Source organism: Acomys minous (genome assembly GCF_964271855.1).
Source record: "Acomys minous genome assembly, chromosome: 6".
NCBI lineage: Eukaryota > Metazoa > Chordata > Mammalia > Rodentia > Muridae > Acomys > Acomys minous.
Window position 1 is genome coordinate 77,579,266 of NC_140487.1, and position 121,896 is coordinate 77,701,161.

Here is a 121,896-nt window from a genome sequence, read left to right on the forward strand (position 1 = left end):
GCTTCTAGCCTGTGACCCCCTGGGAACAAACCATAATTACTGGATATTCTTTCTTTTCAGTTTTCTCTCTTTTATATCTTATCATTAGTTTTAAACTAACCCGATACCTATGACACACAGTCTTCTTTTTTCAACCTTTGAATATGTTCATTTAAAAATTGAAACCAACTCAAAACTATACTGCCCAGGTTGGCCTTGGACTCATGAGCTCAGCTGGTCGTCATGCTTCATGTCCCCTAACAGAGGGGACCATGCATGCAGCACCACCATGCTCAACTGCAAAAGTATTTTCAAATATACACAAAGGCAGGAAGAATATTTTAAAATGTATATATTCTAAACACCAATTTTTAAAAAAATATTTTTACCATTTTCTTCATCCATTTGTGCTGTCATATTTAACTCCTGTTAATTCTGTCTTCCTAAAAATAATGTCTCCAATATAACTTTAAGAGCACAAATTCTGGTAAGCTTAGCAACAATTCCCTGATAACAGGCTTGTACAACCTCTTTCTTTCTTTCTTTCTTTCTTTCTTTCTTTCTTAGTTTAGTTAGTTGTTATTCAGTTAGCTAATTATGGGCAGTTTCATGTATCCCAGGCTGGCTTTGACCTTCTGATCCTCTTGCCTTCATCTCCCTAAATGGTAGGATTACAAGCATGTGCCACCATGCCCAGTTTTTTTCCCATTGTTTATTTTGTTTTTTTTTTTTTTTGTTTGCTTAATATTTATTTGGGGAAGGAGGTTTACACAAGTCACAATCCAAGGACCATTTGTGGAAGCTGATTCTCTATTTCCATCTTGTGGGTCCCAAGGATTGAACTCAGGTTGTCAGTCTTAGAGGCAAGCATATTTACCACTGAGACATTGCACTGACCACTATTTTCAGGTGTTTTTTTTTTAAAATTCTTTTTCTTTTATGTGCGTGAGTTAAAAAAATATTTTCTTTTATGTGCCTGAGTATTTTATCTGTGTACAACATGTGTGCCTGATGACCAAAGAGGCCAAAAGAAGACATCAGATTCTCCAGAACTGGAGTTACAGACAGCTGTGGGCCATGTGCCATATGGGTTCTGGGAATCTAACTCAGGTCGTCTGGAAGAGCAGCTAGCGCTCTTAGCTGCTGAGCCATCTCTCCAGCCCTTTGAGTTAGGGGTTCTATTGCTGTGATAAAAACACATGACCAAAAGCAACTTGGAGAGGAGGGAGTGCATTTAGGGGAACAGCTGTAGTTCTTTATGTAGGAAAGTCAGGGTAGGAACTCAAGACAGGAACCTGGAGGCAAGAACTGAAACATGCCATGGAGTGCTGCTCCTTGCCGACTTGTTCTTAATGGCTTGTACAGCCTGCTCTGTGTGTGTGTGTGTGTGTGTGTGTGTGTGTGTGTGTGTGTGTGTGTGTAATCTAGGACCAGGAATGGTGATGGCATCACCCCCATAGGGCTAGCCTACCCCCACCAATCATTAATCAAGAAAGTGCCCATGGCCTGTCTACAGGCCAATCTAGTGGAGGCATTTCCTTCCTTCCTTCCTTCCTTCCTTCCTTCCTTCCTTCCTTCCATTTTTTTTTTTCGGTTTTTTGAGTCAGTGTTTCTCTGTGTAGCCCTGGCTGTCCTGGAACTCACTCTGTAGACCAGGTTGGCCTTGAACTCAGAGAGATCTGCCTGCCTCTGCCTCCCACGTCCTGGGATTAAAGGAGCGGTGTACCACCGCGCCAGGCTGTGGAGGCATTTTTTTCAATTCCGATTCCTTCTTCCCTCTAGCCTGTGCCAAGTTGACATCGAAGGTGGATCTGGATGGGAGGGAGAAGGGAGGGACTGAGAGGAGTAGAAGGGGAGGAAAGTTTAACCAGGATATGTTGGGGTGCGCTGTGTGAAGTTGTCTCTATATAGTCCCTCATTGTTGACTGTTGTACAGGCAGAGAGCTGAGTACTGGTTGGACTTCAGTATTCTTGTTCTCTGACCCATCACTGGCCTCATATTTTGTAAACATTTACCTTCTGCACTGATTGCTGGTTGGTTTTAGTAAATATACCACATCCACTGGCTGGGCAGAAGAGGAAAGTGGATCTTTCAGCCAGAGAAAGGGTCTCTGAGAGAAGAAGGAGACACAAAAGATTCAACCAGGGAACATGAAGTGAAAGGATATGAACGGGAGAGAGAAATAAAGACCTGGCCACATGGTGGGACATAGGCCAGGATTAGTCGGGTTAATTTATGAGCTGGCTAAGAGTCTTCCCAGCTAAAGGCTGAAGCTTTTTATAAATATTAATAGGCCTTCATGTCTTTATTTAACTACTGGCAGATCCAATCACTATTAGGATACATTATATAAGAAAAAAAAATCTGTCTTCAGTAAAAGGAAAAAAATTGGGGAAAAACTAGCCAGCACAGTGACCAATAAGCAAAAGGTACTTTGAGATGCTCTGACAAATGGGATTCCAAATGACACTTTACTGTAGTTTACCAGGTCTAGTGTTAGTCAGTAGTCTGACGCTACACAGTAAGTAACTCTTAGTCATACTTAGATTTAGAGTTTTTAAAAAATCTGGTTTTAGGATCAGGCAAGGTGGCACATGCCCTAATCCTAGCACTCAGGAGGCAGTGGCAGGCAAATCTCTTTAATTTTGAAGCTAATCTGGTCTAGATAGTGAATTCCAGGCCATCTAGGGTTTCATAATGATACCCTGTTTCAAAAGATAAATTAGATATATAGATAAAACCCTTGCTCTTTCATATAAGAATAATTTAATCCAAAAGAGAGACAAAATTGGGTAGTACTATTTTTAGCCTGACAATAATTAATAACTTAGGGAAGGCTTAAGCTCAGGGAATATTAAGTCAGAACTATATTGGATTTAGCACATTTCAAATTTATTAGGCAATTGCAATAGTTACTGAGTACAATAATTGCATATTCAAAATGGAAATGTGATTGGCAGTGCTCAAAAAGAAAGAGAAAAGGCATGGTATAGTATTTAGAGGAGGATGAGCAAATTTATCTAAAGAAAGCAGAATGTTTGCTGATCCCACACAGAAACTATGTGCTCTTCTTATTGAAACCTGACAGTTATCCTTCCAGAAGCTGAACCATTCTTAGTGACTTTCTCAAGAACACCAGTGAGTGAGAGGAGGGCTGCAGAGCTGGAAAAAAAATCCTAACCAGCTTAAAACCCAAATAACAACAACCACTTACCTGTACTGGACCTTAATATCCAATAAATGAAATGACTAAAGCTGGTTAGTTTCTCAGGTGTGTGTGTGTGTGTGTGTGTGTGTGTGTGTGTGCGCGCGCGTGTGTGTGTGCAGTTGGTCCTCACTTTATCTATTTACTCATTTATTTGTATTGCATGGCAGGGGAGTTGGGGATTTGTGGACAATGGACAACTTCTAAGAGTTGGTCTGTCTTTCTGAAGTGTGGCTTTTGTCTTTCTGACATGTGGGTTCCAGGGATTGAGCACAGGTTGTCAGGTTTTCTGGTGAGGTTCCTTTACCTGCTAAGCCATTTTGTGTACTCCCATCTTATTATTATTATTTAATATTTTATTGATTCTTTGTGAATTTCACATCATGCACCCCAATCCCACTCATCTCGCCTTCCCTCCATATCTGCCTTTGCAACCAACCCCCCAACACATAAAAGAAAACAAAAATAAAAATAGAAAAAAAAATCTCATCTCACTGTGGAAGCTGCAGTGTGTCACACAGTACACCCTTTTCCCCAAATAGTTGTACTTGCAAACGTCCATTGCAATGAGTCATTGGTCTGGTTTGAGGCATCTGGTTTCTGCTACGCTATGAATACTGAATCCTCACAGGGACTCCTCTTGGATATCCTGTGTCATGAAGATCTTGCAGCTTTAGCTCTGCAGGACCTTCACGTGCTCCGGCAGTTCATAGATGGTGTAGATGATGAGGCTGCATAACTTAGAGCCCTGGATCTGGGCCTGGGTGATAGCTAAGTTGGTCAGCCCATCGACTCTTCTACTTTGTCCAGGTAAGAGGCAGGGCCAGGTCACCTGAATGCCACAGCCTACAAGGGGTGGGGTAGCTTTCCTGCTCTCATGGGCACCTCTCCCTCATCCATGCCACCAGAGCTAGCTCTCCCACAGCGCCCAGACCAGAGGACACTTCTCCCAAGCACACGCTCCTGGGGCCAGCTCTACTGTTCTGGGGCCTGCTCTCCTGAGTCTTGCAACCATTCAGTGGTAGGGCCATCTCTCCTGGTCTCCTGCCCTCAGGGCCAACACGCCTACACCTTCCAGGGGTGGGCCTACTATCCCAAGCCCTCAGATATCAACATGGCTGCACATGGCAGATCAGGATGTCCGCGTGTCCTTTGTTGGTAAGATGGGCCATGGCCATTGACATAGCCTCGGACACGGCCGTCAGCAGCTGCACAGGCCAGGACCTCACCATGGCCTTAGGTGGCATCACCAGCTACACACATCAGGCTGTTTCTTACACACTTGAGCCTCCAATTCCACTTCTCCTCACTGTGCACACACCCTTCTGCCTCTCTTTCTCTCTCATCTCTCCATCACTTACTTGATCATCATAGTGGCACCTGCCAGTGGGTGGGCCCAGGCAGTGAGCCTCATTGCAGGCTTCTAGGTGGCTTTCTCTTATTATTATTTTTTAAAAACTTATTTTTATTTGTGCAGAAGCCAGAAACGGTGTCAGATCCCTTGGAGTTGGAGTTACAGGTAGTTGCGAATTGCCCAACATGGGTGCTGGAAACCAAACTCAGGTCCTCTGGAAGAGCAGCAAGCACTCTTAACCACTGACCCAGTTCTTCATAATAGGAAAAGGGACATGAGTAGGAAACCAAAGACATCACAGAGTGTTGTTTTGTAACATAGGATGGGTCTGGATGTATTAATTCATATATTTACATGAATGCTAAGGTCCACAAAACTGTTAGAAATGCATCAATAAATATGTGTTTTTTGGCAAAATGAAAAGATAAGCCACAACTGCCCTTGAGGAACTCACATTCTTGCTGGGGAATCAGATACAAATGGAAGTCCAGGACACATTTAGAGCATTTGTCACGTCCCCAGTAACCTTCAACTGCTTGGTGCCATCCATAGAAGTAGTGGCCATTTTGAACAATTCAGTTACCCACCGTACCTAAATAAACCCTATATTAGTTCAGTTAGTTTTCCATTTCATATTATGAGACTAATACACTGCCCACCACACCAAGAGGGCCATTTAATTCTCCTCCTCCAAATCCATGGTTAATATAATGAATAACCTTGGTAGCTTGAGAAGATGGCCATGATTTTTGCCATGGGGAATAGGAAGTTCCCTAATGTTTTTTTGGTAGGAGAACGAACAGGAAAGAGAGATGGTTGAGGAGAAGAGCTTGTTCACTCCCTAGGTCAATACCTCAGGCTTGGTTGGCTACTTGCACTTAAGTCCCAGAGATCTCCTTATTAGGATTTTAGCAAAATTCTCATTGAGCCCAGTTCTCTTTTTTCAGCCAGACTGTCCTAATTAATACCATTAAATGATGAACCAAGATCGATTGGAGCAGGAGGAAAAGAGAACTTGACATTGATAGAAAGGAATGAGATATAAAGAAAGTGAGGGGAAAAGCTAGAGAAGAGAAACAGAGATGGCTTGTAAGTGGAGCCAGAAAGAATGCGGAAGATGCTACGAAGAGGGAAGCGCCATGCAAGCATACACAGTGGATGGAAAGCATCCAGTGGTCCAGCGCATAGGACGCTAAAAGGAATGACAGAAAAGGCTGGGGCAAGAGCTCGGCACTGGACTAAACCTTAAGGTAAGACAATAACCATGTGTGTTTCTAGCATCATGACTATACATACTTGTGTATGTTATATAGCAACATTTGCGCTAAAAAAAGAAAAAAAGATCAGAGCAACTCAAAATAATCGAGGCACCTTGACATGATGGCAACATGACATAATTTAAATACAAAGGCAGACTGGCCAGTCATGGTCGTGTGTAGCAGAAATCTGAGCACTTAGGAAGCTGAGGTAGGAAGATCACAAGAGAGACTATCCAGGGAGAGAGGGGGGGGGGGCGGGGGAGAGAGAGAGAGAGAACATGAGTGAGAGTGAACAAGAGAAGGTGGTAAGGGAAGAGACAAAGATAACACACACAACACAAATCAAAGATGAGCTTAAGTAGGGAAAGAAAGATGTTTTAAAAAATAATTCTGTGGTAGTAGAGGAAGCTAGGTAAATAATTCAAGTCTTTAGCAGAGATCTTACTGCTCTGGCAGAGGACCCATGTTCGGTTCCTAGAACCCACATGGCAGCTCATGACCATCCATAATGCCAATCTAAGGGATCCAGTGCCCTGCTGACAGCCGTGATACACTCTTCTGATCTCTTTAGGTACAAGGCATGCACATGGTACCCATATACCTGAGCAGGGAAAACACTGGGACATATAAAATATAAATAGGTGAATCTTAAAAAGTAGCCTTCTATGGTGAACTTAAGAGGATAATAATAGAGTGATGGCCCTTGAGTCCACCACCCAGCAAAGCTAGCGTCATCCTGTCCATTTGAACTCATCACCACACTCATCTACAGTCCCAAAGTGAATCCAAGGCATACTGCTTAAATGAGGACATTTTTTGAATTATGAGTATACCGCCATCACCATCACTGACATGATCTTTGACACTTGCAAGTTTTCAAATGGCCCATCATATATGATAAAAGCAATTGCCTATGAAAGCCGCCTTCATCATGTCCACTGCTGTTGGCTGTTACCTGGGGGCAGAGAAAAAAATAAACCTGATTTCTGCACACTGCTAAAGTGTTTTAGCATCTCTGATCCTAGCTGTAATGGAGGGTGAAGAGGCGGTGAGAACACATTTGAAACTCGTGCTAATGATTACACTGATGAAAAGAGAACAAAGGCAGACATCAAAGTAATCAAACAGTGGCTTGGCTCAGTGATATTAGACTTTATCACTATATCTGTGCAGCTATCAAAACAACACTTATCCTGAAACTTTGGCAGGAAAACCGTTATGAGTGTGAGGTTGCTCAATTCCCAATTCCTTTCTCCTCATTGAGATGTCATTCATTTTATAGTTTTAATCAAGAAATACACTCTGTGAGAGAGAGGGGAGGGTCTCACTCAGCCTGTATCTCTGCAGCTCAAAGCAGGTGGTCTCTGAATGCTGAATGAAGGAGATGAGACGTTGAGTTGTAGCCAAACAGATTGTAACTGTGATATTATTAGTCACTGGTGGCCTATCATGATAAGATATTTTGTGGTATTTGGTAAATAATTTACTTATACAAAGCCTGGACTTGGTGTCACATGCATTTATAATGCCAAGAAGGCAGAGGCAGATTGACCTCTGTGAGTTCGAGGCCAGCCTGCTTTACATATGGAGTTCCAGGAGAGCCAGGGCTACATGGTGAGACTCATCTCAAATAAATAAAATAAAGTAAAAAATAAATAGGCATGGAGAGATGACTCAGAGGTTAAGAGCATGGGCTATTCTGCCAAAAGTACTGAGTTCAATCCCCAGCAACTACATGGTGGCTCATAACCAACTATGATGAGATCTGGTTGTTCTCTTCTGGCCTGCAGGCACACTCGCAGGTAGAATACTGTATACAGTGCATACATAATAAATAAACACACCTTTAAAAGTAGTAAGAAAGAAAGAAAGAAAAGAAAGAAAAATAACTTAATTACATAAAATACACCTAGATGACCAAATGGCATTGATACGTATTGTCAATTCTTTGTATTCACAGGTTCTATGAATTCAACCAGCTGCTCAGGGGCTAGCTTATGGCTTAAACATGTTTCACTGAAGAGGAAGAGGCAGGAGGATCATCACCAGTTTGATGGCAGCTTGGGTTACATAATGAGGCATGGTCTCAAAAATCTAAAAATGGGCCAAGCATGGTGGCTCATACCTTTAGTCCCAGCACTCGAGAGGCAGAGGCAGGCGCATCAATATGAGTTGAAGGCCAGCCTGGTGAGTCCAGGACAGAGAAACCCCCTCCCCAAAATAAAAAAAATGAATGAATGAATGGTATCTGGAAGAAAACCATGTCTGTATTAAATACGTCCAGACTTTTCCTTTTCATCATTCACTGAACAATACAACATAATGGGCATATAGCATTCACATTGTGTTAGGTATTACAAGTAATCTAAGGTGATTTATAACACCCAGGGGATTGTGGTTAGGTTAAATGTAAATGTGATGCCAATTTACTTAATGATTTTGGCATCCGTGGACTTTGGTTTTCATGGTGGGGGTGGTCCTTGAATAAATTCTCTGTGGATATTGAGGGATTGTACTTCTATTTGCTTTGTCTTATTTATTGAGACAGGGTCTCTCTATGTAATCCTGGCTGCCTTGCAATGCACTGTGTCTACAGAGATCCTTCTGCCTTTGTCACTGAAGTTCTGGGATTAAAGGTATTGTGCCACTATGCCAGGCTTACAACTGTACTTCTAAGTGACGAGCTGATGAGTCTGTCTCATTACCACAGTCCTATATACCCGTGTTTACAACATATCTGACTGAGATAAGGGCAAAAGCAAGTCATAACTCACCTGACAAAATACAAACTCTCCTTGTACCTCAGAAAACACACTAATCCCCCATCACAAGATAACAGTCCCTTTATCTGTCTTTGGGAATGTTCATCCCTTTCTACAATTCACAGTCTACATTTCATATTACAGAATTTAAGGATTATGTAGAGATATAAGATTAAATATTAACACATTCTATGTTAGTAAGAGAATGGAAAACAAATTGGTTAACACACACACACACACACACACACACACACACACACACACACACACGAATTTTTGAGCCAGGGTTTCTCTTTGTAGTAGGCCTGACTGTCCTGGAACTCGCTTTGTAGACCAGGCTGGCCTCGAACTTGCAGAGATCCGCCTACTTCTGCCTCCTGAGTGCTGGGACTAAAGGAGTGTGCCACCATCATCTGGCTTCAAAAACATGCTCTTATCAAAATAAAAAGACCATATGTAAGTAAGCGGAGGCATGCAGCTGTAATTCTGGGTGGAGGCGGGAGGATCACGTGTCAGAGTCATTCCTGGCTACACAAGAAAACCTCCCTCCATCAACAGAAAACCACACTTGTAATTACTGCAGCTTTTCATCCAGCTGTTCACATTGTCCTACCGTGGGCGTCCAACTCAGCAGACTGTGATCTGAAGGAGAGCCCAAAGCCTCCCTTCAGAAGGAGCTGGCCCTTTAACTACAGCTCTGCTAGTGTAGTTTATAGCTGACTTGCTGGCTGACTCATTTTACATGATCAAGTTTAGGCTAAATCTTTTTCTTTCTTTTTTTCTTGATCTAGAGCGTTTACTGAATACCAACTTCATTATTTCCTCCTTGTTCGTTTTTGTTCAGCCCGCAGAAGTGCTCTACCACTGAGCCACACCTCAATATTCAAACCTCTTCCATTCTCTGAGGTACATGTCTTCATAGACCAAACAAGCGAGTCAAGGGGGGACTCTCCAGGAGTTCAAATCTCAAGTCTTTGAAGCGGGCTTGATCTCCAGAGAAAGTCACTGCATTTAGTGTACCGGCCTGGTAGGTAGAAGCAGTTTTTTGTTTTGTTTTGGTTTTGGTTTTTTGAGACAGGGTTACTCTGTGTAGCCTTGGCGGTACCGGACTCTCTTTGTAGACCGGGCTGGCCTTGAACTCACAGCAATCTGCCTGCCTTTGCCTCTCCAGTGGATTATAGGTGTGCACCACCACTCTTGGCCTTAGAAGCAGTTTTAAAGGCTCCCACTTGGCCATTTTTTTTATTTTTTATTTTACTACAACGGCCCTCACGTGATATGTTTAGAAGCCATCACAAGGAATCTGTCAGTTGCTGAGTGTGCCTGTTCCAACTTTATGCTGTAGACCCAAGCAACACCTGAGATAAACTGGTGCCAGAACTCTGTGGCTCACTTGACAACCACAAACCCCTGCTCTGACTAGCTCATTTTGGGTGTTTAGGACTCAGTATTAGTCCAGAGCGTGCTCCTATTTCCCTACACTTATTTTCCCCTTTCTGATTCATAGTCATCATCAAAGGACTGCGGTTTCTGTAGAGGAGGCTAGGGAATTCTATTTGGTGGATGACTGACTGTTGTAGTAGGACCCTTCTTCACAGGTAATTGGGCTTCATGTGAAAGTCTCTAGGTCTGGGCCTTGTTCCAGTCTGTAAAGTGGCTAAAGACTAAGATCCTGTATCGGGGAGCCAGACCTAAAGTGTCTCCAATTTATTTAAAAAAAAATTTTTTTAAGGGTTGGGAGTATGACTTTATGTTAGTATGCCTAAGGTCCTAAGTTCAATTCCCAGCAGCACAAAAACGAATGAATAAACAAACCTTTCCGTAGGCGGCTTGTCTACTATAGCTCTTGCAACACAACTAGCCGTTGCCAAAGATCTCTGCAGGCCACACTATTCTGATTACTGCTTTGGCTCCACCGTCAATTACAGGAACCACAACAGCACTTTGCCGACTGGCTGCTGCTACCTCTTGCTCCGGGCCACCCAGAATCCCATTACTTCCCCTGCATTCAGAGAGCTCGTTTCAATGGCTACAGTTTCTGCCCTCATTTCTGGCCTACAGAGAGTTGTCATCATGTATTTCTTGTTGCCTTGGGGACTCTCTCCCTGTGACATAGGAAGGGGTAGATGAGAGTATTTTTACATAAGCTGACTGCTTTATTTTTTTTATTTTTGGTTTTTAGAGACAGGATTTCTCTGTCCTAGACTCACTTTGTAGACCAGGCAGGCCTTGAACTCACATCAATCCTCCAGCCTCTGCCTCCCCCGAGTGTTAGGATTAAAGGCGTGTGCCACCACGTCCGGCTGCTGTCTGCTTTAAATCCAATATCCCCAAGCCTTTGGAAGTTCCCCTTCCAAAGTTGTGATTCTCTTCTGGAGCTGACTTTGGCCTCCAGCTGCACTGGGTGTTATCTGAAGCCATTTTTGGACATTAGAACTAGAAAAATGTTATAGGTATCTGATAGGTAGGGGCCACGCCTAGTAATTTGACTATTACTCCCCAATAAAGCAGGACTCAGATGAGGCAAGACACCCAGGGCTCACACATAGCTCATCCTTGTCTTGGCCTTACTGCTAAGCAGTGTACAAGGCCCTATACGGGCTCCATGACAAAGTGCTGCATCAATACTCCCAACGACGAGCAGCTCAGCTCTAAGCAGAGGCAAAATCTGCTTAAGTCACCTTTGTTTGTTTGTTTCGACACAGGGTTTCTCTGTGTAGCCTTAGCTGTCCTGGACTCACTTTGTAGACCAGGCTGACCTTGAACTCACAGTGATCCATGTGACTCTGCCTCCTGAGTGCTGAGATTAAAGGCGTGCACCACCACTGCCCGGCTTTTACTAGATTTCTGTTAACTAATCAACCAGAGCCCTGTCACATCGAGAATCTCTGCAGGGTGAGTATTTGTCAATAAATGTGGCTGCTTCAACTTTATACTTCTTTCACTGTGGTCCCACACTCTTAAAATCCATTCCCATCCGTATCCCCAGGTTAAGACACTTAAAAACTGTGAACTTGCTGAAGATATGGCTCAGTGGTTAAGGGCAAGTGTTGCTCTTGCAGAGGACCCAAGTTCAACTTCCCTAAAACTACATGGTAGTTCACAACCATTCATAACTCCAGTTTCGGGGGATCCGATGCCCTCTTCTGAATTCCGAGGGCACTATGCACACAGGAGGCACATACATACATGCAGGCAAAACACACATACACATACAATAAATAAATCTAAAAGCAAGTAAACAAAGCCCTGAAACTGTCAACTTTTCTGCCTTGTGGGGAGATATACATTAGTGGAGGAATGCACTTTTTCACTGTATATCCTATGTCTTCGTGGTTAGGCTCTGTATTTCAGGCTGTGGGACCTGCTTTGAATTAGGACATAGAGACCTAGGATCTAGGAGCATAAGAAGAAGAGGGGTCGGTTCTTGGTGGGAACCCAAGTACCTACCTCATGTGAATCCTTTACGATTCCCTCAGGCAAAGGAAGTCTGTCACAAATCCTTAATGGAGTGACATGGGGAGAATAAATAAAAATCTTGAAATGTAATTGAATCTTACATTACAGGTATGATCCATTCTTTACAGATAATGATTTCATTATACAGAAATAGGTGAGATTTGTCTGTTTTGAAAGAAAGGCAGGGATATAAGTTGGTTTTCATAGATTATGTTAGCCCTACTATGAAATTTGTGTGTTTGTGAGGATGGCAATTGCTGGAGTACTTCTGTGCCCTGATTATGGGAAAAATGCAGCTCCCTTTTTCCAGGTGAGGTTTCGTAATGGAACATTGCTCTCCGTGGTACTTTGTTGTTTGTGTAAATTGTTCTCTGTGGCACCTTTTGTGGGTGCTCCCCATGAATGAAAACTCATGATAATAATATCCATGCAAGGAATTTGGATCTTTGCATCTATAATAGAGCCATGCTTATGGGAGTGTTCAAACACAGGATAGGGAGCCTTCTATGAACACCCATTATACCGTGCTAAGTGCTGGGGCACAAATACTAATGAGGTGCAGCTGTAAACAGGTATATGCTAGTTCTGAGTTTGGCTAAGTTGTTCAGACTGGAAACAGAAGTTGGGTCTGGCTTTGCCAGTGATAAAAGAGTACAGACTTGCCAGGCATGGTGGCACACGCCTTTAATCCCCAGCACTCGGGAGGCAGAGGCAGGCGGATCGCTGTGAGTTCGAGGCCAGCCTGGTCTACAAAGTGAGTCCAGGACAGGCAAGGTTACACAGAGAAACCCTGTCTCAAAAACAAAACAAAACAAAAAAAAAGAGTACAGACGTAAGGAAGTGGGTTAGTTCATGACTGCTATTCTAGTTCCTGGAGGCTAACAACAGGAGGATTGTCTTGAATTCCAGCCCAGCCAGGGATACATAATGAGTCTAAGACAATCTGGGGTATAAAGTAAAACTCTGTTTAAGGAGGGAAAAAAATCTGGGCACGGGGGTACACTCAGGAGGCAAAGGCAGACAGGTCTCTGTGTGTCACAGGGCAGCCTGATAGACATAGTGAATTCCAGAATAGCCAGGACTGTTCTGCTATGTCTTGCTACATAGCCCAAGCTGGCTTTACTTGAAATCATCATGTCTCAGTCTCCAAGTTGGTAAGAATATAGCCACAGGGACCATCAGGTTGGCTCAGCAGGTAAAGGTAGCTGCTGGCAAGGCTAGAGAACTTACTGTGCTTCCTGGGACCCACACGGTAGAGGAGAGAACCAGCTCCCTGCATTAGCCTCTTACCTTCATATGTGTGTCATGGCACACGTGCCCACCTGCTCATACACAGAAATAGAAAATGTAGTTAAATATTTTGTTTAAAGGTTACAGGTATTTACCATGCCTAGCTTCCAGCATCTTTAAAACAAAACAAAACAAAACAAAAAACCCCGCTTTACTTAAAAAGAAAAGAAAATCCAGAATTGGAGCACATTTGTGATCCCAGCACTTAGGAGGTGGAAGCAGGCAGAGACCCTATCTCAAAAAATACAATACAATAAAGTAAAAGAAAATAAGCCTGGCTATGTGTTCTTGTAATCCAAGCCCTGGGGCGTCAGTAACAGGTGGACTAATTTAGGCTGTTCCAGGCCTTACTACACACACGTATATGCACATACCATTCACACATACACACGCTGAATTTTTTTTAAAAAAAGAAAACAAAATCTAGAAGCCCACTGTCATCCAAGATTTTCTTCGGTCACATGTATACACATACATGTCTGATTGATGTTTATTGTTTCTAGCAGACTGGACAACATCAGAGGCACTGTCTGAAATTTTTAAAGTGCTGGAGAAATTATTTAATAATTTCCATTTGCATTATCCTCCTGCTAATTTTATTAGGTAACCATTTTTAGATTAATTCTCAGTGAGCATTAAAATTGTAAGTATTTACTTTGTTGTTTATCAGAGTATGTTTTGCTTAATGAGTTGAAAGTGGGGGTAAATATGAAAACCAAAGGAAGAGGAATGATAAAGTCTTGCTGGGCAGCTGAGGAGATGTCTCAGTGGTTAAGAGCATTTGCTGCTCTTGCAGAAGAGCCTGGTTCTGTTTCTAGCACCCACATGAAGGCTCACAAAAATCTGTAACTCCTACTCCAAGGGGACTGGATGCTCTTTTCTGACCTCAGCAGGCTCTTGAATACAGTGGGTGCACAGACACAGAAAATCGAGTGTGATGGGAGTAAATGATGTGAAATTCCCAGAGTCAATACAAATAGTATGTTGAATAAAAAAAAAAAGGTAAAATAAAACAATGGCTTTGTTATGGCGTCTTCATACATGTGTATCAATATGCTTTGTTTTCCTTCCACACATCCCACCTCCCTCTGGCTGGACTCTTTTGTTCCCCTAGATTGGTGCCCTCAACCCCTGTGTCTGCTTTCATGTCACATCTAGTTGGCTACGCTTTTAAAACCCCTTTCCCTTAAGATCTCTCCCTTCCTTCTCATTTCCCTTTTTAAAAGTTTCATGACCTACCTACATACTCATGTATAAGCGCGCGCACACACACACACACACACACACACACACACACACACAATTTGTAGATTATGCATAGGAGACAAACATATAATTGCCTTTTAAAATCTGGCTTAAATCACTTACCATAATGATTTTTACTTCTACCCATTATCTTACTAATGTCATGCTTTAATTCCTCTTCGTAATTTTGTAAAATCCCATTGTGTATATGCACCACATTTTATGTACCTATTCATCAGTTGATGGACATCTTAGCTGGTCCTATTTCCTGGCTATTGTGAATAGAACAGCAATCTCATCAATTCAGTATTAGATTTTTGCCTGTAGACATAGTTTGTGTGGCTAGAGTGATGCCAACAATGATCAGCCAGTGAAGAATAGCTCCAAGTTGTTAGAGGCAAGTCCTTAATGGCAGTAGGACTGGCAAGTAATAAAACTTATAAATCAGGAATATGCTGTATGGAAATTTAAAAGTCTAACATGTGGTAGGAACCGTGGGTCCTGGGAGATTTTGGAAGGTCTATACATTAGCAAGTAAGAGAACTTACAGTTCCTTTATGCTCACTCAAGAAGACAAAAACATGGTCGTCTATTAGAATTCACTGGAAAATTCCATGTTTGGTCAATCTCCATTGACAATGCCTTTTTCTAGATCCTAATAAAGAGAAGAGAAGATGGTGGATTGGAGAGAGATAGTAAAGTGGAGCATGTGGGCCTTTCAGAGGGAGAAAGAGGCAGAGAAACAGCGTGACCCGGAGAACCAAAGCATACTCATGAGCAGCTAGAGTCAAGTTTAGGTCAACTTCCCCTCATCCTTGTCTATGATAATCTTGCCAACTTGATCAGATTGAGAAATGTCTAAGACATGAGAAAAGCACACATCTGAGCAGGACTGTGTGGGTATTGCCTGACTGATTATGAGGGCTCTGACTCAGTGAATGCTTTAATCCATTGATGAATTCGAAATGTGAATAGCCTATGCCGAAGGTCAGAACTGTAGAACGTGGGGCCATGTAGAACAGCCAGACTAAGATGCTTGCTTTTTATTTTTACTTTTAAATGTGTATGAGTGTTTTCTGGCATGTATGGGTGTTCACCAAATGCATTCATGCCTGGTGCTTGAGGAGCCCAGAGGAAGACAACAATCTCCTGGAACTGTAGTCACAAATGGTTGTGAACTGTTATGTGGGTGCTGGAAATAAAACTAGGGTCCTCTGCAAGAGAAGCAAGTACTCCTAAGCACTGGACCATCTCTCCAGCACCTGGGATGCCTTATTTTATAGCTCATCTTATTTTCTTTACCTCTGTTAAGGGAAGGTGACTTCCTTTCAGCAGCTTTCACAGGGAGTTCCTTTAAAGATGGGTAAAGAGTACGAGATCCATGCCATTTTCTAAGAAATGTGTTTATTATCACAGAGCATGGGGGGTGGGTTTTATTTTTGTTCTTTTGCTCCCCTTGCCTCTCTCCAGGGTCTCATGTTGCTTAGGCTGACCTTGAACTTGCTGTATGCTGAAGGGTAACCTTGAACTTCTGATTTCTCCTGCTTCTACCTCCTAAGTGCTGGCATTACAGGTATGTATATGCCGCCATACTCAGTTTATGAGGAGCTTAAGAGTGATCCCCAGGCATTGGGCATGCCAGGCAGTGCTACCAACTGCACTACAGCCCCAGGCGAAGGGCGGATTTATTCTAAGTTTGACCACCTCTTACACTCTGTCCCACCCTCCCTTCTCACACATGCTTGCTTGCCATTTTGCTATGCTACAACTGTAGCAAAGTGGCCCTCAGCCAATATGGCCCTTGATCTTGCCTTTCTTAGCCTCCAGACCATAAGCCAAATAAAAGTTGACTGTTCATAATTAACCCAGTGTGCATGACTCTGTAGAGGCACAGAAAACAGAATAAAGTAATTTATTAGTTACTTTTCTCATTTCTCAGGCAAGAAGACACAAGAGAAATCAACTTCAAAGGAAGGAAGGTTCATTTGGCTCATGGTATTACAAGTCTCAGTGCATCGTGCCAGAGAAAGCAGGGCAGGGCAGGGCAGGGCAGCCCATCCCAGAGAGAGCAGGGAGCACGTGGAGCAGTGGCAGGAGGGGACTCCCATGGAAGACAGATTTCAAGGACACACTTCAGGGAAAACCCTTCACCCCAGGCAAACCTTCACATTTCATGGCTCCCCAACTGTTCAAATGTAAATCCATCGGCGGGTCCAACTATTCATTCGACGTCAGGCTCTGGAAATAGTAGACCTCCTAGACACTTCTCAATATAATCAAGCTGACTGACTATCAAGGACTGACCACCAGAGACACAGAGGGAGGTTAGCTTTTGGAGAGTAGTGCCTAGGCCGAGGAGAAACTGGCCAAGATGGCTGTGACCCCAGGGTTAGCACCTACATTTGATGATGCTGTCACTGGGGCTAAGCGGGCCCAGAAAAATTCTTAACAGAATAATAAACCCTATTTATATGGTGCTGTCAGTGTTGTCATTTGAGGGGCTTTATAAATTACCACTGTACTCTAAATTTGCATTATTATTAGACTGAGGTATTAGATTGTATGCTATCCCTCATGCAACCTCCTCACTGTGTGTGTGTGTGTGTGTGTAGGATTGAATTTAGGTTTTCAGCTATTTACTCCACCATTAAACTACACTTCAGCTCCCTATCAGGTGTCTTTTAAAAATGTATCTATGGGGGCTGGAGAGATGGAGGGCTCAGTGCTTAAGAACACTGGCTGCTCTTCCAGATGACCTGGGTTCAACTCTCAGCACACACATGTCAGTGAATGATGACTGTCTGTAACTCCAGTTCCAGAGCTTCTGACACTCTTACACAGACATATATGTTGTGAAACTCAATGATCATTAAAAATAAATAAATCTGAAAAAAAATGCACCCATGTCTGGAGGAATACCCAGGCTGAAATCTGCACCTCGTATCTTAACAGTGACACACTATCAAGACATTTGTTCTATCCACTCTCCACTCAAGCCCCCAGAAATCAAAGGGTGGTGGATTCAGACGTGATAGCACGCATTTGAGATTGACTTGGATACTCAATTGTTTGAGTACTCTAAAATCGTTTCAAATGCTTATGTAGGTAGAATCCAATATTATCTGAGGTCAGCATCCATTGTCCCTTCTGGAACCTTCTGCCATCTTTCCTCTGAGTAACACCCCATCACCTGACATTTTAGGCTAGGTAGCTAAGAGGCACATGTATCCTTGGGCCCTGAAATTGGAGCTTTGAACTTCTGGCCAATAAGGATATTGGGTGATCACGTGTCCCCAAATTGATCCAATCAGAATGAAGTCTAGAACTTGGTAAAGGAAGGGGGCATTATTGAAAGAGATTCCTTCTCTCTTCTTTCTGGGACCTTTATCATTAGTGTTGACTTGCAGGGGGCCCAAGAGAGGAAGCTCCAACACCAGTGGGATCCTGAGAAAGGAAGCCCACAACGAAAAGAGGTCAATCTGAGACACCATCTTAACCCAAGTTGTGATGATGTTTGAGTCCGAAGACCCAATGGTTCCTATAACCAGCCCCTAGGCTTCTCTGTTATGTGGGTCAATAAAATCCTGGGCTTTAAATTTTTTTAAATTCATTATATTTTGTTTGTTTGCTGCCTAAGTCAGATAAAAATAGTCACCTTGCAACTTAAAGAGCATTGACCCACATCCACTCCTTTGGCTGTGTTCTGGGAACATGAACAGGATTCTCCTTTTCTTTGTCCATCCCACGTGCAAACTTGCCATGCAGCAGTTGGATCTAGGACGCCCGCTTTTGTAGCTATTGGCTTTCCCTTTAGCTCCAGCAATGGCCTCTTTTCAGCTGCACTAGCAGGGAGCCCACAGTGGGGCACCTTTAAAGGTAGACCCAGAAGGCTAATTATATAGACAGCGATATAACCACAGCTGGCCTGGACAGTCCCAAGACAGATGCCAGCCTCTCTGCAAAGGTCAGCACCCACAGAGCCTGACCCCAGGAGGTTCCCTCCACCAGTTCCTGACAGAGGTGGAAAATAACCTCAAGAAATGTGGCTCTCCAAGCTGGGGACAACCAAGGGATGAGTCAGCCTTCTAGAGAAAATTGTCATCTCTGCTAGGCCCCAGCCCCCACACCCAAGAGGCCTGCAGGCCTGTGTGCTTCTTTCAAGGGCATAATAATACCTTATATGTGAATGCACTGAAGAGCTGTGCACTCATTATCTCATTAGGGTGGTGGGTTTGCTAGTTTTTTTCCTTCAGATTCATTTGAAAAAAAAAATCAGATCCAGCAAAGGAAATTTTCATTTGGCTTTCAACAAGCTTTGAGAAGAGAAAAATCAGAGTTGAATCCAAGAATAAAGCTTTTCTAGAGACAGATAAATCTTTTCTCTCTTATGCTCAAAATATAAAGAGGACGGGGGCTGGAGCCAGGAGGAAGGCTTCTAGAGGGAAGAGCATACTGAGAGTTGAAGCCAGGGTGTTAGCTCCAAGTCCTCTAAGTGGCTGATGACTAGGGCAGGCCCCTCCATCTCTCGGCTCCAGTTTCTTCCTTTGAGAAGTGACACTGAGTATTCCTGGGTATGTCGGCTTTAAGATTTTCAGAATTTCTAAGGCTTTACAACTTTGAGAATCACAGTCTGAAGGGGACTTGTAATCTCCCTCTCTCTCTCTCTCTCTCTCTCTCTGTCGTGTGTGTGTGTGTGTGTGTGTGTGTGTGTGTGTGTGTGTGTGTGTGTGTGTGCATGCGTGTTTGTGTCCATGCCAGGGGTCCTAGCAGGATACAGATCTGAGCACCACCCTTTTGGGGGCTCCATGGCCCTCTGAATGTGGTGGATGGGTGGGTGGTGCTCAGTGGGTGAAGGGCAAGGGCTGCCTTCTTACAAGGTGCCTTCCACTTGACCAGGAAATTGCTGCTCGCGGGAAGAGGCACAAATAGATATTGTATAGTTCCTCGGAATGGAAGTGTGACCATCCTGACTGGAGGGCATCTGCCACCCCCCACCCAACCCCTCCACCCCCAGTTCTGACAACTCACCAGGCTACCTTGCAGGAGAGACTGGAGCACAGTCAGTGATGGGCAGAAAGGCATACTCAACAGGACTGCTCAGTTATTCTTAGCTTTTGCCCTCTGCTTAAACTTAAGCCTCATGTCAGTACCCCAAATTTGGGCTTTAAGTATGTCAACAAAAAGTCATGTGTAGGAAGCTTTGTCTGTAGTGGGGGCATTGCTGGGGGCCTAAGGCATGGGGCCTCATGGGAGATAGCTAGGTTATTGGGGCATTTCCCATGGACGAGTTAATGCTATAGAAATGGATTCCGAAGTCAGTGAAGGATGGCAGCAGTGGCAGGAATAGCGCGGATGAACTTGTCAGCAGTCAGTGAAGACAGGTAGGCAAGAGTGGAAGATTTCTTGCAGACTTCTTATATCAGGCTCATCTCTGGGGAAGGGCCTTGCCCTCCCCTCAGTTTATCTTTCCAGAGGCCTAAATCTCCCTCTAATAGAGTCATCAAAGTTATGTGCATCTGTGTGTGTGTGTGTGTGTATATGTGTGCATGCATGAATGTGTGTGGGTTTGTGAGTGCATGTGTGTGCGGCTGTTTGCTTGTGTGTGAGTGTATGCATGTATGCATGTGTGTTTGCACATGTGTGTGCACGGGTATGCATGTGTGTGAGAGTATGTGCTTGTATGCATGTGTGCATGTGTGTTTGAGTATTTATGCATGTGTGCACATGTGCATGTGTGTATGTGTGTGCATGCGTGTGTGTGTGTGTGTGTGTGTGTGTATGTGTGTGTGTGTGTGTGTGTGTGTGTGTGTGTGTGCGCGCGCGCGCTTGCGTGTGTAGGCATTCTCACGGCCACATCAAATGTGCTGAGTTCAGAGGATAGCTTTTGTTAGTTAGTTCTCTCTTCCATTATGGGTTCTGGGATCAAACTCAGGCCATCAGGTTTGCACGGCAAGTGTCTCTACCCACTGAGTCACATTGCTCTTCCCATATTGGCTGCTGGGGATCCAAACTCGTGTCTTCATGCTTGAGAAGAAAGTGCTTTCCAGCCTGAGCTCTCGCCCCAGACCCAATTCACAACAATTTAACATTTGGTAAGAGCAGCCAATTGTGGACTGAAACACTCTGAAAGCCCATGCTCACACTGGAGATCCTGCACGTTGATGGATTAGGACTTCCTGTTTGATGATAGCTGTAATGTTGTCCACATAGAATCAAGATTATTTTGAGTCAAGTGTGGTGGCACACATCTTTAATTCCAGCACCAAAGGAGGCAGAGGCAGGTGGATCTCTGTGAGCTCAAGGCCAGCCTGGTATACAGAGGGAGTCCAGGACACCTAAGGCTACACAGAGAGAAACCCTGTCTCAAAAAAAAAAAAGATTATTTTGAGCTATCTTTGGTCTCCTTAACAGCCATTTATCACCTATGTCTGGATATAAGTATCAAGTACAGAATGTTAGAGTGTATTAATCTAGCAGACCGCCAGGCTCTACCAACCTAGAAGCTGAGACTGTCATTAGATGGTATCTGAAACCTGACCAGAAGTTTCCTTGCTCTGCTGTAACCTGACGGATGCTGTTATGAATGGGTTTAGTAAATGATTTGTAACTACCTGTTTGTTCTGTGACTACAAAAACTTACTCACCTGCTTCCTTGGAGGAGTGCATCTTCAGGGCCATCTAAATCTGTTCCTGGACTGCAACGACCCACACTTGGCTCTGAAGAGACTACCTCAGTTTCTTTTGGGATGGCTAATGTATTTTGGCAACTCGACTGGATCTGTAATCCACTAAGTGACATGCCAGGCCAGCACGATGGCTGGGCAGGTAAAGAAGCTTGCTGTGCAAGCCAGACAGCTGAGTTCGATCCCTGGAATCCATGAGGTAGGAGATAATTTACTCCCCCACATTGTCCTCTGATCTCAACCTATTGATATGGCACTCACCACACGCTCATTGACCCATCACATGAGCATAAAATAAAATAAAATAAAATAAAATAAAATAAAATAAAATAAAATAAAATGCCTTTGACAAATCTACAAGAGGAAGGAGTGGGGGAGAGAGAGAGAGAAAAAGAGAGACAGAGACAGAGCCCTGAGGGCATATCTGTAAGGGCATTTCCTCAAGAATTAACCGAGGGAGTGAACAGCACTTTCCTGCAGTATCTAAGATATAAGGATGTAAGGTTCTGTGTCTGCCTGCCCTCTTTCCACTGACTGCTGGTGAGTGCATCAACTCTGTTGCAGCAACTGTTGCTGCCACCCTCTGCTGAACATCAGAACCCAGCTTCTTTGGCCTTCTTCTGTGTACTAGACAGCAGTGGCTCTCTACAAATTCTCCTGGCTTTCAGCACCAGATCAGAACTGGTCAGATCATAACTGGTCTAATTCTGTGAACTGACTAATGTAATTTAGTGCCATACTCTGGGGATCCCAGGTACGGACTTGGTCAGTGTCCATTGTCCTAACCAGTATTTAATAAAGCTTGTTTCAAATTTGGCTCAAAAGTTGTGGTAGTGGTCTTATTCTCACCAGGTGGAATTAACACCTTCCTCCAACTCAACTTGACAGTCCAGAGGTTAAGACAACTGGAGCCCATTGAAACACTAGGAGTTATACAGTAGGTAGACAGATTGAGAGAAGGCCCATGATTAGGTAAATAAAGGTATTGAATTTCCAAGATAGCTGGCTTCTCCCTTACCCTCCTGACTTGAGAAAAATAAAGGCATTGTAGGTTTTTGTCTCTCATCAGCAGGAGGTCTGCTGGCTCAACAAGTTCAAGCTTGGGTCAGGGTATATTATGCTACAAGTACAGCCTCATCAACCATCCTATCTTTCTTTAAACTGGGCAGCTCTAAATTAGAAGAGGAAAACTGTGAAGAGACTTAAAAAAGCAAAACAAACAAACAAACCAACCCCCAAAACAAAACAGGCCTCAAGAACAGACTGGGTTTTCCTCTTCTGTGAAGGGTCTTTTCCTCTGTGTGTCTGTTGCATGCGTGCCGTTTCCTCTCCACTCCCTCATAAACACCTTTCTTCAAACAGTGATTCTGTTTGAGACTTCTCAGCTGCCACTTATTGTACTCAAGAATTTTCCTGCCTTTTAGTTTTTTTGTTTGTTTCGTCTGTTTTTTTTTTCCCCGAGACAGCCTTGGCTGTCCTGGACTCGCTTTGTAGACCAGGCTGGCCTTCAACTCACAGAAATCTACCTGCCTCTGCCTCCCAAGTGCTGGGATTAAAAGTGTGTGCCACCTTGCCAGCACCTTTTAGTTTTTTTTTCATAGTTAAAAACATAATCTTTATTTTGTGACTATGATAGCTCCTTGCATTTTTGTCTTTATCTCTTTATTCTTTTTAAATATATTTTATTAATTTAGTCATATTACATCTCAATTGTTATCCCATCCCTTGCATCCTCCCATTCTTCCCTCCCTCCCATTTTCCCCTTACTCCCTTCCCCTATGACTGTGACTGAGGGGGACCTCTTCTTCCTGTATATGCTCATAGGGTATCAAGTCTCTTCTTGGTAGCCTGCTATCCTTCCTCTGAGTGCCACCAGGCCTCCCCATCCAGGGGATGTGGTCAAATATGGGGCACCAGAGTTCGTGTGAAAGTTAGACACCACTCTCCATTCAACTGTGAAGAATGTCCTGTGCACTTGGTAGATCTGGGTAGGGGTTTGAAGTTTACTGCATAAGAGTCAAATGGTATATACTCACTTATGTCTGGACACTAACCCAAGGGGCATGTCCCATGAATGTCTTCACTTATCAGGAAAGTGGGACAGAGGGGAGGACATCCTATTGGGACTCTAGGTGAGAGAAGCATGGGAGAATGGGGAAATAGAAGGATCCAGAGGGTCCTAGAAACCTACAAGAAGAACATTATGATGGGCAGATCTGGGCCCAGGGGTCCTGCTCAAACTGTGGCACCAGCCAAGGACCTTTTAGTTTTTTAACCAGCAGAGAAAATGAACCTGATCAAGACCCATAAACCGCATCACCGGCACTCAAACCCCGACTAGTTGGCAAAATGGAATTTTTACATTTGGAGAGACTAGACGAGTCCAGATGAGAGACTGGGAGGTAAACAGCCCCTGATACGCAGCCAGACAGGGAGAGGGGCTAAGGTGCGGTGTGGGTCCAGGGACTGTGGACCAGAAGGAGACCATGTGGAGCAGGAGTGGGGCTGAGTCATGTCCAATCCTGGAAATGTTTCAGAAGAGTGGGAGTGGGTTTTAAATATGAGAAATAAGATATGAAATATGGAACATGCACCACACAGCAGATATGGTATGGAGAGGTTTATTATATGAGCAGGGGGAAGAAGGAAGGGGGAGGGCCTCAGAGAGAGAGGGAGACAGAGAGAGGGAGGAAGAAAAAAGAGAGATAAGAACAAGAGAGGAAGAGAAAAACAAGAGAGAGACAGGGCGGGTTTGTCCTTTTATAATCCTGGTAGGGCCGCTCCTAGTGGCAGGTAGGTAATGACCTGCTGGGCAGTGTACTAACAGTGGGGATCACTCCCTCCCCTTCCCTGGGCCTGAATGTCCCAGTGAAAGTAGTCCTGCACCCCCTCCTTTCATCACACCAGAGGTCACATAGTCCCTCTCTTTACAAGGTCATGTCCAGCAAGCACCTAGTATTCCTCTTCATGCAAATAAGGCATTCCCAGCACCTTGCCCCTGGCCAACGATGTGCACTCACCCACTCCCCAAAGGTTTAAATAGCCTTTGTTACCCCCAGTTAAATGAGCTTCCAGTGAGTCTGTTCTTGTGCTTACCACTGCCTGAGGTCTCTATTAGCCCTGGTGTTCCTGCCTCCTGCCTCCTCCCCTCAGGATGCTGCAGCCTATCGTGCTGGGTAATGAAGGTGGCAAATCTCCAAGATGGCCAGCCTTGTCCCCAACATCCAGGCTTGAGACAAAAGCCTGACACCTTTTGTTTCCCACCAGCAGGCCATCTACTGATGAACTGACAAGTCCAAAGCTTGATGAGCTGTGTCACAACATTTCTGTTCTGGCCCAATCATCCATCCTAGCTCTTTTCAAACTGACCAACCCTGTCTTAGGGCAGAAAGATGCTTCAGGGGCTTTAAAAGCCTCCAGACCTCGAGAAAGGTCTGGATTTTTTGCCTTTCAGGGCCCCTTGCCTGCTTTGCAGAGGGTCTTTTCTCTGTAGGTCTGCTGCGAGCAGGTTTCCTCACCCCCAATAAACTCCCTTCTCTAACTGCTGGTTCTGTCTGCGGTGCGGTGTGTGACATCCCTTCGTTACCTGTTACATTTTCAGTAGCTTTTTCCTGACTTTTAATTCTTTACCTGGCCAAGAAAACAAAGCCAATCAAGATCCCTAGACTGTATTATTTGGGGATTATCTTATTTTATCGGCTCTTCCCAGGACGATAGGCAGCCTGTGAGGACAAAGCTTTGGAACTCTGCTCGAGAATGCGGACTTTGCTGGGAGGGAGTCTGGAGAATTGCTGAAGGACGACTGGAAAACAACCGAGGCCTTGATGCAGAAAAATAAAGAGAAGGCCCTACAAAGTTGCAACTGATGGCCGAAGAGCTGGGGACTCTGTGGAGAGCAGGGAAGGCATGAAGAGGCTTCTGGGAAGTCCATTCCACCTGAGCAGTCAGGACTGTGCATACATGCTCGTAAGTAGCTTTGGGATGAAAACAGACCCCCGAGCTGTATGTAGGACAGAAGTCTCATCGCTGAGGTCCTGACCAGAACCTCTGATAAGCAGCAAACCACAAGCTACTCTGAATACAGATAGTAACAAATCGCAGTCTGCCCCGGGGACTAAAGACTGGAAATACCATACTGTCACGTTCCCCATCACAGTGATCCAGAGGAACTCTCTAAGCTACGGGGCACTAGACAGACATCGCCCAAAGAAAGTAAATTCTGTGAGCCCCAAACTTTAACCCCAGAATGAACCCTCTCTAGACTAGCCTAGACTACATGAGGTACTGTCTCAAAAACCAGAAATAAAACAAAAGACGACTCTGGGGATCGTGGGCCTGGTGAGTCTATTACTGTAATCCTGACTGAGGGGTTGGCTCTGGAGAGCCCCAGTTACTCACCCCACAGGACTGAATAGGAAAGAGGATGATGAAACAGGGAAAGGAATGTATCCAGTCAGTCCGGACTGAGGAGAACAGGGAGACCACTGTCCTCCTGTCTGCCTGTGGGGAGCCGACAGTAGTCCTAGGATCTCTGCAGAGCAAAGGTGCAGAGGCTAGAAATATGCTTAGTCAAGCAGGCTTGGCTTACCGGCCTGGCTGGTCATTATCTCTGGTCCAGTGTGCAGGTCCTTCCAGCACTGGGAGAGACCCCCCTGCCCCTCCCACCCCGGCCCGCCCCACCCCCCGCCCCGCCCCTCAAACTTCCTGTTCCTAGAATTTGAGAGAAGCTTGGCAAGAGGGATGACTCAGCGGGAGGGTAGGTTAAAGGGAAAGTTGCGGTAGCTGGACAGTGACAAGATTCTCCTTTTTAAGGCACCGTTCCTGTGTTCTGGAATAGGATGCTATTAAAGCTGGCAGGGGACAACATATCTGAGGCAAGATAGAAAGCATGAAAAATTTAAGGGGACATGAGAGGGCAAGAAGCGCCCCCTGCCCCAACATCAGAATTTAGTTTGCTTTTCTTGCTGACTGGGAGTCAAGAAACATCAAAATAACCGATTAGGCTAGAAATGCCTGAAGGCGTAATACTAGTTTTCCTTCTCAAACAAGGAGGTTAAAACAGCAGACAAACCGGGTAAACTGGGTATGCTGGCACACGCCTGTAACCCTAGCACGGACTAGGTGGTAGCAAGAGGATCAGAAGCCAGTTCAAGTCCACCCTGGGCTACACTGGACCCAGTTCAAGTCCACCCTGGGCTACACTGGACCCTGTTTCAAGCAAGACAAAAATGAAGAAAGGGGAGGGCAGGAAGAGAAAGAAACAAAGAGAGGCAGAGAAGGGGCGGGGGAGACGAAGAGGTAGAGGGGAGAAAGAGAGAGAGAGGGAGGGAACTGAACAATTGTGTTCACTTAGGAACAGAAAGTTTGTAACCTGGATTGTACTCCTTTCAAATCTTTAGAACAGGGCAATTCAATGATAATCACCTTAGAATTTCCTGTACAAAAACAATAATAATAATAATAATAATAATAATAATAATAATAATAATGATAATAATGATAATAATGATAATAAGCTGAAGAGATGGCTAAGTGGTTAAGAGCACTAGCTACTTTTTTTGAGGACCCAAGGTTCAATTCTTAGCACAGACATGGCAGCTCACAACCATCTGTAACTCCAGATCCAGGGGTACTAATGCCCTTTTCTGGCCTATGTGGTGTACCAGGCTCACATGTAATGCACAGACATATGTGCAGGCAAAACACCCATTCACATGAAAATATAATAGTGAGACTAATTTTTAAAAGAAGATTATTTTAAGAGGCTGGAGAGATGGCTCAGAGGTTAAGAGCACCAACTGTTCTTTCAAAGGTCCCGAGTTCAGTTCCCAGCAATCACATGGTGGCTCACAACCATCTATACTGTGATCTTGTGCCCTCTTATGGTATGTGGGCACATGCAGGTAGGACACTGTATAAATAGTAAATAAATAAATCTAAAAAAGAAAGAAAGAAAATTATCTTAAAAGATTAAACCAATAATAAACCAGGGCTGGCAGGATGGTCCAGTAGGCAAAAGCACTTGCTATCAAACTTAGCAACCTTAGTTTAATTCCCAGACCCCACATGGTAGAAAGAGAGACCCTACTCACACATGTGTCCTCTGACCACACATGTACTATGGAATGTGTGCCCACATACATAGGCAGGCACACAAAAAATAAGTAAATAACCAACAAACTAGCTTATATATTCTTACTTAATTTGTAAATTCTACTTAAATTTTAAACTGCTTTCTTTCTTTGCTTGGAAAGCTGAGGCTTAGGCTGCCTGGAACTTACTTTTTAGCCCAGATGGCCTTGAATTGGCTTGCCTCAGTAGTGCTAGGATTTCATACCCAGCTAAAATGTTACTTAATCTTTAAGCTTTGTTGTGAATTACATCATTTTAGCAATGTGCCTTAGGAAGCCACAGAATTGTGAAGACAACTAGGGGTGTTGCCTTAACACCCACACTTCAATCTAAAATGTGAACTCTCTTTTAATTGTAATGAGCTCACTAACTTTGTTTCATCCTAAAACTTCTTTCTGAAGACTAAGGATCTGGCTTTACCTGAGCGGAGGTTCCTGAAGGGAAAGAGAAGCAGGGGGCAGTTCTGGGCTGAGTGTCCCTGCTGTACTATCACAGAAACAAATTGGTTATTCCAACCCTTAAATCTCAAAAATACCTCATTTACACTGATTTTGCTGTCTTCAGTCTTGAAGAGGCCGAGAGATTAGATAAGTTCAGGCTAATATAAATACCTCTTAAATGGACAGATAGCATTCATGTGTGCAGCGTTGAACAGGAGTTAGCTAGACTCGTAGCTATAGGGCAGAGACACCACACCCCTGTCTCACCTGTTGCCCATTTGACACCTGCAGCCCCAAGTGAAGAGCCAATGCTTTTAGCCAATGCAGCCTCTAAGTGCCTAGCTTGAATACATTTTGCACACAGGATAAACATAAACTTTGTGGATCCAAAGGATGGACTAAAGCGAGTCAAGTTGTACTTACTTAAAACTAATGTTCTAGCAGAACTCCAGAATGTGGCCCCACTGGAACTAGGGTCTTTGAAAATGTATTAGGTAAGGTGAGATCCTATGATGAGGATGTGTTCTAAAGCCAACGTCTGGTATCCTCATACAAAGAAAAGGACACACTCACGTATGTGGGAAGGTTGCCGAAGACAACGAGGGTAGACACGGCAGAGATGGGTCTGCTCACTAGGGGATGCTAAGGAACACTAGCACTACCAGAAGAAAGGTGTAAGAGAGACAGGACTTTTGTGGGCACTTTAAAAGGCACCTATATCTGATTTTTTTTTGTGACTGTGACAAAAACTCGAGAAAAGCAGTTTCCAGGGAGGGAAGATTTATCTCACGGTTTCAGAGGTTTCAAGTCCATGTTCACCCAGTTCTATTGTTTCATGCTTATTGTAAAGCACAGCATAGCTGACTACTTATTTCATGGTGGCTAGGAAGCAGAGTGGGAGTGAGGCAAGGTACATCCTTCCACAGGACGTGGACCTGCTTCTACCATCTGGGCCCCGACTCCCAATAACACCACTGTGCTACATTAAGGGATTAATTCACTGGTTAACTCAGAGCTTCAGGATCCAATCACTTGCCCCCTGCCGCCCCCAGTGTCTCCCCCCCCCCCACCTGCCTCCAAATCTTCTGCTGTCCTTAGCACGCAAGCCTTCAGGAGACATTCCAGGTTCAAGCCGGAAGAACATGACTTCCTCCCTTTCAATGTACCCCAGGGTCAATGATTTAACAAGCAGTGTGTGTGTGAGTTGGATCAATGTTGAGGTCACTGTGTTGGAGAATTGTCTAAGATATGAGTGCGGAATGTAGCTTGGGTGCAACCCACATCTGTAGTTTAGTTGTTCCTCTGGCAGACCAGCATGGTCCACATCAGCACTTAGGAGATAGAAGAAAGCAGAACAAATGCTCAAGGGCATCCTCCCTGGCCTATTTAGAGAGTTGGAGGCCAGCCTGGGCTGTAGGAGACTCTGACTCAAAGCATAAAACAAAATCATTCTTCTAATAATGCTAATGTAGAATGTACACAATACTTGCCTAAGCATGCTTGAGGTCCTTCCTGGGTTTGATTTCACCATCATAGAAAAAAATTTTTAAAAACCCAATTCTGATGTCGAGCTGGGCTTGAGAGCTACCTGCTGGGCACACCCATAGGGCTGCGACTTCCCTGGGCCCATCTCCTCAGCTGAGTCTGCTATGAAATCAGTAAGCTTGTCCTGGAAATTTGCACACAGGTCAACTTTGGAGCCAGATAATGAAGTTCCATGGAAGTGAGGCTCACTCTTACTTCCCTATGCTCAAGAGAAGAATGCTCACAAGGACCCCTTTTTAAATAACTTCCCATGGCCCCATGCAGCAGAATGATTCTTTCTGGCTACATGAGGGCCACAAACCAGTTCAGAGTTTCCTTGTGGGGCAGGAAAGCATGAATTATTGAGGGGGACAAAAAAATGTGTGCGTTGAGAGTAAACACGAAATTGCAGAGTCTTTGGTGCAGTGCTGGGCCAGAGGAGGGGGAGGGGGTGGCATATTGTGAGCTTGGTATGCACAGCGGGGTGGGGGTGGGGGGCGAGGGGAACGGAGCTCACTTGTAGGCTCAGACTGTTGCCTCGACTGTTCCCACTGGAATCCATCCACCTCTAGTGCTGTTAGTCAGTGGAGTGAATGCAGAGTGCCAGCAAAGCCTTTCCTTTTCGCCTGACTGGGAACCTCAGAGTTAGTTACTGAGTAACTGGGAGACGAAGTTGAAGTGCCTCAAAGGTCTTTATGGGAGCAACAGTTTAAAAGCTGCGACTAGACTGTGAGTCCAAGGTCAAAAATTGGGAGAAACTCGATCTTGGACTAAAATACACAGCCATGGGACAGAGAGAAACCAGTCTAACAAATATAATGCAAGAAGCAAATGAGTGAGGAAAAATAGGGGCGGAGATGCGTACAAGCTTTGAACCTGCCTCCAAAGTGTCAGTGTAAGGGGACTGAACTGCTAGTGACCCAGTTGGACAGGATACAGACAACTTTGTCCCTCCAGCCTGGTGTCTATCAGCACAGAACTTTCTTCTTCTCCTTCTCCTTCTCCTTCTTCTTCTTGTTCTTTTTCTTCTTCCTCTTCTTCCTCCTCCTCCTTTTCTTCTTCTTCTTCTCTTCTTCTTCTTCTTCTTCTTCTTCTTCTTCTTCTTCTTCTTCTTCTTCTTCTTCTCCTTCTCTTCTTCTTCTTGTTGTTCTTCTTCTTCCTCTTCTTCCTTCTCCTCCTTTTCTTCTTCTTCTTCTTCTTCTTCTTCTTCTTCTTCTTCTTCTTCTTCTTCTTCTTCTTCTTCTTCTTCTTCTTCTTCCTCTTCTTCTGTTTTTTGAGACAGGGTTCCTCTGTGTAGCCTTGGCTGTCTTGAACTCACTTTGTAGACCAGACTGGCCTCGAATTCACAGTGATCCACCTGCCACTGCCTCCCAAGTGCTAGGATTAAAAGTATGTGCTACCATGCCTGTTTTTTTCTTCTTCTTGAGGCTAGGTTCCTCTATGTAGCTTTGGCTGTCCTGGAACTCACTCTGTAGATCAAGGCCTTGAACTCACATAGATCTGCCTGCCTCTGTCTTCCAAGTGCAGGGATTAAAGGCGTGCACCACTATGCCAGCCTATAAACACAGACTCTTAAACATAGAATACAAGAGTAAAAAAAGAGAGGATATAATCCCATAGTTCCTCTTAGTTTCTACTTCATATCGATCCAGAGATGAGCTACTAATCATGTCACCTCAGGAACAATCATAGGGAAGGGGAATAAGGGAAAAAGAGGAGGGAGGGAGGAATGGGAGGATACAAGGGATGGGATAACCATTGAGATGTAACAAGAATAAATTAATAAAGGAAGAAAAATAATTTAAAATAAAAAATAAAAACAAAAAACAAACAAAAAAACCAAAAAAACAAAAGCCGATAGCTGCAGCCTTCCCTCCTCTCACTTTTATGAGCACATGTGGTTCCTCTGCACAGCACTGAAACACACCCTTCTCTTGTACTTATCTTACTTTATTCGCGTTAGTTGTGAATGGCTCCATGTGGGGTACTGTATTTAGTAAATGAATGAAGGACCCAGGCGAGCCCAGCATGCAGTTTCATCTGATGCTCTTTTTTGCATGCTCACTTCCCTGACACCTGTCACTCCAGCCACTTCTTCCTGCATAAAGTTCCCAGCCAGGAGCTGCTTCTGTGTTCAGATCTTTCTGCCTTCTCTTCTGCTACCCTTTTCTCTCTGTTACTTTTTCTCCTCTTTGCTTTCAGATGTGCTACTTCACTCTAGCCTCTCTATCAACTGGGGTGGAAGCTCCTGGAGTGCAGGGCTGGGGCATTTTTTTTGCCCCCTGCCTAGCCTGATGCTATACATTGCATCCAGAGGAAGTTCAGTCAGGATTTTTTCAGGTAATGAAATAGTTACCAACGTTTTGGCCAAAGTGGCCTTCTGATCTCCACCTGGAGAGTTCCCACTTGCTCCTCTGGCCTCTACCCTCAGTTCTTCCTCACATGGCATACACTCAGAAGACACATGTATACACATAAGTTTATTAATATATAATAATAATATGTCACAATTATATATAAGAAATAGATATAATAGATTTATTTAAAGGCAAGTTTGGGAGGAAAGGCCTTATTTGGATTACATATCCCAAGTTACAGTTCATTGAGGGGACTCAAGGCAGGAACCTGGATGCAGGAACCTGAAGGGAGGAAATGAAGTGGATTTCATGGAGGAGTACTGTTTACTGGCTTGTTCAGTTTGCTTTTTTTGTACAGTCCAAGATCACCTGCCCATGAACGGCACTTTCTACACATATGTGTAGGCATACATGTGTGTGCAGGTGCACATGCTCATGTGTGTACACATGGAGACAAGGTTGCCAACTGCTCTCTATTGTATTTTCTGAGGTCTCTCACCAAACCTGGAACTCCTTGGTTTTGCCAGGTTGACAAAAAAGGAGAACTAGGCTTTTTCACACCAACCATTAACCAAGACAAATGATCCCCCTTTTCTTACAGGCTAATCTTACAGTGGCAATTCTCTCTCTCTCTCTCTCTCTCTCTCTCTCTCTCTCTCTCTCTCTCTCTCTTTCCCCTTTTTGGTATAAAACGGCATCTTCTTTATTTTGCATACTTTTAATTTCAGAACAAAATAAAACAAACAACTCCCCCCACAATATATGATACCCAACCCTGCTATTCTGTGGGAAGGGATTTTCCTGCCTTAAGGCACAAGGACAGGATAGAAGATATTCTTCTTAACAAGAGCAGAGAGCCTTGGCCCACCTGGCTAGGGGAACTATACAGAGGGCATGAGCTTCCTGGGGGGGTCTTTAGTCTACTTCTTCCATGTGAGGGGGATCCTCATCACTCTCAAGTGGGAGGATCTCACCAGGAAGAGCAGCACTGGACTCCTCTGTTGTCACCTCATCTTTGTCAATGCTCAAGCCTAGCTTAATGATGTCGTAGATGCAGTTGGAGTGGGTTTGGGGATCCTCAAGTGAGAAACCAGAGGACAGCAGAGCAGTTTCAAACAGCAGCACTCCCAGGTCCTTGACAGCTTTGTCATTTTTGTCTGCCTCAGCCTTCTGCCCCAGGGTCTCCACAATGGGGTGGTCAGGATTGATCTCTAGGTGTTTTTTGACAGTCATAGAGCCCATTGTAGAGTTGTGTCTCAGTGCCTGGGCCTTCATGATTTTCTCCATGTTGACTGTCTAGCCATAGGTGCTTGTCACAATGCAGCAGGGTGAAGATACAAGGCTGTTGGAGATTGTCACCTTTTCAATCTTCTTATCCAAGTTCTCCTTCATGAGCTTGCAGAGGTTATCAAACTTTGCCTTGTTCTCCTCCATTTTCTTCTTCTCTTCCTCAACTTCTGGTAGCTCCAGGCCTTCCTTAGTCACCGAGACCAGGCTCTTTCCATCAAACTCCTTGAGCTGCTGTGCACAGTACTCGTCAATAGGCTCAGTCATGTATACCACCTCAAAGCCGTGTTTCTGCACATGCTCCACAAAGGCAGAGTTGGCCACCTGCTCTTTGATCTTACCAGTGATATAGATGGAGTTCTGTGTCTTCTTCATGTGAGACACATACTCTGACAGGGAATTCATCTCATCTCTAGACTAAGAGGTGTGATAGCCGAGGAGCTCAGAGAGGTGGCAACGGTTAGTGGAATCTTCATGGATTCCAAGCTTTAAATTCTTGGAGAATGCCTCATAAACTTTCTTGTAGTTCTCTTTGTCTTCAGCCAACTCAGAGAAGAACCCAAGGCACTTCTTGACAATGTTTTTGTGGATGACTTTCAGGATCTTGCTCTCCTGGAGCATTTCTTGGGAGGTGTTCAGGGGCAGGTCCTCAGAGTCAACCACACCACAAATAAAGTTGAGGTATTCAGGTATCAGCTCATCGCAGCTGTCCATGACGAACAAATGATGGACATATAGTTTGATGCTGTTCTTCTTCTTGTTGTTCTTAAAAAGGTCAAAGGGAGCTCTCTGAGGAATGAAGAGCAGTGCCCTGAATTCCAACTGACCTTCTACAGAGAAGTGCTTGACTGCCAAGTGTTCTTCCCAGTCATTGGTGAGGCTCATATAGAATTCACCATATTCCTCCTGAGTGATGTCATCAGGGTTTCTGGTCCAAGTAGGCTTTGTCTTATTCAACTCTTTATGATCAATGTATTTCTCCTTAATCATCATCTTCTTCTTCTTCTTCTTCTTCTTCTTCTTCTTCTTCTTCTTCTTCTTCTTCTTCTTCTTCTTCTTCTTCTTCTTCTTGTCTTTACCACTGTCATCCTCTTCATCTGATCCCACATCTTCAATCTTAGGCTTCTCCTCATCATCCTTATCTTCCTCCTCTTTCTTACTTTTCTCTTCCTCTGCCTCATCATCACTGATCTCCTTCTCCCGTCTTTTCTCCAAATAGAGGGTGATGGGGTAGCCTATAAACTGGGAGTGTTTCTTCACCACTTCCTTGACTCTCCTCTCTTCTAAGTACTCTGTCTGTTCTTCTTTGGTCACCTTGTTACCCCGACCAATGGGCTCACCATGGTCTGCACAGACTGTGAAGGAGCCACCAGCAGAAGATGCCCAGGCATACTGCTCATCAACATTGTGCTTTGTGATCACAATCACTTCCTCTGCCACTAGATAAGCAGAGTAGAGTCCAACACCAAACTGCCCAATCATGGAGCTGTCTGCAACAGCCTGGAGAGCCTCCATGAAGGCTTTTGTGCCAGACTTCACAATGGTTCCCAAGTTATTTATGAAGTCAGTCTTGGTTATGCCAATGCCTGTGTCCACCACAGTCAGTGTTTGCTCCTCAGGGTTAGGGATGATGTCAATTTTCAGCTCTTTGCCACTGTCCAACTTGGAAGGATCTGTCAGGCTCTCATACTGAATCTTGTCAAAGGCATCAGAAGCATTAGAGATCAATTCATGGAGAAAAATTTCTTTGTTTGAGTAGAAAGTATTGATGATGAGGAACATGAGCTGAGCAATCTCTGCCTGAAAGGCAAAGGCCTCCACCTCTTCTTCTCCATGGTGTACTTCCTTAGGCATCTTGACAGAAAAGCCAAGTAGTAATACAGAACAGGGTGGGCCCGGACCACGTCCAACTCACACAGCAAGCTTAACTGAGCCGGGGTGACTCAAGAGAGCGTACAGTGGCAATTCTCAATTAAGATTGTTCTCTTCTAGAATATATCTAGGTTTATGCCAAACTGGCAAAGTCCAGTCACAGAAAACAGAGTTTGAAAATTGTTGGATTAATCTTCATTAATAAGACATGGTGGGCCATGTTTTTAATCTCAGCACTCAGAGGACGGAGCAGGTGGATCTTCGTGAGTTTGATGTCATCCCGGTCTAGTTTATGGAAACTTCCAGGCTAGCCATGGTGGTATAGTGAGAGCCTGTCAAAAACAGAGAAGGAGGGAAGAGAGGAAGAGAGGGGTCAGGGGATAGGGAGAAAAATAGGGAGGGAGGGAGGGGAAAGGAGGTAGAGGGGGAGAAAGGAAAGAATGGTCTGGGGAGATAGCTCAGTGGGCAAGTGTGCAGACCAGAATTCAGACCCCTACAATCACACCCCTTGGCAAGTGTGGTTGTCCCCTGTAATCCTGGCTTTCAGGAGTGAGAGATGGAGATCCCCAGAGCAGGATGATTTGCTAAACTGGCCCAAATCTGGGAGTTCCAGGTTGGGTGAGAGACCTCAGAAAACAAAATGGAAAGCAGTTTGTGACTTTGTCTCCATGTGCACATACATGAGCATGTGGCATGCACACACATGTATGCCTACATATATGTGAACACACATTCACACATATGTATGCACACATGCAAAAGGAGTGTCCAGTGACTTCTGTTTCACTGCAGGCTTCTACTTAATAGTATGAAGCTACTGTGGAGGAAACTATGCTATTTCCCTTATCCCATGAAAGTCAAGTGGTGTGTGTGTGTGTGTGTGTGTGTGTGTGTGTGTGTGTGTGTGTGTGTAAGCCAATTGTATAGATAAACCTGTAGTCCTAATTACTTTGGAGGCTAAGGCAGGAGGATTGAAAGTTTAAGGCCATCTTAGGCCACAAAGTACACAGAAGGTCTGAGCAATTTAGTGAGAACCTGTCTGAAATCCCAGCATTTGGGAGGCAGAGGCAGGTGGATTGATGTGAGTTCTAGGCGAGCCTGGTCTGCAAAGCAAGTCCAGGACAGCCAAAGCTACACAGAGAAACCCTGTCTCAAAAAACAAAACCAAACAGAACAACAACAATAGCAAAAAGAAAGAAGGAAAGAAAGAAAGAAAGAAAGAAAGAAAGAAAGAAAGAAAGAAAGAAAGAAAGAAACGGTTGGATATGTAGCTCAGGTGAAGGGATTGCCTAGCAAGTGCCTTAGGCTTTGGCTTTAGTGCAAAGAAGTGGTGTGCTGAGCAAGAGGGCGGTGCCAGGGAGAGACATTTATACTCTACTGTCTTAGCTCTTGCCCTCCCTGGGGACAATGTCAAATGAAGTCTACACAGAACTACAACGTGGTTAAGGGTTGCTTGCTCTGCGTTTTTGGTGTGCCTTCCTTGTGCTGTCTCCTTCCATGTCCCAGTTTATGGAGCAGACATTTCTGCTCTGTTTTAAATTTCTAGGGTGGCAGGAATAGAATTCGGTCAATCAGTAACTAGGAAAGAAAACATAAATGCCTCCGGAGGCCAAAGGAAACAATGAGTGGCTGGTTAGGGACAAAGTGACCAGACCCTATTACAGGGGAGCTGCTCCCTGGCTAACATTGTGTTGTTCACAGGGTCCATGGCCCAGGTCACTTGATCTAATGTTTTGAATAATCAACCTTCTTTTAATCAAAAATTTAAAAAACATTTATTTACCTTTATTTTTATGTGCATTGGTGTTTTGCCTGCATGTAAGTCTACATGAGAATGGCAGATCTTGGAGTTAGAGAGTTGTGAGCTGCCATGTGGGTGCTGGGATTTGAACCTGGTTCTTCTAGAGGAGCAATCAGTGCCCTTAACCACTAAGCCATCTCTCCAGACCTGTCTTCTTTTACTTTTTAAAGGGAGAGAGAGAGATAGAGATAGAGATAGAGATAGAGATAGAGATAGAGATAGAGATAGATAGAGAGAGAGAGAGAGACAGAGAGAGAGAGAGAGAGAGAGAGAGAGAGAGAGAGAGAGAGAGAGAGAGAGAGAGAGAGCGCAGATGCCTGTGGATGCCAGGTGCCAGGAACTGAACTTGGGTCCTTTGCATTATTAGTGGCTGAGCTATCTCTCTAGCTCCCAGCAATGAGCCATTTTATGAGCCTTTTCCTCATCAGGAAACTAAGACTAGGAATAGGGCAGAGGAGATAATTCTGTGTCCCCCCAGTGAATTATAGATTGCTATGTCATGGTTTCCAGCGAAACATCTGATCATATAGTATTCTGAACTGTTAGTGGAGCTTGAGTTGGGGACACTAGACTGCTCTCAATTATCCAGGGGACACCAGTGAAATCATGAGGAACCAGAAGGACTAAGGCTGCCATTAGTGGCTTTAGTGACAGGAAGGGATGCAGTTATGAGCTACAAACTGCAAACAGCCTGAAGATGGTGGGAAATCAGCAAAGAAATAGATTCTTTCCTAGCATCTTGAGAAGGAACATAGATTGGCCACACAAGAGTTTTAGTCAAGTAACCCTGTTTTGACTACTCACTCCTGATGGAAGTTAATTAATACTCTAAGATATTAAAAAGGTTGTAAGATGATAAATTTGGCTTTTGTTTTTAATCTTTAAACAAATAAGTTCTTTGTTGTTGTTATTGTTTTTCTGAAATAGGGTTTCCCTGTGTGTAGTCCTGGCTGTTTTGGAACTCTTTCTGTAGACCAAACTGGTCTTGAACTCATAGAGATCCGCCTGCCTCTACCTACCCCCTCCCCCCCCCCCCCCCCGAGTGCTGGGATTAAAAGTGTGCCTACCTGCTGCTGTAAGAGTCATGTTGGGAGAATCTTTTCCTGGAAGCCCCAATGAGAGACAGAGTCCAAGATCGATGCAAACACAAGAGGCTTTTATTGATTTGTCATGATGGGGTCTACCTGCCTTTGAGAATGAGAGACCCTGAGCAGCAAAAGCTGTGTATTTTTATACCCTTTACAGAAGCAGACTTCAGCAAAAGTGATTATTACAAACTTGATTGGCTAACAGGGTGACCTTTAAGCTGATTGGCTGCGTGACCAGGGCTAAGCAAAGAGACCAGGGCCAGACTGCAGGAGGGAACTTTTTGATTGTTCTGGTCACTGTGACCTGTAGCTCTGATTGGTTGGTCCCGGATGCAAGCTCCTAGGAACAGTTGCTAGCTGTGTGTTTGTGCCTCTCCCTAGAAACTCTGGGCTGGGGGGCGGGGCAAGTAAGGTGCTGAGGCCCTGAACACAAAATGGTGTTGATTGATCTCTACATTGCCACCACTCAGCTTCTACTCCCTCCTCTCTTCCTTTCAGTACAAATAAGTTCTTTAAAAAAATATTTATTTAGGGCTGGAGAGATGGCTCAATGTTTAAGAGTGTTTACTAATCTTGCAGGGGACCCCCGGGTTGGTTTTTAGCACCCACATAAAGTGACTAGAAATTACCTGTAATTCCAGTTCCAGGAATCCAATGCCTCTGGCCCCTCTGGCATCTGCACACATGGTTTATAAACCCATGCAAGCACACATACGTAAATAAGTAAATGCTTATTTGTGGTGTGTGTGTGTGTGTGTGTGTGTGTGTGTGTGTGTGTGTGTATGTAGGGGGTTCATGTCATGGCACCTATGTGGACATCAGAGGACTACTCTCCATTCTTCCTGCGTTCAAGGATTGCACTCAGGTTGTCAGGCCTATATGCAGCTACCGCTACCTGATGAGCCATCTCACTGATCCACAAACAGGTTCTTACACAAATTGAAAACATAAGGATGGAGCTCCCAACTGTTTGGCTTGCAGACAAGCCTAGTCTGGCTGAAATGTGAAATCTTCCTTCTTCAGCACCGAAGGGCCAGGGTTACAGGTGTTAGCCACCAGACCTGGCTAAAATTGTGTTAAATTTGTGGTAATTGGCTACAGCAGCTGGAGGAAACATATAGACTGTGAGTTGACTATATTTATATCAACTTGACACAAGCTAGAGTTATCTGAAAGGAGAAAACTTCATTTAAGAAGATGCCTCCAGAAGACTCAGTTGTAGGGCATTTTCTTAGTAATTGATGGGAAAGGGCCCAACCCATTGTGGGTGGTGCCATCCCTAGGCTGGCAGTCCCGGGTTCTATAAGAAAGCAGGCAGAGCAAGCCAGAAGGAGCAAGCCAGTAAGCGGCACCCCTCCATGGCCTCTGCATCAGTTCCTGCTTCTGGATTCCTGCCCTGCTTGTGTTCCTGTCCTGCCTTCCTTCAGTGATGAAGAGTGGTATGGAAGGGTAAGTTGAATAAACTCTTCCTCCCTGACTTGCTTTGGTCATGGTGTTTCGTCACAGCAATAATCAGCCAAACTAAGACAGACTGTTACATAATCTATAGAGATGAGTGTGAAACTGCAGAGCCAGACATAGTTGGCTCACTCCTGTAATCCTACCAGCCAGAAGGCTAGCTTAGGCCACCCAGTGATTTCCAGGACAGCCTGGGCTACACAATGAAACTCATATTTCCAAACAAACAACCAAAAATAGTTAAATTGTTCCAGTACAGCCAAGGCTACATAGAAAAACCCTATCTCGGAAAACACACATGCTTGTGTGCGCCCATGCGCGCTCGCACGCACGCACGCACACACACACACAGAGTTAAATTGTGAAAAACCAAAATCAATATAAATGCTTTCTTCTTTCTAGCAATTTAGATAACTTTTGAAAATGATTGGCACTGTGTCCAAGCCAGGACACACCCATAATCCTAAAAATTTGGAGATGCGAGTGTGAGGAGGTCAAGGCCAGTCTTGGCTACACAGGAAGTTGGAAACTAGTTTGGGTTGCATAAGACACCTTCTTTTAAAAAACACTTTATATCTGCTCAAGACCTTGAGTTAAATGTCAAGTATTTCAAGGAGAGGGGGAGAGGGTGGGATAGAGGGGGGAGGAGAGAAAAGGGGGGAGAGGGGGTGAGAGAGAGAGAGGGAGGGAGGGAGGGAGGGAGGGAGGGAGAGAGAGAGAGAGAGAGAGAGAGAGAGAGAGAGAGAGAGAGAGAGAGAGAGAGAGATCTTTGTGAATCAGTCTCATTTGAATTAGTTGTAATAATATGTTTTGGTTCCTTTATCCATTGGTTTGAACAATTCATGCTAAGTTTATATTTGTGTACATTCCATATTTCTAATTCTTAAAAACTAGCTTTTGTGGTGATGTGTTTATCATCTGTACCCTGTCAGCTCCAGTAACAATGTTTTATTTTCAGTACAGGGGACTGAAACCCAGGCCTTTACACTCACCAGGCAAGGGCTCTACCACTGAACCACATCCCCAACCTGTGGTCTTAATCTTACTCCCATTCACTTGGTTTCTGCTTTCCAAGTAGGCAGTTAGCACAAGCCACAGAACTGCACATGCTGTTAAGATCTGCACTTGGGGTCCAGTGTAAAGTTGCTTACAAGGATTTTAGTCATGATGGTAACTACACTGGGACCTTGTACAGCAACAGATAGTGTATTGTGGTTTGTGTTTTCAGTAGATAAGGCCTTAAGGACTAATTTTTCCTTCTAATGCTGGGAATTGAACCCATGACCTTATGAATGTCCAGTAAGTGCTGTACCACTTAGTTGTTTTCCCAGACCTTGATGGAGTAGGTTTTTTACTGAGGTAATAGATACACATTTGTCATTTCTTTTCTGATAGTTTACTTTAGTGCCTTTTAAATTTTTTCTATTTTATTTGGGATTCCTTATGTCTCTACTTCCCTTCCAATGCCACCCCCCTACCCACCCAGGTAGGAGAGAAAAAGGTTAGTGAGGAGACAGGGTGGAGTGCTCTTTACTGCTTCTGGATTGTTAGAGCCATTGGGTTCTTTGGGGGGAAATGTCAATCTCAGTTGTTAGGATATCTATCGGCCCAGCAGCCTTATTCCTTCTTGGATTGTCCCTCAAAGCCTCCTTGAGGCCTTCTCCCTCCCTCCATCCTTCCCTCCCCATGTCCTTTCTTGGAGTGTTTTCCTGTTTTCTGGGCTCCCTTTCTGAGCCACATAAGGCTATTATCAGTTGTGGACAAACTAAAAGCAGCCCCATATCCCACTTTTCTGATTAAAACAAAAACATACATAACTGGGTTTTTAAAGAAACAAAAACTTCCACTATAGTTCACGTGACTGTCTTCTATGCTCTCTGTTATTGAGTGTATCTACCAACAGGCCATGGGGGCTTAAAAAGCCATGTGCAGGAGTAACTAACTGGTTAAGTCTGCAAATCTCAGCCAACATAAGGCAGGGCAGGAGGGCACAGAACCTGGGAGCTGAGTGATGGAGTGTGACGATGGAGGCTGTTGCCCTGCAGCTTGCCACCGGTATGGTGAGACAAAACAACTGCTGCTGTCATCACTAAATGCAGAGCCATTCTTGTAACTGAGAACACCAAGGCTCATGTACATTAGATAATTTGCTTAGGGTCTCACAGAAAGTGAAAAAGGTAAGAAACAAATCAGAATCTTCGCCAATCCGAAGCCCTAGGTTTGAGCTTAATTCCCCATTTTTTGTTTTTATATTTTGACTACTTCATGTGTGTATATAATTTTGATCATACTCACTCCCCTCCCAACTCTGCCATCTCCTTTGAATTTCACATTTTTATCATGGACTTTACTCTAAGTGTTCCTACTAGGACCAGCACTGTCCCACCCAGAAAGTTTTGAGTTTGTCATAATGACCAGAAGACATCCCTGCCACTTAGAGTTGCTAAGTAGTCTTGCAATGACTGTGACAATCCTGCACAATGAACAATATCCTTCATTCCATCTAGTTTTGGGGTGTGTCCTCAGAAATCCACACAGGGGGATGCTCATGAGCCTAAAACTGAGCACCTTTGTATATAAGGGATTTTCACACCACTTAACAGCATAGTTCATTTGACTGGAGCTCAACTGCCATGTAGACTAAAGCATTTCATTTGGGTGTGGTGGAAATGCCTATAATCCCAACATTCAGGAGACAGAACTTGGAGATTTATGAGTTCAAGGCCAGCTTGGGGTGCATAGTGAGACCCATGTCCCTCCCTAGAAAGTGATGTCAGAGGCAGGAACCTTTGGAATTGGAGAGGTGTTTGCACAGCCTCTGTGACTGTTTGATTTTATAATTATCTGCTTTTAGGAGTGGCCTTTTATTCCACATTCTAATAAAGTTGTGTCCAGCATTCATTATTTTATAATTATTTATATGTGTCAACTAAAGTTTCCAGGAAAAGTTACACCTATATTAAAGATTGAACAAGGGCTCTTTTGCAGCCTGCACTGGAATGACAGCTGCCAGAATGTAGTCCCATCCCTCAATAACTGATCAAAGCAGGAACCATAAAAGGCATTTATTTAAAGGTACCTTGTCATAGTAGGAGGAAGATCATGTCTTCCTCTCCTTCCACAGACCTAAGAAAGAAGTGTAATGTTTCTTCCAGGCCCATCTGACAGGTTGGTGGGGTTCAGGTTGTATAGGGACATTTACAGTGGTCAGTGGATTGACTCAGGTTTTCAGGAGGAACTATGTCACCTATATTTGGGCAGTGAGAAGAGGCTAATGGGACTCCTTGTGGCACTCACTCTGGCAAGGGGGTCATCACTAGGCGATTGCTGGACAAAGACTACAAAAAAGTCCTGGGATAGAAAGCCTAACCTCACAAACAGATCGAACAAACAGTTGAGAAGAATAGAGTGATATTATATACTACTTTCATTCAAAACTGATTAAAATAAAAAGAGCAAAGATTGTACAAGGCTGCCTGGCTGATTGCATGACTGTGGAGGTTTGGAAAGTCAAGAGTCCACAGGCAAATTATCCTGAGGTATCCTTAGTCCCCTCGACATCCATTCGTTACCCACCTCTGTGGCTGACCTTCATGCCTTGTCATTAGCAGGTGAGATCTTTTGGAATAACTTAGCTTAGTACCACCAGCTTCCACCAACCCACCAATTAAGAATGACACTAGATGGCATCAGAGACTAACAGCACAGACTGTCTCATGTGGCTGTAATCACTTAACTGATGTTTCCACCAATGTATTTGGAAAATGATGTGATTTATGATTTCCTTCTTTGATAACTATAAAAAACTTCATGGATCTATTTTCATGTTGGAACATTTTCTTTGGGGTGACCTGAGTTCGTGTTCCTGGGCCATGGTCACTCATGTGTGGCTCCAGAATAAACTGGAGAGACATATTTTGTATTGAAGGTTGTAATGACAATAATTAATTATAGATTATTATTTAAACTTATTTTAACTTTTTATTTTTATGTATATATGTATTTTGTCTGCATGTATGTCTGTGTAACCTGTACATTTCTGGTTCCCGTAGAGACCAGAAGAGGGCACTGGATACCTAGAAACTGGAGTGAAGGATAGTTGTGAGCCACTATATGAGTGCTGGGAGTTGAACCTGGGCCAACTGCATTAATTGGCAAAAGCTTTGCGCTCTAAGACATCATTCCTTAGGGGGGAAAACCCGTTTCTGATGAAAGTGAGCACATGCAACACTCATGTTAGTAAGTTGCTTTTTTAGTTTGAAAACTTGTAGAAACATTCATTTATGAAAGTATACTACTTGTTAGAGTCAGGGTTAGGGTTAGGGTTGGGGTTAGAGTTAGTGTCAGGGTCCAGGTTAGAGTTAGGGCTAGTGTCAGGGTCACGGTTAAGGTTAGGGTTGGGGTTAGAGCTAGGGTCAGTGTTAGCATTAGGGTTAGGGTTAGGGTTAGGGTTAGGGTTAGGGTTAGGGTTAGGTTTGGTTTCTAATGAAAGTGAACCTACGGAACACTCACATTAGTAAGTTGTTTTTTATTTTGAAAATTGTAAAAACACTAACTATTGAAAGCACAATTCTTGTTAGGGTTATGGTCAGGTTCAGGGTTAGTGTTAGGGTTATAGTCAGGGTTAGGTTCCATGTTAGGGTTAGCGTTAGGTTTCATCTCTAACTAAAGAGAACACATGCAACACTTATATAAGTACCTTGCTTTTTAGTTTGAAAACTTGTAGAAACACTCATTTTTGAAAGCACAGTACTTGTACAAATGTGTTTGTTTCAGGAAGAAACACACTGTGACACATCTTTCTTAAAGCAAATAACTGTTTCTAAGGAAAATCGAATACACTAAACAAACACATATGTAAGCTTCTCTCACTAAAAACAAGCTTGTTTTGCTTAGAAAACTGTGAGAAACTTTGATTTCACTAAGCATAGTCACTTACTCGAAACTTGTACAACTGTGTTGGTTGGCAAAAGCTGTGCACTCTAAGACATCATTACTTAGGAAAAAAAATCCATTTCTAATGAAACTGAACACATACAACACTCATGTCAGTAAGTTGCTTTTAAGTTTGTGAACTTGAAGAAACACTCATTTCTTGAAAGCACAGTTCTTGTTAGGGTTAGAGTTAGGTTAGGGTTAGGGTCAGGGTCAGCGTTAGATTTATCGTTATGGTCTGGGTTGGGGTCTGTGTTAGGGGTAGGATTAGGATTAGGTTTCATTTCTAATGAAATTGAACACATGCAATATTCAAGTAAGTTGCTTCTAAGTTTGAAAATGGTAGAAGCAATAATTTTTGAAAGCATAGTCCTTGTACAAGTGCATTTGTTTCAGGAAGAAACACACTGTAACGCATCTTTCTTAAAGCAAATAACTGTTTCTAAGACATCATTCCTTAGGGGGGAAAAAGCATTCCTAAGGAAAGTGAACACATGCAACACTTACATCAGTAAGTTGCTTCTTTAGTTTCAAAACTTGTAGAAACACTCATTTCTGAAAGCACAGTACTTGTACAAAAGTTTTTCTTTCAGAAAGAAACACAATGTAACACATCTGTCTTACAGCAAAGAAATCACTTCTTTCTTTTCTTTTCTTTTTTTTTTTTGGTTTTTCAAGTCAGGGTTTCTCTGTGTAGCTTTGGCTGTACTGGACTCATTTTGTAGACCAGGCTGGCCTCAGAACTCACAGTGATTCATCAGCCTCTGCCTCCTAAGTTCTGGGATTAAAGGCGTGTGCCACCACATCCGGCCCAAGAAACCATTTCTAAGGAAAACTGAATACACTAAACAAACATATGTGTAAGCTTCTCTCACTAAATCTAAGATTAGTTCTCTGAGGAAAGTGTGAGAAACAATGATTTCACTAATAGCTGTCACTTACTCACAACCTGTACAACTGCATTGGTTGGCAAAAGCTGTGCACTCTAAGACATCATTCCTTAGGGGGGAAACTCATTTCTAACAAGAGTGAACAGACGTAGCACACACATTAGTAAATTGCTGCTTTAGTTTAAAAACTCGTAGAAACACTCATTTCTGAAAGCATAATTCTTCTTAGGGTTATGGTTGTAGTTATGGTCAGGGTCAGGGCTAGGGTTAGGGACAGGGTCAGTTTCGGTATTAGATTTAGGGTTAGGGTTAGGGTTTGGGTTAGAGTCAGGGTCAGGTTTTGTTTAGGGTTAGGGTCAGGGTAAGGGTCCGAGTAACGGTTAGGGTTAGTGTTAGGTTCAGCATCATGATTAGGGTTACTTTAGTGTTAGGGTTAGGGATAGAGTCAGGGTAAGGGTTAGGGTTATTGTTAGGTGTCATTTCTAACAAAAGTGAACATAGGCAACATTCATGTTAGTAAGTTGCTTTTTAGTTTGAAAACTTGTAGAAATACTCATTTCTTGAAAGCACAGTTCTTGTTAGGGTTAGGGTTAGGGTTAGTGTTTTGGTAAGGGTTAAGGTTAGAGTCCAGGTTAGGGTTAGGGTTAGGGTTAGGGTTAGGGTTAGGGTTAGGGTTAGGGTTAGGGTTAGGGTTAGCATCTGTGTTAGGGTTAGGGTATAGTTTCCGTTTCTAACAACGGTGAAGACATCAGCAATGAAGTCAATAAGTTGTTTTTTATTTTGAAAACTTGTAGAAACACTAACTTTTGAATGCACAGTCCTTGTACATATGTGTTTGTTTCAGGAAGAAACACACTGTAACATATATTTTTTAAAGCAAATAACTGTTTCTAAGGAAAATTGAACATACTAAGATACATGTGTAAGTTTCTCTCACTAAATATAGGGTTGTTTTTCTTAAATGTTGAAGAAACTTTGATTTCACTAGCATAGTCACTTAGTTAGAGCTTGTTCAACTGCGTTAGTTGGAAAAGCTGTGCATTTTAAGACATCATTCTTTAGGGGAAAACCCTAAATTTAATGAAAGTGAACACATGCAACTTTCACATCAGTAAGTTTCTTTATTTGTTTGAAAACTTGTAGAAACTCTCATTTCTGGAAGCACAGTACTTGTAAAAACATGTTTCTTTCAGAAGGAAACACAATCTAATGCATCTGTCTTAAAGCAAAGAAACTGTTTTGAAGGAAAACTGAATCCACTAAACAAACACACCAAATCTAAGCTTGTTTCACCTATAAAACTGTAAGAAACTTTGATTTCACTAAGCACAGTCACTTACTTAGAACTTATACAACTGCGTTGGTTGGCAAAAGCTGTGCACTCTAAGATATAATTCCTTAGGGAAAAAGTCCATTTCTAATGAAACTGAATGCATGCAACAGTCACATCAGTAAGTTGCTTTTAAGTTTGAAAACTTGTAGAAAAACCCATTAAAATTTATTTTATTAATCTATTCAGATTACATATCTATTGTTCTCCCCTCGCTTTTATCTTTCCATTCCTCCCTTGCTCCTTCTTTGACCATTTTCCCCTCTCCTAGGTCTGTGACTGAAGTGGACCTTTTTCCCCACCATAAGGTCACAGCCTATCAAGTCTCTTCCTGGTAGCCTGCTTATCCTTTCTCTGTGTGCCACCAGGCCTCCCCACCAAGGGGAAGTGGTCAAATATGGGACACCAGAGTTCATGTCAGAGTCAGTCCCCACTCTCCCGCAACTGTGGAGAATGTCCTGACCATTGGCTAGATCTGAGTAGGGATTGAATGTTTACTGCATGTATTGTCCTTCATTGGTGCAGTAGGTTGAGCAGACCCCCTAGGTTCAGATCCACCCAACAGATGTTTTTCTTGTGGGTTTTTATGACCCTCTGGATCCTTCTATTTCCCAATTCTCCCATATTTCCCTCACTTAGAGTCCCAATATGAAGTCTCCACATCTATCTTGATCTCCTGGTAAGTGAAGACTTCCATTGGACATCTCTTTTGGGCTAATGTCCAATTATAAGTGAGTATATACCATGTGAGTCTCTCTGGGTCTGGGTTAACTCACTCAGGATGATCATTTGTAGTTCCATCCATTTGTCCATAAATTTCAGGATTTCCTTGTTTTTAATAGTTGAGTAGCTCTTTTTCTGGTTCTTGCCACTGGAACAGCCATTAGCAGCAAAGTCTCCTGTGACACTCTGTAGGAGGTGCTGCAGCAAGTCCTGCACTGGAACCATTTGCAAATGCAAGTTTCTAGAGGTGGTGGACTTGTAGATTAGCCTGAAGAACTATGACCTTCAGAAGGACAAACACTTCTCAGGCACCGTCAGGCTCAAGTCCACTCCTTGCCCCAAATTCTCTGTGTGTGTCCTGGGGGACCAGCACTGTGATGAGGCCAAGGCCATGGACATCCCCTACATGGTCTTTGAGGCGCTGAAGAAACTGAACAAGAAGAAGAAGTTGGTAAAGAAACTGGCCAAGTATGGTGTCTTTTTGGCCTCAGAGTCTCTGATCAAGCAGATGCCATGGATCCTGGGGGGGCTAAGGCCTAAACAAGGCTAGCAAGTTCCTTTCCCTGCTGACACACAATGGAAACATGGTGGCCAAAGTTGATGAGGTGAAATCCATCATCAAGTTCCAGATGAAGAAGGTGCTGTGTCTGGCTGTTGCTGTTGGCCACGTGAAGACGACTGATGATGAGCTGGTCTACAACATCCACCTGGCTGTCAATTTCTTGGTGTCTTTGCTCAAGAAGACCTGGCAAAATGTCCGGGCTTTGTACATTAAGAGAACCATGGGCAAGCCCCAGCATCTGTACTAGGACACTCCAATAAATCTTAGTGCTACTCCACCCCCAAAATAGTTGAGTAGTATTCCATAGCATAAATGTACCATAGTTTCTTTATCCATTCTTCAATTGAAGGACATTTAGGTTGTTTTCAGGTTGTGACTATTATGAATAAGGCTGCTATGAACATGGTTGAGCATATGACCTTGTGTGGTGGAGTGTCTTCTGAGTGTATTCCAAGGAGTGGAAAAGCTGAGCTTTGAGGTACTCCTATTTCCAGTTTTCTGAGAAAGCACCAGATTGATTTCTAAAGTGGTTGTACAAATTTGCACTCTCACCAGCAATGAAGGAGTGTTCTCCTTTCTCCACATCCTTGCCAGCATGTGGTGTCACTTGAGTTTTTGATCTTAGCCATTCTGATGGGTGTAAGATGGAATCTCAGAGTTGTTTTAATTTGCATTTCTCTGATAACTAAGGATGTTGAGCATTTCTTTTTTGTTTTTAAATATATTTTATTAATTTATTCATATTACATCTAAATTGTTATCTCATCCCTTGTATCCCCCCATTCCTCCCTCCCTCCCATTTTCCCCTTACTCCCCTCCCCTATGACTGTGCCTGAGGGGGACTTCCTCCCCCTGTATATGCTCATAGGGTATCAAGTCTCTTCTTGGCAGCCTGCTATCCTTCCTCTGAGTGCCAAAAATATGGAACGCTTCATGAATTTGTGCATCATTCTTGCAGAGAGGCCATGCTAATCTTCTCTGTATTGTTTCAATTTTAGTATATGTGCTGCCGAAGCGAGCACAATTGAGCATTTCTTTAAGTGTTTTTTCCAGTCATTCAATATTCCTCTGTTGTGAATTCTGTTTAATTCTAAGCCCCATTTTTAAATTGGGTCATTGGTTTGGTGGAGTTTAATTTCTTGAGCTCTTTATATATTTTGGATATTAGACCTTTGTCAGATGTAGGGTTGGTGAAGATCTTTTCCCAGTCTTTAGGCTGTTGCCTTCTGTTAACAGTGTCTTCTGCCTTACAGAAGCTTCTCAGCCTCATGAGATCCCCATTTGACCTTAAGGCCTGGGCTGTTGGTGTTCTGTTCAGGAAGTTGTCTCCTGTGCCAATGCGTTCCAGGCTGCTCCCTACTTTTTCTTCTAACAGATTTAGTGTCTCTGGTTTTATGTTGAGGTCTTTAATCCACCTGGACTTGAGTTTTATGCATGGTGACAAATATGGGTCTACTTACATTTTTCTACCTGTAGACATCCAGTTAGACTAGCGCCATTTGTTGAAGATGCCATTGTTTTTCTATTGAATAGATTTGGCTTCTTTGTCAAAAATCAAGTGTCCAAATGTGTGGCTTTACTTCTGGGTCTTCAATTTGATTCCATTGGTCAACCAGCCTGTTGCTATGTTAGTACCATGCTGTTTTAATTACTGTTGTTCTATAGTACAACTTGAGATCAGGAACGGAGATTCCTCCAGAGGATCTTTTATTGTACAGAATTGCTTTAGCTATTCTGTTTTTTTGTTGTTGTTGTTTTTATATGAAATTGAGAATTTATCTTCCAATGTCTTTAAAAAATTGTGTAGGTATTTTGATAGGGATTGCATTGAATCCATAAATTGCCTTTGGTAAGATGGCCATTTTTACTATGTTAATTCTCACAATCCATGAACAAGGGAGATCCTTCAATCTTCTCAAGTTATCTTCAACCTCTTTCTTCAGTGACTTAAAGTTTTTTCAAACAAGTCCTTCACTTGCTTGGATATAGTAACTCCTAGATATTTTATATTGCTTGTGGCAGGGTGTGGTTTTCCTAATTCCATCCTCTGCATGATTGTCATTTGTGTATAGGAAGGCTACTGACTTTTTTGAGTTAATTTTGTATCCAGCTAATTTGCTGAAGGTGTTTATCAGCTGTAGGAGTTCTCTGGTGGAATTTTGGGGGTCACTTATGTACACTATCATATCATCTACAAATATGGATAACTTGACTTCCTCCTTTCCCATTTGGATCCTTTTGTTGTTTTATTACTCTGGCTAGAACTTCAAGAACTATATTGAAAAGATATGGAGATAGTGGGAAGCCTTGTCTGGTCCTTGATTTTAGAGGAATTTCCTTGAGCATCTCTCCATTTAATTTGATGTTGGCTACTGGCTTGCTGTATACAGCCTTTACTATGTTTAGATATGTGCCTTGCATTCCTGATCTCTCCAAAACTTTAAACATGAATGGGTGTTGGATTTTGTCAAATGCTTTTTCTGTATCTAAGGAGATGATCATGTGGTTTTTCTCTTTCAGTTTGTTTATATGGTGGATTACATTGATGGATTTAAATATGTTAAACCATCCCTGCATGCCTGGAATGAAGCCTACCTGGTCATGGTGAATGATATCTTTGATGTGTTCTTGTATTCATTTTGCAAGTATTTTATTGATTATTTTTGCATCAATGTTCGTAAGAGAAATTGTTCTGAAATTCTCTTTCTTTGTTGAGTCTTTGTGAGGTTTAGGTATCAAGGTGACTGTGGCCTCATAGAAAGAGTTTGGTAATGTTCCATCCTTTCTATCTTTTGGAGTAACTTGAAGAGTATCAGTATTAGCTCCTATTTGAAGGTAGAATTCTGCACTGAAACCGTCTGGCCCTGTGCTTTTTTTGGTTGGGAGACTTCAATGATTGCTTCTTTTTCTAGAGGTGAAATGGGGCTATTTAATTTGTTTATCTGATCTCGATTCAATTTTGGCATATGGAATCAATCAAGAAGGTTGTCCATTTCCCTTAGATTTTCAAATTTTGTGGCATAAATGCCTTTAAAGTAGGATTGTATGATTTTTTGTATTTCTTCAGTGTCTGTTGTTATGTCACCCTTTTCATTTCTGATTTTGTTGATTTAGATAGTGTTTCTGTGTATTTTAGTTAGTTTGGCTAATGGTTTGTCTATCATGCTGATTTTCTCAAAGATTCTTTGAATTGTTCTCTTTGTTTCTAATTTATTGATTTCAGCCCTGAGTTTGATTATTTCCAGATGTTTACTCCTCTTGGGTGTGTCCATTTCTTTTTTTTCTAGGGCTTCCAGATGTCTTGTTAAGTTGTTTATGTAGGATGTTTCCATTTTCTTCCTAAAGGCACTTAGTGCTATGAATTTTCCTCTTAGCACCGCTTTCAATGTCTCCCACAAATTTTGGTATGTTGTTCCTTCATTTTCATTGAATTTCAGGAAGTCCTTAATTTCTTCCTTTATTTCTTCCCTGACCCAGGTGTCATTAAGTAGAGAGTTGTTTAGTTTCCATGTGTGTATAGGCTTTTTATTTTTTCTGTTGTTGAAGTCTATCTTTAGTCCATAGGACACAAAGTATTATTTCAATCTTTTTGTATCTGTTGAGGCTTGTTTTCTGACCTATTATATGATCAAATTTGGAAAGGTTCCATGAGGTGCTGAGAAGAAGGTGTAATCTTTCATATTTGGGTGAAAAGTTCCATAGATATTTGTGAAAGCCATTTGATTCAGGCATTGGTTAATGTCATTGTTTTTCAATTTAGTTTTTACCTATCCTTTCATGAAAGTGGGGTGTTGAACTCTCCCACTATCAATATGTGTGGGTTGATGTGTAGAGTAAGCTTTGTTAGTATTTCTTTTGCAAATGTTGGTGCCCTTGTATTGGGAGTGTAGATGTTCAGAATTGTGAGGTCATCTTGGTTGACTTTACCTTTGATGAGTATGAACCGTCTGCCACAGCAGGAGAACTGCGGCTGTGCTGAGCAAGCGCCTAGGGTGGACCTGAGCACTCTGCCCAGCTTGCGTCACAGAAGGAAAACTGCGGCTGCGCTGAGCTGGTGCCTAGGGTGGAAATGAGCGCTCCACCCAGCCTGTGTCACAGCAGGAGAACTGCGGCTGCGCTGAGCAAGCGCCTAGGGTGGAACTGAGTGCTCTGCCCAGCTTGTGTCACAGCAGGAAAACTGTGGCTGAGCTGAGCAAGCACCTAGGGTGGAAGTGAGCGCTCCACCCAGCTTGCGTCACAGCCGGAGAACTGCGACTGTGCTGAGCAAGCACCTAGGGTGGAACTGAGTCCTCCGCCCAGCTTGTGTCACAGCAGGAAAACTATGGCTGCACTGAGCTGGTGCCTAGGGTGGAAGTGAGCACTCGACTCAGCCTGTGTCACAACAGGGGAGCTGTGCCTCGGGCAGAATTGCTTGCTGAGCTGAGCCAGTGTCTCCACGGCACAGCTCACTGAGCAAACCCCAGACTCTGGGGCTGAACTGTCTGCCGAGTCCAGTTTTGGTCTCAAGGCACCACGCAACCCAAATCCTGTCCAGACTCCCCTCTCCCACAGCAACTCCCACCGTCCACCACACCAATCACCTCCACTGGAAGGCTCTGAGCTGCAAACCTCAGCCACCACCGCTGGTGCTGCTGGTGCCGCTGGTGACACTGCTGTCTCTGTTGCTGCTGCTCTGATTCGAGAAAGTCCGCGCTCCTCCCGTGTGCAGGGGCAAGCAGGTCCTCCGCACCCTGATCCCTCCGAACCGTGGAGCACTTCTGCTGCTGTGGTGTGGGGACCTTGGTGTTCCTGGCTCAGAAATCTGTGCAATTCACTGAATTGTTCACTGGAGCTTCCAAACAGGGTCCACACTGCTCACAGCCATCTTGGATTCCCTCAGACCCTCTTGAGAGTGTTGGAGCCTCAGCTGAGCTGTGCTGGCTGGCTAGGCATTTGCCTGGTCCATCTAGGGCAATTCAGTTCCACTCACATGTGTGGGGGAACAGACTGCTGGGATAGGGGTTTCTGCCTGATCCAACCAGACAAAGCAGCCTCAGATCAGCCAGAGAGTGTGCAGCTTTGGAGTTGTGGCTGGAGGGCATGCTGACAGCCTCCTGAGACCCTGTGTGGGTCCTAGGTCCCTTGGTGGACTGGTTGTCCAAGCTTCATACTTTCCAGACCACCTGGGCCAGCTGTCCCACAGATCAGTCAAGAGAGGGATACAGAGAGCCACAGCTGTGTTGGGCTTTAGATTTTTGTGCCTGTATGGTTGCCAAACTCTGGGGCTTTCTCAGGACTCACAGATGGTCTAAGGTCAGATTCCCCTCCATTTTCCTGCATTTTCCCAGGCCTGCAGCTCCCAGTTTGAGTTACACTGCCCTCAATTCAGTATCAGATACAGAGTCCCTGAGTATGCAGTTACTGAGTACCCAGGGGCAAGCAGCAGCTCCCTGGTAGGTATGGTCCAGTTTCTGGGGACTGTGCACTTATCCTTCATGGACCAGTTGGGTGGCCAGTACCACCTGTGCTCTGTACTTTGCAGACCCAACTCACCTAGGACTTTTCAGGTCTTGTGGTCTGTAGCTCTTAGCCTGGTCCGTAGTCTCTGTCCTGTAGATCAGATACTCTGTGTGTTTGGAGGTGCCATCTTGGATCCACCTTGCACTTTGTCGAAACACTCATTTCTTGAAAGCACAGTTCTTGTTATGATTATGGTTATGGTTATGGTTATGGTTAGTGTTAGGGTAAGGTATAAGGTCAGGGTCCCTGTTAGGGTTAGGGTTAGGGTTAGGGTTAGGGTCCCTGTTAGGGTTAGCATTAGGGTTAGGGATAGGTTTTGTTTCTAATGAAAGTAAAAACATGCAACACTCATGTTAGTAAGTTGCCTTTTAGTTTGAAAACTTGTAGAGACACTCATTTCTAAAAGTACAGTACTTGTTAGTGTTATGGTTAGGGTCAGGGTAGGGTTAAGGTTAGGGACTCATTTCTAACAAAAGTGAACACATGCAATACTCATGTTAGTAAGTTGCTTAATAGTTTGGAAATTTGTAAAAACACCAAATTATTTTTTTTTCCATGACAGTCTCTCTGTGCTAGCCTTGGCTGTCCTGGACTCACTCTGTAGACCAGGCTGGCCCCGAACTCAGTGATCTGCCTGCCTCTGCCTCTGAGTGCTTAGACTAAAGGCATGTGCCATCACACCCTGCTCAAAACACCAATTTTTGAAAGCACTGTTCTTGTACATGTATTTGTTTCAGAAGAAACACACTGTATAGCATTTCTCTTATTGCAAATAACCATTTCTAAGTAAAACTGAATACACTAAACAAACACACGTGTTAGCTTCTCTCACTAAATCCAAGCTTGTTTCACAGAAAACTGTGAGAAACGTTGATTTCACTAAGCACAGTCACTTACTCAGATCCTGTACAACTGCATTGGTTGGCAAAAGCTGTGAATTCTAAGACATCCTTCCTTAGAAAAAAACCTGTGTCTAACAAAAGTGAACACATGCAACACTCACATTAGTAAGTTGCTTCTTTAGTTTTAATACTGTCAGAAACACTCATTTCTGGAAGCACAATACTTGTACAAATTTGTTTCTGAAACAGAATGTAACTCATCTGTCTTAAAGCAAAGAAACCATTAATAAGGTAACCTGAATACACTAAAAAACACATGTGTAAGCTGGGCATGGTGGTGCACGCCTTTAATCCCAGCACTCGGGAGGCAGAGGCAGTTGGATCGCTGTGAGTTGGAGGCCAGCCTGGTCTACAAAGTGAGTCCAGGACAGCCAAGGCTAACACAGAGAGACCTTGTCTCGAAAACCAAAACCAAAACAAACCAAACCAAAACAAAACAAAAAAACAAAAAACAAACAAACAAAAACAAAAAAACATGGGTAAGCTTCTCTCATTAAATCGAAGTTTGTTTCTCTGAGAAAAGTGTGAGAAACATTGATTTCACTAAGCACAGTCACTTATTCAGAAACTGTACAACTGCATTGTTTGGCAAAAGCTGTGCCCTCTAAGACATCTTTCCTTAGGGGAGAAAAACTCATTTCTAAAAAAAGTGAACAGATGCCACACTCATGTAAGTAAGTTGCTTCTTTAGTTTGAAAGCTTGTAAAAACACTCATTTCTGAAAGCACAGTTCTTGTTAGGGTAAGTGTTAGTGTCAGGGTTAGGGTTTGCATTATGGTTATGGTTGTGGTTCAGGTCAGGGTTAGGGTTAGAGTTAGAGTTAGGGTTAGGGTGAGGGTCAGGGTTAGAGTCTATGTTAGGGTTAGAGTTAGGTTTCATTTCTAATGAAAGCAAAAACATGCAACACTCATGTTAGTAAGTTGCTTTTCAGTTTGAAAGCTTATAGAAACACTCACTTCTGAAAGCACAGTACTTGTTAGTGTTAGTGTTAGTGTTAGTGTTAGTGTTAGTGTTAGGGTTAGGGTTAGGGTCAGATTTAGGGTCCATGGTAGGATTAGGGTTAAGAATTCATTTCTAATGAAAGTGAATACATGCAATGCCAAGAGCCACCCTGTTAAGGGAGCTCACTAGGCATGTGGGCTGTTTAAGAGGTGATCTGGTGTTTGCAAGGTCTTGTACCACAATGGACCCCCAAACTGCTTCCAGCCTCTCACATGCTGTCAAGAGCCATTGATTTGGGGGACATCCAGTAGGCATGAGAGATCAAGGTCTGTATTGTGATGTACCCCAGAATTGCTTCCAACCTCTGACTACTCTGTCAATTGTGCACTGCTCCATCTCTCTAAAATCTGACATTGGAGCCAGGCATGGTGGTGCATGCCTTTAATCCCAGCACCCAGGGAGGCAGAGGCAGGTGGATCACTGTGAGTCTAAGGCCAGCTTGGTCTACAAAGTGAGTCCAGGACAGCAGGACTACATTCATGGCCAGCCTGGTCTACAAAGCAAGTCCAGGACAGCCAAGATTACACAGAGAAACCCTGTCTCAAAAAACCAAAAGTAATACATCTGGCATTGGTGTGAATTGTTATTTTCTGGGTACTGACCAGCTCTGATTGAGCAAACTTCCTAGAGGATCTTATTGAAGAAGTACTTTTTGTTATTCAGATGAATTAATCCCTGATTATGGAATTCCTAATTTGATTGATATAGTTTTAAAAGTTAAAGTTAGTTTATGGCTGCATTAAATACCTTTGTGGACCTCCAGATGCCTCACTGAGGATAAATTCGCAGCAGATTTGTGGCTTCAGACAAGTCCCCACTCCAGATGGCACCACACATCCTGGTATTTCACCATAAATATAGGCAAGTTTGTTTAAACTTCACATTAACCCAAGTGGAATGAAGTTACCTAGAGATGTCTGAATTTACTCTGTTTCTTAGAATGAAAGACAGATAAAATTATTGTCCTAAGTTCATAATGAACATAGTTGGATAATGTATAGTTAGGTCCATCCTAGTTCATAAGCCATATACACTTGTAAGTTTCAGACCCTATTAACCTTAGACCCTGTCAACCTTCATCATTCTGAACTCACTATGAACTTATGTAATGGATACATGGATGAGAAATGCTTAGCTTTAAAACATGTAACCTGTTATATTTTAGAATTTATTTGTTTTTGTGATGAATTATATTCTTTTGACTATGAGATAATTCCCTTTTCTCAGAAGTATAAGCATGGTCATCTCCAATAAATGGGACTTAAGTTGGGAAGCTTAACTTCAGTAGAAGTTAAGATGCCTGACTTTATCCACTTTTTCTCTTGAACCTTTCTCTTGAATGTATGTGTGGAGATTGGGAAACCATACTTCAGTTGATGTTGAGATGCTTAATTTCATCCACCCTTTCTCTTGAATGAATGTGTGTGAGTGGTTTAATTTCTATCTCTCTCTTATTTCTTACTTCTCACTAGATTTGCAAATAAGTTAGCAGACTCAGGGCTTTTTTACTTAAGCCAAAGTTTACACTAGGAGATCTCTACAAGGAGGCCTATCTACAGATCAAAGAGCCTCCTTTTACAACCCTTGTGCAGTTTCTAGCCAGAAGCCACTTTTACAGCCTCAGTCATAGGAAATTTGTGGTCCATTTAAATTCTCCTCCTTGGCCACAATACATCCAGTCCCTAGAGAAGAAACCTTGGGTTTGTTTTCCCCTTCCCTCCTTTCTCTTTCTATCCTGATCAGTTGCCTGAGCCATCAGCTCTGGCCACCCAAGAGATAAAGCAAACTGGAAGGGCATCTACATCCAGTCCCGGAGACCCTACCCTGGACCTCTTCAGAGCCCCAGCTGGGCAGTAACAATGCAACACTTGTGTTAGGAAGTTGCTTAATAGTTTGAATACTAGTAGAAACACTAATTTGTGAAAACACAGTACTTGTACAAATGTGTTTCTTTCTGACTTAAAGCAAAGAAACAGTTTCTAAGGAAAACAGAACACGCTAAACAAACACATGATTAAGCTTCTCTCACTATATCTAAGCTTGTTTCTTTGAGAAAAGTGTGAGAAACATTGATTTCACTAAGCACAGCCACCTATTCAGAACTTGTACAACTGTGTTGGTTGGCAAAAGCTGTGCATTCTAAGACATCAATCCTTGGGGGGGGGGGAAACATTTTTAGTGAAAATGAACACATGCAAAACTCATGTTAGTAAGTTGCTTTTTATCAAATGTACAGATAGATGGAGTTTCACTGATATTATTAAATGTACTCTTAAGAAAAAAGATAAAATAGACATAGATATTAAAAACCAGTTGAAGGAGACTAGAGGAAAAGATATGCCAATGACAGTGTTTACTATATGGAATGTACTCAGACAGGCATTAGGAGATGAGGGAGAACTGCCACATAATTCAGAGTCTAACCTCTTTTTCTCATGAAGGAACCCCTTTGTTGAAATCCCACCCAGGATCTAGGAACACTGTTTATTGTTCAGTAGAAGAGCACCAGGAAAGCAGTTCAGAAAAAGATAATGATGAATCAGGAGAGGAAAACTTAGCCTCAAAGGAAGAACTTGACTTGGAAATGGAAACTAAAATACACCATAACCCAAAGTGTTCTTCCTTGCAGAACTTGGTCATAAGCCACTGTCTAGGATTACCTAAAAGCATAAAAGGAAGACAAAAGGACCTATGGGATTTTCTGCTGCTGTTAAGCAGGCCCAATGACAGGGTGAACCACTAAGGTGCTTTCCTGTGATTATGAGAGATGATGAATGTGTCACACTTGACACGTTCAGGCCATGTTTCACAGTCGACACAGCCAGCCCATGCTTCAGACTCAACACTCTCAGCCCATGCTTCAGACTCAACACTCTCAGCCCATGCTTCACACTTGACATTTTCAGCCCATGTTTCACTCATGAAAATCAGCCAATACTTAGCACTCAACACAGTCAGCTCATGCTTCACACTTGACACTGTCACTCCATGCTTCAACTCAAAAGGTCCAGCTCAATCTTCACACTGGACACAGTCAGCCCATGCTTCACATTTGACAGAGGCAGACCATGCTTCACTTTAGACATGGTAAGCTCATGCTTCACACTTGACTCAGTCAGACCATGATTTACACTCGACAAGGTCATCCTGTGCTTCACACTCAACATGGTCAGGCCATGATTCACACTCAGCATGGTTATTCTATTTTTCCCACCCCATCTGGTCAGCCCATGCTTCAAACTTGACACAGTCAGCCCATGTGTCGCACTTGAAATGGCCAGCACATGCTTCACACTCTTAACAGTCAGCCCATGATTCTCATTCGACACACTTAGCACATGAATCACACTCAACACAGTTAGCTGATGCTTCAGACTCTTCATGGTCTGCCCTTGCTTCTTACTTTACACAGTCAGCCCATGCTTCATACTCAACCTGTTTACACCATGCTTAGCACTTGACCTAGTAGGCTCATGAAACACTTGATCTGGTTAGCCCATGTTGCACAGTCAACATAGTCAGGCCATGCTTCACACTCAACACAGTCAGCCCATATTTGATGTGATTAGCCCATGCTTCTCACTCCACCTGGTCACACTCTACACTGTCAGGCCATGATTTGTACTTGACATAATCAGCTTATGCTTCACACTCCATAGAGTTATCCCATGCATCACACTCAACACAGTCAGTCCATTCATCACACTCAACACAGTCAGTCCATTCATCACACTCAACACAGTCAGCCCATGCTTCATATTCAAAAGAGTCAGCCCAAGTTTCACACTTGACCTGGTCAGAACAAACTTCACACTTGATGTTGTCAGTCCATATTTCACACTTGACATGGCCAGCTGATGCTTCACATTCGACATGGTCAGCAGAAGTTTCACACTCAACACAGTCAGACCCTGCTTCACATTTGATGTGATTAGCCCATGTTTCTCATTCTACCCTGTCAGCCAATGCTTCACACTCTACACTGTCAGGCCATGATTTGTACTTGAAATTTTCAGCCCATGCTTCATACTCTGTAGAGTTATCCCATGACTCACAGTCAACACTCTCAGACCATGCTTCATACATGACAGAGTCAGTGATTGCTTCACATTCAACCTGGTTAGCCCATGCTTACACTTGACGTTGTCAGCCCTTGCTTCACCCATGAAAAATGACTCCATGCTTAACATGCAACACAGTCAGCCCATGCTTCATTGTCAGTCCATCCTTCAACTCCTAATGTCCAGCACAGGTTTCACACTGGACAGAATCAGCTCATGCTTCACACTTGACATAAGGAGACCATGCTTCACACTTGACATAGGGAGACCATGCTTCACACTTGACAAGGGCAACCCATGCTTCACACTTGACATAGTCAGAGCATGATGCACACCCAATCTGTTTAGCCCATGTTTCACCCTCAGCTTGGTCAGACCATGTTTTACACTTGATATGGTCAGACCATACTTCACATTTGATATGGTCAGTTCATATTTCACTCACTTTTTAGTGATCAGGGAGCTTAGTTTTAGTGAGAGAAGCTTACACATGTGTGTTTTGAGAATATTCAGTTTCCTATAGAAAGAGTGATTTTGCTTTCAAATACATGTATTACAGTGTGTTTCTTTCTGATCCAAGCCCATGTGTAGAAGTACTGTTCTTTAAAAAACTAACTGTCTTTACACATTTTCTGCCCAGAGAAGCAATTTACTAATGTAAGTGATTCATTTGTTCAATTTTGTTAGATTTTTTTTTTTAACCTAAGGAGTGATGCCTTAGAGAAAACTGCTTTTGCCTTTCTACACAGTTGTACAGCTTCTGAGTAAGTGATTGTGATTAGTGAAATAACTGTTTCCCTCACTTCTGAGTGAGCAGGGAGCTTAGTTTTAGTGATAGAAGCTCACACGTGTGTTTCGAGTGTATTCAGTTTTCCATAAAAATAGTGACTTCACTTTTTAAAAAGATGCATTAGAGTGTCTTTCTTCCTGAAATAAAATGATATGTAGAAGTACTGTGTTTACATGTTTTCTGACCAAAGAAGCAACTTGCTAATGTTAGTGATGCATATGTTAAATTTTGTTAGAAACGTGTTTTTTGCCTATGGAGTGGTTCCGTAGTTTACACTACTGTGCAGAGTTGTACAGGTTCTGAGTAAGTTACTGTGCTTAGTGAAATCACTGTTTCTCTCACTTTTTAGTGATCTGGGAGCTTGTTTTTAGTTTTTAAGCTCACACAGGTGTGTTTTGAGAGTATTCAGTTTTCCATAGAAACCGTGACTTTGCTTTGAAAAAACATGTGTTATAGTGTGTTTCTTCCTGAAACAAACCCATGTGTTGAAGTACTGTGCTTTCCAAAACTGACTGTGTTTATACATTTTCTGCCCAAAGAAGCAACTTACTAACATTAGTGATGCATTTGTTCAATTTTGTTAGAAACAGGTGTTTTTTTTTTCTCTAAAGCGTGATGTCTTAGAGTATACTACTTATGCCTACCAATGCAGTTGTACAGGTTCTGACTAAGTGACTGTGGTTAGTGAAATCACTGTTTCTCTCATTTTTAGTGATCAGGGAGCTTAGTTTTAGTGAGAGAAGTTCACATATGTGTGTTTTGAGTGTATTCAGTTTTTCATAGAAACAGTGACTTTGCTTTGAAAAACATGCTTTATAGTGTGATTCTTCCTGAAACAAACCCATGTGTAGAAATAATGTGCCTTCAAAAACTGACTGATTTTACACATTTTCTGACCAAAGAAGCAACTTATGAATGTTAGTGAATCATTTATTCTATTTCATTAGAAACTTTTTTCCCCCTAAGGAGTGATATTTTAGAGAACAATACTTTTGCCTATCCCCACACTTGTACCAGTTCTGAGTAAGTGACCATGCTTAATGAAATCACTGTTTCTCACACGTTTTTGCAGTCAGGGAAGCTTAGTATTAGTGAAAGAATCTTACATATTTATGTTTTGAGTATATTCAGTCTTTCATAGAAATAGTAGTTTGCTTTGAAAAATGCACATTGCTGTGTTCATTCCTGAAACAAACACATGTGTAGAAGTCCTGTGCTTTCAAAACTTTTTAAAACATGTTTTCTAACCAAAGAAACAAGTTAAAAATATTGGAGATGCCTTTGTTAAATTTCGTAAGAAATGTGTTTTTGTGTGTGTGTGTGTGTGTGTGTGTGTGTGTGTGTGTGTGTGTGTGTGTGTGTGCCTAAGGATTGATCCCTTAGAGTACACTACTTTAGCCTATCAACACAGCTGTTTAGGTTCCGAGTATGTGACTCTGCTTAGTAAAATCAGTGTTTCTCTCACTTTTCAGCAATCGGTGACTTTAGTTTTAGTGACATGAAGCTCACACATGTGCTTGTTCAGTGTGTTCAGTTTTCCATAGAAACAGTGACTTTGCTCTCAGGAACATGCATTACAGTGTTGTTTATTCCTTAAAAAAACACATGTGTAGAAGTACTGTGCTTTCAAAAATGACTGTTTTTCCCTTTTTCTAAACAGAGAAGCAAGTTACAAATGTCAGAGAATCATTTGATAAATTTCCTTAGAAATGGCTTTTTTGCCTAAGGAGTGATTCCTTAGAGTACACTACTTTTGCCTATTAATGCAGTCGTACAGGTTCTGAGTAAGTGACTGCTTAATAAAATCAGCATTTCTCTCACTTTTGAGGGAGCAGGGATCTTCATATTAGTGACAGAAGCTCACACATGTTTTTGTTCAGTGTGTTCAGTTTTCCATAGAAACAGTGACTTTGCTTTCAAGAACATGCATTACAGTTGTTTCTTCCTGAAACAAACACATATGTAGAAGCACTGTGCTTTCAAAAACTGTTTTTCCACATTTCATAACTGAAGATCCAAGTTACAAAATTCTGAGGTACATTTGTTCAATTTCATTAGAAACAGGTTTTTTGCCTAAGGAGTGATGCCTTAGAGTCCACTAGTTTTGCACATCAACACAGTTGTTCAGGTTCTGAGTATGTGGCTGTATTTAGTGAAATCAGCATTTCTGTCATGTTTTGGGGAGGAGGAATCTTAGTTTTATTGACAGAAGCTCACACATGTGTTTGTTCAGTCTGTTCAGTTTTCCATAGAAGCAGTGACTTTGACTTCAGAAACATGTGATACAGTGATGTTTCTTTCTGAAACAAACACATGTGTAGAAGCACTGTGCTTTCAAAAATGACTGTTCTCCCATGTTTTCTAACCACAGAAAAAAGTTACATACTTCAGAGATGCCTTTGTTCAATTTCATTAGAAATGGGTTTGTGTGTGTGTGTGTGTGTGTGTGTGTGTGTGTGTGTGTAAGGAGTGATGCCTTGGAGTACAGTACTTTTGCCTATCAGCAGTCTTACAGGTTCTGAGTATGTGTCTGTGTTTAGTGAGATCAGCATTTCTCTCACTTTTCAGGGAGCAGGGAACCTTAGTTTTAGTCACAGAAGCTCACACATGTGTTAGTTTAATGTGTTCAGTTTTCCACAGAAACATGCATTACAGTGTTGTTTCTTCCTGCAATAAACTCATGTGTAGAAGTACTGTGCTTTCAAAAATGACATTTTTTCCAAGTTTTTAACCAAGTAGACAAGTGGCAAAGTTCTGAGATGCATTTGTTCAATTTCATTTACCTAAGGAGTGATGTGTTAGAATACAGTACTTTTGCCTATCCATGCAGTTGTACCGGACTTAGTGAAATCACTGTTTCGCTCACTTTTTAGTAGTTAGGGATCTTAGCTTTACTGAGTGAAGCTCATATTGGTGTGTTTTGAGTGTATTCCATTTTTTACAATACTTCTACCCATGTGTGTGTAACGTATGTTTTTCAAGGCAAAGTCATTATTTCTGTGAAAATTGAATACACTAAAACCACACCTGTTTGAGCTTCTCTCACTAAAAGTAAGCTCCCTAATCAGTAAAAAGTGAGAGAAACAGTGATTTCACTAAGTCCAGTACAACTGCGTGGGTAGGCAAAAGTGTGTACTCTAAGGCATCCCCCATGAGGCAAAAATCCTAATGAAACTGAATAAATGTGTCGCTCATGTTAGGAAGTTGCCTCTTTGGTCAGAGAAATTGTAAAATCTGTGAGTTTTGAAGGGAAAGTACTTTACGCACTGGTGTGTTTCACAAAGAAACATAATGTAAATCGTATTTTTCAAGGCAAAGTCACTATTTCTGTGAAAAATTGCATACACTCAAAACACATCTGTGTGTGCTTCTCTCACTAAAACTAAGCTCTCTGACAACTAAAAAGTGACAGAAACAGTGATTTCACTATCCTGTACAACTGCATGGATAGGCAAAAGTCATGTACTCTAAGTCATACCACGCCCCCCCCCCCCCGTGGCAAAAATCCCCTGGCTAACGAAATTGAAGAAATGTATCACACACATTAGGAAGTTGATTCTTTCATCAGAAAACATGTAAAAACAGTCAGTTTTTAAAGGTGCAGTACTTCTATGCATGGGTGGGCTTTGGGAAGAAACACACAGTAATGCATGTTTTTCAAGGCCAAATCAGTATTTCTGTGAAAAACTGAATACACTCAAAACACAGCCGTGTGAGCTTCTCTCACTAAATGAGGCTCCCAGACCACTAAAAAGTGAGAGAAACAGTGATTTCACTAAGTCTGGAACAACTGGGTGGATAGGCAAAAGTAAGCATTCTAAGGCACCCCCCCCCCCCAGGCAAAAATCCTCTTTCTATCGAAATTGAACAGATGCATCACTCATGTTAGGAAGTTACTTCTTTGGTCAGAAAACGTGTGAAAACAGTCAGAGTTGCTATGGATACCTAACTCTGGAATGCTCAAGCAGGTGTCTACCTTTACAGCTGCTATAATTGCAGAAGAAATTCCAGAGAGAAAGGGAAGTTGTGAAAGATTTGGTTAGTCAGGAAAAAGTTCCCAGAACTGCTGCTCACAGGCAGCTGTCCTTTAATCTGATCTTACCACTGCTCCTCCAGAGGTCTCAGTGAGCACACAGTGGCTCACAACTATCTATAATGTGATCTAATGTCCTCCTCTGGTGTGTAGGCATACATGCAGACAACAGAGCACTGTATACATAATAATAAATAAATATTTTTTTAAAAAATTGAAAATAAACTGTTAAAATAATAATAATGACAGAAAAAAAAACCCTAGTTCAGAATCTTTCAGTAGCCAGGCAGTGATGGCACAAACCTTTCTTTAATCCCAGCACTCGGGAGGCAGAGACAGGTGGATCGTTGTGAGTTGAGGCCAGCCTCATCTATACAGCGAGTTCATGAAAGCCAAGACTACATAGAGAAACCCTGTCTCCAAAAACAAAAACCAAACCAAAACAAAAAAATTAGACCAAGGAGCAGCACCAGACTTCTGAGATGGTTCTTTTCATTTTATTTGCCTTTATTTTATTTTATTATTGTTTTCTTGTTTTGGTTTTTAAAAACAGGGTTACTCTGTGTAGCCTTGACTGTCCTGAACTTGCTTTTGTAGACCAGGCTGGCCTAGAACTCACAGCATCTGCCTGCCTCTGCCTACCAAGTGCTGGGATTAAAGGCGTGCACCACCACCACCAGGCCTTATTATTATTTTTTAAATGTGCGTCAGTCAGTATGAATGTGTCAGATCCCTTGGTAGTGGCGTTACCCACAGTTGTGAGCTGCCGTGTGGGTGTTGGGAATCCAACCCAGGTCCTTTGGAAGAGCCGACAGTGCTCCTCACCACTGATCCATCTCTCTAGTCCCATTTGCTTTGTCTTCATGCTCTCTTTCATTTGAATTCTGAGGTACCGCCACACAGAAAAAAAATTCTTCCAAAGTGATCTTTCCCATGTCTTCTCTGTTCTCTGTGTTTACTCTCTGTGCCTCCAGATGTCAGGGACTTAAATCCAATTCACATGGGGAGGGGGGGATGACTGCAGGTGTGGGGAGAGAGGAATTGTGTGGAGGCATTCTCCCCTGATCTAGAAAGTACCCTTTAAATAAAAATAAAAAAACCACTACAAGCACTCATTTGTTTTGGAATCTAATTTGTGGGGGAAAGAAATGTGTGGGTTCACATACAGGCTCAAACATAAACAGGAGACCACAGAGACCAAAAGACAGAGCAGCCAAGGCCTGTTCTCATCGTTCAGGGTACTATTTATGTGAAATGGGTTGGGGCCCTTCATAGTCCCCTCTACCATGACCTAGAAGTGACTGACTTAAGCTGACATCAGGAAGCAGTCCATTTCTGGAAGAGGAAAGAAAGGGGTGCTGGGAGTGAAGGAGGTAAGAAGGAAAAAAGGAAGGGGGTTGGTCAATAACCAGCCTCAGCATGTCAGGGTAGACTGAGGCAGTGGTCATAGATAGAGCCGATGACTGATCACTCAGCTGAGGTTTAAGTTTTTATTTTATTTTATTTTTTTTATTTTTCTGAGGGTGGGTACAAAGCTTAAATCTCTGGGCCAGAACTGCTTGTAGCCAGCAAAGAAAAGGACAGAAAAAAAGGAACAAATCACACAGACACACAGACACACACACACACACACACACACACACACACACACACACACTTAATGGATGAAACAAGAAAAACTCCAATAAGTGCAGTTACAAAGACAGAATCGGTTGTTTTTGATATTTATCTTTAAAGATGTGTATGTGCACGCACAGGGGTGTCTAAATCTTAAAAGTATCACACATCTGCTGAGTGTGGTGGCACACGCCTTTAATCCCAGCACTCGGGAGGCAGAGGCAGGCAGATTGCTGTAAATTTGGGGCCAGCCTGGTCTACAAAGTGAGTCCAGGACAGCCAAGGCTAACACAGAGAGACCCTGTCTCAAAAAGCCAAAAAAGAAAAAAGGGGGAAAAAAAAGAATCACATCTAAACTTTAACCAACCATTAGCTAGTTTACATCCTAGAGGTGCCCATCTACCCACGGAACATGCCAGATTTCCACTGAGTCATATCTTGCTCTCCTAAAAATGAGATCACAGGAGCAACACCAGACCTCCCTCTCAGCTGGCTCATTTCATTTTGTTTTTCTCTCCTTCTGTTTTAGATTGATTTCTGCATTAAGTGTGCAGTGTTCTGCCTGCATCTCCACCTGCAGGCCAGGAGAGGGCACCAGATCTTCTCATAGATGGTTATGAGCCACCATGTGGCTGCTGGGAATTGAACTCAATACCTTTGCAAGAGCAGCCAGTGCTCTTAACCCTTGAGGCATTTTTATTGTTATTGTTATTTATTTATTTTTGTGGTTTTTCGAGACAGGGTGTCTCTGTGCAACAGCTCTGTCTGTCCTGGAACTCACAGAGATCCACCTGCCTCTGGCTCCCAAGCGCTGGGAGTAAAGACATGCTCCACCATTTTATTTTTTCTTAATGCTCTTTTTTGTTTAAATGCTGAGGCACTGTCACACAGAAAAGAGTATACTTTATGAGAAAACTGCACCATCATCTGGATGCTGTGGCTCTCACTTTCAGATAAAAATAATGACATTGGTTTCTTTTTGTCTGTTGTTGTTTTGTTTTGTTTTTGTTGTTGGTGATGGGTTTTTGTTTTGTTTTGTTTTAAGACCAAGAAATGAAGGTCTGTAGAGATGACTCAGCAGTTAGTTAAGAGCACAGGCAGCTCTTCCAGAAGAGGTGAGTTCAATTTCTTTCATCCACATGGCAGCTCACAACTGTCTGTAACTCCAGTTCCAGGGAAATCTGACACCCTCCCACAGACATGCTCACGCCTTTAATCCCAGCACTCGGGAGGCAGAGGTAGGAGGATCTGTCTTGAAAAACAAAACAAAACAAACAAACAAACAAAGGGAAAAAAAGAAAGTAAGAAATTCTCAAACTGGAAAGGCGAAAGCAGGCTGATCTCTGTTTCCAGGCCAGATTAGCCTACAGTGAAAGTTGCAAAACAGCCATGCCTATTACAAACAAACCTGTCTTGTTTGTTTGGTTGGTTTTTTTGATACAGGTTTTCTCTGTGTAGCCTTGGCTGTCTTGGACTGTCTTTGTAGACCAGGCTGGCCTCAAACTAACAGAGATCCCCCTGCCTCTGCTTCCAGAGTGCTGGGATTGAAGGCCTATGTGTTTTTAACTCCCTGCTACTTTATTGTCCATTTAATTTGATGTCCATTTAATCTGTCTCTCTCTCTCTCTGTCTCTGTCTCTGTCTCTTTGTCTCTGTCTGTCTCTGTCTCTCTCTCTGTGTGTCTCTGTCTCTGTCCCCCTCTTTCTCTCTGTATAAATGACCATCCTTTATGATGCTCTTACAAACTGTAACTGAACCTTAGACTCTGATCAGTAACCAACCCAACCCCTCAGGCCACACAAAGTGAAAGTAGAATAAACAGAGAGCTGTGAAAACAGGGGAAACCTTCCTTCCCTAACAGGGAGGCCCAAGTGAAAGAGCAAAAGTGACCTGACTGACAAATCAGTTAGTGGCACCATTAGGAAAGGCAGCGTTGGGGGAGGGAGGCTCCTTTTGAACACTTCACCACTTGGGGTGACTCCTTTGTTGTATCTGCTGTTGCCGCCAATGCTGCCCACCCACCCACACCTTCTGTTCTCAGACTAAATACAGAGTTAGAGCAAATTAAAGCACCAGTCCAATGGTGCTGGAGATGATCTTCTCTTTCCAGCTGCTGGGTGCTGACACGACAGGCATGTATGGATTAAGTGCATGCAGTACTAAGAGGATGGAGCCCACGGCTTTGGAAGCACCCTAGGTTGTGGCTTCCCCTTCCCCTTCCTCTTCCCCCGCATGTAGGTAAAGGAGGTGGAACAATCATCCATGAGGCTTGCTGGCTCCCAGATAAAATTAAATCACAGGAAAAACTGACTCAGGTGCAAATCCCAGCCTCCACATGGCAGCTCACAATTGCCTGGAACTGCAGGTCCAGGGAAATCTGACACCCTCATGCAGACATACTTGCATGCAAAAACAAAACAAAAAAGACAGAAACAACAACAACAACAACCCGATGCACATAAAATCAAATAAATCATTTAAAAAAGAAGAAGAAATGAAATATGGATTTACAGAGAAAGAAATAAAGTAAAAGTAAAAAAACAAAAACCATATGGCCAGGGATCAGGAAGACCCTGCCTAAGGCAGAGCATCAATGAATTGATCATTTGAATTTTCATCTTATTAGTTGTAATTAAAACCTAAACTAAGGCCTAGTGTGGTGGCACACGCCTTTATCTCAGTGCACCAGAGGCAGAGGCAGGCTGATCGCTCTGAGTTTGAGGCCAGCCTGGTCTACAGAGAAACCCTGTTTTGAAAACAAAAACAAACAAACAAACAAATAAAAACAGAAACAAAAAGAAGCTGGTCGGTGGTGGCGCAAGCCTTTAATCCCAGCACTCAGGAGGCAGAGACAATCAGATCTTTGTCTACAACAGAGAAACCCTGTCTCAAACAAAACAAAACAAAAAACACTAAACAACAACAAAACAATGCACACACAGATAAATCAATCATTTGAAAGGGAAGATATGAAATATGGAGAGAGAGAGAGAGAGAGAGAGAGAGAGAGAGAGAGAGAGAGAGTAAAAAAACAAAAAACAGAAAAACAAAAACAAAGCAAAACAAAACCAAAAACTCAAAACAACAAAACTCAAAACCTTAGGGTCTGAGGGACCTTAAGGCAGAGCAGCAACAAATTGATCAGTTTATTTTTCATTATATTAGTTGTAATTAAAACCTGAGATAAGACCACCACGCCTCTAATCTCACCACTTGGGAGGCAGAGGCAAGAGGATTGCTGTGAGTTGGCGGCCAGCTTGGTCTCCAAAGCAAGGCCAAGACAGGCAAGGCTACATGAGAAACAATGTCTGGAAAACAAACAAACAAACAAACAAACAAAAAACTACAATTTCTTTAACTCCAAGAAAAGTTCTAGTTCCAAACTAAGTCAGTATACATGCAATCTCCAAGACAGACAGGAATACATAGAGAGACTCTGTCTCCAAAATAACTTAAACAGTATGTAAGTAGATAAGTAAGTAAGTAAGTAAGTAAGTAAGTAAGTAAGTAAGTAAGTAAATACATAGATGATAGATATATAGATAGATGATTACAGACACAGAGACACACAGACACACAAATTTATACCAATCCTCATAGTTCCCTCATTTGATCACAGCAGACTCAGGCAGCCTGGCCTAGAATGTTTATCAATAATTAGTATGGTTTCTATTTATTAGTAATGCAGCAGTGACTCTTTATATATATATGGAGATCTTGACTCAAAGAAATAACTGAAAGCTGGGTGGTAGTGGCTCACGGCTTTCTTTAATCCCAGCACTTGGAAAGCACAAGCAGGTGGATTGCTTTGAGTTAGTTCGAGGCCAGGCTGGTCTACAAAGTCAGTCCAGGACAGCCAAGGCTACACAGAGAAACTCCATCTTGAAAAACAAAAACAAAACAAAAAGAAATAACCAAAGAGGTGAACACAAAATTAAAAAATAAATGAATGAATGAATAAATAAGATCATGAACATAATTCATGTGTGATAAAACAGGGGCCACACAAGCACAGATGAAAGAAAGAAGGAAAGGAAGGAAGGAAGGAAGGAAGGAAGGAAGGATTAAATATCTCAGACTGTGGGCACAAAAAATACATGGGGTGGGGCGGTGGTAGAGAAGAAAGCAGCTCATTAGACAGGCCCTCAGTGTCCTGTCTCTGTGTTCCATGAACACTGAAATCTCTTACAACTCAGTGAATAGCAAAAAGAAAAAGAAAAAAGAAAAAAGAAAAAAGAAAGAAGAAAGGAAAGGAAAAAAATTCCCATCTATGCATGGATATAACCCGTCATTACCTTCTGATTTGTTTGATTCTTCAAGATTTCTATGGATGCACTGGTGTGAGACCAGGCATCTGTATGCTTATGTGTACCACGGTCTGACTTAGAAGTCAGAGATCTGCCTTCACAGTGATTGGATTAAAGCAATGAACCACCAGGACCAATTTGGTTCCTTGAATTTCGTAATTTTCATTTTGTATTCCTTCTCACTTTTTTATACTCTTTATCTCATATTTCTTCTTTAGTATGTCTTTAATTTTCAAATTCTCTCTCCCTCCCTCCTTCCCTCCTTCCCTCCCTCTCTCTCTGTCTCTCTCTCTCTGTCTCTCTCTCTCTGTCTCTCTCTCTCTCAGTGAGAGGGGTGTCCCAGCCTGCAGGATCTTTAATTGGTACCTGTGGAGGGGGCAGACAAGTGGGGAGACAGGAGATACAAAGAAATGAGGGCAAGTCTGGATTCTGATCAAGCCTCGTTTATTGAAAAAATTTCACAGAGTTTTTATAGGCACTCGGGAATGGGTATTTACGTAAGCGAAGTTGCTACGGATACCTAACTCTGGAATGCTCCAGCAGGTGTCTACCTTTACAGCTGCTCTAATCACAGAAGAGGGGGAAATTCCAGAGAGAAAGGGAAGTTGTAAAAGATGTGTTTTGTCAGGAAAAAGTTCCCAGAACTGCTGCTCGCAGGCAGCTGGCCTTTAATCTGATCTTACCAGTAGTCTTACTGGAAAAGCTAGTTTATAGCCAGAGAGGAGTAGCTCTTACTATGAGCTTGAGGGTCTTAGAAAGACTGTGCCCCACAATAAACTACAACAGGTGTCTAATTGCCGAACCACGGCATGATCACCTGGTTTCTGGTAAATGACAGACTGCTGGAGAAATAGGAACCTAGGCTCTGACAAGATGGAAGAACATTGGCCATATAGCCCGTCCCCAACAGAGGGGGAGTGCATGCCTGTGTGCGTGTCTTCCTTTCTCTCTCCTCCCCATCCCCCACCGTGTGGAATGTGATAGTCACAGTTCAAACAAAGCTTGGCTCTTGACATTGCCATAATGAAGCCCCCATGTGGATGGCATCTGACCTCACCGATATGGAAGCAGCAGCCCTGTCTTTTTGTTTTGTTTTGTTTCTTGGAGGAGGTTTTTTTCTGTGTGGCCTTGGCTGTTCTGGACTCACTTTGTAGACCAGGCTGGCCTGGAACTCACAGCGATCCACCTGCCTCTGCCTCCCAAGGGCTGGGATTAAAGGCATGTGGCACCATGCCCCACTAAATATTTAATTCTTTACTCAGCTATTTATAAAAGATAAACTAGTCCTTTATTTAGTGTAGTCTCCGTACTACACTAATACATAAATACATAGACGATAGATAGATACATACACACACACACACACACACACATAGATAGATAGATAGATTATAGACACACAGACAGACAAATGGAGACCAATGTTCATAGTTCTCTCATTTGATCACAGCAGAGTTAGGCAGCCTTGTCTAGGTAGTGCTGGCTAGTTACTAACATTTATTAGTCATCATTACTGATTTTATTTATTAGTAATGCAGCAGTGCTTTTTAACCAGTCCACAAAATCAGTATGATTGTATACCCAGCACGAGAGAGAGAGAGAGAGAGAGAGAGAGAGAGAGAGAGAGAGAGAGAGAGAGAGAGATCTTGACTCAAAGAAATAACCAAAAGCCAGGAGGTGGTGGTACACGGCTTTCTTTAATCCCAGCACTCAGGAAGCAGAGGCTGACAGACTGCTGTGAGTTCGAGGAATAGTCAAGAAATCTTAAAAAAGAAGAAAAAAAAAAAAGGAAAGAGGAAAAAAAACCCCAGTGAATTCTGAGACAATAAAGGCTACATAAAGAGACTGACAGCATCTATTAAAACAAAACAAAACAAAAACCAGCTGGACATGGTGGTGGCACACACCTTTAATCCCAGCACTCACTCCTGAGGCAGGGGCAGGCAGATCACTGAGTTTGAGGCCAGACTGGTCTACAAAGTGATTGCAGGACAGCCAAGGCTACTATGCAGAGAGACCCTGTCTAATGAGGGGCAGGGGTAGGGGGATGGGGAGGAGGGACTAGGGACCAAAAAAACAAATGAGCGTTTTCCTGTGACACCTGAAAATGGCTGACTTTCACATTGGCCATGGAGGCCTCTCCACCTCCAAGGAGAAACTAAGGTTTCACTGGAAGGTAATTAAGAGATAACAAGTTCAGTCACCCACCCTTTCTGACACAAGGTCAAAGGATGAGGGAGAGGTGATGACCTTGAACTAACTTCAGATACTTTTTCACTCAACCAAACTAGACAGCAAGATAAAACATTGAATTAGAGCCCGTCTGTGGTGGCCCACGGCTCTCATCCGGCACTTGGAGGCCAGAGGTTGGTGGGTCACTCTGAAGCCTGGCATTCAGAGAGGGTTCTGGAAAAGCCACGGCATATTATGTGTGTCCCTGCCTGACTCTAAATGTGAAGCGCTTCACTGCACAGAAAAGACTAACCAAAGCAAAATGACAGACTGGTCTGCAGAGCAAGTTGCAGAACAGCCAGGGTTGTTGCATTGAAACCCTAACCCTGAAAACAAGCAAACACCTAAACACAACATTCCTTGGGAGGCGGAGGAAAGTGAACCTCTGAGTCTGTGTCCAGTCTGGTCTACAGAGTGACTTCCAGGACAGCCATGACTACACAGAGGAACCCTTTATTTCACAGAAAACAGAAAACAAAACAGAAATCCAACACTTAGCTGGGTGTGGTGGAGCCCACCATTCATCCCAGCGCTCGGGAGGCAGAGGCAGGCAGGCTAAGCCTTGTGAATTCCAGGTAGACCAGCCTGGTCTACAGGGTGAGTCTGGGGCAGCCAAGGCCACACAGAGAGACCCTGTCTGGAACCCCAACCCCCCTCCCCCGCCTCCCCAGCCCGAAACAAAACAAAACAATTCCAACATTTGGCAGGCAGAAGACAGTGAATCGCTCAGTGTGAGTCCTGCCTGCTCTACAGAGTGAGTTCCAAGACAGCCAGGACTACTACACAGAGAAACCCTTGACTGCTGCACAGAAACAAAACAAAACGGAATTTCCAACACTGCAAATCTGGAAACAGGACAATCTCTGTTTCCAGCCCAAACTGGTCTACAGAGAAAGTTGCATGACAATCATGGTTATTACAAACAAACCCTGACTGAAAAACAAACTAACTAGCTAACTAACTAACAACCTATATGGAACCAAAACCCAAAGCTTATTTATCTGTCTGTTTGGTTTGGTTTTTCCAAGACCAGCCTGATCTAGGTAGTGCTCTCTAGAATGCTTCTTAAAAATTAATATAGATTCTTTTTAGTAATAATATTGATTCATTTTGTTAAGGCAGGTGGAGTCAAAAAACAGGCAAAACACTCAGACATAAAATAAGAGCTAGAGAAAGAGAAGGAAACTGTGGGGCTAATGGGATACAGGTCCAAGTTTCAATCACATTACAAAGAGAATGCCTTGGTGGGGCAATAAAAAATAAACTTAAAAAAAAAAGGAAGGGTTGGAGAGATGGCTCAGAAGTTAAGAGCTGTTCTTACAAAGGTCCTGAGTTCAATTCCCAGCAACCACATGTTGGCTCATAACACTCTAGTGAGATCTGGAGCCCTCTTCTAGCATGCTAACAGAATGCAGGCAAACAAAAACAAAAACAAAAACAAAAAACAAACCCTATAAATAATAGGTAAATCTTAAAAAAAAAAAAAAGAATCTTTTGGGCAGAAAACCCTGGATTTCTCAGCTGGAGCCATAAAAACGCAACCAATCAGAATTACCTGCTGCCTAATACTTCATAAATACTCTCATTACATAGTTAAAATTGCATGATGGGAAATGGTAAACAAATTTGTTCACCACAACCATACAAGGACTCTTTCCACATGGGTACCCATGGACCATCAGTGAAGTATACGTATGACTTGACTTAATGTTGTTTTACAAATGGCACAGGCCTAAAAAATGTGGAAATGATCAAGTGTTGTAAATAAAAGGGTGTTGTAGGATCCAAAATTTTTATGTAAAATAGCAATATAGCTTTATTTCCTTTTTTTTTTTTTTTTTTTTTTGCTTTTTGAGACAGGGTTTCTCTGTGTACCCTTGGCTGTCCTAGGATTAAACTCAGGTCCTTGGATTTAGCCTTTATGCTCTGAGCCATCTCACTAGTCCTGTACTTATTTTGTAAACCAGGCTGGCCTTGAACTCACAGAGCTCCGCCTGCCTCTGCCTCACGAGTGCTGGGATTATGCCAAGAGCCGCCCTGTTAAGGGAGCTCACTTGGCATGTGCACTGTCTAGGAGGTGATCTGGTGTTTGCAAGGCCTTATATCATGATGTACCCCCAAACTGCTTCCAGCCTCTGACATGCTGTTAGCAGCCATTGATTTGGTGAAGTCTAGGAGACATGAGAGATCTGTATCATGATGTGCCCCAGAATTGCTTCCAACCTCTGACTACCCTGTCAATTGTACACCACAGCATCTCTATAAAATCTGGCATTAGAGCCAGGCATGGTGGCGCATGCCTTTAATCCCAGCACCCAGGGAGGCAGAGGCAGGTGGATCACTGTGAGCCAGCTTGGTCTACAAAGTGAGTCCAGGACAGCCAGGACTACATTCATGGCCATCTCTGTCTACAAAGAGAGTCCAGGATAGCCAAAATTACACAGAGAAACCCTGTCCCGAAAAACCAAAAGTAAATAATCTGGCGTTGGTGTGTATTGTTGTTTTCTGGGTACTGACCAGCTCTGATTGAGCAAACTTCCTAGAGGATCTTATTGAGGATGTACTATTTGTTATTCAGATGAATTAATCCCTGATTATGGAATTCCGGTTTTTGAGAGAGAAGAGGTGCTTGTGGTGAGGATGACTGATGTCATCAAGTAGCTGCAGACCAAGGCACAGATCAGATACACTAAATTATTCCTTCCACAAGGTGGCGCCCCACACCTGGTAATGCACATCCTCATTTCTTCAGGTGAATCGCGTGACCACCTTTGGCCAGAAGAGGTCACAGTAACATCACTCTTCTGTTTCCACTACCATGCCCTACAAAGTGAACGCCCCAGAACATAGTTCTGGTTAGAATGGAGAAAAGTAGTATTTTAATTCCTGTCACTAGTAAAAATTGCGAGTTGACAAGGAGCCCTGTTCTACCATACAATATTATACTGGAAGTTTTTGTTGATACTTACTAATATATAAAAGTGTAATGCTAAAAGAGCCAGAGGTAAATCATTTTTATGTGCAGATAGTATGATAACATTTATGAAAGTACCAAGATCATTGAAAATGCCATTATCAACACAAAGAACAATTTCAAGCTGATTGACCATTAATTATTATACATAAATTTTGTAGAAAAAAATCAAAGCAAAAGTATATGCTAATGAGTATTGTTCAAAAAGACTTTAAGGACTTTTTCTTTTTAAATTTTATTTTCATTTATACTCTGTGTGTGTGTTTCTACATTTCGGACAGATGTGTAAAAGTATGAAAGCCTGTATGACATGAACAAAGTAAAAATGTCCTGAGGGATAAAGAGAAATAATAGAGGAGAAGAGGAAAGGGAGAATAGCAGCATTGTGTGGGTGGGTTGTAAATAAAGTTACACAGACACACACACACACACACACACACACACACACACACACGCTGTGCAGCAATAGCAAAGTTGCTCTCTCTCTCTCTCTCCCTCTCTCTCTCTCTCTCTCTCTCTCTCTCTCTCTCTTTCTCTCTCTCTCTCCCTCTGTGTACCTAACAAAGGGCTTTGCTCTGTATTTATTGACCATCACAGAAAGCATCACATGGGGAAGGACGGAGCAATACTTTACCAAAATCTTTAACAGAGTTTTACAAGAGTTATGTCACTGACACCAATTGATTCCAACTGAGTCAGAGACCAAAAATTACTTAAAACATGATTGTTTATCAAGTAATATCTGAATGCTGTATTCAGTACTTATGGTGAATATTCATTTATAAATCTTTCTACCTCTATTTTTTCTATATCCAGCAAATTATTATTAGAACACGTATGCATAATTCTTTGTCAGGGCATGGAAAAGTACTGTGGTTTTAATAAAGTTGGGCTCCTATACGATCCTATAATTGAGTGTTTGGTGCCTAGTTGTTGGAACTATTGGGAAAAGATTTGGAGGTGTGGTCTCCTCCCACCACCGCCCACCCCCACCCCGAAGGTGTGTAGGTGGGCTTTAAGGTTTCAGAAGGCTACACCATTCCACACCGCCCCCCACTGCTACCCCACCCCACACTCTCCCCCACCCTCACCCCCAACTGTGTGCTCTCAGCTACTGCTCCAGCATAACGCCTACCTGACTGCAGCTGTACTCCATGCCATAAGGGTTGTTTTAGGGTTTCTAATGAAACACCATGATAAAAAAGAAAGTTGGCGAGGAAAGGGTTTATTTGGCGTACACTTCCACATCACTATTCATCATCAAAGGAAGTCAGGGCAGGAACTCCAGCAGGGCTGGAATCCTGAGGCAGGAGCTGATACTGAAGGTGCTGCTTACTCACCTCTCCCTCCTGGCTTGCTCAGCCTATGTCCTCATAGAACCCAGAACCACCAGCCCAGGCATGACACCACCCAAATGGGCTGGGCCCTCCTCATCAATCACCAATAAATCACCTGCTCTCAGCTGACTTGAGCTTGTGTTATGTTGACATGGTCATGGGCTCAACCCCTGAAACTGTAAGAAGCCTCCATTACACGTTTTCTTCTCTAAGCTGCCTTAGTCAGGGTGCTTTTTCACAGCAGGAGAAGAGTAGCTAAATCAAGCACATGATCTAATATTATAGCTGTGTGTTAGCTAGGGTCACAGATGTTTATTACATGGAAAAGCCAGGGTAAGTAAGTTTGCTTGTTACACTGTTCTCTTTCTCTCACTTTAAATGATTTATTTTTTTTTTATGTATATGAGTGCGCTGTCTGTATGTACACTTGTAGGCCAGAAAAGGGCATCAGATCCCAATGGTGGTTGTGAGCCACCATGTGGTTGCTGGGAACTGAACTCAGAACCTCTGGAAGAGCAGACATGCTCTTAACTGCTGAGCCATCTACCCAGCCCCTACATTGTTTTCTTAAAGGCAGATTAAATAAATAGGCTGAGTACCCAGTAGAATAGCAGTCTTAGATGACATCAGTGCACTTTATTAGCTCTGGCTGTGAGGTCCAGCCAAAGTTTCAGTTCCAGTATCTTCAAATGTAAAAGATGTTTCTGTCATAACACACTGAGACCACACACTAGACACAGAATTTGAAGTATAGTCACCTGCCACTTCAGCACATTGTTAAGGATAGACACTCTCCCATGTGTTAGGCAGTCTCATAGAATCACAGAGGAATTTAAAATTTGGTGACCCTGCACAAGTCTTACAGCCATAGCAAAATGCATGTGAGTACGTGATGCCTGCTGTACAAAAGGAGAGCCCACTCCCCAACTCCCAGACTCTAGTCTGTGAACCAGTATGCCTGCTATGAGCAACAGCTATGGACATTCAGGCATCTCTTTCTGGACTGTGTCCTCTGGAAGCTGCTGGCCTTGCTGAGGGCCTCACATGCTGTAGATTCACAAATAAGTTTACAGGCTCGGGGCTCCCCATCAGCCCCCTCAGACAAGCAAGCATACTTTAACCTACTGAAGATCTGCAAAGAGGGCTATCTATAGATCAAAGAGCCTCCTTTTCGAACCACCCCCTGCAGTTTTTGACTAGAAGCCACTTTTACAGCCCTGGCTGTAGGAAAATTGTGGTCAGTTTAAGTTTTCCTCCTTAGCTGCAGTGCAGCCAGTCACTAGAGAAGGAATCCTAGGCTCCTTCCCCCTCTTTCTTCTTTCAGTCCTATGAGCTGCCTGAGCCACCAGCTCGGTGACCAGTGAAGGGGAATTCCGCATCCAGTTCCAGATTCCATCCTGGGCCTTGCCAGAGCAAAGACAGACATTGACAGGGATGGGATGGAGGGAGCTGAGGGTGCTCACAGATAGAAAGCAGGTGTTTCACCAGGATTTGCTTCTTTAGTACTCTAGGAATACAGGCATGGGGGGAAGGGGCGGTGGGGGAGGCTGGAGGGGTTAAGATGATGGTAGGAGGCCACAGCAAAAAGTCTGATAGAGAGCTAGGGATGAGACTGAGGGATTGGACTTTGTGGGAAAGACGAAGATCTGCTATTAGCCTAGTTATTTCCCCAATCTGAGTGGTCTATGGGTTCCCACAGAGTGCTTGGTAGGATTGGGACCTGGGAAAAAGCAGAAGGTTAGAGGAAGGAAGTTCACAGACTGTGTGAGCCACTGGAGATGGGGAGAGAGGGGAAAGGAAGCTGCAGTGGGCATTGTGTTGCAGCCCTGGGGTAAGTCTGGGCCTTAGACTAGTGAACTTCAGTCTTCTGTCCCTGAACTGGGATCTATACATCCCCGAATTTGGTCCAGGTTAGTAAGAGCAATTCATGGAGAACTGGATCAAAAGGAGCAGAGAAAATTCCTAGTGAAAGTTTTCAGCTTTAGAAGAAATTAAAGAATTAATAGTGATAGATAAAGGTAGGAGATTCAACTACATTCCTTTTTTAGTGGATAAACCCCTTGTCTCAATTACCTAGTTTTTTATATGAACACCAAAGAAATTATATATTATTTTAATATCTGTAATATTAATAAGGTATGACCAGAGCAAAACATGACTTGTTATAGAATTTTTCTGAGAGATAAAGTAGAAACACAGAACTTTAAATGTGTTTTAAGGAGACTCTAAGAATGACTTTTTTCTAAGGGATTGTCTTTTCTGATGTGCCCTCCAGCTCAGGCCCTTTATCTGGAATCTTGTTGGATAACAGACTGTCTTAGTCACATCTTATGTGATGAGAAGATGTGCAATCTGAAATAAATGTTGCGGTATAGCTCTATGGCAAAAATTAAAAAGAATTATGTGATGAGAATTTTCCAGGTGATACTATGTAATCCCAAGAAATTCTCTTGGTGGCAAATGCCAATGCTTGTCTAGTGGTCAGCGGAATACAGGCTCAGGAAACACAGTGAAGTTTGGAAGTAGTCCAAATGCAGTCCATGTCGCGCATGTGTGTCAGGGTTTCTCTGTGTAACAACTTTGGCTGTTTTGGAACTCCATATGTAGATGAGGATGATTTAAACCTCACAGAGATCTGCCTGTCTCTGTATCCCGAGTGCTCGGATCAGAGACATGCGCCACCACACCCAGCCAGTCAACAGCTCTGGGGAAGCATCACTCATGTGTCATGATGTTCAACCTGTTTATACTCACCATTTGGGTCAATAAGAAATGATGCTACTCTTGTCTTACCAGTGGTTCTGCCTAGTACTTCCATTCCAACATCAATGATCTAAATTATTCATCTGCCCCAATGTGGTCTGTTGCCATAAAAAAAAAATAGTGTTAAAATTAGAAACTTTTTGAATCACTAAGTAAATTGCAAGAGTTAATACATGTACATGAATGATGACAATTTACATTTCACAATTATCAAGATATTTTATAAGTTTATAAAAAATGGCAATGTGGTCTGTTGCCATTAAAAAAAATAGTGTTAAAATTAGAAACTTTTTGAATCACTAAGTAAATTGCAAGAGTTAATACATGTACATGAATGATGACAATTTACATTTCACAATTATCAAGATATTTTATAAGTTTATAAAAAATAGGAAGAGCTAGCACATTGTGTTAGCATACTGTGCCCAGTCTGCCTAGCAACCTATGATGTCATTACCTGCCTGCCAATAGGTATGTCTCTGCTCTGGATTATATAAAAGTACAAACCCATTTGTCTCTCTTACCTCTTACCTCCCTCTTTTGTTCCTTTCTCCTCTCTTGCTGTCTCTATTTCTCTATCTCTCTTCCTGTCTCTCACTGCGGTACTCTTCCCCTATGATAAACTTCTCCATGTCATATCTGTGGTGCGGCTTATAGTCCATATTTAAAACATTGAAGAAACATAACAGTTCTGAACTCTGATCTTTCAGTTATCTACTCTAATAGGAACTAATGTTGAGTGCACAATCAGGAAATCTGTGTACTCCCTGTTTTCTAAAGTCTCACTGCTTTTCAGACATACACCAGGCCAAAGAAATCATGAGTTAAAGCAAAGGGGATCTTTTTTCTGAGTCATTTTCCTGAAGGGATTTTCCCTCAGTTCTGAGATGCCTGCCGCACAGCAAAGGTAAGAGGCTGCATAAGACAACGTGTACTTCAGCGTGTTCAGGTTGAAGAACAGTCCCTCAAACCCTTAAGGAACACACAAAAGGCAGCAGAACCTTTGTTGTCTTTTATCTTTGGAGAAGGCAAACACACACCTGCTGCAGACACTGCCTCTGTCCACACTTCGTTTACCGTAAACCAAAGGCCTTTTGTTTTGCATAAGTAGAGGCAGCCTATTGTTCCCCATCTCTCCAGCAAAGGCAAAACAAAGCAGGATGGAAAGGTGAAGCCCTTGTGAAAGCCTTGACCTGGGGTGAGACCCTCACTCCCAGGACAGGAATGCTAACTGAAAAGTGTAGCTGGTTAAAGGAGTAGAGGCCAGCAGGTGAGAAAGGCTGGAGATGAGGCTCAGTGACCACCTGATGTGTTTGTATCATGTAATTCCCAGGTACCCAGCAGGTGTTGGAAGAGATGCAGCTTTGACCTTCTCTGGTGCAAGATCTCAGGCTAATTTAGTGCTCAATGCCTGTATCTGGGGTATCTAGGCTGGAAGATCTTTAACCCTAGCTAGAAGGAGGACAGGGTCTCTCCCTTTAAATTGTTTAGTGATCTGTGATCAGAATATAAGCTCCTTCCCATGATTCCCATGTCTTCAGGGATTGGCCATGCTGGTCTGCTATCAATTAGAAAGGTCAGTGAGAGGCCTGGTATAAGGTACAAGTAAAACAAAGAGTAGAAAATGTAGTAAAACAAACAAACAAACCAACAAACCCAAAAACATGTAAGTTGGTAGTGATAAGTGAAACAGTGCGCTTGCATAACACAAAATGAGTGACATAACCCGATACCTCATTGGCAAAAAGGGGTCACGACTCCTCCCAACATATATTGGGTATATAAGCTGAGAACAAGTCCACTTTGGGCTGGCTATGATGTTTACAAACTAAGACCATTCCACTGTACTGACCTCAAATCCAAAGATGCATCAGAGACCAGACTAGGCTGGGGTCCAGACCTAGAGAAGGAAGCGCGCTGTGGACCACTCAGTCCACCGGGACAGATGGCGAGCCTGACCTGTGAAGCCATCGACCAGGCTACAGCTATGCTCAGCAGACCGGGAGAGGTATTGGGATGTCTGCGTGGAGTGTGATGACTGTGTGACGAATAAAGCACCTAGAAAACCTTGATACTCATCTCCTTGAGGTTTTTCCTTCCTTCAACTCACGACATCTGGTTAAATAAGTCTAGCAGCAGGCTTCAGTTTCTATTAGTTCAGAGCAGGCCTGGGGCTCAATTTTTCAGGGGCAGCCAACCAGAAATGACGTAGCCACCTGGCTGGATAAAGGTAAGGTTAATTAAAGATGGTTTCTCACTGCTGGTATAATTGGTTAAGGAAGATATCCTGCCAGTCTGGAAATCTTCTGCCTCATGACCTGGCCAGAGTGGCCCATGTTTACTCAGTCTGCCCCAGCTCTCTAGCCTCCACTCAGGAATTCCCCTAAAAAACTTTAAAAACAGTCTACAAGCTCACCTGAGGGTTGCCATCCTGTATGAATGGTGACCCCAGCTTGTTGGATCCTACAGAATAAATGTTCTTTGTTGTTTGCATACTATTTGAGTCTGGGGTCTTTTCTTCAGCGTGTTCAGACCCTGACATCTGGTTCCCTGACCAGGATGTGGTGAAGCCCCTTTCTCAACTAGTGGAACTTTTTTACTGAGATCTTCAGCATCAGGACACAGTGTGACAGAGGGGCTTCTTCCCTCTACTCAGAAGACTGGAAGTATATGATTTTAGTACAATGAGAGACATTTTAAGCAAAAGGTAATCAAAGGAAATGAAAAATTTTGAGCTTGGAACTATGATAGGATCATATAGTAGAATATTTTACTACAGTTAGACTAATAAATTAGAGCTCCATTGATCAGTGTCAACACCCTCAACAGCTAATGAAATAATAGCATAGCAACAGGAAGAAATAAAACATCTTTTTAAACATATAAACCTTCACAACTTGCATTTAGCAATTTAAAACACTTTCTTAGACCTTCTAACATTCTTAACTTGCATGTATCAACCTTAAAACACCTTCTTGGACCCTCCAATATTCATAAAATACCTTAGGTCTTCTAACATTCATAAAACACCTTTATGGAAGCTTTAAGACATAGGAGAAATTGCTGTAAGTCGTCACTGTCTTTTGGCTAAAAGAATGGGAAAAAGAAGTCTGGTAACAAGGTGGACTGTATCTAGGCCTGACAGTTAAAGCTTGGTCTCCTGCATATGAAGAGGGCTGGGAAGGCATCTGAAGCCTGTTTGTCTTCAAACTGAGGTCTGTGAGTAAAGCAAATCTGTTTGCCCTTTTAAATAAGAGATGTAGTGTCCAGTAGTTTTAACTAGCTAATGGGTTGACCAATGAACTATCATGGTAGATTACTTTGGGCTAAGCAGCTAATTCTCTGTTTTTTTAGCTATCAAGCTAGTATCATCTTTGCTGTCAATGTGATTAGAGTCCTGAGAACTTTATTGTCCTCTCTGGCAGCATGACACCATGGGTAGAGAGAGTCTGGTATCAGGCACAGAGGACGAGAGGATGTTTCTGTGGATGACGAACATGTAAGAGACTGACCTTACCTTGTTTTCAGCAGTGTGAGTCAATGACTCTCTGGGTATCCAGTTTGTCCACAGTACAGGCTGAACTCTAAGAAAGGGTGAGACATTGGGAGCATTTTTGCTCAGTGGTCAGTATACCACAATCCAGGATTGAAGTCAGCTGCCATTGTGCCCAAATCTTCTGGAACTTTGGGGAAGTATTGTTATGATCTGAGAATCTCTGTTTTCCATAATAAATTTATACATGTTAAATGCCATATTCAGCAGATCTCTGACAAGTTTCAGAGTTAGCATATTTGAGTTAAGTGAGTTTTGTATCTAGTTATCTGCTCTAAACTATACTTTGTAAACATAAAACAGAATTTTATGATCTCATTCTATGTTTGATCTTGAAAATAAAGTTAATCACATTGGTTCTTAGCATGACTAAAACTACATTTTGAATATGTTAAAGAACTTCATCATTTATAAGACCTTAATAATTAAAGACTAGGACTTTAGGTTTTATCCATATTAAGTTGGAGCCTTAAAAACATAAACACAGGGGGCTGGAGAGATAGCTCAGTGGTTAAGAGCACAGTCTGCTCTTCCAAAGGACCCAGGTTCAATTCTCAGCCATGACATGGCAGCTCACAACTGTCTGTAATTCCAGTTCCAATGGCTCTGACACCCTCACACCAATGTACATAAAATAAAATTAAATAAATTATTAAAAAACTTAAACACTGTCCACAAAAAGAAAGTAGAACAGTTTCCTGTGTGATTAATCACATCACATTTATAAGGGTAAATATGCCCTTTTTCCTATTTACTTTTTATTCATAATGATAAACTTAACTCTGCAATCCAGTTGAACTTGGAGAGGAATGAGGACAATATGGAACCTAAAGAACTTCAGCGAGAGCAGAGATTACAGAGTACTGCAAGCAGAGGAGGTGGGGGGCCTCTCCTGAGCTACAGAAGGAATGGTCTGATGGGTAAGATGCCCGCAAGTCAAAAGAACTCAGAGATCCACTTATCTCTACCTCCTGAGTTCTGGGGTTAAAGACATGCACCACCACGCCCGGCTAAACAAATGAATTTTAATACAACAGAACATTATAGAATAATTTAAAAACTGTAACAAACCCACTAGCCAGGAAGTTGAATCCTGGGTAGTGGTGACAGGAGGAACAATGTTTATTTATTTGTTAACAACTGGTGATTTAATGGTGGGGCTTTCGGACCACAGCCAGTGGCAGTCCACTGGTCCACACCGGGGTGCCAAGGAGAGCTGAGAGGTGTGTGGCCAACAGCCACACAGCAGAGCAAATCACCTGCGTGCCATGCTGGGTCACAGGAGAAAGCGGAGCCTGAAGGCAGGGCAGGGATGGGTCAGACAGGAGTGAGTGGAGTTGTAGAATGAAGTTTGGAACAGAAGGAAATTGTTGTGGGAAGTGTGTTAGAATGAGTTTGGTAGAAAGGATTCCACACTTAAGACAATTCTGGGAGAGTTCTCCCAGCATGGGCCACCGATTTTATGTTTAAAAATAAGAAAATAAGAAATAAGATGCTAGGTGAAAGATATTAGATGAGGATTTATTAAATGAACACGGAGAGAGAATGAATGGGGGAAGGGAGAGAGAGAGAGAGAGAGAGAGAGAGAGAGAGAGAGAGAGAGAGAGTGTCAATGTGGTCTTTCCTTTTATATACTGGGCAGGACCATGCCCCCATGGCAGCTAGGCAATGACATCACAGGTAAGCAGACTGAGGCAGACTACTAACATACACCACACCTAAGTAGGACCTAACAGTGAATAACAGATGATTAGTAGAAGACAACATATGGTTTAATTAAATGCTTTGCACATTCTGGGCCAAAACTGGGTAGTATCAGCAAGCAAATCATTGCTGAGAGAGTTGCAAACAATTTAGGGCTCATGCTAGTCTGAGACAAAGGGAATTGTAACACCAAAAAAGTAAAATTGAAACAGGCAGGAAGACCCATTTATATTGTTTGAGTCATTTACAGTCAATGCAGATTACTAGTGACTTAAAGGAAACTTCTGTAAATTATAAATTACATAAGTTATATCACTGACAAGTTCTATTTTAATAAATAACCTTTTTTAGGAACTGGGTCATACAGGAAAAATGTTGTGTTCTATAACGATATGCAATATGAAGTTCAGGAAAGTTCCCAGTACCTATATTTAGAGATCTTGATGCTGAAGGAGCTTCAATTTAATGGTTGTCATTTTATTATCTACTGTTAAAGATAATTGAGATGTACAGATTGTCAGTTGCCTCATAGATGGCTGTATTCTTTTTTTTTTTTTTTTGAGATAGGGTTTCTCTGTGTAGCCTGGATGGTCCTGGACTCGCTTTGTAGACCAAGCTGGCCTTGAACTCATAGCAATCCACCTGCCTCTGCCTCCTGAGTGCTGGGATTAAAGGCTTGTGCCACCACGCCCAGCTTTTGAATGGTTGTATTCTTAAATATCCTTGACTGTGCTTATGGTTATTATTGATTGCTGCATGGGCTTTGTTTGGCCTCCTATGTTTATTTCAAAATTAAACTAAAGATGAGAAGCAGAGTAACTAGAAAAGAAAGAGGTTAGGGAGATGGCATATTTGAGATATAATGTTGGGTTAAATTTATTTCAGTTCAGTATCTAAGGTTACATAATTCAATATAGTTCATGAAATATGTTTGTCTTATGTGTATGTAATATTGGTACAATAGAGTATCTAGTCTATTATTATTGTTTTTTAAATTGACACTATATTTTTATTTTTTTATTTTTAAAAATTTTTAAAAATAATTTATTCTTGTTACATCTCAATGGTTATCCCATCCCTTATATCCTCCCATTCTTCCCTCCCTCCCATTTTCCCCTTATTCCCCTCCCCTATGACTGTTCCTGAGGGGGATTTCCTCCCCCTGTATATGCTCATAGGGTATCAAGTCTCTTCTTGGTAACCTGCTATCCTTCCTCTGAGTGCCACCAGGTCTCCCCCTCCAGGAGACATGGTCAAATATGAGGCACCAGACTATGTGTGAAAGTCATACCCCACTCTCCATTCAACTGTGAAGAATGTTCTGTCCATTGGCTAGATCTGGGTAGGGGTTTAAAGTTTACCGCCTGTATTGTCCTTGGCTGGTGCTTTGTTTGAGTGGGACCCCTGGGCCCAAATCTGCCTTTCATAATGTTCTACTTGTAGGTTTCTAGGACCCTCTGGATCCTTCTACTTTGCTATTCTCCCATGCTTCTCTCATCTAGAGTCACAATAGGATATCCTCCCCTCTGTCCCAATTTCCTGGTAAGTGAAGGCTTTCGTGGGACATGCCCCTTGAGCTAGTATGCAGATATAAGTGAGTATATACTATTTGAGTCTTTCTGCTTCTGGGTTAACTCACTCACTATGATCATTTCTAGCTCAACCCATTTGTCCACAAATTTAGAGAATTCCTTGTTTTTAATAGCTGAGTAGTATTCCATAGTGTATATGTACCACAGTTTCTTTATCCATTCTTCTACTGAGGGACACTTAGGTTGTTTCCATGTTCTGGCTATTATGAATAAGGCTGCTATGAACATGGTTGAGCAAATTTTCTTGTTGTGTGCTGGAGCATCTTCTGGGTATATTCCAAAGAGTGGAATAGCTGGGTCTTGAGGAAGCCGTATTCCCAGTTTTCTGACATAGCACCAGATAGACTTCCAAAATGGCTGTACTAGTTTTCATTCCCACCAGCAATGAAGGAGTGTTCCTCTCTCCCCACATCCTCGCCAGCATGTGGTGTCGCTTGAATTTTTGATCTTAGCCATTCTGATGGGTGTAAGATGGAATCTCAGAGTTGTTTTGATTTGCATTTCCCTGATGATTAAGGAGGTTGAGCATTTCTTTAAGTGTTTCTCAGCCATTTGATATTCCTCTGTTGAGAATTCTCTGTTTAGTTCCAAGCCCCATTTCTCAATTGGGTTATTTGGTTTGGTGGTGTTTAATTTCTTGAGTTCTTTATATATTTTGGATATTAGACCTTTGTCAGGTGAAGGGTTGGTGAAGATCTTTTCCCAGTCTGTAGGCTGTCACTTTGTTCTCTTGACAGTATCTTCTGCCTTACAGAAGCTTCTCAGCCTCATGAGGTCCCATTTATTAATTGTTGACCTTAAGGCCTGGGCTGTTGGTGTTCTGTTCAGGAAGTTGTCTCCTGTGCCAATATGTTCCAGGCTTTTCACCACTTTTTCTTCTAAGTGACTTAGTGTCTCTGGTTTTATGTTGAGGTCTTTGATCCACTTGGATTTGAGTTTTGTGCAAGGTGACAAATATGGGGCCAGTTGTATTTTTTTTACACATCGACCTTCAGTTAGACCAGCACCATTTGTTGAAGATGCTATCCCTTTTCCATCGAATGGATTTGGCTTCTTTGTCAAAAATCAAGTGACCATATGGGTGTGGATTCATATCTGGGTCTTCGATTCGATTCCACTGATCAACCATCCTGTTGCTGTGACAGTACCATGCTGTTTTAATTACTATTGCTTTATAGTACAGTTTGAGATCAGGTATGGAGATTCCTCTGGAGCACCTTTTATTGTCCAAGATTGTTTTAGCTATTCTGGGTTTTTTGTTTTTCCATATGAAGTTCAGAATTGAACTTTTAATGTCTTTAAAAAATTGTGTAGGTATTTTGATAGGGATTGCATTAAATCTATAGATTGCTTTTGGTAGGATGGTCATATTTACTATGTTAATTTTCCTGATCCATGAGCAAGGAAGATCATTCCATCTTCTCATGTCATCTTCAATCTCTTTCTTTAGAGTTTTGAAATATTTTCAAACAAGTCCTTCACTTGCTTAATTAGAGTAACTCCTAAATATTTTATATTGCTTGTGGCTCATGTGAAGGGTGTAGTTTTCCAAATTTTTTCCTCTGCAAGCTTGTCATTTGTGTATAGGAAGGCTACAAACTGTTTTGAGTTAATTTTGTATCCAGCCAATTTGCTGAAGGTGTTTATCAGCTGTAGGAGTTCTCTGGTGGAATTTTGAGGGTCACTTATATAGACTATCATATCATCTGCAAATAGGGATAATTTGACTTCCTCCTTTCCCATTTGGATCCCCTTGATCTCCTTTTGTTGTTATTTGCTCTGGCTAGAACTTTGAGTACTATATTGAAGAGATATGGAGAGAGTGGGCAGCCTTCCCTTGTTCCCGATTTAGGAGGAATTTCCTTGAGTATCTCATAATTTACTTTGATTTTGGCTATTGGCTTCCTATATATAGCCTTTATTATGTTGAGTAAAGTGCCTTGGCCCAATGAGCGTGCTGTGGTCAGTTATAGACTCAGGGCCCGAACTGTCCACCATGCTCAGCCAGGAATTCTGGATTCAAACTGCGCACTGTGTCCAACCAGAGCCTTAGAGTTGGGGCTGTGCCAAAAGCTCAGCTAGAGTCTCTGGACCCAATCTGTCTGCCAAGCACAGTTAGGGACTCTGGCCCCAAACTGCATGCCCGAGCTCCAGCCGAGTCTCCGGGGCGGAATTATGCACCGAGCTCAGCCAGGGACTCTGGACCCACACTGCACCCTGAATTCAGCCCGGGGCCCCAGGCCTAAACTGCATGGAGAGCCCAGCCAGAGTCTTAGGGCCACTGAGCCTGTGCACAAAGCTCAGCTAGAGTCTCTGGGCCCAATATGCCCAGCAAGTCCAGCTAGGGACTCTGGGCCGAATCTGCATGCTGACCTCAGCCTGTGTCAGCGCCCCAGAACTGCACACTGAGCTGAGCTAGTGTCTTGGGCATAACTGTTCGCTGAGCTGAACTAGCGCCTCGGGTAGAACTGAGTGCTCTGCCCAGCCTGCGTCACATCAGGAGAACTGCGGCTGAGCCTAGCAGCGCTTCAGGCAGAACTGAGCGCTCCGCCCAACCTGCACCACAGCAGGGGAGCTGTGGCTGAGCTGAGCTAGCGCCTCAGGCAGAATTGCTTGCTGAGGAGAGCCAGCGTCTCCATGGTAGTGCGCACTGAGCTGAACCTGGGACTCTGGGGCTGAACTGTCTGCTGAGTCCAGTTTGGGTCTCAAGGCACCGAGTGACCCAAATCCTGTCCAGAGTCCCCTCTCCCGCAGCAACTCCCACCATCCACCGCACCAATCGCCTCCACCGGAAGGCTCTGAGCTGTAAACCTCAGCCACCGCTGCTGCTGTTGCTGGTGCCGCTGCTGCTGCTGGTGCCTCTGCCGCTGCTGCTCTGATCCAAGAAAATCCAGTATCCTCCCATGTCCAGAGGCACACACAGGTCCTCCTCACCCTGCTCCCTCCGAATCGTGGAGCACTCCTGCTGCTGTGGTGTGGGGACTTCGGTGTTCCTGGCTCAGAAACCTGTGTAATCCCTTGAATTGTTTATTGGAGCTTCCAAACATGGTCCACACTGTTCGCTGCCATCTTGGATCTCGAAACTATATTTTAAATTTTTAAAAATTAAACTATAGCTACATTGTTTTCCCATTACCTTTTCCTCCCTAAAACTTCTACTTTTGCCCACCTCCAAGGACCTCATTATCTTTAGATGTTTTTCTTTCGGCATTTGTATCTTGGCATTTTCTATACCCAATATGAACTGCGTGTCCAGTTTAATCAAAGAGAACATTTGTGAGAACTAGGCTACACAATGACTGTGGTCTATAATGTGTATAATTTCATTCCTAACCCTATAGATTTAAGAAAATGATGGCTAGTACACATTTACAGCTCAGTTGCAGAGGTCACACGTGGCTCTGGAGTGTCTCTAGGAAGAGAAGGACAAGGACATCTCCAGCATGAGAGATAAATGTGTATGCCTAACATGACATTTTGTCCCTTCCTCAAGCAGCAGCAATGTCCCTGCTTCTGAGCGGGACAGTGACTTTGCTCATTGCAAGAAGAGCTTAACGTTAGAGCTGAATGAAAGCTCCACCAGAATACGAGGCAGGTGTCTGAAGAGCAGTTTCAGCTTAGAGGTCAGCAATGTGAAGAACAGTAAAGAAAGGAGGCAGAAGGTTGCAAGGTGACTGAGTAGTGTCTTTACTTGAGCAGATTAATACATCTCCTTGGTATATGGTGTGCAGTTACTGATCTAGTAAATGCCTTTTTCTCAGTACCTGTCCATGAGTACCACCAGAAGCAATGTACTTTTAGTTGGCACTGCCAGAAGTATACATTTACAGTTTTACCTCAAGGATATATTATCTCTTCAACCCTGTGTCATAACTTAGAAGGAATCTTGATCATCTGTGTCTTCCATGAAATGTCATATTAGTGCACTGTATTGATGACATTATGACAAATGGGCCAAATGAGCAGGAGGTAATAACCATTTTAGACTTATTGGCAACACATGAGCATCAGAGGATGGGAAATAAATCCAATCAAAATTCAAGGGCCTTCTAACTCGTTGAAATTCTTAGGAGTCCAGTGGTGTGGGCTTCAGAGACATTACTTTCAAGAGGAAGGAAAAGTCAGTGCACCTGGCCTATCCAACCACCAAGAAAGAAGCACACTGTTCAGTGGGCTTATTTGGGTTCTGGAGATAGCACATTCCTCATTGGGTATGTTACTCTGGCCAATATATCAGATGACTCAGAAAGCTCCTAGTTTGGGGGCAAGTGATGTCTTGCAATAGGAGAAGACTGCTGTTCAAGCTGCTCTACCAGTTGGATCATATGATCCAGCAGATCCAATGGCACTAGAGGTGTCAGTGCCAGACAGAAATGATGTTTGAGCTTTGGCACACCCTTGTGGGGAACCACAGAAGGCACTTTTGGCATTTTTGAGCAAGGCTCTACTGCCATCTGTGTTCAACTATTTTCCCTTTTAAAAACATCTCTTGGCCTGCTACTCTACCTCAGAGGAAACTCAACTTTTGACAGTGGAACAGCAAGTTACCTTGTGGCCTGAGCTGCCCATCATGAGTTGGGTGCTATCTAACCCACCCAGTCGTGAAACAGGACACACACAGCAGCAACCTATTACCAAATGAAAGTGCTATAGATATGATAGGGCCTGAGTATGTCCTGAGGGCACAAGAAAGTTACATGAAAAAGGTGACCAAAAGCCTATGGTTTCTACTCCTGTACAATGCCCTCTGATGCCGAGTATGCACCTAGAGTCTCGTGGGGCATACCATATCATCAGATGATGAAGGAAGAGAAGACTATGACATGGTTTACTGAAGGTTCTGGATGTCGTGCAGGCACCATCCAGAAGTGCACAATTGTAGCATTACTATCCTTTCTGGGACAAGCCTGAAAGACATCATCAAAGGGAAATCTTCACCGTGGGCAGAACTTCATGTAATACACATGATCATACATTTTGTTTGGAAGAAGAAATGTCCAGATGTGTGATTATTCACTGATTCCCAAGCTGAAACCAATGCATTGGCTTGATTGTCAGGGTCTTGGAAAGAGAATGATTGGAAAATTGTTGAGAAAGACATATAGGGAAGAAGTAAGTAGATACATTTCTCCAAATGTTTAAAGGATGTAAAGATATTTATGTCACATGCAAATGCTCATAAAAAGGTGACTTCAGCTGAGGAAAAATTCAATAATGAAATAGATAGAATGATTCATTCTGTGAGCAGTCAGTCTCTTTCCCCAGCCATCTTGTCATTTTCCAATGGGCCCATGAACAAAGTGGCTATAGTGGCAGATGTTTACAAAGTACCTTTCATGCACATAATTGCTTCTGCCAAAACTACCATCCATGGATGTGCAGAGTGCCTTATCCACTGCAACAATATTCCATGCAGTGTTGCTTCTGACCAAGGAACTCACTTCAAAACAGAGAAACGAGGCAGTAGGATCACTATCATGGATTCCACTGGTATTGCTATGTCCCTGGTCACCCTGAAGCAGCTAACCTCATAGAAAGATGGAATGTTCTTTTGAAGATACCATTGCAGAGCAAATTAGGTGACAGGAAGCTAGAGAGCTGGAGCAGGGTCCTCTAGAAGGCTGTATATCCTTTGAGTCAACATCTAATATATGGTATGGTTTGTCTCATAACTAGGATTCATGGGTCCAGGATACAAGGGGTGGAAAAGGGAATTGGTCTAATCACTATACCACTGGTGACCCCTTAGGGAATGCTTTGCTTTTTCTTCCTGTGACCTTAAGTTCTGCTGGCCAGCAAGTTTTAGTTCCAGAGAGGTGAGTTCTCCAACCAGAAACTAAAACAAGCATTCCATTGAACAAGAACCTCACGCTTTCCCTTGGCTGATTTGGACATCTAATGCCCTTAAACCAATATGATAAGAAAGGAATAATAGGATTAGGAAGAGTGGTGGGTTCAGATTACCACAGGGAAATTTGATTTCTTCTCCAATGGAGGTAAGAAAGCTTATGTATGTCTGGATCACAGGAGATGGCTTTTGCAGTGGTTTTCAACCTTTCTAATGCTGGGACCCTTTAATCCACTTCCTCAGGTTGTGGTGATCCTCAAGCATAAAATTATTTTCACTGCTACTTCATAAGTGCAATATTGCTACTGTTATGAGTTGTCATGTAAATATCTGGTATGCAGATGGTCTTAGGCAATTCCTGTGACAAGGTCCTTAGATCCCCAAAGGGTTTGTAACCCATAAGTTGAGAACCAGTGATTTAGTGCATTTCTTGCTACTATAATGCCTTGTGATTAAAGGCAATCAGAACCTACAACAGCTTAATACAGGTGGGATGACAAAGGGTACAGACCTCTCAGAAATAAGCATATGAATCACTCCTCTAGGAAAAATACCAAGATCTGCTGAGGTTATGGCCAAGGGTGGAGGAAATACAGAAAGGACATTAGAGGAAGGTAGTTATAGAGACCAACTAAAGCTATATGACCAGTTGCAGAAAGGAGGATTATAAGTGATATGAGTGTTCCTGTCATATTTTGTTAACAGTGTGTTTGTACAGATATTTGTGCTTTCTTTCCTTAATTTCTCCTTCATGTGATGTAAGTCAAGTAAGAGAATATTAATGGTTATCATATTTAAATTTGAGATACTAAAAGAACGTCCCTCAAGGACACTGAAATCTATTCTAACATTATAATGGGTTTACTGTTGTACAAAAGATACGTATATCACATTAGGCATAATTAGGGTCTGGTCTAGTATATAACGTGTGTGCCTTGGACTTGGAAAAGTTATATCGTAGTTAGGCATTATTATGACCTGGTTATTGTTTTCATTGGGAAATTAATTATGGCATAAAAAGATAGACTGTGTGTCAAGTTGACCTGGGATGGAACTGTGATGGTGTGATGGCTCTTTTTGGTTGTCAATTTTATTACATCTGGAATTAACTATAACCCCTAGATGGAGGGACACACCTGAGAGGGATTTTTTTCTTTAATTGGAAGTGTGAAGATACACATTGTAATCCAGATCTTTGAGGTAAGAAGAAATGCCTTTAATCTGGATCTTGGTTGGGGGGGGGCAGACACACCTATAATCCAGTTGTTTTGAACTAAAAAACCCAAGGCTACACCTTGTGCTGAAAAGCCTATATAAGACGTAGAAGAAGGAAGATTTACTCTTTCTTTGCTTGCTCTTGCTTTTCTAGCAAGTCCATTCCTTCACTGGCATTAGTGCTTACTTCTTTGGGATTCCAGTCTATACTAAAGTTGCGCTGAGACATTGAGGTTCCTGCAGTGAGCAACTATTGGACTCTTGGACTTTGCCATCATAGATGGCCATTGTTCAACTAGCTGAACCACAGACTCTAACTCATTCTAAAAATACCCTTTCTATAAATAGAGAAATTGATTCTATCAGTTCAGTGATTGCATAGAACCCTAATAATACATTGGGTATACATATAATACCTTTTAGAGCACTTTGGGTCTCATAATAATCTCAGCTCAGCTATAAATTACTTTCGATAGAATTTTATGATTGAAGTGGAAACTTTTATTTATTTATTTATTTGGTTTTTCAAGACAGGGGTTCTCTGTGTAGCCTTGGCTGTTCTGGACTTGCTTTGTAGACCAGGCTGGCCTCGAACTCACAGTGATCAGCCTGCCTCTGCCTCCTGAGTGCTGGGATTAAAGGTGTGTGCCACCACTGCCCGGCTGAAGTGGAAAAATTTAAACTAAGAGTATGTTGGTCTGAACTCTATATGAGCCGTACAAAAGTCTTATTAAACATTCAGGTACACCATAGGGAGAAAAGCAGTCAAAATGCCCTTGAATCTGCTCCAGTTTCCTGACCAAGAGGAAAAAGCAGACGCTCATCACCAAGCCCAATAATCTGAAGGCCCACAACTCCTTCCACTGCTATGGGCTGATTCACTGCCAAGACTGTGGGAGTGGAGTCCAAGGCAAAGGGGTCGTGGTGGTCATGAAACTCAGATCCTGCTGGGCAGTGTGGTGTGTGCCTTTAATCCCAGCACTCGACTTGGGAGGTAGAGGCAGGCGGATCTCTGTGAGTTAGAGGCCCGCCTGGTCTACAGGGCGAGTGTAGTACAGCTAAATCTACACAAAAACCCCTGTCTTGAAAAACAAACAAACAAGCAAAGAAAGAAAAGAAAAGAAAAGAAAAGAAGAGAAAAAAAGAAACACAGATCTGGTCAGTGAAAACCAGCTCTACCTGGGGCCAGAGATTGAGAGAGGTCTGGGTGGGTGGGTTGCTGGGTACTCACAAGCTAAAGGAATATTAGGCCCTTACACTTGCATATTTGGGTCTCAGGGTCTCTGTAGCAGTTGTTGATGCCTGGCATGTTATGGGATTTAAGTCTTTCCAGTACACTGGTTACTTGAGTTTTCAGCCTTATCAATGGAAGCTGTAGTAATTGTAGGATTTCAGGGTTTCCTGTTTAATGTTGACTCCGGCTGTTAGCTCTGCAAGTCTTAGTGGGAGGTCTTAGTAGGAGGTCTCGGTTGGGAAGCAGTTTCAGGTTGTAAACATCTAGGAGGAGGAAGCTGTAGTCCATGTTCTCTGTCAACACCTTGGCAAAAAGCACCTTGGCAAAAAGACTTGCCTTCTCCTGTGAGTCTGTGGCACTAGGGTTCTTGTCAATTCATTTAGGACTTTGCCTGTTCCTCATAAGCATCAGTGCTCTTAGCCTCTAAACCAGTGGTTCTCAACTTTCCTAATGCTGTGACCCTTGAATACCTTTCCTCCTGTGGTGGTGACCCGTAACCGAAGTTTTTTTTTATCCTACATTGTCCTCAGTTCCTTTGTCGGTTTCCTCGCATTTCCATGCCCATCAACCATTTGCCTTGCTCTTATCTACGTGACACTGTGTTTTGAATGTTGGATATTATTTAAATTGCTCTTTTTAGGGACTACAGCTGTGGTTGTGATTGGCGTTTAGTACTTTTTTTTTTTTTGTAAATAAATTGTTTTGTGAATGAGACCAAAGGAAATTGGAACTAGAGTGTTGGATGTATTTTGCCCTGCGTTTTTTTAGCCTAGCAGGCTTGTATTCCAAGCTAACAAGTTTGGCTGCCTATCTTTTATATGAAGGGTTCATAATGCACTATAGGGCTCAGATATTGAGGTGCAGCATCCTACTCGACCCAGTTCTGTTCTAGGCTGGTAGTGAGAAATTGTAAAATTATAAAATGTAAGACACTTGCTTGTCCTGCCTACCCAGAGGCTTCTCCCAGTTCTCATTACTACTAGCCTCAGAGTTCCACCCTAGTTCCCAGAATAGCTACATGCGAGCTCCCTATATCAGAGGTCCCATATGGTTTCTAGTAACCGCCCAGGGACCCACACCCAAGTCCCCACAAGAAGTCTCCCACTGCCAATGTCCATATGGTTTAAGCTTGATAAGGAACCCCACGTGCTTTGTGGTTTTAGCCTTTAAAAACTAGTCTGTAACAGCTACTCAGGGTCCTTCACCTCCCGAGGGCTGAGGGACCCTGGCGCGTCAGCAATAACAATAAACCTTTGCTTTTGCATCAGTGCGTTGTGCCACGCGTGGTCTCTCACGGCGACCCCCCTTCCCGCGTTGGGCGTGAGAGTCCAACATTAGCAAGAATGCTCGGAGGCTTGCCAGAGCAGAGCCAAGGCAGCCTAACAGTTAGAGTATGAAGGAGAGATAAAACTGTTTTCTATGATCCCAAGTTTGGGACCGGAATGGTCTTGTGAGAGAACAGGTGAGAGTTTGACTGGTGCCAGCTGAAAAGAACCCGTGAACAGACTCAGGGAGGAGGTATATAAATGAGCCCAGAACTGGAGGCGGGGCCTTGGAATACTTGGGATAGTTTTGGCTGTTCAATGCTTCACTTCCGAGACGCTCCTAGAGAGAACCACTCGAGGGAAGGCTTCTGGGCTCTGGCTCCTGCTGAGGTTCCAGGTTCTAGTTACTCCAGGTTCCAGCAGAAGAAATCCTGCTGATTATGCCAGGAGAATCATTCCTCACAACTGATATCCTTACGGTATTTTTATTGTGTTCTTTAATCCTCTTTTCCCCTTGTTTTGGTTAGTTCTGTTATAAGTGATGTAGGGTTGCTTTTATAATAAAATATATTGGTTAAGAGAACTGAGCCTACAGAGCTGTGTGGCCTGAAACTTGAGAAGGTGTGGGAGGGACCAGTTTTTGCAGGACAGGGACACTAAAAACCAGGAGAGTGACAAGGAAGAGAAAAAATTTGGGTAGCCCTTGAAAGGGTTTAGGGAACCATGCGACTGGAACTGAGGGATAGTGGATGGGTCTTTATGAGTATGCTCCATTTCCTTCTTTGGATGAGCAGCATGTGGGGGCAGGTTGTTTACAGAAACCCAACAACTTCCTCAGCTGCAGTTTTCTGGCTGCCTGCCTGGGACAGTCACCAGTCAGCCCAGTGGCCCTGGATCCTCCCAGGTCAGAGGGGCTGCGGGATGGGAAATGGAAGGAGAGGACCAGCATGATTTCCTCAGCTGCCTTTTTTTTTTTTTTTTTTTTTTTTTTTTTGGTTTTTCGAGACAAGGTTTCTCTGTGTATCTTTGGCTGTCCTAGTCTTGCACTCACAGTGATCTACCTGCCTCGGCCTCCTGCTCTTAATGACACCACTGTCACAATTCTGTTGAGGATATCTTACCATTGTCGGGTAGGGGGTTTATTGTGAGTTTTTTCTTTTATGGTTGCCAGAATAGTTTTCATAAAAATCATCTCATGGAGCATTTGTAGTATGTGTATTTGAACTGCTACAGCAGTTACAAATCTCCTCGAATTCAAATCCACCCATGCTTTCTTAACTGCCCCATTCCTCTATTTGCCTATTCAAGAGCATGTCCTTTGTCCCGGGGGATAGGCATCCACAGAAAGCTTTGTACATGTTGGTCCTATGTGGAACCAGTGCAGATTTGATTGAATCAGAAAATATACTTTATAAAGTGCCATAGTTATGGTTGGAAACATTAACATCTCGAATGTGAGCACAGCATTCAGAAATGTGTCTTCAATGCTTAGTTATTAATGGTATACTTTGGGTCTGATGAAAACTGAAGATCTGACTGCTCCAGGGTATGATTGAGGTTTATTCTGTGCTGTATTTATCCTGAGATTCCCGGGAGGAAAAAAAAAACAATTTCACCACTTGAGCAGATACTGAGAAACTGTAAAATTGTAAAATACAAGATGCTTGTTCGCTTGTCCAGCCTTGCTCGCCTCTCCCAGTTCTTGTTATTGCTAACTTCAAAAGTTCCACCCTAGTTCCCAGAATAGTTACATGTAAGTTTCCATATATCAGATTTCCCCATACGGCTTTCAGTAACCGCTCTAGAGACCCACACCCAAGCCCCCACAAGGAGCTTCCCAATGCCAGATGTCCTAATGTCCATATGGTCTAACTTGATAAGCAACCCCACCTGCTTTGCGGTTTTAGCCTTTAAAATTAGCCTGTAACAGCTACTCGAGTCCTTCACCTCCCGAGTGCTGAGGGACTTCTGATGTGTAAGTAATAAGTTTTACATATACCTCCAGCCTGTGTGACTTGAGTGGTCTCTCGAGGCGACCCCCTTCCTGAATTGGACTCCAGAGTCCAACAATACTATTATAAATAGTAAATATTGACCAAGAAATGGACTTTGGTCAAGAGCTACAGGGGCTTATGAATACAATCCTATATGCCACCATACTTTCCCACGTGGCTTTGTCATTTTTGAAGAACTACAACTCCCAGCATTCCAGGTAGCTAATCTGGTTCTTGGGCAGGTGGTATTTGCAGATCAATTTTGGGCTTTACAGTATGAGGGAGAAAACAGCCAGATGTATCTAGAAGGGTCCAGACTGAGCCAACTCATGAGAGGACCAAGAGGGGAGGAGATGGGGGACAGAAAGAGAAGGGAGGAGAGACTAGGGTTTAGAGAGGAACCAGGCAGCAAGAAATCACTTCTCCAAAAATGTCTCCTTTAATATGTTAATCTCAGGTAGCCATTTGTCCTGAGTCTCTTTGAGAGCCCAGGCCACTATGCATGCTGTGAGAGCATGATATCAAGCCACACTGTTATTTTTTTAAATACGTTTTTTAAGATTTATTTATTTATTATTTATACAGTGTTCTGTCTGCTTTGTGAGCTTGCATGCCAGAAGAGGGCACCAGATCTCAGTGTAAGTGGTTGTGAACCACCATGTGGTTGCTGGGAATTGAACTCAGGACCTTTGGAAGAGCAGACAGGGCTCTTAACCACTGAGCCATTTCTCCAGCTCCCCACACTGTTATTATAAATAGAAAACTCACTATAGATTACAACAAAATTAGAATACACCTTTTGAGTGATTATGATTGCTGACTTAAATCAGAAAAATATCTCCTTGGTTCAAGGAAATCACTGTGCCTGGGCACATGTGGCCAAACTCTTGTTTTTAAAATTATGGCTTGTTAACACTCAGTTTTTTTCATTGTAGACTTCTTGCAGGAGTGGAAATGCCTGGATCCCTGCCTCAGGGCTTTTTGTTTTTGTTTTTTGTCTGTTTGTTTTCGGTTTTTGGTTTTTTGAAACAGGGTTTCTCTGTGTTATCTTGGCTGTCCTGAACTCACTTTGTAGAACAGGCTGGCCTCTAACTCACAGAGATCCGCCTGCCTCTGCCTCCCAAGTGCTGGGACCACCATGCCCAGCTTCTTCAGGTCCTTTTTTTCAGATACCTCCTGTTGTAGCAGCGCAGCAGTCTGGCTTCTGTGGGTCAGAATCCAGTTTTCTTGTAGTCTTCCTTCCTCAGGCTACCTGAGAACATGGCTCTGCATGTGTGTAAACTGTGTGTGAATGAGTGTCACATCTCATAGACTAAGTGAAATCCTCAGTGAAGAAGAGACATTTTTATGATACTTTCTCTTTCCTTCATGGTTATCCTTTTGGCAGATGTTAGCATCTTTCAGTTTTTTTTCCAATAAAGAGCGTTGTACCTCTTTCCCATGGGCGGGTCTCCTGTTTCTCAGCCAGATCTGCTCACCTGTGAATGACAACTAAGAGCTCTAGATTGTGAAGTCGATTACAGCAAAGTCTCCAGGTATGTTAGACAGATTGAGCATGGTGTGGGGTGACACTTAAGTGACAACAGAAACAGGACATAAAATTGATTTTGCAAGATTCTATTTCATTAATGATTCTGGAAAATTTCACTGAGAATAATGTTAGATGGGGTAAAATGGAGTTCCCACTATAGGCCGTACAGTAAGCATTCAGTAGTTCCCTGTATTTGATTAGTTTTGAGTCTCTGAAATAACTGTTGCCCATTGTAAACAAAGTCTATGACCTACACTGAAAGCAGCCCTGGCCTTGGGTGTGAACTGAGCCATTTGTGTGTGTAGCAAATGTCATAGTGGATTCCTTTTTAGGGTCTGTGACCTTCCTTATCATTTGCTTTGGTCAGGTTCCAAGGGTAATCTTTGTATTATCCCTTTCTACCCCCACCCCTGTGCAATTACCCTCATATTGAACCAGAAAATCTTCTGTTATTAAAAATAGTCTTGCCAGTATGGTTCCAGTGGGCATGTCTGACAGATTGGGATTGCAGCACACAGGATCCAAATTGGGATGTGACCACTGATGACTCTGCCCTCCTCCTCAGTCTGCATAGCTATTTTTGACATTGCTAATGGTGTTACTATGTAGTCCAAGATATCTGAAGACAGTGTGAGTGGTTTGATTGAGGTTCTTCTTCTTCTTCTTCTTCTTCTTCTTCTTCTTCTTCTTCTTCTTCTTTTCTTTTTCTTTTGGTTTTTTCAAGACAGGATTTCTCTGTGTAGCCTTCTCTCCTGGACTCGCTTAGTGGACCAGGCCTCAAACTCACAGCAATCCACCTGCCTCTGTGTCGGGAGCAGAGAGTTTACACTCAGGATCTGGAACAAAGGAGGCAGGCCAAGAGCAAGTGGTACGGTTTAGCAAGAGAGGTTTATTAGCAATACAAAGGCAACTACAGCAAAAGGCAGCAGCTAAGGCTCCAAGGCCAAGCCACCAATACCATTCCATTATACTCTTAAAACTATCTTAATTCCAATAGGAGTAGCATTTAGCATCTTATAATATCAATGTTCTGGGAGCTTATGCCATTAGGGTATACGACCTGATATCACGACAATCTGTCGAACAGGTTCGCTGCTGCGACTTGATTCAATTCTCGGTTTGTTATCTGACAGCATGTCTGTCTGCTCCGTCTGGGGAGAGCGCCTCGACGGCTGGCAGCATTTCAGGTAGTCATGGTGACAGCGAGAGAGCTGGCTGCTTCTTCTCAGGGTTTTTATACTTAACTTAACCTTATCCTCTCTAATTCACACATCTAGCTTTCTGGGTCACTCTTATCACCAACTTGCAGTCGTGGCTGCTCCTAGATCAGAATTTACTACTAAGGTTTTATCTATCACTCACACATCTGGCTTTTTGAGCTGTCAGTTGCTTTCTACACTGGGCTTTGAAACAAGCCCTGACATGTTTATTATACTCTGCCTCCCAAGTGCTCGGATTAAAGGCTTGTGCCACCACTGTTGGGCTGAGTTGTTTTTTTTTTTCCTTTAAGGAGATGCATTTGCTTTCTGACTCTGTTGTCCCCTTAAATTTTCTCTGTCAGAGAACCGTGTACTCACTGATGCACTGTGTTGAGTTAGTCCTGATCAGAGTGGAATTATTCCAGCTGTCCTTTTTTACACTGTTGGCTTTAGCTTTGTGACTGCCTGTATTATTCTGAGGTTTGTTCCTTTTGTCTTCATGTCTTGAGAGGTTTTATACTGAGCAAATGTCATATTTTACCGTGGGGCTTTAATGTATCTATTGACATAGCCATTTTCTTTCTTTCTTTCTTTCTTTCTTTCTTTCTTTCTTTCTTTTTTTATTTACTTGCTCTTTTTGACATAGCCATTTTCATTCTCTCACTGAGTCTACATATTTGGTGTCTTACATAGATTCATTTGTAAGTGTTGAGACAGTGTTGCATTCTTAGTGTGAACTCAGTTTTTCCATTTCTGTGTTATTTAGAGATAATCCTTGTGTCTGTGTAGATCCTAGCAACTGCTCTATGATTTTTTTTATTTTTGTATGTATTTGTTTGGGCTCACCTACTTTGTGCCTCGAGGTAAAGCCAGCTTTGCATGAGGACTTTCTATTGTTCCTCTTTTTTTTTTCTTTTGTATTTTATGCAGTGTTCTCCTATAAGGTTTGTCGATGGAAAGGAGAATTCCATGTTAATTTGTCCAGTCCTCAGACACTGTTGGTGGAAACTCTTACTGCTTCAGTCTTAGCAGCTGCTTGTTTTGTGTAGTAGCTGTATCATGTAGGAGGCTGATTTAGTTAAATATTTCTAGGAACTCGTGTCTTCTTCAGTTGTGGTTTATGTGTGTACAACTTTCCACAGCACTGCACAAGGTAACACTGAAGTCCTTGTCAAATCTTGCAGTATCCCCATGTTAGCTCTACTTCTAATACATATAAATTTGCTTTTCCAGTTTGAATTAGGTGAACGATGCTTTGTTAGTACTTTAGTCTCTGCACCAAAACAGTTCTGTTATGTTGAATCATTGTACTATCTTTGAGTCTCTATCTAGTTCATTAATTTCCGCATAGCCTTACTGTTTTCTTTCTACATACTATTTCCATGCTTGTAAAGCCTTCAGGCACATAACTCTGGGCAAATATCTTTCATAACCTAGCCTCTTGCTGCCAAACATCTTCACTTCTCTTTGTCATCCCACTTCTGTGTGATTGTCTTTCCTGAGCTGTCACTCCTCTTAAGCTCTAAGAAAGTGTCCTTGGTGCTTTATCATTTCTGACTCACTGTTCATTGATTTAAGAGTCCACAGTAGCTACTTAAGGAACAGTTAAAGGGCATAAGATGTGACTCAGCAATTAAAGGCAGTGGTTGTTCTTGCAGTTTCCAGGTTCAGTTTCCTATAGGGTCTGTTACTGTCTTGATCTCTTTCAGTTGTCTTATTGCTCTAGCTGGAACGTCAAATAAATTATTGCATAGATGTGGGGAGAATGGACAGCCTTGTCTTGTTCCTGATTTTAGTGGAATTGTTTTGAGTTTCTCCCCATTTAATTTGATCTTGGCTATAGGCTTGCTGCAGATCCCCTTTATTATGTTTACGTATGTATTGGAGGTGGGTCTGATGTATTTTGATGCTAATTACTGCTTGCCAGCTTGTATCTTGCCTAAAATCCTAACCTGTTTGACCAATAAAAGGCATCACCCCTGGGCAAGGCAAATGGGATGGGCGTGGCTAAGGTTCCTGGGCTTTAGGAGACAGAGATAATCTTGTGAGAAGAGACCCAAGGAGAAGAAAGGAGGAAGACGGAGGCTGTGCCATGGATTGGATGAAGGAGAAAGATATAGCCAGCATGGATGGAGATTTGGTCCAGATGACAAAAATTAGCAAGTATTTGGGATTATGGGTGGGAGGTAGCTTGATAGAAATTATTAGAAACAGATGGCATAAAGAAGAAGTTTAGGGACTTAATATCTGCCCTGCCCAAGGTTAACTAAGGCTATTTTAAAATATAACAGGTGTCTGTGTCTTGACTGATTGTTAGTGGGTTAGAAATTAACGCTGTAATGATAATTATAGGTCTAATACTAAGAAATTAACCACAACAGGTATGTCCCTTGTATCCCTAATCTCTCCAAGACTTTTATCGTGAATTGGTGTTGGATTTTGTCAAAGGCTTGGTAGGTGGCAAATGAGAATATCCTCGTGTGTGTGTGTGTGTGTGTGTGTGTGTGTGTGTGTGTGTATGTTTCTGTCAGTTTATTTAAATGGTGGGTTACATTGACTGATTTTGTATGTTGAACCATTCCTGCATCTCTGGGATGAAGCCTACTTGGATATTGTGTATGATCTTTTTGATCTGTTTATTGATAGAGTTTGCAAATATTTTATTGAGTATTTTTGGATCTATGTCCATGATGGAAATTGGTCAGCAGTGCTCTTTGCTGAGTATTATGTGCTTTGGGTATCAAGGTAACTGTGGCTTCATAAAATGAACTGGGTAATAATCCTTCTGTTTCTATTTTGCAGAATAGGTTGAACAGTATTGGTGTTAAGTTTTCTTTGAAAGTCTTGTTGATTTCTACATTAAAACCATCCAGCCTGGGTTTTTTGTTTGGGAGTCCTGTAATGAATTTTTCTGTTTCACTAGGGGTCATAGGTCTACTTAAGTTGTTTACCTGGTCTTGATTTAACATTGGTAAGAGTTGCCTATCAATTAAATTATCCATTTCTTTTAGATTTTCCAATTTGTTGGAGTACAGGTTTTTAAAGTGTGTCCTTAACTAGTCTTAGGATTTCCTCATTGTCTGCTTGTATGTCCTTTTTGTTTCCTCTTTTTAAAATTTGCATATTCTTCTGTGTTTTACTTAGTTTGGATAAGGGTTAGTTTATTTTGTGTTTTTTTTTTTGTTTTTTGTTTTTTGTTTGCAATGAATCAACTCCGTTTCATTGATTCTTTGTTGTTGATGTTTTGTTTTGTTGTATTTTTTCTCGTCCAACGGAGATTAGTTTTTTTAGGGTTGTGGCATCAGCCTGGACTCCTGAACAGAAGCTACACCTTGATCCTGGGAGTTTCTTGCTGTGGCAGTGGGTGGTTGTGTCTGCCATGCCACTGGCTCACACTTCATAGAGCAACACGGGGGAAATCCACGTGGATTTGGGCCGGGGGAATCCAGCCTCATGATGCCCTGAGGAATCAGATTCTTATATATCTGCCCCAGCTTGGCTCTCTTCTGTCCGTTTTGGTGACAATTGCCTCCTCATAGAACTCGTGAGCCAGATCCCCATCTTTATCATAGAACACGGAGCTGCGGCACGTGAATACAAAAGGAGGCACCTCTTCGCCTAGGCACTGCACCAAAGATTGCTTAGGGCCACCGCCACAGTAGCAGAAGCAAAGGTCCAGAGGCCGGAGCTTTGGAGCTGCTGCCACCCATGTCGGCCCCGTGGGCACTTGGCTAGGCTCTCACAGTGCAGTGGACAGGACTATGCCCTGCTCTAGCCTTGACTCGTAGGTGCTGCAGCTGCTGCCCGATTCTTTGTTTTCTTCTCTTTGTTATCTATTTACTTGATTTTGAGTGTTATGAGTTCCTTTAGCTTTTGTTAGTTTGGGAACTCTCTGTGGAGGAACAATTTTAATTGTCTCTTAATCCTAAAGGTTTGCCTTTCATTTCTTGGCAAGTCTGTGTTTTCCAGTTGTAATCATCAGTGTTTGCGTTTTTGTTACTTAAGTGATTGATACAGTTAACACATTGATTTGGAGTTTTTCAAACCTTCTCATATATTAATGTCTCTGTGTCCTAATAAGCTTCAGCTCTCAGCATTTCAGACCCCACAGTCATGTGTGGGAGCCTCATTTGAGGGCATGCTCTCATCAGAATGTCTGGTTACTATGCCTGTGAGAGATTGTGTGACTGATGATTGATTTGAGATCCTCTTTCACTGAGGATATATCCCTAGCAAATGGGCCTGGGCCAGCCGAATGTGACATGGTGACCTTGCAAGAGAGCAAGCCAGCAAACAATGTTTGTCCATGTTGTTTGCCTTGACTTTCTAGCTTGAGTTTTTATCTTGAGCTCCCAAAATGATGGGCTGGGATCTGACAGAACCATTCCAAACCCCTACTTACTACCTGAGATGCTTTTTATTAGAGGGTAGAGCAGGTTAAAACAAGAAATGGTGCACAAAAAGTGATTTTGCTGTTGGACAGATCCTGGGACGTTCTCTTTGGGAGGAATGTGGAAAATATCAAAAATTGAGCTTAATCGGCTGTTCTTGTAGGACCTGGAACGTCAGAGTGTTCTGAGTAGTGCAGACAGAGGAAGTTAAGGTCATAGGGATTCAGCAGAAAATAGATCCCGGGAAAAATTTAGATAGAGGACATTTGTGTAATATTTCCCAAAATGTTTCTTATTCTACTTATGCCCTGAGACAGAATTAAAAAAACAGTGGGCTGATTCTTAGATGGAATATTGAATCTTTTGAATGGTTAAAACCTGTGACTCACTCAGGACTACATTTACAAAAAGCAAAACGTGGGCCAGAAGTAAATACAAAGTCTGCAGTTTGTAGAGAAAAACAGCACTAGGCAGTTTCAGATGGCAGTCAGATGCTGAAACAGAGGCAGGACTTTTCAAGGAGAAAAGAAAGAGGGCCCTTGATCTGGATTGGAAGCCTAACAAGGTAAGGTGCCTTAAGGGCAATACTTCCTCCTGCTAAGCCTTAAAATAATGGAGAGAGTACGCAAAGTGATTCCTAGTCCCAGGAAGAAACTTCATATAAAACCTGCTGCTACTGTGGTCCAAGCGTGGCAAGGTCCATCCCAACTTAGAAGCCAATCTTGGCAGGATTGCCTTATTGTGCTGGTTCTGGAAACAAGAGAGATGCAAACCGCAAAGATTCTTCCTCTGTGGTTTCAGTTCAGCAATGTCCCAGCTATTTATAGTCCTGCCTCATAGTCCCAGTGTGAGACTGTGAGAGTTCACTGCATTGAAGCTGTGAGGATGAAGCCTGAGTCGCATTTTGAGACCACAAACAAGATGTTGAGACACCTAAGTCATTGCGAAATCTGCATGGAGAGATGCAGGTATGGAGTGGAAGTAACCAAACTGAGGGATGTATAAAAAGTTACAGGAATAGAGCCATCTAAGCCCTTTGCTTTGAAGATCCATGTGTGTGAGACAGAGCTGCAGGATTTGGTGTTTGCCGTGCTGAGTTTCCTGCCTTGGTCTAATCTCCCCTCACTGTGTACACATTCCTACTTACTGGAATGAGGAGGACTATTCTGTGCCATTGTGTGTTGGAAAGATAGAACTTGTGTAATGATTTTATAAGATGTGTCAATCAAGAGATTTTCGTAATGGTCAGAAGTGACTTTGGGCATTTGAACAGTGTAGAGGCTGTTGCTTTGGGCATTTGAACAGTGAACGTGCTGTTGCAGATTATTAGGATCATTACAATTAGACTAAATGCATTTGCATCACCAGATGACCATAAGCCTATAGTGACCAGGGTGAGAATGCAGTTGTTTGAATCAAAAAGCTCCTGGATTAGAGGTTGTCTTTGACCACTTGTCTGGCCTTTGTGGCTTTCTTTGGGGAGCTTATGGATGCTTTTTTAAGAGGAGACTTTCTAGATTCTGTTGGTGTATTGTATACAGTTTACTCTTGTTCATTCAAATGCTGATTTCTCTACCCCACTATCTAGTTTGCATTGTGATGTTTATTTCAAGTGTCTCTGGTGTCAAGTTTGTGTCCACATGTCACCATTTGTTCTCTTTATTGCCAGTGAAAGTCAAGTAGCCCGTGCTAAGCAATAACAGAGACTAGGGTGGGACATCCTGGTCCAGGGAGGGGAGGAGAAAGATCAGGAAGGAAAGGACGGATGCCTGTGGAGAGGACCAGGCCAACACCAGGAGAAATGAACTGGACCTAGGAGATGAGTAAAAAGCAAGCATAATGTGGGAAATCTGAATGAGAGGAAGGTATACTAGCTTGGAGGTTTAGGATAGAGTAATTATTGCTTAGTATTATGCTCTCTGCTAATTAAACAGATCCTAGTCTCTTTGTGTAGTGTTTTGGTTAAGGAATAAGCACTGATTATATTAAAATTATAAATATTAATAACCATTCAACAAGATTCCTTATTGTGGATGAAATTTGGTTGTCTATAGACTCGATCCATTTCCTGTTCTTTGTGTCTACTGTGTTGTGGTTGAAACTGATCAGTCAGCTTCCTTCTCATGCTGTCATGCCTGCATCAGTATAGACTCTATCCCTAAATCACATAAGATACAGTAGAAGCAATTGCTACCCAATGCTAAGCTAATTTGCTAGTCTGGTGTTTTTATATTTTTAAATATGTTGTTTTTGTTTCGGTTTTTGAAAACAAAGTTTCTCCGTATAGTCCTAGCTGTCCTGAAAGTAAGTATGTAGACCAGAAAGGCATCAAACTTAGAGATCTACCTGACTCTGGCTCCAGAGTGCTGGGAATAGATGTGGGCCAACATGTCTGGCTGTTTTTTATTTTTTAAAAATATTTATTTATTATTATGTATACAGTGCTCTTCCTTCCTGTACATCTGCAGGCCAGACAAGGGCATCAGATCACATTATAGATGGTTGTGAGCCACCATATGGTTGCTGGGAATTGAACTCAGCACCTCTGGAAGAACAGTCTTCCCTTCTCTTAACCTCTGAGCCATCTCTTTAGCTCCCTGTTTGTTTTTTTTTAATAGAGTTAGCGGAAGTTCTTGGAATGCAGGTTTTTGTACAAGGAAGCATATGCTGTTGTGCTGATCTTCATCCACATCTTGAATTTTGAAATTTGACAGAGAATGTATTCTGGTTTTTTTTATGACATGTATTCATGATATTAATATGACCTGAGCTTTCTGAGTCATTGGATTGCAGGTGTGTGACATTCTTCCTACATGTGTAGGAAGACAGTTGCTATACTGTCTTTCCTTGCTTCTCTCTTGTGTCTGGCATAATGAATTATGCAGATTTCCTGCATAATCTTATAAAGGTGATTATATAGTTCCTGATAGTGATTTCTGAATAGATTTAAGTAATGTCTAGCCCTCCTACAAATTAGAAAAAAAAAGACTACATGTTTTTATGTGTGTGCATGTGCGAAGTTGGGAACTCCTTTGTGTGTACGAACGTGTACCTGTCTGCATGTCTCATTGCTTACATGAGCTAATATTCTGGAAGAGCCACAGCCAGGGCCAGGTTCCCCCGAGGATGACCTGGATTTGCTGCATTCTTTGCAAAAGAGATGCTGGTAAAATCAATGCCATCACCCCAGGAAAGCTTGTAGAAATCTGCTGGTCAAAGCCCATGTTTATTTTACTTGAATGAGTGCATGTGTAAAGTTTCTTTTTTTCCTCCTTTTTTTTAAAAACCATCTCTTTGTCTAGCTGGCCATAAGAAAACCAGTCCAGAATTATTCCTTAGCCTTTTCCAGCAAGCTACTGTTGGATGCACTAGTCAGCCACTAAGCTTAAAAGCAAACTAAGGTTTTTCTTTTACAACCTCCTGTTGTTAACAGCAGGAAACTGTCACAGCCATCTGCTGTTAAACAATAGACTCCTTAGCTAAGGAGTGGCTTTGGCAGCAGAAGAGCCATAAAAAAACAAATAGCTTAATTGATAAAGCATCAGATGGTTCTTTTGAATTCACCAACACTGTGTCCTGTCCAAATACTAACCATGTGTGTCAAGGCTGGCCCTTGATGGAGATAAACCTCATTATTCAGTTTGCTTCTAAAATGATTTGGTGGTTACAGTGGACCTTTTTTGTCTGGAAATGAGTAGAGGAAGCATCAGAGTTATATATTGTCAATGACACAGACATTTACAGTGATGTCAGTATCCTGCTTTCTGTGTACACGTGCACAACATACTTTAGGATGCAGTGATCTATGATGATGTGCATGTGAACTTCACTCGGGAAGAGTGGGCTTTGCTGGATCCTTCACAGAAGAGTCTCTACAAGGATGTGATGCTGGAGACCTACACGAACCAAGTAGGTAGGACTGAATTATCTTTTGCTTTTTATAGTCAAGGGACAAATGTTTCTCTGTTACTGATGTTCTTCTGCAGTTTCAATTGAGAATGAGGAAGAATGAGGTCAATAAATCAGGCATGGTGCTAAGAGACTCTGAATATAATAATTTCATTTTTTCATAATTTCCAATAATATATAATATATTTTCTGGTACTGTATTTCAGGCTACAACTTGGAAGACCATAATATTGAAGAACATTGTCAAGGTCTAGAAGACATGGAAGGTAATTTTCATGTGCAAGCTGATAAATGTCCTGTAGAAGAAATTTTAATGTGCCCTGCAAGTTTTAAAGAAAAGCAACAATTAAAAAACAAAAAAACCCTGACCCCGCCTCACACCCTGTCTCTGTGGGTCAGGGAGCTGCAGTACAGGGGCTCTTGAAAACTGTTATTCCCCCAGATCCAATGCAGGACCTTCTCCTCCTGGACTCCCCTCCTCCGTACCCCCTACCTCTAACCCCACCAACTTCGTCTCTACCCTCTACCTCCTCCATATCTACCCCCTCCACTGTCTCACCCACAGCACCTCCTTCCCCTGACCCTCCTTCTCTTACCCCAGCACCCGCTCCTTCCCCTCCCCGCCTCCGCCTCCGCCGGGGCACCACTGAAGACCAATGGCAATCTTCCCTCTTTCCTCTCCATACAACCAACGAAGAAATCACTTACTGGCCTTTTTCAGCCTCAGACCTTTATAATTGGAACAACCATAACCCCCCTTTCTCCCAAGACCCTCAGGCACTGACATCTCTGATAGAATCCATTCTGCTGACACACCAACCCACCTGGGATGATTGCCAGCAGCTGCTGCAGGTGCTCCTGATGACCGATGAACGACAGCGGGTCCTCCTAGAAGCCAGAAAAAATGTTCCTGGCCCCCGGGGCTCACCCATACTCCTGCCCAATGAGACTGATGCAGGGTTCTCCCTCACCCGTCCAGACTGGGACTATGAAACCCCAGCAGGTAGGGAAAGTCTCCGTGTCTACCGCCAGACTCTGCTGGCAGGCCTCAAAGCAGCGGACAGACGCCCAACCAATTTAGCCAAGGTAAGAACCATAATTCAGGGAAAGGATAAGAGCCCTGCAGCCTTTTTGGAGAGATTATTAGAGGGGTTCCGAATGTACACCCCGTTTGACCCCATGGCAGCTGAACACAAGGCAACAGTAGTCATGTCCTTCATAGATCAAGCAGCTCCTGATATTAAAAGGAAGTTACAGAGACTGGATAACATTCAGTCCTTCAGCACCCAGGATCTGGTAAAAGAGGCAGAGAGAGTATATAATAAAAGAGAAACAGAGGAAGAGAAGGAGGCTAGGATAGCAAGGGAACAAGAAGAACGAGAGGACCGTTGAGAAAGACGTAGAGGCAAAGAATTAACTCGGATCTTGGCCACAGTGGTAGCTAATAATTCTAGGTCTAAGGGGCAGGATAGAGAGGGGGGAGATCGGAGGCGGCCCAGGGTAGAAAAGGAGCAATGTGCTTATTGTAAGGAGAGAGGCCATTGGATCCGAGACTGCCCTAAGAGACCCAGAGACCAGAAAAGGGTTCCAGTCTTGGCCCTAGGCGAAGATAGTGACTGAAGGTGTCAGGGCTCTGAAGCCCCCCCCCCCCCCCCCCCGGGGCCCAGGCTAACTCTTACAGTTGGGGGGCAACGTATCACCTTCCTGGTAGACACCAGTGCCCAACACTCAGTCCTGACCCAGCCGGCTGGACCAATGTCATCAAAAACTTCCTGGGTCCAAGGAGCAACTGGGGGCAGGTTACACCGATCGACTAATAAACGGACTGTTGACCTTGGCACAGGTACCGTGACCCACTCCTTCCTAGTAGTTCCTGAATGCCCTTATCCCCTGCTAGGAAGAGACTTGCTAACCAAATTGGGAGTCCAAATACACTTCTCAGAAGAGGGGGCACAAGTACTTAACTCCATGGGAATGCCTGTGCAGATTCTTACTGTTAAACTGCAAGATGAGCACAGACTGTTCAAACCCACTCCCCAAGGGCCCCTTTCAGAAGATAACCCATGGCTCCAGCAGTTCCCTCAGGCATGGGCAGAGACTGGAGGGCTTGGACTAGCCCACACGCAGCCACCTATTATTATGACTCTTAAACTCTTACCTGTAAAAAAACCAGGGACGCAGGACTATAGGCCCGTGCAAGACCTCAGAAAAGTCAATAAGAGGGTGATAGACATCCATCCCACAGTGCCCAACCCATACAATCTACTGAGCACTCTAAGGCCGGATTTTACTTGGTATACTGTCCTAGACCTTAAGGATGCCTTCTTTAGTCTGCCCTTGGCCCCCCAAAGCCAATTGTATTTTGCCTTCGAATGAAAGGACCCTGAATTAGGACTCTCAGGACAGGTGACCTGGACTCGCCTTCCCCAAGGTTTCAAGAATTCTCCAATCCTGTTTGATGAGGCCCTGCACCAGGATTTGACTGACTTCCTCACCCAGAACCCTGAGGTGACACTCCTGCAATATGTGGATGACCTTCTATTGACTGCTCCCACCAAGGAGGCCTGTATCACCACCACCCAGCACTTACTCCAAGAACTAGGTAACAAGGGCTATCGTGCATCGGCCAAGAAGGCCCAGATCTGCAAAAAGGAGGTAACATATTTGGGTTATGTCCTGCATGAAGGAAAAAGATGGCTTACCAAGCGCCAAATTGACACGGTGGCCAAGATTTCCCCACCTCAGAGCCCCAGACAGTTAAGAGAGTTCTTGGGGACAGCAGGCTTCTGTAGATTATGGATACCAGGCTTTGCTGAATTGGCTGCCCCCTTATACTCTCTGACACGGGGCACTGACTCTTTCCAGTGGGTCCCCCCCCCCAAGCAACAGGCCTTTAAAGCCATAAAGAAGGCCCTCCTGTCTGCCCCAGCCCTGGGATTGCCAGACACCACGAAGCCATTTACCCTCTTTGTAGATGAAAAACAAGGGATCGCCAAGGGGGTATTGGCTCAAACTCTGGGACCTTGGAAACGGCCTGTGGCCTACTTATCTAAACAACTAGACACTGTAGTCGCTGGATGGCCTCCATGCCTGCGCATTATGGCTGCCACTGCGCTGTTGGTTAAAGATGCCAACAAATTGACCTTGGGACAATCCCTGACCATAGTCACGCCTCATGCATTGGAGGCAGTGATATGCCAGCCCCCCCCCCCCCGCCCGATAGATGGGTCACCAACGCCCGTCTCACTCACTACCAAGCTCTACTCCTAGATTCTGAACGTATCACCTTCAGCCCTCCAGTTACCCTCAACCCTGCCACATTGCTGCCAGCCCCAGACCAAGGACAAGAGACTCTACATGACTGTCATCAAGTGTTGGCTGAGACACATGGAACTCGAGAGGACCTCCAAGATCGTGAACTTCCAGAAGCCGACCACACTTGGTATACAGACAGTAGCAGTTATTTGGACTCAGGTACCAAACAGGCTGGGGCAGCAGTGGTGGATGGGCAGAAGGTCATATGGGCCCAGGCCCTTCCCTCAGGGACCTCTGCCCAAAAGGCTGAGCTTATAGCCCTGACCAAGGCCTTGGAACTCTCTCGAGGCAAAAAGGCTAATATCTACACTGACAGCCGGTATGCCTTTGCCACTGCCCATATACATGGGAGCATCTATGAACAGAGGGGCTTACTAACATCAGAGGGCAAAGAGATAAAAAACAAGCCCGAAATTAAAGCCTTGCTAAAAGCCCTCTTCCTACCTGCTCGGGTGGCCATCATTCACTGTCCTGGGCATCAAAAGGGACAGGACCCCATTGCCCTGGGGAACCAACAGGCAGACCGAGTGGCAAAACAAGTCTCCTGCATGGAGGCCCTAACACTGGCCCTAGAGGCCGATAAAGCCAATCAGGCAATCAGCCAAGTAGAACCATATATCTATACTTCAAAAGACAAAGCCAAGGCTCAGGCCTTAGGGGCCTCATTAGACTCAAAACTCCAACAGTGGATCAAAAATGGGAAGACTGTGCTACCAGCCAAAGAGGCAACTGCCAAGATCCAACAGATGCATGCCTGGACCCACCTAGGATCAAAAAAGCTTCGACAGATCCTGGACAAAACAGAGTCCTTCATCCCTGGAGCCAATACCCTGATTGACAAAACTGTAGCCAATTGCCAAGCCTGCCAGCAAGTCAACGCTGGAAAAAGCCAAGCCCCAGAAGGAACCAGGGTCCGTGGGGGATAGACCAGGAACTTACTGGGAAGTTGACTTCACTGAGGTAAAACCCCCAGCTGTGGGTTATCGATACATTGGTTTTCATAGACACTTTTTCAGGATGGGTAGAAGCTTTCCCAACCTGACGGGAAACAGCACAAACAGTAACCAAGGCCATTCTAGAAGACATCTTTCCTCGGTTTGGACTCCCTAAGGTAATCGAGTCAGATAATGGGCCAGCCTTCGTCTCCCAGGTAAGTCAGGGATTGGCCAAGATCCTGGGGACTGATTGGAAATTACATTGTGCTTATAGACCCCAAAGTTCAGGACAGGTACAAAGGATGAATAGAACCCTAAAAGAGGCCTTAACTAAATTGACCATAGAGACTGGCTTAAAAGACTGGAGACGCCTCCTACCTCTGGCCCTGTTTAGGGCCAGAAACACCCCTTCTCATTTTAATCTGACTCCATATGAGATTTTATATGGAGGGCCACCTCCTCTGTCTACTATGCTCAATTCTTATCAGCCCTCTGCTTCCAAAACTGATTTGCAGGCTCACCTAAAAGGACTACAAGCAGTACAGGCCCAAGTTTGGGCCCCCCTTGCTGAGATCTACAAGCCTGGCCACAACCAGACAGGACACCCTTTCCACGTCGGTGACTCAGTCCACATTCGACAACACCGGTCCCAAGGACTCAAGCCTCAGTGGAAGGGACCCTATATAGTCCTCCTGACCACACCCACCGCTCTCAAAGTAGATGGAATTGCAGCTTGGGTACACGCCTCCCATGCCAAGGCCGCTCCTCCTCCTCCAGACCCCGAGCAACGCTCCCAATGGGGCCTACACTGCTCCGGAGATCCTCTAAAGATAAGACTCACCAGATCTGGTCTTTAACTGTGCTCTTCCTCATGTTGGCCCTAGGGACAGTGGCCTACCTCAATCCCCATCAGCCCATGAAACTCACTTGGCAGGTCCGATCCCAATTGGGGGATGTGGTCTGGTCAATATCCCGAGAAGCCCCCCCCCCAATACCTGGTGGCCTGATCTAACCCTAGACTTGTGCCTCTTAGTTGCTGGCTTAGATACTTGGGATATCCCAGAGAGAAGTTATAAAGAGTTACCCATTCTTTCTGAAACCACCCATTACCAAAGAACAGCAGCCTTAGGTTGTGCCAGGCCCTGGTCAAGATGCCAGTTACGACTGGCTCCTTTTTATGTTTGTCCTCGAGATGGTAGGTCAAGATCAGAAGCCCACCGATGCGGAGGGCTGGAAAGCTCTTATTGTGCTGCCTGGGGGTGTGAAATGTCAGGCTCTGTCTATTGGAAGCCCTCCTCGACATGGGATTTAATAACTGTATCCCACAACCACTCTGGCACTACTAAATGCCCTCAGCGGGGACGGTATCTTCCTAGCTCCCAGGCTACTTGCAATCACAATAGCCAATGCAATCCCATAGTTATAAAATTCACAGAAAAGGGAAAAAAGTATTCGGATTGGGTAACAGGGCGACAGTGGGGCTTAAGATTTTATGTAGAAGGCACTGACCCAGGACTTACTTTCTCCATTAGATTAAAATTTTAAAAAACCCTAAAAATGTCTATAGGCCCCAACCCATCCTTGCTGACACTGGGGTACAACCCCCACGCCCCAGACTCCCAACTATTGCCCCAACTCCTCCACCCACTACCCCAAACACAGAGCCACCCTTACCCAAGACTGGAGATCGGCTCTTTAATCTGGTTAAGGGGGCTTTCCAAGCCCTCAACACCACCAACCCCCAAGCAACCCAGTCCTGTTGGCTCTGTATCACCCCAAGCTCACCTTATTATGAGGGAATTGCTACCTCAGCCACTTTCTCTAACAGAAGTTATCATTCCTCCTGTGACTGGGATCAGCACAAAAAGCTCATCCTGACAGAAGTTTCAGGTCAGGGGACCTGCCTAGGCACTGTTCCTCCTAGCCACCAACACCTCTGTAACCATACCTTCTCCATAACTACCACCACCAGTAACTACTTTCTTACTCCTCCCTCTAACCTATGGTGGGCCTGCAATACTGGACTCACCCCTTGTGTCTCCACTGCCATATTTGCTGCAACCCACTATTGTGTGCTAGTCCAGCTTGTCCCCAGGATTTACTATCAGACAGCCCAGGCTTTTGAGGCCAACTATGAGGACACACGTCCCTCCCGCTTTCGGAGAGAGCCAGTCACTCTGACTCTGGCTGTCATGTTAAGCTTGGGGGTTGCAGCAGGGGTGGGGACAGGGACAGCAGCCTTAATACAAGGGACCCAACAATTTAACATGCTTAGAACAGCTATAGACGAGGACCTCCGTGCCATAGAGCGGTCCATCACCAAGTTAGAAGAGTCCCTCACGTCACTATCTAAGGTGGTCCTACAAAATAAAAGAGGGCTAGAACTGGTGTTTCTCAAAGAAGGAGGTTTATGTGCAGCTTTAAAAGAACAGTGTTGTTTTTATGTGGATCATTCTGGGGTAGTTAGAGATTCCATGACTAAGCTCCGAGAGTGCCTTGACAGGCGGCAACGAGAACGGGAGGCCAACCAGGGATGGTTTAAAACATGGTACAGTCAGTCCCCTTGGTACTCTACCCTGATATCGTCTATTATTGGACCCCTGCTCCTGCTCCTGCTTATACTCACCTTTGGCCCTTGCCTCTTAAACCGCCTAATGGCTTTTATCAGAGATCGACTTAACGTCACTCAGGCCTTAATCCTGACCCAACAGTACAAAGCCCTTAAACAAGAGCCTCAAGATTGAGGCCAGATACAAAAAAAAAAAAAAAAAAAAAGAAAAAGAAAAAGAAAAAAAAGGGAGGGAATGAGAAATTGTAAAATTATAAAATGTAAGACGCTTGATTGCCCTGCCCAGAGGCTTCTCCCAGTTCTCGTTACTACTAGCCTCAGAGTCCCACCCTAGTTCCCAGAATAGCTACATGCGAGCTCCCTATATCAGAGGTCCCATATGGTTTCTAGTAACCGCCCTAGGGACCCACACCCAAGTCCCCACAAGAAGTCTCCCACTGCCAATGTCCATATGGTTTAAGCTTGATAAGGAACCCCACGTACTTTGCAGTTTTTACCCTTAAAAACTAGTCTGTAACAGCTACTCGGGGTCCTTCACCTCCCGAGGGTTTATAACAATCAACCTTTGCTTTTGCATCAGTGTGTTGTGCCTCGAGTGGTCTCTCACGGTGACCCCCCTTCTCGAGTTGGGCGTGAGAGTCCAACAGTTGCAGTGATTCTCCCCCTCCCCAGGAACTGGCAATGGGAGGGGTTTAAATGCCAGAAATGGTGGGGGAGCCCCGATCTTTCCCTGGATCCCTAGGCAGTTGGAGCTGGAAAGGGACCAGTTAAGGGTCAGGGGCTTTGGGGAGAGGTGGGGGTGGGGTGCTAAGACTTGTACCTGGGACTGAGTGGGGCCCAGGGGCAGAAGCTGAGCACCCTGTGCCCAAGGAGCCCCCGTTGGCTCTCAGGGCAGCTGGTGGGAGGGCCTTGCCGCCCCCCTCGTGCTCCCCACCTCCACTCGTGGTTGACCTGGCCTCTGCTGGCTGGAGAGAGGAGCTGAGCACCCTAGGGTGACGGGGTTGTGAACCCCAGCATTCTGAGCACCCTGTGCCACACCTGTCTGGAGCTGCCAAGAAGGGAGAGATGGCTCCTGGGACACGTGTGAGCCCTTGGTGTTGCTGTTGCCCCCAATGTCGTTGAGCATCAGTGGGCCAGGACTGGAGCTGGCTGACGTAGAACCCGCTGCTGCCGCTGCCAGGCCTGCGTGCAAACTGAGTGTGGGGATTGCCATTTTTTGTGGAGACATGAAGAAGCCTGGGGGGTGATGGTGGGCACATGAAGCAGTTGTTCTTGCTTAGGCAGTTCACTATGCCCGTGCTCCCACACACAGCTGTATGACTTCTGTGTGGGGAAGCTGGGAAGGAGAATAAGGTGGATGGAGAGGAAGAGAAGTTTGGTTTGAGCTTCACGGAGTGTACAATCTGTAATGAGATCATCCCCCCTGACTGCCTGAAGATGGGAACGGCTGAGGGTGCTATCAATTCAGAGATCCCCAACTGCTGGGACTCCCCCGATGTACCCAGGAAGGTATAAGCAAGGATGCAGGTGAGGGTCCAGTGTGCCATGGGGCTGACAATGGTGAGGGGGTGGATGGAAGCTGACAGTGGAGCCACCACTCCAGCTCTACTCAGAAGAAAGGGACCCTTACCTGCTGGCCCTCTCCCTGCTGATGTGCCCTAACCCTAACCCTGATGTGTCTGGGCCCCCAAATGGAAGGAGTGGGAGGCGGGGAATGAGACCCCCACCCCAAGGAAAAAGGTGAAAGGAGGCCAAGAGAGGGACTTGGTGGGTGGAGATGCCTGCCTCCTCCAAGGAGCAGACCCAGGCAGCCCTGGCCTTCTGTCCCCCAGGCTTCTGAATCCAAGCCTGGCATTCTCATCCTGCCACCGTGGGCTCCCTCCCAAGAACTGGGAGGAACTCAAGACACCTATGGCTTCTGCTGAGGGCCCGGCAGCGCCATTCCTATCACCACAGAGGGAGAAACTCGAGTGTTTCACGCATATGGGCCAGCTGCTGGGGCGGGTGCCTGATACCTCTTCTTCCTCTTTGGACTCAGTCTTAGCGGGCACATTGTTTAGTGAAGACAAAGCTCCTGGCGAGGCCTGGAATGGCCTTTGGCCAGCTCGGGGCAGCTGAAGGAGAACTGGAGGTGATGGTGGGCTATATGCCCTGGCAGTGGGGACCACTGCTCAATTGTCCCCTGAGCCCTGCCCCACCACCACGGCCTCCAAGTTGGAGTGGCACATGGTATGCCCTCCTCTGCTTGAAGCCCCAGGCCTGACACTCTGCCTTTGCTGCTACCTCGGGCTGCTTGTCTCCATGTCTTCCAGCACCTTGGACCCCAAGAGTGATGTGTCTGCATGCCATTCTGCCAGACTTGGAGCTGCTGGTTCTACGACAAGCGTCTGTGGCCTTGGATGGACCTAAGCCAGAAGAAGTCGCTGAACCCACTCATGCTTAATGGGGTGGCTGCGCCACTGCCCGCACCGCGGCTCCTGGACCTCCACTGGATTGAGGATGTTAAAGTCTTGCAGCTTTGTGAGCTGCTGCTGCCTCCACCAGACACCAAACTGGGGAAACTGAGAGCTGAGGCTGACTGCGGTGGTTGGCATAACTTTTCCCCACAGGCCTGGGCTCACTGATGCCTCCCTGAGTCTCCTATTGTGCCATGCTCTCCAGCTCAGTGCCCTCAACTTGAGTAACTGCACCCATGATGGAGACCCCAGTGTCCATCTCATTACAGCACTCACGCCCCATCTCCAGGAAACGTTGATGCAACTCTATCTCTCTGCATGCCACCGCCTCATGGACCACTGCCTTACACTGTTTCATCGCTGCCCAGGTCTTCGCCACCTGGACCTACACTCCTGCTGCCAGCTCTCACCCGGAGCTTGTTCCATTTGGCAGCTCTGGGCCCCCTGGCCCCTTCCATCGTCCAGAATAGAAACTACTTCTCAAGGACAGCTCCTGGACCTCTTACCGTCCTTTCACCCCTTGATGGGAGGCCAGGTTATTTTCTTCATGACTTGACACTCCTCAGTTTAATATCTTGGAGTTTCTGCCCAGGGACATGAGCCAGCCTTCCCCTTTCCCACCTACACTAATGTCTTTGAGGATCTTTGCTTCCCGTCTCTGCCTTCCACCTGCTTCATTGTCCATCCCCTTTGGGGCGTGGGCCAAGAGGTATGGGGGGAAGTGCTGAGCCAAGGGGATGGTGAGAAGGATGGTGAAGGTGCAAGTCTTGAGCAGGGAAGGGTGAGAGGGCAGTATACTGGGAGCCACAGTGCTGTGGGAGGTGATGGATGGGTGTGGGGATGGCAGAGAGCAGACCAACAAGGGTTCAGGGAACAAAGACCAGTTGGATGGGATGGGGGTCCAACAAGGGGAAACCAGAGGAGCAGTTGGGGATCCAAGTGTCAGATAGGGGGCTCTACAAGCCAGGAAATGCCAGGACTGGGGGCTGGGAGAGGAGCAGATGTGGGGCTTGTTCCCTGTCTGAGGTTTCCCCTCTCCCTTCCCTCTGCCCAGGTTTCAGTTCTTTCCCTGACCCTGACTCCTTGAAAGTCATTGAAAATGGCAGCTATAGCAAGTAGTAGGGGCTGTGAGTCAACCTGCTGTTTAGCTCATGGCCTAGGGGAGTGGTGAGGGATAGCCCAGGCCCCTGCCTGGCTCTCAACACTATACTTGAACATTCATCTGTACTGAAGTGTTACTTGAACCCAGGTAATCTTAGACCTAGAGGACTGTGATGTGAGGGGGCCAGCTTGACCTAAACTGGGCTGGTGGGTACCCAATTTGGATTGTCCCACCCCCCCGCTCTCCCGCATTACTGTCTCTAACAGCTCCACCACTTTGACCTGGTGGGGGGATGTCAGCTTAAAGATGGGCAAGATGAGACTCCTCCAGCTTGGCTCATTCTAGTCTTTCATCATCATGGAAGCTCATTTGCCCAGGGAACTGCCACTCTTGGTTGCCATGGAAATAGCAGCCAATGGACACCTCTGGTAACTTAGTTAAAAGCCTCTTGGTACCTCCCCTCTCCCCACCCCTTTCCTTCTTCCAGTGTGAGGGTGAGGTCTCAAGAGCCTGAGGGAAGAGTTGGGTCCAGGTCGCACTCAATTTAGGCCAGAGGGAACTGGATTGTATCACATGGTGGTGGGTGGAGGGGAATCTATCCATATACCTCAGGTAACAGGAAGGTGTTCCAGTTGGTGGGGGTGGGGGGTGGGGGTGGAGAGTAGGGCAGACCAAAGGCAGGTGTGTGGGGGGGCTGGGATTGGAGAAAGGCTTGACCATGAGGCTTCTTTAAGGCAGGGAAGAAAGCACCCCGGCAAGGGGCAAGTGGGAGACTCAGCCGGGTTGGATCCCTAAACCCCCAAGTCTGTAAAATATGATTTGCTATAAAACTCAGGATCTTCTAAAAAAAAAAAACCAAAAGCAAACAAACAAACAAAACCAAAACCCCATTGCTTTAAGTTCAGTGATGATTATTACGTTCTCACAGAACCACGCACCTCAATGTCAGGAATCTGATTTGTGTTCTTAAGGTGTTCATCTAAGAATGGAAACAAGGAAACAATGACTTACCTGATGTCACCATTTGAATCATAGCCCCATTAGAACTGTGCTGTAGAACTGCCAGTCAGTTTAGTTTCATACCACTTAGATATTGCAAAAGGAATATGTAAGGCACGGCCGCACCCAATAATGGTTGACGGCCAAGAGCTCGCTGTGCGTAAATAATTGCTCCTGCGCATGCACTAGAACCAGAGCCAGCTCAGCATGCCCCTCTTGAATGGGGATATGCTTATGAGCTATCGTGGATGGCGGTTATTAACCAATCCACTCCTATTTGCTAATGAAGCATCTAGCCGCAACCCATGAGGTATCGATACGCCACACAAAGATGGTACTTAAACACAGGCTCTCGGGCATTCAGGGTTTTTTTGCGCCAGTTTTCAAGGGCGCTCCCAATAAAGCGTGTTGAGAAGAATCCTGTGTCTGCGTCGTTCCTGCCGGCGGGAGGGCGTGACAGGAATACGCTTTGAATATGTGATAGGTATATGTCCAAAACCTTCTATAAGCAAAAAGTCCACAGCATTGCTAGTGCTAGACATAGACTTGTAGTAATGTTGCTAAGATCAGTGAGAGGGCAGTTTATGATAATCATGAATGTTGTTGTGGAGAAACCTTAATTTTATATCGTGTCTGTGAGGAACAAGAGTCAAACTGAATACAATGTGGAAACCTTTCATATTTTTTTCTTAATGGGTGAATCCTATGTCACAATGGATACAAGCCATGTGAGCATATGGATATTGAAAGAAGCAACATACCTCTCTCCAGAACAATGAGAAGATATGTAGGAGTTCCCACTTGGATTAGACTTTATGAATGTGATACAAGTTTACAATTAATTGGTTTTCCAACGTCATTGTGAACATCCACAAACTCACACTGCAGAAAATCTCTATGAGTACTAAGAATGTGAAAATTCTTCTGTTTGTCCTGGTTCACTTTTCAAATGTGGTATGACTCACACTATAGAAAAATTTGTGAATGAAGTCAGTGTGATTAAACTCTGAGTTCTTCCAGTTCTCTTCATATATGAAAAACATCATATAGAAAAACGATGCTATACATGTGAGCCATGTAATAAATGCTCTCACTATCATAGGTATTTTCAGAGACTCAATACATAAAGAAAGGGATCAACATGAATGTAAACAAAGTGATAAAACCTTAAGATCTGGTTCCTGTTTACCATTAGACCCAATTGTAAAATTAATTCACAGAGAAAAATTAATTCAGTGTAATGAATGTGGGAAAGCTTTCACACGCTCTAATTGTCTTTGTAGTCATGAAAGAAGTCACATGGGAGAGAAACACTCTGAATATACTCAGTGTGGTAAAGCCTTTGCATATCAGAGCCATCCACAAGGGTACGAAATAATTCACTATGGAGAGATACTCTAAAGGTATTTAATATGGTGAAACCTTTGCACATCACAGTAGTTTCCAATACCATAAAAGAACACATACTAGAGAGAAGCCCTATGAATTTAATGAATATAGTAAAGCCTTCACATGTCCCAGTCATCTTCGAAGGCATGAAAAAGTTCACAATAGAGAGAAACCCTGTGAGTATATTTAATATGGTGAAGCCTTTGCACATTTCTGTAGTCTTCATCATCATGAAAGAATTCATACAGGAGAGAAACCTTATGAATATATTTAATAAGGTGAATCCTGTGCACATTTCTGCTGAAGGCCAGCTTGAACACTATAGGGTAAACTGAGACAGAACAGAGTTGGTGACTGATTGATCACTCACCAGACTTTTCTCTGATGGGATCTGGCTTGATTTACTGGACCTGGTTCTCCCTTTGGCCAGCAGCTGTGGGCCAGTATTGCTTATGACTAGCAAAGAAGAAAAATAAAAAGGAGGGAATACACACACACACACACACACACACACACACACACACACACACACACACTTGGTGG

General features: G+C 43.5%; 3 protein-coding genes across 3 annotated transcripts; 2 read left to right on the top strand and 1 right to left on the bottom strand.

Moving 5' to 3' along the window:
• Positions 1-32,377: 32,377 nt before the first annotated feature.
• On the bottom strand, positions 32,378-34,899 carry LOC311599384 (heat shock protein HSP 90-beta-like). Its single transcript, XM_084785237.1, has one exon. The coding sequence runs from the start codon at positions 34,829-34,831 to the stop codon at positions 33,395-33,397; it is 1,437 nt and encodes a 478-aa protein (XP_084641363.1). The 5' UTR covers positions 34,832-34,899; the 3' UTR covers positions 32,378-33,394.
• Positions 34,900-47,447: 12,548 nt separating this feature from the next.
• LOC311599342 (large ribosomal subunit protein uL1-like) lies at positions 47,448-115,613 on the top strand. Its single transcript, XM_084785170.1, is given in 4 exon segments — positions 47,448-47,600; positions 47,602-47,604; positions 47,608-47,902; positions 115,589-115,613. Coding segments are annotated over 3 exon segments (414 nt in total). The 5' UTR covers positions 47,448-47,465; the 3' UTR covers positions 47,884-47,902; positions 115,589-115,613.
• On the top strand, positions 105,553-121,694 carry LOC311599343 (zinc finger protein 431-like). The gene is made up of 4 exons (XM_084785171.1): positions 105,553-105,647; positions 108,472-108,592; positions 108,795-108,854; positions 121,248-121,694. The coding sequence occupies exons 1-4, from the start codon at positions 105,642-105,644 to the stop codon at positions 121,340-121,342; spliced, it is 282 nt and encodes a 93-aa protein (XP_084641297.1). The 5' UTR covers positions 105,553-105,641; the 3' UTR covers positions 121,343-121,694.
• The last annotated feature ends 202 nt before the right edge of the window (positions 121,695-121,896 follow it).

Excerpts from the sequence above, each read along its gene's own strand:
- LOC311599343 (XM_084785171.1), top strand. Across the intron at positions 108,593-108,794 it reads GACCTACACGAACCAAGTAG|GCTACAACTTGGAAGACCAT; the intron begins GTAGGACTGAAT and ends ACTGTATTTCAG. Across the intron at positions 108,855-121,247 it reads AGGTCTAGAAGACATGGAAG|TCATGAAAGAAGTCACATGG; the intron begins GTAATTTTCATG and ends TTGTCTTTGTAG.
- LOC311599384 (XM_084785237.1), bottom strand. The coding sequence starts at position 34,831 with ATGCCTAAGGAAGTACACCATGGAGAAGAAGAGGTGGAGGCCTTTGCC.